This window comes from Hippoglossus hippoglossus, chromosome 10, assembly GCF_009819705.1.
Source record: "Hippoglossus hippoglossus isolate fHipHip1 chromosome 10, fHipHip1.pri, whole genome shotgun sequence".
Classification (NCBI taxonomy): domain Eukaryota; kingdom Metazoa; phylum Chordata; class Actinopteri; order Pleuronectiformes; family Pleuronectidae; genus Hippoglossus; species Hippoglossus hippoglossus.
This window is the reverse complement of record NC_047160.1, coordinates 25,573,999-25,718,177: the sequence shown is the minus strand read 5'-3', so window position 1 is coordinate 25,718,177 and position 144,179 is coordinate 25,573,999. Positions and strand designations below refer to the sequence as shown.

The window sequence follows — 144,179 nt, the reverse complement described above, 5'->3', positions numbered from 1 at the left end:
ACATTTGACATTTGGCTGCTGTGAAGCGTTTGAACTTCAGTCTGTGCAGCGCCCGGTTTCTTTTATTGTATTTTTTATAAAGTGCATTTATACAAAGAAAATGGCGCAGGGACAATCAGCGTGTCAGCTGCCACTTTAAAGGCATTTGTTATTGAATGAGTTACATAATGATGAGCAGCTCAAATGCACATGTGGACCACATCTGAAATCATCTTTATAAAAATCACACAGAGGTAAAACAAAGGCAGGTAAAGAAATGAACCGGAGAGAATAGAGTAACTGCAGCCATGGTAACGCACATTGTTCAAGAAGAGCTTAAAACTTGAGATCAGAGAAAATACAGTAAATTCTCATGGTGCTGCTGGTTTGAATCTTTGATTGACTTCGCAAACGAGCAAGAAAGAAAGTGTAAGAGGCCTCTTGTCCCACAGCAACGATAGTGTCAGCTGATTTCCTCAGTCAGTTAAAGGGGGGGGGGGTGGGAGCCGGACCCTGAGCTTCTACTACGAGCCCTCTGCGACCAATTACCTCCAGGTACAGAACTGTGGAGCAGCAGGAACTACACTTGGAATTAAAAGTCCCCTCTGCGCTTTTCTGTTAGCGCTTCCGTCGAGTATAAGACCGGTCGGTGAAGATTAGGAGATTCTGTCTGATAACGGATTTAAAAAACACTGGCTGCTTTTGACTAACTAATCTCGTTTCTGTCTCTGAAGTACTCAACCCTCACCTTTTCAGGATTATCTATTTCTCTTTTTGTGCAACTGTACCGTCAAAACTATTAGTGAACAAAGTTTTATTTAATTTATTCACAAGGTCTTTGGTTCGCACTTCTTCAGGTATGTGTTTCTGTCGGTTCCCCTCCCTCCGCGACTCCCAGGCAGCAGCAAAGTAGGGGGCAGTCTTCTACTCATTTGAAGATCATTATTTTCTCAATGAAGCTGCCGGAGTTGAGAGAGAAAGTCAGGCTAGACTTTGTTCAGTGTTCTCAATGAACGAAAACCAACTCCTGTAAATAGCTTTGGGCTCGAGTGGCACAGAAAAGAACGCCCGTCGGGTTCAGGTCGGGCTCGGTGAGTTCTCTCTCCGGCTCGGACAGAGGGGACAATCTAAATATAAGGTGTAATACATCTTCTGAAAGAGGCCGGGACCGTCCCTGTACACTGGCAGGTGCAGGTGGCAGATACCATTTTTAAAACTTAGAGGGCGTGCTACATTTATGAGGCCATCTTGAGATTTGTGTGACCGTGAGGATACTGAAGTGGTTTTGTTTGAGTCTTCATTGTCTCAATGGCCTCAGAGAAGTTTAGTCTTTGTGCTGCAAACCATCCACTGGAGTGAGAGATGCACTGTATTTATATTCTTGGCAGAAGGTCGAGCACATTTGTTCGGTGGTCAATGGACCAAGTTCAGTCTTTGTGACCAATTATTCATGGGCAGAAACTCTGAATGCAGCTCAGGAGCGGGGTGTGTTCAGTTTGGTGACCTCGGGATCTCGTCTGTGCTTTCTGCTGATGATGTGGTTCCCCTGGCTTCATCAGACCGTGACCTTTAGCAGACACTGAAGCAGTTTGCAAACTCAGCCTTTTTCAGACATGGAACACGTACGGTTGCCGACCTCATCTATCTGTTGCACTGATTCTTGTCATTCAGACCAAAACAGCAGTGACTTGTAAAGAGCGACTGACTGTTTGGTTCTCTCTTGGGCTGCATCACTGATTGAGATTTAACGGATCTGTCCATTTCAAATGTCACTGCCCACATGCATCTTTTACGTTGGCATCGTTGTTTGGTGTTATAAATGGCGGTGTTCTGTGAGGCACTGCTATAAGGACGGTAATAAGAGAAAATGACGACCACCGGAGAATTTACCAACTCCCAAAATCTCTTCTCAAAAAGTTCTTCCGTAGTTGAAATTTCTTCCTTGTCTCACTTGAACTATTGGCTACACTGCTGGCCACAATTTCCGGTGGCAACCGTAAGGTTTGAGAAGAAGAGCAGAGATTCAGACAAAAGAGACAGAGTACAGACACAGGTTTCCCTCTATTTTCAGTATATATATGTAACATTGAGCATAAATGAGCCTTAAAGCCAGAATTCTCCATCTCCAGATTAATGCTTGATCCTGATTAATCAGGATGGTTGGACTCCCCCTTTGATTTAAAACAAGAAGCTGTAACATCTAGAGAGAGTAGAACTTCCACTCCTTTGTATTTAAAAGACTCAGTTGAGATGGTCATGGAGGCTCCTTCTGGACGTGTGACGGTCACACTAAGTGGTAGAATCACAGAGGAAATGGAAGCAGAGGAAAAAACCAGACCTGGAAAAGTGGTGAATAATTAATGGGTTGATTCAACACAAGCTGCCTCTCAACTGTTTCATCCCATCAGCACTTAACCACCAATTCAAGAAGAGCTCCATTGATTACATTCTGTAGCACAATGTGTTTGATGGAACTAATGACATTTTGTATGGATGACACCAACTCGTGCCTCATTGTTTAACGATCTTTGGTTCACTGTTGTTCTTGGTGCTGTTTAAAGAAAACATGTCTTAATGGATTTTGGTTAAGGGCAAAGAACTGGAGAGGTGATTGTGTTTGCAGCGGACAAACTGAAGCTCACGTCCACATTTCATTGTGTTTACAAAGAATATGAATCAGTGCCTCAGTGTAATGTTGTACTGATCCTTTTATCCTTTGCTCCAAATTGCATTTTGCGTAAGATTAACATAGATGTGCATATTTTAGGGGTCGTTTCAACCGGGCAGGAGACATTAAACATGTCAAATGGTGAAAAAGTATGTTGGAAACAGGACATTTCGATTTGTTTGACATACTTCTTTAGGGATGTAGGTGCGTTTTGCATTTACATCAAGTGTTCAGTACTTTTTAGCTGTATTTTAAGATGTATATCTTTTTAAATAAGATGGATCAATAAGAACATGTTAGCAATAAAACAAAGACTTAGGATAAAAGCATAAAACTAGCAAAAGGTATAAAATATAAAAAGACAATGGTGTTAAAAAAAAGGATAAAATTAATTAAAAGCAATATCATAGAAAAGGCTCCATTTCTCGGATGAAACATGGGCCAAGAAAGAACCCATTTAATTTGAATTGGATCCAGAATAAGGTCTGATTGGTGCAGCTTGATTGACTGTAAGTGGACCGAGGCACTCGCTCTACTGAGTGACATGAAGTCTACTCAAGTGTTGACATGAAATACTAGATAAACACAGGTTTTAATAGTCAGAGGAATTAAATGTGTGTTCCCTAAATAGAACAGAACCTTTTATTGATATTATTAGCTCTATTATGGCTGTTGTGTTGTCAAGTATCACTCTCTGGATTATGTGTCCTGCACACTTGCTGTAATGTTAAGCGCTTTGCATAAAAGCCTCCATTAACTCATCGAAGTTGAGACCATGAGATGTGAAGGGTTCAAAATATACAGCAGATAAATGTGACGAGCTCCAGGTGAGTGGGATCCAGATGCTGCGGTAACGAGAGCTCTAGTATGTGTTGGACAGGATTGTATGTGAGGGGGAGGAACAGGGGAGTTACAGTACATGAGGGAACTGGGATCAGAGATAAGATGTAGTCAAGAGGCAGATGTACGTTTATCTTATGCAGCTTATTTAACTGCTATACACTGATGCTGGGTTTGTGGATGGACAGTTATACTTTACTTAAATTGTGATAAACAGTTCGAAACGTGCAAGTGTGTGAATGTCGTCCCCGCCAAGAAATGCGCAGCTTCAGCTCATTGATATTCTGTCCTCACTGCACTTCACATGCAATAAAACTTCCAGTCACGGCCTTGTTATTGAGTTACAGAGCCGCGGCGCTTGTTAAGCCCAGGATCTTCATTTCCTTTATTAGCTGTGAGTGGAACCTATGGAGAATTCAGGCAGATAACATTTTCTACACGGCACAGGTTTCTGCACATGCATATTGATTAGCTAATAAAAGGGAAAAACATGCATACATGTGCCACTTCACGTCTGCGGGTCATTTGCTAAGCAGCCTCCGGTCTCATCGGTGCTGAGCAGAGTGTGTGTCATTAGCGTGGAGATGGTGCAGCAACAAGAAACGACCGGCTTCCAATCATGTCCCAGCGACGCATGCTTGAATTAAGGAGGCGAGGGACAGGGGGGGCTTGGATCCTGTTGCTCCTGAATGTATGGGTAGGAGATTGCTTTTGCTTCCAAAACACAAGATGAGATTGAAGCACTGCATCATCATCTGGGAACGCGTGGAACGAACCTGGGAGAGAATGCCTCTGAGAGTCGTGGTCTTTGACTAGAGTGCAGATGTTGGATCACGGCTGTCTGGAGGGAAAAGCTCCTGTCTTTGTCAAACTGCTGCTGTATGTTAGCTACGTGAGTTAGCTTCAGTGAACGACAACCTGACGACACACAAAGAAACTGAACCCTCGACAGACTAACTTTGCGCAGGGGCATAACTTTTTCAATCTTTCTCTGAGCGTGGCAAAAAAAAGAGAAAATTCTTATTAAACTTAAGATCACATAGATGCTAAAACTCGGTGATATCCAGAGAGACCTGTGTCGGTGTTTAGAAGTGGAGCTGCAAAGTTTGTCTGAAGAATATCTAATCCTCGAGGTTTCTACTTTCCCAAATGAGGTAGAAAAGTGAATAAGTAGATTTCAACGTCTGGATCTTAAGCGTGAGGAGGAATTGGGCTATTTTGCCGTTTTGTATTGTTGGTTAGTCGACAAATCATCCGAGATGTGAGGATGTCCCTCAGGTGATGGTGGAAACGGAACTGCAGCATTGACTGATGTCCCAAATGGCAGAACTGTGAAATGAACGCCCGATGTTCCCCAGTTCTTCCAATTGCTCCAACAACAAAATCCTGGTCTTTCCCCCGTCGTGTCTCTCAGTTCGAGTCTTTAACAGTCAGATAAGAGTTAAAAGAGAGAGGACAGCCTTGAGCAAAGTCCTCCTCTCTCCGCTGAGCTGAGCTGTGACTTATCCTCCCGCTCGGAAGGTCAGTTTGTTTCAATGCAGAGAGACTTCTTTTGAAGTGAACTCTCTATTCGAATTCGCAGGAGATGGACTGAGGGGTTGGAGGAGCCGCTGCTGCTTCTGTTGGATCCGAGAGCCTCAGAGTGGAAGTTGTTAGGATGCCACACAGCGGTGTCTTGTTTTCTGCAGTTGTACTTGTCAAACGTGAATTATATGACTGCGATGTCTTTAATTTAAGTCACGATAGTTTTATCTGTAGATCCCAAGTGCACGAATAGATTTGCGTCATAGTTCTTCACACTCCGTCCAGCGTGCAACTGCTATTTTAAGATCCTGGTTTGGTTTATGGAAAAAGGTGTTAAGAGAAAAGCTTTTGAAATATTACACTGTCTTGACCCAAACTTACCTAACTAACCAAAACAGTGACTGAAGTGTGGACTCTTTCCACTAAAGCAGCACGTTCACATCATGAAGAGAGTGATTTGATTCAGAGTCTACACGCTATCTGCGTTCCCTAGTGTAAGTAAGTATTAATACACAAGTTACATTCACCTTGCTGAGCAATAAACAGTGAGACAGACACAGTGTTTGGTTCCTGCCTGCACAGCAGCTATAATGGCCACACTGGTCATTTCATTTCCTCTCTGAAAGTGCTTCCTTTGTCTGAGTCACTTTGCCACAGGCTGGAGCTGAGCAGCTAGCGTGTGTTGTTAAGCTGTTGATGGGAACAAGAGAGGACGTGAGGTTGAGCTGCTGCTTCTGTTTTTTTTTTTTTTTTTTACACTTCATCCTGGAGCACTGTGGCACGAAGGTGGCGCGCCACTGGGAAAGCGTGCTGCAGTGTTGGTGGACTGTGGTGCTGTCATATTGTTTTACCCTTTGAGAAAATCGATGCGTGCACACGTTCCCCTTTACGTCTTGTGGCCTTTGCTTTCTGTTCCTCTCTCAGTGAGAGGTGGTGACTGAAGACCACAGAGATCCACATGATTTGGTTTTTAAGAAGCTGTCATGTTGTCCGTGTTTATATCTATGGCACACACATTGAGCTCGTTGTCTTTTATAAGTCACTTTGAGGTGACATGAAGGTCGCATCTGAGAAACAAACCAAAACTCATCGTCTGAGCGTGCAGGTTTTTAACTGGTCTCATCTTTGAATGACAACCTCTGTCCACGCACATCGGGACCGGCAGCTCTTAGTGTGTCAGCCGAGCTAAAAGCAGCGCAGCCCGTGCAGCCGGGCCGGAAGCAGACGGGTCAGCCCGAGGATTTCTGTCTTTAGCATGGACCTCCTGCTGGGCGCTGAAGGTCAGCCTCGCCCTCCAACTCCATCCTCCCTGCACTTTCACTCCTCCTCTGCTTTCTTTCTCTCCTCAGCCTTCTTCTGTCACTCTAGGTCAGGGAGGCTCAACATATTCTGACCTCATTTTTAGGCCCAAATAAGTGTAATGACAGCAGGAGGTAAAGGAAGCCGTACTTCGGAGCATTGCATGTTCTTGTATTGTATGTTTCTGTTCAGGCTCGGTTGCTCGGTTCCTTTCATTGTGTTTGTCCTGTAAAAAAGAAAAAAGTATAAATAGCGAGGCTGTCATGAACATAGGAGCCTCCAGGGGCCACAATGAAACATTACGTTTTCTGCAAATGACATCGCCGGCTAGAAAGGTCTGTTCAGGACGTCTTGTTCCTGTCCGGTGCATCACAAAGACAGAATTGCAGCTCATCATGCTGTGTGTAGTTTTGTGTTGTGTGTCCCCTTTTGTTGTCTCCGCGTGTGCGATTTTCCAATCTTACGAATTTGACTGTGTGCGTCCTTACTTTCATTCACTGTGCTCGTCTTGTGTCAGCAGAGGTACTGTGCACTTGTTTATCTCGTGTGGGAGCCACGTTCATTTTCAGCATCAATTGGTTTTTTTGAGCCGTTTGTTTTGAATCCTCGAGTTTTCTCCTGCTCCATCTTGGTCTTTTGAAACTAGAAGCAACCACCTACTCCCTCAATTTGGATATTGGTATGTTTTATTCTATATGGTTCCTGGTCATTCAAGAGAATCCAGGTTTAAGGCATTTCCTCATTGACTTCACTTCCCAGACCCGGAGTCAACATACATTTTTTATAAACTATAGTCTATCACCAATTTACAAATCAATGCTGGTTCAATGGAAGTTGCAGAGTGACGGGAGAATCTTCCATTGAACCAGATTTAGTCTTTTCTTCTAATCTCAGTTTCCTCCAGGCCACCATTGCTCATGCAACGCGTCACCAGTTTGTCGTCGTAACCTGAACTTTTCCATCTCATCCAGGAAACATGATTGCTCACTCCGTGGCCCCACTTTCCATTTTGCTCAAGATCTATGTTATTTATTTCGAAATCATAGTTTCAGAAGGGATTGGTATGGATTTATTCATGAAACGGGTCCTAAACAAGCAGAAAACCTCCTTATTTATTGTACTTCCTTCCTTCCAGCCGCACAATTAAGAGCAACCATTTTCCACAATTGTCTGCTTTTCTTCAGAAGGTAAACATTCATCTGCATTTCTTGAGATTCCACCCTGAAGGCCGCGCTGTGCCTTTTTCTCCCAAACACACGTGTTCACACAACATACTTTACTCTCTCTGCTGCTGCTGCTTATTATCCTGCTCACGCATTCAAATCCAGGCGGCTGTTCAAGGCTAAATTTCCGTTATTTAAGATCAACACTGAGATGTGTTTTCATCCTCCTCGGTGCTTCAGTCCTCGCAGTCGGTTAAAATGCTTTAATGTAGTGCGCCCTTGTTTTTACTTGACCTTGAAGGTGAGCTTTTGTTCCATTCAGTGCATTTGTGACTCACAACGAGAGCAACAGTGAAATAACATTTGTGTTTCCACAGAGCGACGCTTTGAATGGTTTCGGTTACACTTTGGATCAATTAGTGCTCTGGGGCACGAGGCCATTGACTTGCTCTGCAGCTATATCGTGCACTTGAAGTTAAAATCTGTGCATCTCTTCAGAGAAGCACCACCGGGGTTATTTCTATGATTTGATCAGTTCGACTGAGCAGGAAACAAAGTTGGTGAACACCTCCGGCTATTTTACTGTAATCCATCATCCTCTCTGTCCTTATTTTCTATAATTTTACAAGTTCGATGTAGTTTGAGCACGAGGTGACAGCCTGAACTCTTCAGCAGTAGTAATTGTGTTGTTTCTACCCTGACACATTTAAAACTGATCTGCTGATCTAATTGACATGTTAACACTAATTCCTGAGGGAGAACAGCATCGCTCAGCTCAGCATGAAAAACCTCCTCCTGGTTTCCTGCACACGCCGTTTGTGAATCAGCAGAAAATTGTGGCGCTGGGAGGGAAATTATGATAAACAAGGATGTTTGCTGTCTTGTTGAGAGAGTGGTTTTAATGAATAAATCCATATCAATCTCTTCTGAAACTATGATTTTGAAATAAATAACTTAATAAATAATCATCTTGACCAAAATGGAAAGCTGACCACGGAGCAAGCAATCATGTTTCCTGGATAAGATGGAAAAGTTCAGGTTCTGAGGGTAAAACTGGTGAAACGCGGACGAGCGGGCAGAGGCGGTGTTTGTTTGCCGATATGGAAACTTTCATTTTACAGAATAAAATGAATGAATCAGAAAATGAAAATATACAATGCAGAAAAGATACTCTTGTGTTTAAAAATACAATTGTTAATTGTCATAAACAATTTATAAATAATTATTTTCTGAATTTAAGCTCTATTTATATGCGGTTGTAGTTATTTTCTTTTTTACTGATGGTTATTTATGATAAAGTTCCTGGTTAAGGTCAAATGAAAATGAAATCCTAATCATCTCGGTCCAATTTGATTCCAGCCGACTGTCACCTGCTCCTGATTAAATGAATCCTCACGCACGCTGCTGGGGAACAGCTTCTGCTTCCTCGTGTTTTTGTAATTGTAAACATCCACGAGCCACGATTAATTGAATTGGAAACTTTGATGAGTGTACATCCTGCTTCCGCTCAGCGAGAGGTTTGATTGCTCCCACAATGTTTCCCAGGGGCTGAAATAATCAATTTGGCTTCCTAAGAAACTCCAGTCATTCACAAAGGCTCTAGAAGGAATGGTTTAGTGCGGACAGCCCCCCCCCCCCCGCCCGCCAACAAAAGTTTGTAATTGCATAGCAAAGAAATGTGTGTACTTTTTTCCCCCAGACCCGCTTCCTCAGGCGTACATAAGGTTTCTCAGTCAAGTGAAAATACTTCTTATTTCGTGTTGGAGCCGTGGTGACTCACACTGGCTGGAGGTGTATACACACAAGACTGGTCTGAAACTGAAGATACATTCCACACAGGAAACTGCAAAGAAAGTTAGTTTAATAAGTTATTCTCCTTCCTGTTTCATACTCATGAGCATCGGGTTTGTCGATTTCAGCCTTGTCATTATTTACTTAATATATGAAACTAGCAAACTATGTTATAAATGAAGTCGAAATCTCAAGAATACAATCAGCTCCTCTGGTCCATTAAATCCTGTGAGCTACCGAACGTCTTTATAGTGTTGTTCTGATAACGCACTGTTTGTAAAGTGTTAGTAAATCTAATCCTGAAATCTGCACATGTTGACTTTTATTACGATGCACAAAGTAGATTATGACTTTACAAAATTTTAAATCACATTTCTCCCCTGATTAAGTTTAAATTAATTCAACATTTCTATGTAATATATTTGTTAACAACTATAATTGGAGCCATAAACCGATAATAAAGGACAGTAACATAAATCTGTGTTGATAAGAGAAGTTGGAACATCAATAAACACCTAAAACGTCCTAATATCTGCTAACAACCACATCACAGTATGTAGTAAACAATTCATTTAATGTTTTTATGCTTTTTGCCAATGTCAATACCGGAAATTGCTCCTTTTTTAAATAAATGAATACATGAATAAAAGTCTTCAATGAAGCCATCGTTCCGGATGGGACTTTAAACTCTCCGGGTGTTTTAGTACATGGTCTGTAGCAGACGTGGACCTTGAGCAGGACGAAAGACAAAGCATGTTTCCCAGGGGGCGCCGAGGGAGCGGTGCGAGGCATCGTGCCGTGTCATTGACCTTTTACAGCTGCAGGCTCATCCTTCTTGTCGTTTCTGTGACAAACCAAGTTTCAAGTGCATCTGAAACTTGGCTATTTAAAGGTGGTAGGTGATGAATCTGGAGCAGAGACCGGAGGAGAGCAGTTCTTCCACCTTTCTTCGCCGCTCATCAGGGCGAGGAGAAGCGCTGAGTGCTGACTCAACGTGACGGTGAAGTGGTCGGAGGGCAGGGGGGGGCGGAGGTTATGTTGATGAGATCTGGTGCAATAAGAACAAATGGAAGGAGAGGAATGATTCACACAAAGTGGCAGAGGGGGCGAGTTTGATGCCAAGTTAATAATCGTTAGGAATCATCGCTGTTCAGTTTAATTAAATATTTTGCTGGCAATGATTAGAACGTGTCAGAGAAAATGCTCATCAGCATATTTAAGAGGTTTATTACTTCTCCCTCTTTCCAGTATCGTAGCTTATAGATTTGTCATTGATGAGGTCGGACGGACAAATCAAATGTCTCGTGGTTTAAACAAACCCCCTTTCCACCCAGTTACTGCTGAGACCAGAGGTGCTACGTATTCTAGGATAATAACTTTATAAGAGACACAAAACAGATCATAAAGTAGCCGACAGCAACGACTTCACCATTACCGGATGTAAACAAGGTGGAATAATCACCTCGGCAGAAAGTTACCTGAGAGCAAAGTCATTCTGCAGGAAGAAGGAAGAAGGAAGCGGTGGCGTCGGCCTTCGTTCAGAGGATGATGTAGATTAATGCTTCAGTGGGCTGAGTAGCATTAAGTGTTAAATTACAGTTATTGCCATATTCCATAAAGGCCACGGAAAGTTATTAGATAAAGACATAAATTAAAGGCAGTATAACAATACATTTTTAAACGATGCACGATTTGGTTTTATAGACGACAATAAAACAAGATAAGTAGAATAAACTAAAACACATTAAGCTATTAATTAACCTAATTGGAATTATAGTGCAGCTACAGTGAAGGGCAGGATATAAATGGAGGCCGACATAATTGGTGGTGAGTTGATTGAGCCGTCACCAGTCCGGTGGCAGATCCGTTCATGCAAAACATTCTCTAAGAGCGGAGTGGAGGTCGGATCAAAGTTCATCACGGATGTGATGGTGACAGTTTAGAGTTTAGCTGCTCATCATAGTGTTTATACCGAGTTAATACCCAGTTTGTAGCAGATCATTTGAGTCGAGATGTTTCCTGGTGAGTCTGAACGAGCGCTGTGGCGTCCATTTGGCATCAGATAAAGATGTTGTCGGCGATTGTCTTTAACTAAGAGTGACGGCGTCGTGATGTATATGAAATAATCGATTTTTTTACTGGCTGCTGTTTTTACATCTGTGGTATTTGAGTGTTCTTTTACTGGAGTGTCGGTGAAGTCGTGGTTTCAAGCTGAGCAGATCCACTCCTCGCTAATTAACATTAGCAGACCTTGACTGGTCACTTGTTGTCGGCCTCAGTGGAGAGTGAGCTGCCCTCCATGTTTAATGAGCTCCAGTCCACCGAGCAGCACATGAAGGTCTGGAGGCAGCTGGCTCCTGTGTGGTATTTGCTGGTGGCAAGGTGAAGACACGACAGTGGTTCAGCGTCTAAATGGAAATTGAAACGCACTCTACCAATGTCTGTTCCCACTGAAGAGCCTCCCCGTCCCTGTGGCTCTGGAGGAACTCCTCCTGGCTGTGAAGCTGTTCCTCCCAGTGCATTGGAAAGTTGTTCAGTTCAGAAACTTCCCGCTGACAGTCTAAAGGCAACCAGACCCCCCCCCCGGCTCCCCTCCTTCTCTCTGCCTTTCGTCCTCCAGCTGCTTATCACCTCCACCAAGCAGCTCATGTTTTCACCTGTCTGTTTGCACAAATATGCAAAAACTACCAAACGCTGAACTTGGTGGAGTGCATCGGCCTTGGAAGAACCCATTTTACTCTGCTGTGGATTCAGGAATTATTTTCAATTTAACATTGAATCAACGCAGGTTTGCAAACAGCAGATGTCTAGACATCTGTTTATCTGCACTTAGACGTCTAAGTTGGTAAAACCTGCTTCACAGTTTACAAAAGAAAGGCCATAAAGTCCTGAAACTTGTTAAAGTGACGTTTATATGTAATCTAGACAATTAAAATCTCTTAAGACTTCAGATCCAAGACCTGAGCCAGTTTAACAACATCTAACAAGGGTCCTGTTGCTGTGGCTCTTGGTCACATGGTCTCTTCTCACTCTGACCTCTAATCTTTATACAGACGTCCAAAGGTCAATGAAGAACTGTACGTCTCGGAGCCTGTAAATCTCCTGATCAATGTTAACTGGGTTTTATGCTCAATTTAACACAGATCTTTATCAATCCCTCTGTCACAAATCAACAAACCTGCTTGTTCGATTGTTGCCTGCAGGAGCTCAGGTTTTTTAACATAATCGATCCGAGCACCGAGTGGATCAGTCAGTTCAAGAACACATTTAAGTTCATAGTCGATTATTTTAATCATTCATTCATTTGGAAGCCGTGCTGCTCCCGAATCAATCACAGAGGAGAAATTAGGTTTGTTATGAGACTTGATATTGTGTAGATTGTTTTACGCTGTGTTCTCTGAATTTGGACGTTTGTTTCCCAATGTTAAACCTCATCCCTCCATCCCTCCATCATCCCTCCCTCCCTCCCTCCCTCCCTCCATCCCTCCATCATCCCTCCATCCCTCCATCCATCCCTCCCTCCCTCCCTCCCTCCCTCCATCATCCCTCCATCCATCCCTCCCTCCCTCCCTCCATCCCTCCCTCCCTCCCTCCATCATCCCTCCATCCATCCATCCCTCCCTCCCTCCCTCCCTCCCTCCATCATCCCTCCATCCATCCCTCCCTCCCTCCATCATCCCTCCATCCATCCATCCCTCCCTCCCTCCCTCCCTCCATCATCCCTCCATCCATCCCTCCCTCCCTCCCTCCCTCCATCCATCCCTCCCTCCCTCCATCATCCCTTCATCCATCCCTCCCTCCCTCCATCATCCCTCCATCCCTCCCTCCCTCCCTCCCTCCATCATCCCTCCATCCATCCCTCCCTCCCTCCCTCCATCCTCCCTCCCTCCCTCCATCATCCATTCCTCCATCCCTCCCTCCATCCTCCCTCCCTCCCTCCATCATCCCTTCATCCATCCCTCCATCCCTCCCTCCGTCCATCCATTCATCCATCCCTCCATCCCTCCCTCCATCCATCCCTCCCTCCCTCCCTCCCTCCATCATCCCTTCATCCATCCCTCCCTCCCTCCATCCATCCCTCCATCCCTCCCTCCATCCATCCCTCCATCCCTCCATCCCTCCCTCCATCATCCCTCCATCCTCCCTCCCTCCCTCCATCATCCCTTCATCCATCCCTCCCTCCCTCCATCCATCCTTCCATCCCTCCATCCCTCCATCCATCCCTCCATCCCTCCCTCCATCCATCCATCCCTCCATCCATCCCTCCATCCCTCCATCCATCCTTCCATCCCTCCATCCCTCCCTCCATCCCTCCATCCATCCCTCCATCATCCCTCCATCCTCCCTCCCTCCCTCCATCATCCCTTCATCCATCCCTCCATCCTTCCATCCCTCCATCCCTCCCTCCCTCCCTCCATCATCCCTCCATCCTCCCTCCCTCCCTCCATCATCCCTTCATCCATCCCTCCGTCTATTCCTCCATCCCTCCCTCCGTCCATCCATTCATCCATCCCTCCCTCCCTCCCTCCCTCCCTCCCTCCATCATCCCTTCATCCATCCCTCCCTCCCTCCATCCCTCCATCCCTCCCTCCATCCATCCCTCCATCCATCCCTCCATCATCCCTCCATCCTCCCTCCCTCCCTCCATCATCCCTTCATCCATCCCTCCCTCCCTCCATCCATCCTTCCATCCCTCCCTCCCTCCCTCCATCATCCCTCCATCCTCCCTCCCTCCCTCCATCATCCCTTCATCCATCCCTCCGTCTATCCCTCCATCCCTCCCTCCGTCCATCCATTCATCCATCCCTCCCTCCCTCCCTCCCTCCCTCCATCATCCCTTCATCCATCCCTCCCTCCCTCCATCCCTCCATCCCTCCCTCCATCCATCCCTCCATCCCTCCCTCCATCCATCCCTCCAGCATCCCTCCATCCTCCCTCCCTCCCTCCATCATCCCTTCATCCATCCCTCCCTCCCTCCATCCCTCCCTCCATCCCTCCCTCCATCATCCCTCCATCCTCCCTCCCTCCCTCCATCATCCCTTCATCCATCCCTCCCTCCCTCCTTCCATCCCTCCATCCATCCCTCCATCCATCCATCCCTCCATCCATCCCTCCATCCCTCCCTCCCTCCATCCATCCTTCCATCCCTCCATCCCTCCCTCCATCCATCCATCCATCCCTCCATCCATCCCTCCATCATCCCTCCATCCTCCCTCCCTCCCTCCATCATCCCTTCATCCATCCCTCCCTCCCTCCATCCATCCTTCCATCCCTCAATCCCTCCCTCCCTCCCTCCATCATCCCTCCATCCTCCCTCCCTCCCTCCATCATCCCTTCATCCATCCCTCCGTCTATCCCTCCATCCCTCCCTCCGTCCATCCATTCATCCATCCCTCCATCCCTCCCTCCATCCATCCCTCCCTCCCTCCCTCCATCATCCCTTCATCCATCCCTCCCTCCCTCCATCCCTCCATCCCTCCCTCCATCCATCCCTCCCTCCATCCATCCCTCCATCATCCCTCCATCCTCCCTCCCTCCCTCCATCATCCCTTCATCCATCCCTCCCTCCCTCCATCCATCCTTCCATCCCTCCCTCCCTCCCTCCCTCCAATATCCCTCCATCCTCCCTCCCTCCCTCCATCATCCCTTCATCCATCCCTCCGTCTATCCCTCCCTCCTCCCTCCATCCCTCCATCCTCCCTCCCTCCCTCCATCATCCCTTCATCCATCCCTCCCTCCCTCCATCCATCCTTCCATCCCTCCATCCCTCCCTCCCTCCATCCATTTTCCTCGTCTTATCTGAGATCAGGTCACGGAGGCAGCTGCTGTTGGTTCTGTGTGTTTGCTTTTTCTTTTTCTCCGAATATTTATTCCAGTATTTAAAATTTGATTTAATCGTCTGTTTGTATTTTTGATCTCATATAAGCGTGCGGTTCGTACCACTTTTAATATTCATCCATTTTCATTTCTTGCTCATCTGCAGTTGGGAAGTTATTAAAATAAACCAATTGTTGATAATATAATGTTAAATAAATGAGTCTCTCTTTTCACGGAGCGATGTCCGACCTTTACAGAGCACCAGTCGTTCTCTTTGGGGGATGGATATCAAATACTCTTAACTTAACCACACATCATAAAACCACTATCATCACCATCATGATCATTATCCCAGTTTCTCCTCTCCCACACCTCTGTTGTTCTCTGAAGGAGTATCTACCAATCAGGTGGAGTAGAGAAGTTGGGCTGAAAGTACTTTCCCTTCATTTTCTTTGTTATTTTCTTTCCTTTGTCTCTGTACGATCAGAGATAGCGAGGCCGTATTAGTTTGCTCCACGCGTTCCCTCCTCGGCCCTTTGAAGCTGCCTGATGATTCACATTCTGCTTCTCTCTCGGGGGACGGCAGCCGGGCTTTTAGCTACAGCCTTGCGGTGCGTTCGGTTTGAAAGCTCTGTGTTCTCTGTAGGTACGCCCCGCTCCTCCGCCATCGCCTTCCCCCTCCACGGCCTCGCCTGCCTTGTTTGATGGCTCGGGAAAAGCTTCAGATGCAGTTTGAAGAGCACCCTTCAAAAGCACGGGCCTTTTCCCACAGGTGACAGGTTTACTCCCCGGGAGCGCGGTGGCGAGCGGCTCTCTCTCTCTCTCTCTCGCCTTACGCGTCACATGAAAGCTCGACCTTGCCGTCGCCCCGTAGGTTAATTTGTCAGACTTTGTGAACATGCAGCGGCAAGCAATTGATTATCGTTCAGAGACTCTTTCATCAGCCGCTGGTAAACAGTGTCCGACACACAGAGAGAACAAGAGCACCCCCGCTCGTCCTCTCCGCTCGCTGTGGGACAAGATGGTAACGAACAGATTTAGAGATGAAGAGTGTGTGTACGTCGCAAATCAAGCCGCTCTCGCTTGACAATAGCATCGCTGTGTCGAAGTGCGTCGCTTGTTTTGTCCAGTCACGGCTGCCCGGCATGGTTTACATCCGTCTCCACGACAACAGGTGAAGGTGACTCGGGTCCCTGGCGACTGTAGCAGCGTGGTCATCGCTCCCAACATGGGAAAAAACAATCCACTCAATCACAGCTTTCACTATTCCACCTTCCACCCTCTTCTTTCCGCTGCATTGTCATCTTTCAGGCCTTATCCATCTCTTTTACTTCTCTCTCCTCACTTTACCTTTATTCCCAATTTACTCTCCCATCTTCTTTGCCCTGTTTTCTAGCACAGCTCTGAATTTCCTTCCACTCCTGCGCTGTAGAGAAGATAAAAGCAGAGAAATTGTCTCTTTCACACTCCGTTCCTCATCTGGCTCTTCTATCACACACCATCGTCCTCACGTAACAGGGAACACAGAGAACTGGGGGGGGGGGGGGATATGATTGAAATCCTATGATCACTAACATGAAAAGGAAGCAGCGATAAAGAGGCCAAAGGTCACTGTGATGAGGAGCTGGCGAACAAAGTCTGTTTGATGTCTGCCTGCCAGTGGCTGGAAGCGTTTTCAGGTTGTCCATCCGTCCCCACGTATGTCCACAAACGCTCATATTTCAAGAATTCCTTCAGGATATATCTTCACACTTTGGTACGAACCTTCATCTGGACTCTAGGACGAATTAATTACATTTAGGTGGTGAATGTTTAAGGCCTCTTGAACGTGTCATCTCAAGTCGGCCTGTAGGGAGCTTCTTCAAACTTTGACCAGTTGTCATTTGGACGTGATGAGTTTCACAGCCTGAAACTGGAGCCTCAGAATTACTTCCACATGTGACCTGCAGCATACGGATTTTGATGAATTAGTAAAACCACTGGATTTCTTTTTATGTCTGTGTCATCTTCAAGGATGAGACCGTTATCTGTTCACAACTTCAGATATTCTCTTTGAGTTGAAGTTGTACCAGAGTCACTGAGGTATTTTTTTTTTTGTAGCCTCAAAAGTCCAGTCTCAAAGTTTGTGTGAGTTCTACTGGTTCCTCAACACAGTCGGTGCAGAACGGATCAGAGACAGTGGACTGACCCAGTGTGAAGGACGTGGGGGGGGGGCAGTTACACAGTGGGGACACGGCAGTGATCACTCAGTATGTTAATGTAGCCGTGATCAATAGGTCCAGACATTGTGATGCAATGACATAGAGGTCAAGGGGTTTTACAGACTTGATTGATTAACTTATGACAAGTTCAGAGACAAGTTCAGACTACACAACTTTGAAGGTCGTCGGATCAATGTAAAGTTCACACAATCCAGGAAGTGGCCGACTAAGTTAACATCTGTGTTGTCAAAGCGTGATTGGAGCCAATCAAACGCCGATTTGGCTCCAATCTGGGGCTTTTGTGAGGGAATTTAAATTCAGATCCTCATAGTGTGAATTAGACATTAGTAAGTGTGGGGGACATATCTAATAAAGTTCAGATGAAAGGTCGACAGGTAGGTGAAATGAAAACTTCACGACCCCAAACTGTGTGTTTTGCTCCTCATCAGTTCACTTCTACCTGTTTCTGGAGGTTTGGGTGACGTTACTGCCTCTCATGTCGTCCCTCTGTGTCTCCCCCCCCCAGGCGCCCTCGCCGTCCTGATACCGGAGCTGGACCTGGTCATCTCGTTGGTCGGCTCGGTCAGCAGCAGCTTCCTGGCGCTGATCTTCCCCCCGCTCCTGCAGATCGTAACTTTTTACCCCGAAGGCCTGTCGCCCCTGACGACCGCCAAGAACACGGTCATCAGCATGGTGGGTCTGATCGGCTTCCTCACGGGCACGTACGCCGCCATTGAGCAGATCATCACCCGGAACGGACTCAAACACGAAGAGGCGTTGTCCTCCTACATGGTGCAGTGAGGAGGAGCAGCGAGGAGGAGCAGCGAGGAGGAGCTGTGACTCTCGGCAGGTGGGGCTGAACCACCGGGACATTTTAGGGCACATTTTAAGGTTTTGTTGCTGTTGGACACCGCAGCGTTTTAGGATCAGTCTCTGACGTGTTTAGGCCGCTTGACGCTGTGTGACGCTCGATGTCGTGTTTCATTCTGTCACCGCTGAACTTCAGTGTCCTGCAACTACTCACAGCTCGTCAAGTACAGCCTCTTAGTGCAACTTCATGACAACAATATGATGCTTAAGGCTAAATAATTCCTTCGTGTACAGAATCAAGGGTTTTCGGGGTTCAGCCTGAATATATATATATATATATGTTTTTAAATATTTCCGTCAGAAAATCAAACTACCTCACAAACTGGTATCGATTTGGTCTTTTAAAACGTTTCCAAAACCCCTTCAGCCCAAACAGCGTCTCGCTTAGATCTTTTCTCGTTGAACTAATCATACAGAAATAAGTTTTTAAAAACAATCTTCATGTTGCGTTGCACTTTAATTCATGCCTTACTCTGTGAACCAGAACGACTCTGAGGGTAGTTTAGGCACAAACTGTAAATCATTTAACTGAAGAATCAGAACAAAACTACGACGAAGTATAAGGTCACTTAAATGGAATTACCACGGGGACTAAGAGAATAAAGTCCTAGTATTACAAGAGTAAAATTGTGATATTACAAGAATTAAGTCGATCCAGAGAAGTGAAACTCCAGCGAGCACAGATTCTCCTCGACCCTTATTTCTCAAAATATAACTTTTCTCATCACATCACACTTTATTCTTTGTTACGACCTTATTCTTGATTTTTTCCTGGGCCTAATATTCCGTCTAACAAACAGTGCCGGGTATCAAAACGGTTCTGAATTTGAATCCAGTTCTACATGAATCAGAACATTCAATCTTTTGCCTTGTGCGTTTCACTTTATCAGATCCTGACAGTGAGTAAATCTCACTGACCAAAGGAAAACCGAGGATTCCTTATCGTGTAATTCAGACTTGTGTGTCTCATAAGTAGGATTATGATGATAATACGAGCTTCGTCTAATAATAACACAAATATACAAACTTTACTTTGATCATGTTATCTGTGGATACGTAACGGACTGTAAACACGTCTCTACTTCATCCCACTGTACAAAAAGAAGCCAAAAATATCTTGGATACAAAACCAGTCGTGACCCCAGATTTAGTAGTTTGGTCCTGGTCCCATCCACTCACATGGAGGAGGCAGAGTTTACGACCAGTACTGCAGCCAGCCACCAGAGGGTGATCCAGATGTTTTGGCTTCACTTTTTCAGGATGTGTCATGTCGTCCATCTTAATTTTCAGTCTCTGGTCCAGATGTTGTGGTCGGGTCGTTTAAAAACAAAAAAAGGGAAGTTTCTTAAATGTTTGTTTAATTTGTTTTGTTTTTGTTTATCCTTGAGATTAACTTTAATAATCAGACACATCTGCATTAAGTGAGAAATCAAAACGCTGCTTTAAAAAGGAAAAACTACTGATTCACGTAAAATCGAAAGGAAAATAAACAACTTTTGACTAAAAATCTAAAAGAATATTTATATTTTATTTTTCATTTATGTTTTAAAAGCCAGGATTTCACAAGAAACCCGATTTTCTAAACCAAACTTTAATATATTTCAGCTTGAACAAGTTCATCAGTGTTTATGTGGGACCTCTTCTGTGTAACAATTTCTTTTTGGGGGGTTTTCCTGTCTTTAAAACTTTTATTTTTATCATCCGATTCTTTTTTTTTTTATGTGTTTTTATGTTTAAATGTATTTACAAAGATTCATTCTGTATTTTTAAATAGTTTTTTATTCACGCAGCATGCATTGTTAGAGCTTACAACTAAGTTTAATTTCAGTTTAATCACAGACTCTGCATGTAATGTAACATGTATGTAAAATAAAACCCAACTTAACGCCGAGCTGGAGGAATAAGGTTCGTCCTCGTGCTTCAGTAGAACGACGCAGGCAAAACGTGGAACTTGTCACTTTGTCGTTTGTCTTGTTTCTGTCGCAGACGAATATTCTGAGAGTCTTGAGTCTCGTGTGTAAAGATGTGTAACAGCTGATGGTTTGTGTCACAGCTGAATTTTAATTTGTGAATATACACGTGTACAAATGTAATCTCTGATGATGATGACGTTCAGTTCTCCACAGAAGACGGATCTCATCGAACAGTTCAGTATTTTTAAATTAAACAGTTCAGTCCATCAAAACCTGTCGCTCAGAGTAAATAACAGTTAAAGTACCAACGTGTGTTTTTCTGTCTTTTATTCAGTCATCTGCCTAAACAAGTTTCTTTCAGTTGCATTTTCACATTTCACATTTGAACTCTGTTGCATTACAAACTGCAGCGTTGGTTGTGAACCTGTTTGTTCAGTCTGTGGTGAAGCTGGCTGCAGGTTTTCTCTCTGAAACTGTGAAAGTGACCTGCAGCAACTGAGCCGCTGCAAATAAACACTAGACCCTGAAGTAAACAGCTGCTGCTGCACCAACAGCTGCTCACCTGTTGTTTCAAGATGAAGCTCGACTCTACGTAAAAACCCTGAACTAACGTAACTTGAGCGCTGTAATTTATTCATATTGAACATATCACGTGTCCAAATCACGTTAAATTCAACACTCCTCTTCTCCGAACCTTTAAAAATACACGAACCACGTGTGAAGCTGATGAGATGAACGCGTCTCGAGATGTGAAACCCTCAGACGAGAGATTTCTGGAGTTAGTCGATGTTATTAAAGCAGCTGATCTGCTCTTGTCTCCGTTTTCTGAACTATCTAACGACACATTCTTCAGTTATCTGTCGTATTTCTAGGATGTTGCACGTAGGGACCTCGTCGGTAACACGGTCACGTTTTAGCCTCTTGAAGTGGAGAGAAGACGCCGCTTCAATTCAATCAAGCTGCAGCAAATTACAACCAATCAGCTCCCTGAATATTCCTGATTATTCTTTATCAAGGTCCATGAATTATTCTCTGGGAAACTGGTGTAAATGTCAAAGAAACAGAAAACGTGATGGTTCTTCGTTGGTTCATGTCCCTTCCTTCCACCTCGGGAATCGTGGAAAAAAACTGACGGGAGCGAAAGCCAAAGCATCTCTATCGCCCCCTGGTGGCTGGTCTTAAACCCTGCCTACTCCATGTTACCAGATGGGACATGGACCAAACAAAAAAATAAAAGTAGACGTTAAATAAATGTTTCTCAGAGATGGTTTCTGTCATTTGAGGTAGTTCTTATCACACTGAGTTCATGTTTCTGATCAGTTTGGATTTTAATTAATCATTTGATTATATAAAAACTCGAGGTTGTTTGAGTCCGTGTCCGTGAGGCCACAATCGCTACTTCACAGACTTCTAATGTTTAAGATGTCAACGTTTGTAGCCAAGATATTTTGGCTTCATTTCTGAAAGTGGGGAGGAGTCTATCTTTATTTCCCGTCCATGGTTTGTACAAACTAAACTCTGTTGTCTTGTAGCGTGAGTAATAACCTCTCTTCACATGTTTCATCCTCTTTGTGTCAGCGTCTGCAGAATGTAAAGCAGCCAAATAAAAGCCCTCTGAGCTCCGAGGTGCCGAGCTGCTTTCGTGGCCGTCTCAGCTTTGTTCGTCTTCTTCTTCTCCGCGTCCCTGAAGTGCAAACGTTCTCCAACCTTTCACCCACAAGCGAGTAATCTCACCCGCGGCCTAATTGATACAAATGAGACGGATGCCGATTGGATTGGAAAACGTCCTCTGGGGTTAATTCTGCTCCGTAAAGCTGCACCTACGGTCGGAGATGGAATCTCATTAACCCGTGTGGGAGCAGGGGAGTGGTTAAAGTGGGCCGATGCACAGCGCCATGCATTTTAGATGAGCTGGTCATTGGAGACTGAGCTTTACATCGGTGCAGGTTTCTGAGGAGTGTTGGGAATGAGTTCTTTCATTGGTCTGAGTCACTTCCTGGATTCTTGCTGCACCGCCTCAACGTTAACGATCACTTTCTCCTATTTTCTGAAGATGCATCATTCTCCACGTCACCTCCTCTGCTGTCCTGCTGAAATCGTCCGGCGTCCACACACAGTTTTAGAGCCGCTCATACGGAGAAGTTCCTAAACACTGCTTGTAAACTCTGGAGTTTTAGTTTTGATGATAATAATAATAACTTGAATTTATCACCTTTCAAGAGACTCAAGGACACTTTACATGTCTCTAGGGACAAATATACGATACAAATAAGCAGCACTAATGGGCGAGTGGAGCGTTGACTGAGTCTAAGGGTGAACAGGTGGAGTTTTTCCGCAGGTTTTCAGGCAGCTGGACAGATGTTTGTGTTTTTAATGTTCTGGATGAAGCTGAAATGATTTTGAGTTCCATGAAGCAGCTTCACTCGTGAGTCCAGAAACCTGCAGCTCCACCTCTCACTGAGAACAGGGACGATGAGGAGACGCCTCCCTGTGGACTCTCGGCTTCAAGGATCCTCCTTCAGATTTCGTCCCGTTGTTTCCTGAACCCAAAGTTAAACTGATTCGATTTCGGAGGTCGAAGGTCACGCTGACCTCACATGAGTCTGGAAGCAGCTGGAGTTGGTGAAGGCAAACAGCCACAGGGACGGTGGTTCTAGTCTCCCTCTCAGTTCCCTCTCCTCCCTCTCAGTTTCCTCTCCTCCCTCTCACCTCTCCCCTTCTCCTCCACAGTTTCCTCTCCTCCCTCTCAGTTCCCTCTCCTCCCTCTCACCTCTTCCCTTCTCCTCCACAGTTTCCTCTCCTCCCTCTCAGTTCCCTCTCCTCCCTCTCACCTCTTCCCTTCTCCTCCACAGTTTCCTCTCCTCCCTCTCAGTTCCCTCTCCTCCCTCTCACCTCTTCCCTTCTCCCTCTCAGTTTCCTCTCCTCCCTCTCACCTCTCCCCTTCTCCTCCACAGTTTCCTCTCCTCCCTCTCAGTTCCCTCTCCTCCCTCTCACCTCTTCCCTTCTCCTCCACAGTTTCCTCTCCTCCCTCTCACCTCTCCCCTTCTCCTCCACAGTTTCCTCTCCTCCCTCTCAGTTTCCTCTCCTCCCTCTCACCTCTTCCCTTCTCCTCCACAGTTTCCTCTCCTCCCTCTCAGTTTCCTCTCCTCCCTCTCAGTTCCCTCTCCTCCCTCTCACCTCTCCCCTTCTCCTCCACAGTTTCCTCTCCTCCCTCTCACCTCTCCCCTTCTCCTCCACAGTTTCCTCTCCTCCCTCTCAGTTTCCTCTCCTCCCTCTCACCTCTTCCCTTCTCCTCCACAGTTTCCTCTCCTCCCTCTCAGTTTCCTCTCCTCCCTCTCAGTTCCCTCTCCTCCCTCTCACCTCTCCCCTTCTCCTCCACAGTTTCCTCTCCTCCCTCTCACCTCTCCCCTTCTCCTCCACAGTTTCCTCTCCTCCCTCTCAGTTTCCTCTCCTCCCTCTCACCTCTCCCCTTCTCCTCCACAGTTTCCTCTCCTCCCTCTCACCTCTCCCCTTCTCCTCCACAGTTTCCTCTCCTCCCTCTCAGTTTCCTCTCCTCCCTCTCACCTCTTCCCTTCTCCTCCACAGTTTCCTCTCCTCCCTCTCAGTTCCCTCTCCTCCCTCTCAGTTCCCTCTCCTCCCTCTCACCTCTTCCCTTCTCCTCCACAGTTTCCTCTCCTCCCTCTCAGTTTCCTCTCCTCCCTCTCAGTTCCCTCTCCTCCCTCTCACCTCTCCCCTTCTCCTCCACAGTTTCCTCTCCTCCCTCTCACCTCTCCCCTTCTCCTCCACAGTTTCCTCTCCTCCCTCTCACCTCTTCCCTTCTCCTCCACAGTTTCCTCTCCTCCCTCTCAGTTCCCTCTCCTCCCTCTCAGTTCCCTCTCCTCCCTCTCACCTCTTCCCTTCTCCCTCTCAGTTCCCTCTCCTCCCTCTCAGTTTCCTCTCCTCCCTCTCACCTCTTCCCTTCTCCTCCACAGTTTCCTCTCCTCCCTCTCAGTTTCCTCTCCTCCCTCTCACCTCTTCCCTTCTCCTCCACAGTTTCCTCTCCTCCCTCTCAGTTCCCTCTCCTCCCTCTCACCTCTCCCCTTCTCCTCCACAGTTTCCTCTCCTCCCTCTCAGTTCCCTCTCCTCCCTCTCAGTTTCCTCTCCTCCCTCTCACCTCTTCCCTTCTCCTCCACAGTTTCCTCTCCTCCCTCTCAGTTTCCTCTCCTCCCTCTCACCTCTCCCCTTCTCCTCCACAGTTTCCTCTCCTCCCTCTCACCTCTTCCCTTCTCCTCCACTGTCTCCTCGTTCTTTTAATCTCTGCCTCACGTTCCGTCTCTCGCCGCCGGCGGCTGCAGCAGCGGCTGATCTGTGCAGCATCACTTCAAACGCCTGTGAGGACTTACACCGTCCTGCGGTGAGATTCTGCTCGCTGCCGGAGACGAGAGCGAGGAGTGTTTGATGTGTTTACTGAAGCTTCATCCTCTCACTGGCTTCATGCTGTTTCTACACAAACGTATATTCCTGCACATTGTCTCAGTCGGTTGTGTCTGAATCTCTCTGTTCGTCTCAAACAGGCTTTTCAGTGAAATCCAGTTTTCAGACTGTGACAAGAAATCAAAAGGTTCGACAGCAAAACAGTGAATTCTTCTTATCGCTCAATAACTTTAATGATTAAAATACAAAGTTGGAGCATTTGATTGAGAAAAATCTAATTCTCCACGATGAGAATGATTTAAAAACGTTTTTATGAGTAATGTAATTTGCCTGTTTCTGATAAGTTTGGTTTTAATTAGTCTTTCGAGCCGGATCACAACAATACAGACTTCACATGACGTCACCAGTGCAAAGTAGCAGCAGCTGAATCCAGGATCATTTGGTGTCATTTTCCTACGACTGGAGGAAGTGGAGATGCATCATCCATCTTTATTCACAGTTTCTGGGCGAAGTCAAGGGTCAAACTACGAATTAGATCGTTTTTCTCCACAAAGTTTTCTTTAAAATCCTCCCTGAAGAGGTTTATAACCTTCACTGAAATGTTCTGATTGAACAGTTTGACCTTTTTGGACGTTGTAGTCGAACCTTTTGCAGTTTCTGTTAATCAACCGGCCCCCGTTGAAATAAATGAGGTGAGGAAAACAGTCTGTAACTTCCTAATTAAACTATTTAGCATCTAATTTGCCATAAAACCCCAAACTTGTTTCCCGACTGTTGATGTTGTAAAACTGGACTTTAATGACTTCAAGTCTTTCGGAGACTGAATCCACGAGTGTGAACAAACTAACTAACTAACTTCTGCCGTTTTCCAGCAAAAGACATCAGATATTGAAACAGTTTTTCCTGCTGTGGTTTCTCGTCGTTACCGTGAACACGTGTGTTGTGGAATAAAGTGACAGACGGCGGCTCACAGTGAACGTTCCTTTATTAAGACGTGTTGACCAGGGCTCGTCAACAATACAAACACTCGTGGCGATGTGCAAAACAGCATATGAAAAATAAATCAGATAATACAGGTACATTCTCATGGCCTTCAGAAACTGCATTTATATATCTTCTTCTTCTTCTTCTTCTGTTAAGCAACTGTTCCCAACACACTAACAACAACAAGCTCAGGCAATTGAATTGATTTTTAGCGCTAAAAGAAAAATAAATAATGTCTAATGTCACGACTGACGGTAAAAGGCTGGTTCTGTATTTTTCAAAACCCTCAGTGGGCCAATTATATTTCCCTGTGTTTTCACCGGGGTCCTATAAATGTAAATTCACATCTTTCTGCTCTGGGGCCGAGGTTTATTCTCTCAGCTCATTGTTTTATTTGATATCTACCTTTTTAACTTTGAATTGGTAATTCGATTTTCTTCAATATAGTTTCCATCGATCAGAGAATCACATTATGTGGTTGTGGTCATTTGCAAGTAAAGAGAAAAATGGTTCCAGGTCACAGCCGGGGAAAATGTTGGAAATGTTGTTTTTGGACGTGAAGGTTACGTACGACTGTTGATTCAACTTAATTTCACTCTTTATATTTCAATAAAAATCAGCTTAAGACGACGGCCTAATGCGAAAAATATTTGTCACACTAACTACGTAGATTTTTCTTTTTCTGAATTTAGAATTTCTCAAACTTATTCATTATTGTCATTCATACAATATATTCCTGCTGTCCTGTAAGTCTCCATGTTATTTTACCTGCTTTAAATCTATTTGATACTGATGAATAAAATAGTATTTTCCTTTCAATTTACTTACAAATAGTTTTATTGTTTTGCGAACCGGTCAGTATTTTGGCACAAACATGAAACAAAGACACGTCCACGACAATTCAGGCGTCGCATCCTCCGGAGGAGTCCGTCCACAAAGGTCACGTCCTCGTCTACACAGAGAAAGCTGAACCGAAATCGGACAATCTGCTCTACGGAGGATTTCACATTTGCGTCACTAGCTTTTCACGCCGTTACTGTTGTTAGCTACTTATAGCTGGTTAACTCTGTCACTAATGGATTCTGGGATAAGTCGGCCCCAGACGGATCCATCTGTCAGATCCTTGGTTGGTTGGGAATTGAAGGACAGATTTGAAGGAGCCTCCGAAATTAAACAAACGAGTCGCATCGCTGTGATGTGATCTGAGTCTCAGCTTCACTCGCCCTCTAAATGTCCTTGTTAGACCCAGTTTAAAGACCCAGCTAGGACCTTTATTCTGGAGAGGAAAAGGTCTGAGAACACACACACACAGACACACAAACACACACACACACACACTCAGTGAGGTCAGCAGCAGCTTCTTCATTCACATGAAACATTCTCCTTCCTGTGAAACACAGTGATGTGGTCAGATCATTGTTCAGAACAACCATAGCTTCAATTTTCACCTCTTTTTTTTCTTCTTGTTTTGGCATCCTCGTGTTTAATATACAAAGTGTGAAGTAACTGTACTCAGGGCGGGGGGGTAGTGAAGAGTTGTAATGTGTGAGGAAATCAAAGTATTGCTTCTGAACGGCAGAGACACCGTGTTGTTGTCTTTTGTCTGTGTTCTTTTCAGAGTCTTACACAGAGACACGCTCAGAGTGAGAGGAAACACCTTCATGGTGGATTATCACTGCGAGGAGGAGGAAGAGGAGGAGGAGGAGGAGGAGGAGGAGGAGGAGGACCACCACCACCACCTCGGCTGATCCTGTTCCTGGTGTGAAACCCGTGACGTGGAGATGAGTCCTGGTGAAATGAACGAGTTGAGCCCACCACAGAAGCAGCTTCACGCCAGAGGCTTGTTTCTTTTAAATGTCAAGTCCCAGTGGTTTCAGGTCTTCAGAGTCAGGACAGAAACTTTCCAGTTCACCAGGACGACACAGAGACAGAGACAGAGACCGTAACTGGGACAGAGTCATTTCAGTGGTTGTGTCAAATCAATGGGGCTGTAACAGGAGACGAGTGAGGTCTTAATGCGGACGTGATCTGTTCGATGGTTTAGGAACGTTTTAGTAAAACAGAGAAACACTGTAAGTAAATAAAAAAACAGATTTGAGATTAAAACATAACTGTAACATTATCTATTAGACGGTGAAAGACATTTTAATATCACATCAGGCGACGAGTTGGTTAAAACACATGTAGGATGAAGCCTGATCCGCTGTGAATCGCCCCCTGGTGGCTGACTGCAGTATGGCTCATTAACCCTGCCTTCCTCCATGTTAGCAGATGGGACCAAACAAAAACATTTCAAAGTACACGTTAAATAAATGTTTGTCACAGACGGTTTCTGTCATTTTAAGTATTTCTTAACACACTGATGTTCAAGTTTACATGTTTCTGAATTTTCTTTACTCCTTTTTATACCTTTTGCTGGTTTTATGTTGTTTATGTTTTATTGCTAACGTGTTTTTATTGATCTCTTATTTCAAGTCTTTTATTTTTTTGTAAAGCACTTTAAGCTGCATTTGATGTATGAAAGGTGCTGGTTTAAATAAATGTACTACTATTATTATTATTATTATTATTATTTCATAAGTTTGGTTTTAATTAGTTCATTGATGATATAGAATATATTTCTGGTTAGAGGGAGGAAGAGGAGCTGCTTCTCTTCATCTTCATTTACATCTACGGACCTGACACATTTCTAAAAGAGATGAAAACTGTCTACAACCCAACTTCATTCAGACCAATATGAACTAATTAAGTTGAAACTAATACATTCGAAATGACAAAAGTATTTATTATATATTAATAATACCATAAACTCATGTTATTATACATTAATATAAATAATGTATTGATCCACAATCTTGTATTTAGACATCTGTCTTTACAGAACGGTGTTTGTTATAAAATGTGCAGCGTGCTCGACGGCAGAAGAACCTGAGATCTGAGAGTTTTCTGTTAGAACTGACCTGTGTTGTGCGTTTGGACGGATGTTTGTGTCGCTCTCAGGACACGATGTGTGTATCTGCGTGATATTAAAATGTCATCGCGCTCTAACAGACCCTGTTGTCATCTGTTTCCTTCTCAAAGCTCACAGCTGAAGTCCAGTGACTGACAGACACAACACGACCTGGAGGAGGATTGTGAGGTAGATGCATCGAGGACATGGCTTCGTTACGAGACATGAGGATGAGCTGGTGAATCAGCCGCTGCAGCTTCGAGGCGAACGAAGGAAAAAAGACCCACGGTGGATTCTGTCTGTGACGGTGCTGCTGTCGGTGTGAACGCAGCCTCCAGGTGACGCGTGTGTCCCGTGTTGTTTAGGCAACACAACACGTGACAGAAGTAACACACGGGATCAGAACATGTCCACTTTTACAGATACACCTGCGTCTCAGATCCTTGTTCTGTGTGTGGAGCTCATCTCATCTTTAAAGACTCATTTAACGACCGGTCGACCTCCAGAGATTTAACTTCTCACCCGACTGCTTGTAATTTCTTTCTCTGACCCAGATCAGATGAAACTGAGCACACTTCCGTTTTGGTTAAAGTGCTGTGGAGACGTTTCACAGGAGCTGTTGTCGTTTAATCTAAACTGAGGCGAGAGAGATGCAGGGATGTGCATGTGACGTCCAGGATGTCAGGCGTGGACAAAACAAACTCTGTGCAGGTTTGAAAATGATGCGTTCAGGTCCAAGTCAAAGTCAAAGTCCAGATTACATGTTTTGATTTTGCTGAGTCAAATAAAAATCATATTTGTGGCTCTGGTTCAGCAACATGTCTTTTCTCCTCTGTCGTTTTCTTCCTTTGTTCCACGGAGAGTTTGGCTCCTTCTTTAAAAACTACGGTGGCCCTGAGACGTCAACTCAGTGCAGATTCCACATGCAAGTAGACAAAACACTGGCTCATAATTAATTCAATACAGAAACATGATGCACGTGACAGAAACGACAACAGAAGTGTTTCCAGGAGAAACAAAGTGATGAGACGTGTTTAAATGATGAAGTCGGCAACTTGTCTGTGGTTTTAGAAAATGAGCAAAGTGATTAGTTGCAGTTTGGTTGTGTTGCATGTATTTGCTTGTCTTTACCTGCAGTGTGTTGAGATCTCAGGGTCACTCACAAACTCATATCGTTTTAAATACTTAAATAATTATTGTATTCAACCAGAACTAACTCTCAGCCTCCTCGATGCTCTAAAGACTTCAGGTGTGAAAACACCCTGAAAGTCAAAATCACAGTTTTTGTGTCTTGAAGTTTCAGTTCGTGCATCAGAAGGAATCAGGGGGAAGAAGTTGATTGGATGATCCAACATTCATAATCCAACACGGATAAAAACATGTCTCACAACTTTGATTTGAATTCAAACACTAAGTCAAGACTTTGTCGGAGTCGTGATAAAACACGTTACTAAGTTACTTCCTTCCTGTTTCCTCTCTCTGAGTCTCTCAGTTTCCCTGAAGTCGTCACTGAGTCGCTTATCTCACTTCTCACCTCCTCTCCTCCTCCAGCTGTTTTCTCTCTAACTGTATTTGTTTTATTTCCTTTTCATTACAGATGTTTTCCTCTTTGTGAAGGCCGTCTCTCAGCCTCTTCTCGTTGTAAAAGTTAAAAACAAGCGCCCCCTCGTGGCCGCTCGTCTCAGCAGTGAAGTTTGAAGACGATCAGGACGATCCTCTTGTACTCCTTCCTGAAGTTGTGGTTCAGGGCGCCGTAGACGACGGCGTTGAGGCAGCTGTTGAAGTACGCCATGAAGTAGCTGGCCGTGAACAGCCACTCCGGTATGGCCTGGCCCAACCGGGAGTCCAGCGCCACCGCCAGGCCGATCAGGTTCAGCGGCGCCCAGCAGACCGCGAAGAGCACGAACACCACGAACATGGTGAGGAAGTTGCGGAGGTCGTGCGGCTTGATTTTGGGTCGAGAGTCCGGCTTGACCCTCCGCCTCACCTGGATGACCAGGATCCAGATCCGCAGGTAGCAGTAGGTGACGATGCCGATCGGCAGGATGAAGTGCACCACGACCACCGTGATGGTGTAGAGCGAGCTGACCGACTGGGCGAAGGTGCAGGAGTACACCCGGGGGTCGTACTGCAGGGACTCCACAAACCAGTTGGGCACGATGGCGAGGATGGTGAGCGCCCAGACGAGCACCACGTAGCACATGGTGTTGCTGTTGGAGAAGAGCTTGTCGTACTTCAGGCTGTGGCAGATGTAGCAGTAGCGGTTGATGGCGATGCCGGTGATGTTGAAGATGGAGCCGATGACGCTGAGGCCCATGAGGAAGCCGCTGATCTGACAGTGGATGTAGCCGGCGATCCAGCCGTCGTGGAAGATGGCGGTCAGGACCAGCGGGTAGGGATAGATGGCGACCACCAGGTCGGCGAGGGCCAGGCTCACCACGAAGGCGTTTCCTGTGGAGCGAGAAGAGGAAGACGTGAGTAAGAAGAAATGATTCTGCTTCATATTGGAAATATGAAGCAGAATGTGTTTGAGAGGATTTGGGTAGAAATCAGAGCAGAACAGTGTTTTCTGACATCTTTACAAGAGAGAGGGAGACGGATCGTAAAAACCAGCACAACAACAAAAATCTGCAAAACACAGACAAAAACAAAACACTGAGTCAGAACGACTGAACACAAACAGGAAGCAGGTGAAGAGAAGCAGAAAACAAAACCATAAAACCAAACGTACATTCTCCTCCGACTTCACTTCAACAGCATCTGGATCATTAAACCTCCTCACCGACACTTTTTATGCCTCCAGCATCGTTAGAGGGTAATGAACACAACCGTCCCACTCCTGTACACACACACACACACACACACACTTTGTCCGAACACAAAGAGAGTTCACACTGATGGAGTACTGTTGTTCCACAGGCAGTAAACACTGGTTTTTATGGCAGACAACAGCTGTAACTTGGAGCTGAGGACCAGACCGTCTCGTTTCAGTTCGGCTGACGTGGTCGATGCAGCCGGGGAATTGAGACACAGCCGGTGTGAAGGAGGCATTGAACAACGTGGACAGTGACGGTTGTACGTAAATGACTCTTTGACCCCTAAATGACCCTTTAACTGTTTTACGTGTCTTCTCTGTACTGTTGTATTTCTATTGTGCTTCATGTAGCATCTTTAACAGGTGACTTTACGAATGTAATTTTAATAGAATATACGTTTTGCAGGTGAAATACAAAGGTCTCCCACTTGGGGAAATAAAGTTTGTGTTTGCTGATTCAGGAGTTTCTCTTTTTTACCTGTAACTGAACCGAGCTGCGTTTCAATTTTCTCGATGTCGCACAAAGTTCCTCTCAATGAAACTGTCCTGCTTCTGTGCAGCGTTTGTACGAGTTTCTATCTCACATGTATTTACTCTTCAGCGTTTAAACCATTTACTCAGTTTCCAATCCAGTGTTTTTCTTTCGTCAGCGTTGTGAGTTCTTTGTGTGATCGTCTTTTCTTCTCCTCGGTTTCCACTCACATGAACCAGAAGAAGGGCAGCAAACATAAATTTGCTTTTGCATTGATCCAGAAATGACACAGGTCATATGTTCGTTTTGCATTTAGATTAAAATCATTTGTTGTTTCTGCTGCTGTCATGACAACGTGTGTCGCTGGAAGGGTTTTGTTTATTTACTGTAAAGAGAAATACTCGTGTTGCATCAACGCACTCATCACAGTGACTTAAATATACACTGATGTATTCTTTAGTTAAAGATGAGATAATATTATTGAATGACACTGCATTGAATCTGTGGATGTGTTTCTGTGTCAGTGAGGTTTTATTACCTCAGCTAATGAGGTTGTGTTTTCATTTGTGTTTGTTTGTTTGCAGGATTACACAAAAACTACTCGACTGGTTTCCATGAAATGTTGTGTCGGGGTGAGACGTCACGAGAAGAAGATCCTGTGGATCCTGGACCAGAGAGTGGAAATATTTTTGTTGATTTCTCAGAGAATAATTCGTGGATCTTGAAAAATCTGATATTTACGAGTGTGTGTGTGATTTGGTGCAGATTCCAAATGGATCTTGTGAATTTAAACGTGGTTTCATCAGGAGACTGTTTGGACTCGGTGGAGGTCTGAGCTCTCTGAGGGATTTATGAAGTAACGTGAATCCTCTTGTGTACAATCCTCTTTGTTGAGCTCATAAACTCCTATTTTTTGTAATAAATCACCTTTTTAGTTCAGTTTTTATGAATCGTGATAAAACCAGAGCTCCCTGCAGATCCTGGAAACCATTAGAGATGAATGTTATTTCTCTGTGACCTGTTTCTTTATCTCCCACGTGTCACTTTATCGTGTCCCTGCCACCTCGACATCCTCCCTCACAGACGACCACACAGAACAGGCGTCGTCCGACCTTCACCTTCACACGAGGCTCCAGCCGACGCTCCGGTCGTCACTAACTGAACCTGAACGTCCACTCGACGCTTGTCAGCCTGAAACGCTCCGCTGATCGAGAGGTGCGTCTCTGCAGCTGCTGTAATTGGCACGTTTAGCTTGGAGCTTTTTATTGGCCCACGTGGCTCCTCGTGCCGGGAGCGCTCGTTTAACAACACCTCGTTCTACCTGCTTCAGCCTTTATCACCCCCCTCCCCCCCCACTCTGTCTTCATTGCGAAAGGGCCTCGTGGTTAACATTCTGGACGACGGGTCTTTGTCTCCTGCACGTCCCAGAAGCTGGTTAGAGAAGAGCTGTGGCTCGGGGCGCAGAGACGGGGGACTTGTCAATATGCATTAGTCCGTGCTTCTGTCTTTATTACTGCGTTTGCAACTATACTCCCGACAATATGGCTCCTCGCGTGTCAGCCGGAGCCACGTGTTAATGAGCCAGGAAGAGAAACGGTGCCAAGGGTTAGAGGTTCAATTCCCTGAGCAGTTCAGTGACTGAGGGAGACATTAAAGCTGCCAGGGTTGATCTCACTAGAACCATTTATACCCGTTGATTAATTCATAGCTTCATGCTTCAGATAAAAGTATTGCGGCCTCGTTACATATTTAAAATGTGTAAATGTTCCTTTAAATGCCAGGATGTGAAGGAACGTTACAGTATCAGGACCAAGCTGAAGAAAAGAAATTGAGAATAAAGTCGTAATATTACAAAAATGACGTCATAAAATTAATTTCTCAATTAATTCTACAACTTCATCTCGAAATATTCCGAACAGAGAGTCAGGTGTAATGATGAATTGAACCCGACCTGCTGAGCTAACGAGCCTGTTCATTAAGAAACACGATGAATTAACGAGCAGAGATTTCCATCAGACTCCTGTGATCTTTTCAAAGGCGTCGGTTTTTACACATTAAGGTGCAAATTAATGCAGCGGATCTAAAACCTAATAGCGTGATCTGCTGGAGGAGGAGCAGCCGCGTGAGCCTCGTGAACCTCCTGCAGCCTGATGGTCTTCAGCTGCTGCTGCACACACACACACACACACACACACACACACACACACACACACACACACACACAGACAGACAGACACACACACACACACACACACACACACACAGACACACAGGAAGACGCCTGCAGAGTCTTCTCCTCCGTCCCCTCACTCCTGACGTCAGCTCCGACAGCTGCTGCTCGAACCTCCTTCACGTACGACAGCAAACAGAGACAGAAACCATTGAGTTTCAGAGGCCATTTTTCTGTCTCACTCAACCTTTACTGACATTTCTGGCTCATACTGGAACGTTGTAAAGAAACGTGTGATGATAGTTGATAAACTTCGGACTTGAGGATCAGGTTCTGGGCTGATTTTACTTTCAGGCCTGTAAGATAACCAGATATCACTGCCTCCACCAAGGAGGTCATGTTTTCAGCCGCCGGCAGGTCACGTTGACGTTTCACAACAACCTCAGGTTATATTATGCAGCTTCCTCTCAAACCTGCAGGAGGTGAGTTTTTGAGGCTGCAGTGCAATGAACCGGAAATTTCACATTTCACTCCCACGATGAAAAACAAGGACAGCTGAGATTTCTCTTATTCCTGAGCGAGGATCTCCGGCTGTGAGGTTAAAGACGAGGGTTTGTTTTCCTCCAGCAGCGGCAGACGTGTCCTCTTCCGACACAAACACAGAGAATCAGAGCGAATGATGAAGTGTCCGAGCAGTTAAAGGAAATTAGACAAAATAAATCACGGCGCTGTGGCAGCTCCTCTGGATCATCTGGATCCCCGGGCCCAGATGTGCGCAGCACGAGGTCGGGCAGGTGCTCGGGATCGGGTCAGACTCGTCAGACAGGAAGTCAGAGGGAAAGCAGAGGCTGTGACTTCATGTCTGACGCTGAGGAGGAGCACAGCTGATGTTCACTGGGCCGTTGAGCTTCCTGCCTCCTGTTCTCACGTCTCACCTCTGCTCGCTGAGGATCAGGAACTTTTACTGATTGTTATAAAGTTATCCTGGGAGTATAAAGTTATAAAGAAGCATCCTGCTGTGCGTCCATAAGAGCAAGTGAGGCACATGCATTTCCCTCCAACCTCAGAGATATGAAGTAACGTGTGTCCACTGTCAACAGCACACACACACACACACACACACACACACACACACCACTCTGCCTCATTGTCAGTACGTCCATGGTTCACCAGGTTCCCCCCCCCCCCCCCCTGGGAGCTCAGCTACCTGACACACACTTTCACTTTCTTATTAAAACAGTGCAGCCAGAAAGTTTCCCCTCCGCTGGTTTCATATTCCGTCCAGAGGTTCAGGACAACATCCTGCTTCCAGTCACCAAACATCAAATCCTCTGACCCACGAACATTTACCAGACTCACTCACTGTGCACAGAACTCTGCAGAACTCTGACCCTGTGGTCCAAATGTCAGGATGCACCACAGACGCTCAAGTTTAGAATGAAAATAATGTGTTAAATCTTGAACCAGAATCTTCTTCTATTGAATATGAGTCACGTGCATTATAGTGAAGACTTGAAGTGCAAACTTCAAATAACTTCAAACTTGACCCAGATTCATCCAAATCCTTCGGGTTCTGTGATGTTTCTGCAAAGAGCGCAGCGCTGCTCCGTGCACACTATTCATGAAGCACATTATTCGCTCCTCGTCGTGAACTCGGTGGAATCATGTCGTGCCGTGTTTGCTCGGAGTGGCAGCAGCAGCGTCGTCCCTCTGTGACACGTAATTGTCCTTTAAAGACGTTGAAAATTACTTTGTCAGAGTAAATGGCCAATTTTCAAAAGGTGCATTATCTGTTTCTATAGCGACACAGCTCCGGCAGCGCAGTCACCCGCTGCCGGAGCTGTGAAGGGCTGATGATGGGGGGGGGCATTACAACACATTACATTACTCCACATGTTCCCTTAGAACCTGGGGTTAACAAGCAGGATCCATTCAGCACAAAATGAACTCAGCCGTCTTCCACTGAGACAAATATATGAATCAATTTATGACAACAAACAATAGTAGAGTGAAAAAGCTGCAGCCTCCACAAACTGCATCTGTTCCACTGTCGACCCATTTCTCTGTGGCTCAACAGCCCAAACAAGAGTTTCCCTCACAATGAATTTCATACACAACACAAAAGACACAATTACAAAACTTCCCCCTGTTTTTCTGGTGAACTGAGATCGTGTGTTGGACGAAGAGGAAACTAATCTGTTCAGCCTCAGAGGGGGAAGGTGGTCGGTTTGAAAACGTGGCAGCGACAACAACAGCAGCTTGAGATGAAGTGACCGTGGATTCAAACAGTGAAACAGAAAATAAAAACAATAAAACAACCACAAGTTCAAATATAACAGCAGCAGAATGTACTGGAAGAACCAAAAGTTAAAGTACTGGATTATAATTACAGACGCATCGATGTAAACACAAGAAAATGATTCCTAAAATGGGGACTTGTATTTTAATGACAGATTCAATTTCCATGTAACGTCATTGCTTTAGTTCGCATAAGTGATAATTGTTTTCTATCATTTTGAGTTAGTTTCAATAAATCTAATGATTTTGATCAAAATGACGTGTTTAAGTTGTAAATAGTTTAATTTTGTTTAGTAAAATCACTCCTCGTCCAAAACATCTGTTTCTGTTCTATCAAAAGCAGATGTTATCAAAAGAACAGTTGTCTTTGATCGCAGCTTCTCTATAAAGTTTGATAATCTGCTCGTCACAAACTGAGGCCAACTGGGTGAAAGTCGCTGCGACCTTCTGCCGAGAGTTCACTCATCAACATAATAAGTTTAGTTAGTTGAGAGCTTCGGGCTCGTTGAGATTCATCGGAGTTCCTCGGTGAGCTCGGCTGCGTCCGGAGATGTTGCGATGAGACTGAAGGTCAGAGAAGAATCACGGGCTTATTTCACGTGTAAATCCCCTCAGCGGGCGGCATTTCAGAGCCTCCTCCGTCTCCTGCTCGTCTCCAGCTGTCGGACCGGCTCAGTACAGAACCCAGAGAGCAGCCATCTGCCACCTCGCGTCCCCCCCGACCCTTAAAACCAACCCGACTCCATCTGTGGTGACATTTATCACAGAGACGTGTTTGACGTTCAGCTGATGAATCGGACCAGGAACCATTTCTCAACCAAAGTCTGGAACCGAGAGGAAACGTTTAGAACTATGGAGCCATGTTGAGACGAGTGGGTCCATGTCTGTTAGTGGCAGTCATTTGCATTGGAAGGAAACTGCAGCTTTGCAAACATCGGATGTGAACAATGCAGGTTTTAATAATCCATCCATCTTCTGGAGTGTTTCTCTCTCGCTCGCTGTGGGAACTGTTGTGCTGCTCAACCTTGCATAGAAAGGGCCTTGAGTTAATGTCTGTTGTGATACAAATACAATGTGAATCCCAGCTGATGGGGAGAGAAGCAGAGTTCATCCCACACTGGTCTCAAGTGAATCACATACAAAGACAATTTCACTCCAATTAACCCGACTCTGCATGTGTGTGGGCCGTGGGAGGGAGTCGGGGGCTGAGGGGTTCGAACCCATAACAACTGCACCAGCCGAGAGCGTTTCATGGAACCTGGGGAGCCCGACGTCGAACCGAATTAAAAACTGGCTGTGGGAGATTGTTGTTTGCATTCAAATCCATCTACAATAAATAGTTAAAACATGATTTCTGTTTGCAGCATTAAGCCAAGAACTCTCTGCTTCACGATCATTTAACTTTTGTTACGTTCAGTGAATTTCGTTCATGTTCCTATATTAATAAACCTCTTGGATCAATATGTTTTGTGTTTATTTAGCAAAATTTGGTGGAAAAACATGTCAGATTGTTCTTTTAAAAATTTAGAACACGATGTCAGTGCTTTTATCATTTATTATAGTTTATTGACTTAGAAAAAAATAGCGGTGCCTTCAGTTCAAGGGTGAAACAGATGGAAACAGATGTAGAAAGTGTTTCCAGTGCATGAAAAGACACAAACAGCAAAGACAACGTGTTTGAACATGAGACGGAAGTCTGATGTTCAGGTGAATGTTTCCATACGACAGAGTAGAGACAGAACATATAGACACAGTTGTGTTTACAGGTGTTTTTTGCTGCAGGCGCACTGAGCAGATTATAAATAAACGAGCTTTCCAGCAGATCCGCTCACACTGACGTGACGGGACTTTAATGTTGTTCAGGAGATGTGTTGCTGACGGGGCAGATGGAGACAGGTGACGGATGGATGAGTGGGCGCACAGGAAAACAGGGGAGAGGAAGGCAGGAGAGGAAGGCAGGAGAGGAAGGCAGGAGAGGAAGGCAGGAGAGGAAGGCAGGAGAGGAAGGCAGGAGAATTCAGCGGCAGGAGAAGAGGTAGATGGAAGAAAGGGGAACCGAGGGGAGGAAATGGGGAGAGAGGAGACACCTGACAGGGCCGAGGAGGGGGAGAGAGAAGAGTAATCAAAGGAGAGCAGAGAAAAGGTGAGGAGAAGGAGTCTGAAGGCAATGAATCAGGTGGAAAGGACAAGGGAGGCAGGAGAGGGGAGGGAGTGGAGAGGCAGGAGATGAAGTGAGACAGGAGTTGGGAAGATGGGGTAACTGGAAACAAGGGAGGAAGAGAGGGAGAGAAGAGAGAAGAGGGAGGGAGATCAGATGAATGAGGAGGTGGAGACGTGGAGAAAGTGCCGACGAGTTCCAGACCTCGTCGTACAGAGCAGGGTTCGGTTACACTGAGACTCTAAATTGACCTTGAGTGTGACCGGGCGCTGTCGGCTGGGATCTGATCCAGACCCCTTGGATAAGTGGTAAAGATAATGGATGGATGGATGGATGGATGGATGGATGGATGGATGGATGGATGGATGTCCATGGTGGTGCTATCATCCGTCAATTGATTTCCTGCCAGGACTGTTCACGTTGACGCTTCACAGGACGTTCGGCTTCACTGCTCCATTAAACTGTAAAAGGCAAAACAAGCCGTCAATATTCATACACTGTTGTACGAGTCCTCACTCTGAGCTTTTACTGTGATCTCTACTTCGAGGAGCGACTCGGTGGGAACATGCTGCTGAGTGAGATGTAACAATTAGGAGCCTGGATTGATTCCCACTCTGTGTTTGAGGCGTCCTGAGGTTATTGATGCCCAGCGGCGCTCTTCAGCCTGAGGCTTCAATCAGACTCACACATCGATTCCAGGGAGCGTCCGACTGGGGCTTCACTGATTTTAGTTTCCAAAAGTCCTTGACCGAGAGCCAACGTGGCAAATCTCCCAGTCTGCAGCTGCAGAGCTGCTCCGACCGTCTGGAGCGTCAGCGTCACCGGTGTCAGACGCTAACGCTGACAGATCTCCTGTCAGAGCTTCTACAAAACACAACACGCCAAACGAGCGCCGGGCGTCCGGTCGCCTGCAGCAGCTGAACGTCTCAGTGTCCTCGACTCACACACTGAGCAGCAATCTGGTGAAGTCGCTCGTGTGACGGAGGGAGACAAACGCAAAGATGGAGAAAGTTACAGAAGCAACATTTGTTCTTTTGATCGTTTCAGCCTGAGCAGAAAACTTCAGATCACATCACTTCATCATCAGGGAACAGGTGCAGCAGCTACTGACTCACGTTCACACACGTGCACACACGTTCACACACGTGCACACACGTTCACACACGTGCACACACGTGCACACACGTTCACACACGTTCACACACGTTCACACACATTCACACTGTGCATCTATGTTCAGCAATTTCTCCATCATCACTCACACAGGAATCCCGGGAATCAAACCACCGACCCTCTGGTTAGTGCGCTCTACCCTCTGAACAACAGTAATGCAGGTGCAGTGTATCATGGTGTAAACTGTGTCTTCCAATAATAATACTTTCTATTTCACTCTAGAGTTTAAAGTGACATTTTAATATTTCTGAATAAAATCCCACATTTCTTGTGCTAGTTTATTTGATAAATGTATAAAAATGTATTAAATGTTTTACACTCAAGTTCTTACACTTTGTTTTAAGATGAAACTATTGGAATATTGTTGAAATTATGTTAAATATATATGAACATGCAAAGAGTAAAAAAAAACTAAAACCAAAATTTTAAGTGAAAAATGTAAATGAAACTAACTCACTGGTAATAAACGTAATAATGGACATAATAATAATACATATATATAACATGGAACCATCAGCCTGTAAGGGAGCAGCAGCAGCTTCTACCTGCTTTCCTGAGCTTCTTGTTCCTGAACACGGACACGATGACCAGCAGGTTCCCGATCACATCCACCACGATGGTAGTGATCAGGACTCCGGCCAGCAGGGTCACCGCCCAGGGGAAGGCCTGCTGCTGCGGGCCCGGGGCCCCCTCCTCCCCCAGCGGGGTGGAGTTGCGCGGCCCCAGGGTCCCCCCCACCATGGTGGGCTCATGGTCCTCCAGGGACATCAGTTGCGGGAGGTGCCTCGGGTCCACGAGTCGCATCGGGTCGCGGAGGGTCGGTCCGTTCAGCATTACGCACGGCGGTCAGACTGCGCGCACCGGGGATCTGTGCGCGTGGCCACGCGGCACCGGAGCGACTCGTCCTTCAAGTCTCGGACCCGGACATCACGTCTGTGTCTCTGTCTTCTGTTTGTCCCGGTGTCCACACGAGCAGCTTCACCGTCACCGGACACAAGGGGGGGGAATCAAGACATCTCCCGCGCGCAACGGAAAGACGCACGGAGACGCGTTTAAACACGAGCACGTGCCACGAGGTTTCCGGTCTGTTCCCATTCAAAAGAGGCCACGCGCTGTTCTCTGGGCTGGAGGGAAGTTCCCGCGCTGCAGCTTCTCATTCACAAATCCCTGATTCATGGATCCGGCTCCATTCAGACCGGAGAGGAGCCTGAACCGGTACCGGGTCATTCAGGAGGAGACTCCACTTCGTCTGAGCGCGTCTGGAGGAGGCTCACGCGCCTTATAGCATCCCTCTCTCTCTCCCTCCCTCTCTCTCTCTATCCATCCCTCCCTCTCTCTCTCTCTCTCATCCCTCCCTCTCTCTCTCCCTCCCTCTCTCTCTCTCTATCCATCCCTCCCTCTCTCTCTCTCCCTCTCATCCCTCTCCCTCCTCCCTCTCTCTCTCCCTGCCTCTCTCTCCTCCCTCTCTCTCTCCCTCCCTCTCTCTCCTCCCTCTCTCTCTCCCTCCCTCTCTCTCTCCATCTCTCTCTCTCTCCATCTCTCTCTCTCCTCCCTCTCTCTCTCCCTGCCTCTCTCTCTCCCTGCCTCTCTCTCTCCTCCCTCTCTCTCTCCCTCCCTCTCTCTCTCCATCTCTCTCTCTCCTCCCTCTCTCTCTCCATCTCTCTCTCTCCTCCCTCTCTCTCTCCCTCCCTCTCTCTCTCCATCTCTCTCTCTCCTCCCTCTCTCTCTCCATCTCTCTCTCCCTCCCTCTCTCTCTCCCTCTCTCTCTCCCTCCCTCTCTCTCTCTCTATCCATCCCTCCCTCTCTCTCTCTCCCTCTCATCCCTCTCCCTCCTCCCTCTCTCTCTCCCTGCCTCTCTCTCCTCCCTCTCTCTCTCCCTCCCTCTCTCTCCTCCCTCTCTCTCTCCCTCCCTCTCTCTCTCCATCTCTCTCTCTCTCCATCTCTCTCTCTCCTCCCTCTCTCTCTCCCTGCCTCTCTCTCTCCTCCCTCTCTCTCTCCCTGCCTCTCTCTCCTCCCTCTCTCTCTCCCTCCCTCTCTCTCCTCCCTCTCTCTCTCCCTCCCTCTCTCTCTCCATCTCTCTCTCTCTCCATCTCTCTCTCTCCTCCCTCTCTCTCTCCCTGCCTCTCTCTCTCCTCCCTCTCTCTCTCCCTGCCTCTCTCTCTCCTCCCTCTCTCTCTCCCTCCCTCTCTCTCTCCATCTCTCTCTCTCCTCCCTCTCTCTCTCCATCCCTCTCTCTCTGTCTCTCTCTCTCTCTCTCTCTTTCCCTCTCTCTCCCTCCCTCTCTCTCTCCATCTCTCTCTCTCCTCCCTCTCTCTCTCCATCTCTCTCTCTCCTCCCTCTCTCTCTCCCTGCCTCTCTCTCCTCCCTCTCTCTCTCCCTCCCTCTCTCTCTCTCCATCTCTCTCTCTCCTCCCTCTCTCTCTCCATCTCTCTCTCTCCTCCCTCTCTCTCTCCCTGCCTCTCTCTCTCCATCTCTCTCTCTCCCTCCCTCTCTCTCTCCATCTCTCTCTCTCCTCCCTCTCTCTCTCCCTCCCTCTCTCTCTCCATCTCTCTCTCTCCTCCCTCTCTCTCTCCCTGCCTCTCTCTCTCCTCTCTCTATCGCCCTCCCTCTCTTTCTATCTTTCTCTCCTCCCTCCCTCCCTCCCTCTCTCTCCCTCCCTCCCTCTCTCTCTCTCCCTCTGTCTCTCTCTCTCCTCCCTCTGTCTCTCCTCAGGTGATGCGCTCTCCTCCACATCCTCTCCTCTGTCCTTTCCTTTCTTCCTTCCACTCTCTTCTTCTCCTCTGTCCCCATTTCTTTCCCTTCATCCTTTCATCCCTCCAGGTTTTCCCACTCGTGTGGAACACGGTTCCACCACAGATTCATCTTCCTCCCTCAGCTTCTCATCGTCTCCTCAGCTTCTCATCGTCTCCTCAGCTTCATCAGACGCTTCATATTCCTCTGGCACGTGAGGAGGAAGCTTTACGCACCAGCTCGTTCATTCTCTCCATCAACCTTCATTTAATTCACTGCAGGATTGTTGTGTTTTTAGTGATATATCAGATTTAAGATATTAGAAATATACAAAGGCACCAAGTTAAAGTGACTGTTGAGTCGTTTCACAGCTGAGACGTTGGAACAGATCGATTTGTCTGCTGGGAAACATCCAGTGAGTAAATGGCTTTTGAAATCTGCTCAGGAAACACAGGAAAGTCCAGGTCTTTCAAAAATGACTCAGAAAATAGAGAAAGACGCAAAGTTACATTTCTTCAGAGACATTTTCAATTAGTCCTGTGGCTGTAATTCACCTGCAGAGCAGAGTCAGTGGGAACGGAGCCAAAGAGCTAAAATAATTATAACTTCACATCAACCTCAAGACGAGAAGATCAAGTCAAATATGTTAACACTGGTCCCTTCTTCTTCTTCTTCTTCTTCTTCTTTCTTTCCTGTATCATGCTCACGTTCTGCTGAAGCATGTGCTGATTGGTCAGTCGAGGATTTAAACCTGATTGACGGGACATTCGTCCTCGATGGCTCAGAGTGTAAAGGAGGATCCAAACATAAATCAGGTTAATGTGGCAGCTGCTGGTCCTGGTGCTGTTTCCACGCTCGCTCATAACCAGGCTGTGGTGAAACCAAACCGCGAATGAGGAGTAACGTCATTTTTTACGTAGTCGGAAACGTCACAAATCTATTTTAATGGAACTATGTGTATTGTTTCTACCCCTTTTATCAAAAACAAAGATAATTGGCAGATTTTTTTTAACCCATTTGTTTCTATACAGCACCATAGAGCCCCATTCACTCCAGACTAGCTCATGAGCGCCCCCTACACAATCCAGAGGAAGTTCTCCCTGGATTAGAAATTCTCTGGTTTCTTCTTCTTCTTCTGATAAAACGATGATTTCTTCACTTCGCTGTATCGATGGACGACTTGACGGCTCCCCAAAGTGAAGCAAAAGCATTTCAATCGCCCCCTGGTGGCCGGCTGCAGTATAAGTCATAAAGCGCGTCTCCTCCGTGTTAGCAGATAGGACATGGGCCAAAATAGAAAATGAAAAACACGTCAAATTGTATTTTCTCAAAGATGGTCGCTGTCATTTTAGGTCATTCTGTGTTTGTGGGTGAAACATCATGATTGACAGCTGTGACTGACTCGCGATTGGTCGAGCGAGTGTATCGGCGAGACCTCGCTACCGTGGCTCCGCCCCCGACCGCGACCTCACAGACTGAGGCTTTAAAAGAAGTCTTCGGCACAAGATGGCAGCGTTTGTATCAGTTGGAGGAAGTGGAGACAAGTCGAGCGTCTTTATTTAAAGTTCATGGATTCAGAGTTTCTCGGATTATCTGTGAAACCTTCACATCCTCGCTCACAACTTTCTTCTTGTGTTTATTCCAAACAAACCTGGTTCACGACCCCCAGAGCGAAAGTTCACAAACTCGATCCACATGAGGAAAATACATCCCGATGAAGAATTCCACGATTTGTTGGAGTTTAATCGCTGAACTGAGCCGTGAAGCACAGGAACTATAAACTACCTCCGATTGGATCCGTTCAACACAAGAGTGAGAGTCTGCCGGAGTGAAGCAGGTGATGGATCTAGATCATCAAGAGGAAGAGGAGGAAGTGGAGGAAGAGGAGGAAGAGGAGGAAGAGGAGGGAGGAAGGTGGGGGTGGGAGGGTACAGTAAAAAAGACTGAATCATTCATTTACACATCAAACGCCGCGTTCGCAAAGTCTTTGGATTTTCATCCAAACGGCAAATACTCGCTCCTCTTCCTCATCGGAGATTCACTTTGTTGGTGCTTGAAACGCCCGAGTTTCCACTGTGGATAATGTGTGTGTGTTTGTGTGTCGGCTTCCACACACACACACACACACACACACACACACACACACACACACACTTTACTCACACTACGTATGCAATTTCCCCTCGTGGGCTCCCAGGGGGCGTTTGACCAAACACTGTGAAGCGTGTTTTGTGATGCGAGCGCTGATGCATCGAGAATACACAAAGAGACACGTGCACACTCTCATGCACAACGGTAAAGAAAACACACACAAGACGACATAAACACACACTAGTTATTGATTTATTGTTATTATTATGAACATAGTCACATAGTCAGAATCCAGCGAGGCAGAAAGTCACGGTGCTGGACGTGGATTCATCACGTCGGACTTTGATGCACAGAACGATTCTTTGTTTGCTGAAGCGATGAACTTGAGATTGTTGTCACACAAACGGCTGCAGCAGGTTCCACACGTCATGTGACCGGCCCCGTCGGTGCAATGCATCATGGTCCGTGTTCGCTTCATGTAGAGAAGGTGCAGAAATCTCTCCTCGCATTAGGAGAGTATGGATTTTGCTCTACATTGATCATAGAGAAAACTATTTTTTATGAAGAAAAATGATCTGGAATCAATGAAACAGATTTATCTGTGTCCTGCAGTGTTGGAAGTAAACATATTATAAACAGATAATAACAGTGAATTTAAAATGAGGGCACATTTATCTTTATAGCACAATTAGTAAATTAAATGCAGATTTTTTTTTCTGTATAAAACAAAACAGATTCGCTCAGCGAACCTTTCAGAGTTTGACGTTAATCCCACTCAAACCAAACTCTTATTTATGATTCTTGGTATTTTAAAAGTTAATTAATCAATATCAGAGATGCATATTGGGTTTGAATGGAGCTTGTGTTTTATATTAAACCAGTTACGTTAGTTGGATCTGCTCGGTTGTGTTTGTGTTTGTGTTTATCCATCGATGTGTTTTCTCAGGTGTAAAAACCTAATGTGACACTTTTCATCACGTCTCTTATTGATTCATGTAATTCAGCATCGCTGCAGTGACTCACGTTTGTTTTCTCTGTTGTTGAGCAGAACAACGAGCTGCGTTCTCAGGAATCACTTCAGCCGCTGAGTGGCGTGGGGCTGGGAAATGGGTTTTATGACCTTCGACCCCTCGCTCCGCCTGGCAGGAGTGTGAAGAAAATGTGTTTTTAAGCTGATTAGTGAAGATAAAGTAAAGTTTATCATAAAGTAAAACTAAAAGTTTTCTAGTTTACTTCAATCAAGTAGAAGAAGTGTAAGACAAGTACACAACTAATAAACTGACTTGTTGCGTCACTGTCAGCATGAAGAGATGAAGACGAGTGAACCAAACATCTTCATCCTCATTTCACTGCACCACTAACTCACCTCAACTCATTTTAACATTCATCTGTTTATCTGGAGCAGCTCTAAACTTTTAATGAATCTGAGTGAGTGGAGAAACAGGAGGAAACATTCGTGATTAAACATTTGAAATTTGAGGTTTGTTCATATTGTTCATAACAAACAAGCTGCTGAGTCTTTCAGGAACACGTCCAGAGTCATTTCTAATTTTGTACAAACGTTCGCAGACTCACGGATGAAGTGATTAGAGTGTGATGGTCAAAGGTCAAGGTCGCTGCGACCTTAAAAAACATATTTGGTTTATACTATGATTGAGTTTTTAATGCCTTGTTGTACTATGAATTTTTGTTTGAGACAAAAGTCTTAATTTGTGAAAGTGACAAGTTGAGCTGAACTGATTTAATTCTCTGCTTGTTTGAAGTCGTACAGAAGAAGATTAATTAACTCGCTTGTTGTTTTCTTGCTGAACATTGATTTGCGTCGCTTCAATTAACTGATTATTGATATCAATGCAGAACTTTCTGCTTTTGTTTAATTTGAACTTTAACAAAACCAGGTTTTTTCAAACAAATCGTTTTCTACAATTCTATAAAAGAAACAGTAAAATTAATGTTTTAATCTCTGCTGTTTGTTCACTGAGTTAAATCCTCAAGTTACAAGATGATTGATTGATTCAGAGTTCAGAGCTTCTCAGGTTCTGATCCTCGTCCCTCATGACGCTGCTGGTTGATCTGGTTTGAAACCGTCGGCTCTGCTCACGTGTTTCAGACCAACACAGATTTCTCTCTTGCTGTCACTGATTGAAATCCCCTCCTGATTTCCTGTGATAACTCGGATCCCGTCTGAACGTTCCCTCACTTCACGCCCACAGATCTTATTTCTCTTCTCTGACGACACAAAGCAAACGAGGAGTCTGATGGCGTCGGGTTCATAGAAGATAATATCTTTATTCATATTCTCTTTACATGGTTGAAAACAAAAACAGAAGGATGGCATCATAATAAAAATCTCTCACAGAGAAACAGAGCAAAACATGGGGGGGGGGCCCACATTGATAGAAAAATAAACTTTATGAATGAATGAAAACAAACGCACATTCAAGTGAAATCTGCACAAACAACAACAACACACAGGCACAAACTGTTTATACAACACAACACAACACCTGCAGATAGTTACATCTTTTTATAAACATGATTCTACATCAACCCACAGCAACAACAACAGCGATGGTGTGAAATCTTTGAGCAGGATTCAGCACATGTAACAACATATGATTCAAAATCTGCATAAAGTGGATTAGTTTAGTTTCTCTGATCTTTAAAAGTCTGTTATTCCTTAGAAAACTTCATTAAGTACAGAAGTAGTATTAATACTCTGAGTAAAGTTCATTCGATTCATCCAGGTTTCTAAATTTTAAAGGTTTTTCTGAGACGTAAATGTTATTTTTCTGTGTCGTGGTTTGTTTCTCATGTGATTTGTAAAGTGCTGTTACAGCAGGAGAGCAACTTATCGAACTCCGCGTCTCTGACCAAGTTCAACGTTTTCAGAAATGTCAAATACTTTTCTCTTAAGCGTTTGTTTTTTTACAATTAAAACTAAATACGTTTAATTTACTTTAAACACTCGTGTGTGTCTCTGCTCAACCTCCGAGATTACCCAGCATCCTTTGCGTCCCCACAGCAGCAGTAAACACCGTGAACACACACACACACACACACACACACACACACACACACACACACACACACACACACACACACACACACACACACACACACACACACACACACACACACACACACACACACACACACACACACACTGTCCAAACAGCTGGATTGAGTTTATCTGCACTGGAATTCACCAGCGACCTGATCAGGACCATCACTCGTTGTCATAGCGACGTTTGAAAAATGTTGAGTGGACAAATTATAAAATATATATATATATATATATATATATATATATATGTACTTTTACTGTGGCTCAGTTTATGTTGTACTTTAACAAACATGGCTGCAGGTTTATTTCATTAAACAACACTGAGAAATTAATACTTTTAGACCTGAAACTATTCGACTGTGGATTTCTGAACAATTGATGAGTAAGTAAAGTAACATTCAGATAAAAGCTGCTCAGATTTTAGGATTCTTTTGTTCTTTCTCTATTTCATACGATAGATTAAATACTTTTTGAAGTTTTAATTTCATTTTCAATCATTCTTCAATAAAAAGATTGATGCTTTTCACTCGTTTTAGACTGAGGTCATTTGTAAAGTATAAAATTGTAGATATTTGCTAAATGAAACTTCAAGTATCAACATTTTTTTGCCTTTTATGTCGACAGTAAATTCACTTTGGGTCAAAAAAGAAAAAGTTGTTTAAAGACAGATTTGATAAGTGAAGGTCATTTGACTGGTTTTTAAAGTTTCATAAACCAAAACCGAGACACAGATTATTTAAACTCGTTCGTCATTGAAATTCTTTTTTAAAGAAATGTTTGTTATGTGAAAATCTCGTCTTTTTACTGTCAAACTGTTTCTTTTGAAGAAAATGATGTTCAGCCTAAAGCATCGACTCTAATATTCAGTAAAACTCACTTTGCACAACGAGCTCGGGACCAAAACAAGAATCTCTTCCATCTGAAGCACATTTAAAATGGCTGCACAGACGTTTCCTCTCCTGCTCCACATGGAGTGTTTCTTTTATCAGGAGGAAGCAGAAGTTCACCACAAACACAGAATCTCCACCAGAGAGAAAGTTCTCACTCATTCAAATCCATCAGATTCAACATCGACAGAATCTACAGGAATAAACATCTTAAAGTTCAAACACATCAACTTCACCACGAAACATCACGACCACTCGAGTCTGTTTGAGGATCCAGCCTCCGAACGTCGTGACGGACAAACGACAACGAGCTGATCAACGACTGAGATGTTTCTCCTGCATGAAATGAGCGTAATGTCACTTTGAATACGTCGTGATGTGAAACAGTGACTTTAAACCTGCGGCTTCTTTCTGATCCTCTTCTTTTATGATCAACTACTTTTCATATAGAGACGAACCTGCACCAGCAGAAACAGTAGAGATGATGATGAAGCTTTTACTCTTCATCCTCAACATCCTCATCAAACCCCTTTTCAGGATTTCATCACAAAGACATTTCGCACTGACCTCGTGTTTAATCACGTCAAACAGTGCTGAGCTCTCGTGGCATCAAATTTAAAGTCAGGAGTCACATGATGTGTGTTGACCAACGCAGGAGTCGTGGTTCTCCACACGTGTTCATGACCCGTTTCTCTGGAGTCAGATTCTCTCCCTGGTTGAGGCTTAAAAAATGAAAAAGTTTGGCCCTTGTTCTGACTTTGAAACAGTCGAGTCTGTAATACTGTTCACATTTCACCCCCCTTCTTAACGAGAGCTCCACAGAAAGATGAACTTCTGCTGAACTTCTCGTTCTTCTACTTCAGAGCTGCCTGAGAGCAGAGGGCCGGTGGATCTTAGAACATCACCTCCTCACAGCTCCCGTAGTCGCTGCCCACCATGCTTGTCCTGTCGTAGCTCCTCGGGTTCGGCCCGGCGGGTCGTGTCTGCGGCTGGGCCGGGTTGGGCGCCGGTGGCGGGTCGGCCTGCTCCGCGTACGACGGCATGGCCACGCTCAGACGCATGCTGAGTCTCTTGTAGCCGCCCGACACGTTGTCCGGGCTGCGGGTGTTCTGGGCCGGGTAGTAGCTGATGGCCGTGTACTCGTTGGGGCACTGGGAGCGGGGGAGGGGAACCCCGTCGGGACCCAGGAAGTTGTCCAGGTTCTGGTTGCTGTAGCACGGCGGGAGGGGGGCGCGGCGGTCACAGCGGTCCAGCGGGAAGGGGAAGCCGTTGAATCGAGAGTTCCTCCGCGAGTCCACGGTGCCGCTGGGGTACGTGTCCTCCACGATGTCGAACTGAGGGAACTCCTGGACGGACGGACGGCCGTAGTAGTCGGGATCCGCCGGGTACACTGAGGAGGACACGGGAGAGTTTAGAGAATTACAAGATCCATCCTGAGCTTCAGCCACAGACTGAACAAACTGCTCCACCTGACAGATTATTATTAATACTCATAAACACTGGACGGATCTGAGGAAGGGTTTAAAACAAGCTTTGAGTGTTTGTATTTTAAATCCTCAACTGCAGATGTGAAATGTTGCAGCTTTGATTTGAAGAACAGGAGGAGAAATATCTAAAGAAGAGAAACTCACTAAAGACCTTTTACTTATTGACCCAGAACCAGTTCTGATGATAAACAAGAATCTTTTCACTCTTGTTGGATGAAGAGAGTTGATACGAGCCTTTCATAGATTTATGAATCTGTATATCGGTGTTTGTTTGTTCAAATTAATACTTTTACTTAAACTAATGCAGAAAAGATGCGATTTATGTTTATATTGGAAGTAAAAAGTTAACGTAAATTTGTTGAAAAATGTTTAAACTGTAAAAGATCGAACCTCATTAACATTTCATTTGTTAAAGGGTTTGATAACAACATCTGAGGAATCACTTGTTTGACAACAGATGAAATATTAGAGCGAGACAGGAGAAGGACAAGAGACTGATAAACCGAGACGTATAGAACACGTGAGGAGAAGGAAAAGAGACAAAGAGAAACAAATAGTGATTAAGATATTTTCGGGCTAAAGAGAATCTCGTCTTATTTCCACAGTTCATTAACTTGTTAAGAACAAAAGCTCAGATTCTGACGCTGCAGAAAGCAGAGCAGCGAGCGGCCGCAGGCTGCAGCATCGATCACAGACGTCACAGGAACTTTATCTGAAAACTTTTAGATCTTTGTTTTTTAATCAATTGATGCAGAAAGTCAGAGAGTTTCTTCTGGGTAACCCTTCGTGTTCCACTGGCTTTCACTTCTGAGTCTGTTTGTCAAGATGGACGACATGGCGGCTCATGAAAGTGAAGCCAAAGCATCTTGATCGCCCCCCGAAGGCCGACTCCGGTATAAACTCCTCCATGTTAGTGAACGGGACATGGACCAAACCTCTATCTCGTACATGTCAAATGAATTATTCTCAAAGTCGGTCTCTGTTGTTTCAGGTCGTTCTTATCTCACTGATGTTTGTTCACGTGTTCATGTTTCTGATACGTTTGGTTTTAATTAGCTAATTTAAAAACAGGCTGAGGTGTCATGATTGACAGCCGAGGCTGACTCGTGATTGGTTGAGAGCGTGTCTCAGCGGGACCTCGACACAAAACTATCTTGTATCCGAATAATTAATGTAAATTATTCACGTTGATGTATAATGAATAATGTTGGATTGACTGTTTCTTACTTTATTGGCTATCGGGAGGTTCTTTGTAATACTTAAAAAATGTAACAACGCACTGTTTGATTACTGATTTCTACATCGATGAAAGCGTCTGATCAGGTTACAGATAGATGGGTTGCGTTTTACTTTTGTAACCAGATGATACAGTATCTTGACATCATCAGGTTGACGAGTAAGCGTCGCTTCATGCTGGTTGACAGTTTACGAGTCGATAAAAGTGTCCGTGTCCGAATTCGAAAAAGGAAAAAGTTCCCGATCCGCTCAGATGACGGGTGAGGTCGACTAGAAGAGTCAGTGCTGAGGTCACAGGGGGAAGCAGAAGCAAAGCGTAGAGGACTCCGACGCCCCCCCCTTTAACAACGAGCTGGATAAGAAGTGAAGAACTACAGGAACGTGTCCTTTATTCTCTGCGTTGCCAGGGGAACGATGGCATGACGGACGCCTGGTCTGCCTCTCGTCGTCTGTCTTGAGAACATAGCACAGGATGTATGAGTCACGGCCATATTGATCCGTTACATGAAAGAAAAATGAATGCTGCATGCAGAGAGAGAGAGAGAGAGAGAGAGAGAGAGAGAGAGAGAGAGAGAGAGAGAGAGAGAGAGAGAGAGAGAGAGAGAGAGAGAGAGAGAGAGAGAACAGGAGAACAATAAGACGAGGAGAAAGACAGATACACCACAGAGGAAAGGAGCGAGGGATAAAGGACGGGAGAAAGGTGGAAAGGTTAAGAGGATGTATCAGAGGAGGAGGAGGAGGAGGAGGACCTGAGTTCAGAGAAGAGGAATGTGAGGGAGATGGAAACAGAGGACGAGGGAAGAAGATTCGATTTTTATCTTTAAACTGCTTGTTTGCTGGTTCGCAGTCGTCTTCTTTCCTGAGATTATCACATTATCTCCTCCTCAACAAAACAGCTGAAGGTCAAAACCTCCACAACTTGAACTTTGAGTGGGTGAGAGGCAAGGAGAAGAAGAAGATTTATAAAGGACAAAAACCGGGAAGAGGAAGAACGTTGAAAAGAGGAGGGAGGTTGTGACAGAATATAGAGTGAGAGAAATGAAAGAGAGAAACAATCAGAGAGAGAAAGTGGAAGACGAAGACGCAGGGAGATGAAACACTTTGTTATTTCCTGATCGCATCCGATCGGCCTCGCCGACGAACGTCTCATCTTCCTGAGCGTGAGGTGTTTCCCATGATGCACTGCTCTGCATGACTAACAAACACCTGCTTACATTGACCTTGAATCATTCAGCCGGATCTATATTCAGCTTCCAACATGTGATGTTTGTGTTTCCTCTTCAGTGCAGCAGAATTTCATTTAATTAATGAAGTTTTATAAATGTTTTCATATTTTAAATGAACTGGTCTAATACCTAACTGAAAGCAGACGCCCTAAATGAAATGACAGTAATTTGACAAAAGCGTTTCTTAGTTTGGGAAAATATTTTAGACGCATGTTCACACAGGAAAAAAAAAAATATTTGATTACCAAAATAATCGAATCGAGACCAAAAGTAAGATGAAGTTTTACATAAGATTTGTTTAAATGTTTTTGTTGAAAAACTTAAAATGCAAAAAGTAGAGAATAAAAATAAACTTTCTTTACATTATATTTAAATGTTCTCGCTTAGTAAACATTATTGTTTCAAAATAAAAAGCACAAGTTGTCATGTTCATCATGCTGAAGCCCCAGCAGCACCACCTCACCTTCGTAGTCCATGTCCCAGTGGTTCTTCCTGATGGAGTCGTTGTCGGAGCTGGACGGGGGCCTGGCCGGGAGGTTGGGGGCCACACTGCACACAACCGGCCCCTGCATCTTTGAAGGAGAAACCCTGCCGCCGCACAGACCCATCTGGCTGCAGGGGCGCAGCGACCTGAACGGCGTGCTGTCCAGGTCGTTGGTGGGACCGACCATGGAGCTCATCTCGATGGGGTTCAGTTCCTGGTTGTTGGCTTTGAGGCTCTTGGTCAAACTGGGCTGGAAATACCTGCGGGCGTCAGAAGAGAAGTTTAGATTTAGATTCTGAGGTACATTTCTGTCTTAAACATATAATCTGGATGAGGGGAATATGTTAAAGACTGAATCTCGTACCCATTGGAGTCCTGGACGCAGACCGGCTTCTTCTTCTTCATCTTATGCTGAACGTAACGTTTCCTGACGCAAACAAAGACGCTGACCAGGAAAAGTAATCCCAGCACGCTGGCACTGATCTCCATGATCTCCATGTAGCCGATCATTGGATTTAGCTTCTGGACACACGGGACAATAGAAATACATTTAATTAGTTTAATAAAAGTCACAAAGCATCATATTAACTCAGCATGTGTTGCTCTCACAGACCTGAGGCAGAGGGTCGCAGTGAATCGAGCCGTCGGTGACTTTGCAGTCGAAACCTCCAGGACACGGATTCGGAGAACAGACATCGATGAGGTTGTGGCAGCTGCAGGAGGAGAGGACGTCAGATGGAGGAGTTGAGATGAGACGGGAAGGATTTTAACAAACTGGAGTTTCATGTTTTCCACTTGAGGATGTGAGAATTTAAATAATGTGCTCTGACAACACAACAACACAACTATTGCATTTAATTTAGAGCTGCAGCAATAAGTCTGAAGAACTGATGAATCGTTTCAGTCATTTTTCAAGTCACAGAGAAAATAATTGCTTTTTGATTATTATTATTATGTAATTCATATTTAGTTGAACAACCAATCAAGTTGACCTTGGACCTTTTGGACTTTGAATGTCTTATAATGTCATATTTGTTTTTAAATTATATGTGTTATACCCATAGTGACCTTTGACCTGATCCTTGAGTTAAGTGAACACCGACACCAGAGAGAAACCACAAACCATTAAGGCTTCTGACGTCAGCTGTCACCAGCACAGATATATAATTATTAATATAAATATTCCAACGTATCGTCTGATTGTAGCTTTTTCAATTAAAAAACCTCAAGTTTTTCTGTTCAACACAAAGTGGAAAAAGTGGAAAATCCTCTGGAACCATTAAAATATTTGTCACTTTGGTAAAAAATGGACATAAATGATCTGATTAATAAACTAGCTGCTGTTGATTAACTGACTAATTGCATCAGCGGGATTTTTCTCTCTCACTCTCGGATGGAAACGTTTTTGCGGTAAAATCGAACACGTTCTCTCTCGGTTAGCGTTCGTGAGCGATCAGCAGCCGACCGCCTGTAGAGGAGCCCTCGAGTGAGGAGCAGCTCCGAGGGCGAAGGTCACATGTGGCTGATGAGACAGAGACTCTCACTGCCGGCCTCCATCTTCCCGGCCCAGGCACCGAAGCGTGACCCCGAGGACCTGCTGGCCGAGCCCTGATTGCTAAGTGCCGCTGCTGCCTCACTGACAGAAACCCATCATTAGGTTTTACATAACGCCGTTTGGCTTTGTCCCATGTTCTGAATTCCTTCGCTACGCATTCCAGCAAAACACCAGAATACAGCTTTCCTCTTTTTAATATTAGGATTATTATTGTGGAAAGAGTGAAAAGCTTTGTTAAATGAAGTGAGAGGTGAAGTCCTGTGTCTTTGTGCTGTGGATGCGTGACTGAAAACACACAGCACACATCTCACTCTCCTCCGGTGCGCTGCCGTCCCACGCGGAGACAGAGACGCACACGTTAAGATAATTATCAAAACACCGTCACGGCACGAGAACACGTCTGTGAGCTTCACAAGTCACAAAGCAAACGCCCACTTCCTGCAATTACCATTCACCGCCGGCCATTCTTCATTCGCTGAGTTAATCAAACACCACCTGGAACATGGAGCGGGTTCAATACCCACGAGGACCGAATGGAAGGAGGAATATGCAAATGCAGTAATCTGGTTTGAACGTGACCCTTCTATTGGGAGGATGTCGGTGATGTGAGCGGAATAAAACTAGCTGGTTGTGGGTTTGTGTGTTTGTTTGTGTGTGCAATCACATAAACATGCAAATTGTTGTGTTGTTGTGTTGTTGTTGGAGTTGTCAACGTGTATATCTGTGCTTGGAATTATTAATATCGTTCTGTATTTAATTATAATTGTGTGCAGGAAGTTATTTGTTGGGCTTAAAAATCCATTTTCATCATCAATTAATCTGTTGGTTTTAGTCTCGATCAATTAATGTCGAAATATTATATATTATATTAATAGTTATTGCCCATTTTCAGTGTTCATAACAGTCCAGAGTCTGTTCATTATTTTATTCCTCAATAAAAAAACAAATCTATAAAACACTTGTTTAACACAACTATGTTTAAGTTCGGAGTACATTACTGTGTGTGTGTGTGTGTGTGTGTGTGTGTGTGTGTGTGTGTGTGTGTGTGTGTGTGTGTGTGTGTGTGTGTGTGTGTGTGTTTACCGTGCTTCAGCGTCGTCCAGAGAGCAGTTGCACATGTAGCCTTGGGCCTTGGGCACACACACCCGGCCGTGGGCACACGGCTCAGAGGCACACGGGTTGTGGTCCAGCTCGCAGCGGGCGCCGTGGAAGAGTCCCGCACACCTGCAGCGTGGATCTGCGGAGCAAACACATCACACACAGACGTCTGAGACAAGAGCGGCTGATCAAAGCCACGGCGAGTCTCCCCTACGGCCAGTGAATAATCAAAGCAAAGGTCAAGCTGCTTCGGCCGCGGAGCACGAGAGCGTGTTTGATATTTAAAGATTAAAATCAGCCTGAAAGAAAGTGGACAGAACGTGATTTAAAGTCTGAGATAGTTTCACTGATCTGTAAAGTTTTCTCTTTAACAGGTGAAACAGGGACAAAACAAGGAGACGCAGCAGGAAACAACACAAACTGTTCTGAAGAGCAGACGTGAGTCTAATGGTATTACTCTATCTGTGATGGGTGGAGCAGGTGCTGGGCCTCAAACCAACAACCTGTCGTTAAGTCGTCAGAGGACTGCTGAGTTATCTCCATTCATTAGTTTATTTATTAGTTGTTTGGTTCGTCAGTGCTAAACACTCGAGGATTTCCAAATCTTTACTGATTTTAAAAACGAGACCACAGACAAAGACTGAGAATCATGAAGATCACACACGTTTGAAATCTGAACTCTGGGAGATTCAGTCAGCGACATAAAGATTATATATTATAACACGTTAAGTTTTATATTTGTCATTCTTGTTTATGTGTATTTAACTTTTCCTTTCTGTTCTGCTCCTCTGTCGTTTGTGTTTTCTTTTGTTAGTTCTCGTGAGCTTTTCCATTCCCGTCCAAAGTGATCTAGCTAAAGCTCATTTCAGTAATTGGAACATTGTTCCGCCATCAAACCGCACGAGACCCTCGCAGGCTGCACGTCTGCACGTCTGCACGTCTGCACGTCTGCACGTGACAAGAACGCTGCCAAACGAAAGTCTGCTGACAGATTTCCAGAAGCTGAGCAGCTGAGAGACGTCGGCGGCGCCTGTCACCGAGCCAACGCCACGCCTCCTCAGGGAGGAGCCTCTGTTCATCTGCTGGGTGGATGTCCAATACTATTATATTTAGATGCTGCAGCATCTATTGATTAATAACTATACAATAAATATTCTCTCCCACCATCGACCAGCTCATCACACAGTTTATTTTATTAATGACTAATCAGCGTTTCTCTTTTGCTCCTCTCTGATAATCATTTATCTTTTATTGGACTCTAATCAATACGTTTTCTTTATTGGACCAAGTCACCATCCTGACTTCTTCCTTCGATGTAGGGGTGAATTAAATCCATAAATCATGGCTTCTGGTTTTAGTGTGATAAGATCTATTAAACTCTTATCAGATGATGTTGTCTGGGATCTAAATATTTAGATATCAAATATAATATTTGATGTTATTTGTAAAGTAAAGGTATCAACTTTGCTGTATATGAGATGTACAAAAGACCCAACATGGCAGAAATCTAACAAAGACCCGAATCCCTCCATCACCTGCAGCGTTTGCTGGTTGAAAAATCCAAAATCTTGAGAGTGGATCTTAGATTATTTTGTTACACACAGTTTCTTGTGTTAATATCATTTGAAAAAGACGTTTCTTTGGTTCCCTGACATTACAGTTTACACATATTACTCCAGGCCAATAAACAAACTAGAAAAAGATGAGGAGAACAAGTTCAGTTTCTCTGTTTTCATCTGTTTCTGCGTTTTACTTCACGTCTCTTCTCTCCGTCTCAGAAGGAAAACGAGATCGAATCCTCAGTAAAACAACTGGGAAACAACTTTATATTCTACAGTAAAACATAAAGAACCATCCACTGCCTTCGCCTGTCTGCTCACATTGTCTTTACCCAGAAGGATCTTTGGGGAAATAATATTTATCTATTGTTTCTGCCTGTAGCATAACTGAAATGTGATTTGACGGGATGGTGAATAAAGTCCACAGTGAAACCAGACCGTAACTTCCTGTCTCGTGTCCACAGAGACACAGTGGACATGTCCTTATTGCACGAAAGGAAAATGAGAAACGATGCAGTTCACTGACCTAACGGGGAAAGAAATACCAGCAGGCGGCAGGTTTTTGATAAAAACCCTTGGGCTTCATTTGTTTGCACTTCTTACAAATCACAGAGATTGTATCTGCTGCAGCTTCACCTTTGTTTTCATATCCACCTTCAGAGGAAAGGAACTCGTTTCCTCCGACTCACAGAGACTCATGGGAATAATATGACTTTAAAGCCTCTGTGAGCTTATCAGCTGCTATTCTGAGAAAATAATAATGCAAAGCCGCCAGACGTCCTCTTCTCTGGGACATAATGCGGAACAACCAAGAGGTGGCAAAACCTCCCTGATACCAATAACTGATCAGGTAAGAACCAATCGGTGATGACCTCAAACGAACATGTGACCACACACGGTCAAGATGTTCAGAGTCGTGGTTTGAGTCGGACTGAGAGGACGAGCCGGAGCCTGAAGAATGTTTCACTGTGTTGATGCTGAATATATTGTGTCTGGAAACGGCTTCATTGGCTGTTTATTCCTTATTTGATAATAAGAACCTGACATTACTGATTTTAGCTGCACGACATGAAGGCAGCTGGAGATTCTTGCTTTTGACGGAAGCGTGAAAGGGAGAGAGAGAGAGCAGATGATGTCATGTTCCACTTGATTTGGGTTTAAAGTGCAGAGTCCAGGTCGGAATCGAACCTGCAGCCGCTACAGACGACTCGTGCCTCATTACCCGGAGCTGGAGCGCAACCAGATGTTTAACCAGTCGTCCAACAGGCAAATAAACATCATGAAAAGATCAAAACCAACCAAGAGCAAGTTAATTTGATTTCCTGCAAAGGAATAAATCCTCATGAGTTGCTCTGGTGTGTGTTTGGTGGAAGGTTTGTTTGGGGCCAGAGGTGATTGGTCAGTTCGACCTGCTCACTTCACTGGATCCAGATGTTCATCTGAAATGTCAATGTGGCTTCTCTGGGATTAAAAAGGTATCTTCAGTATCTTCACTGGGAAGCAGCAGTCACACTGACCTGATGTCATTGTGTTTCTGACATTTAAAAGTAAGTCTCAGCTGTGGAGGAGATTTCTGGAATCTTTTTAATTGCAGAAACAGACTGTGTAGTTTTTCATTTTATCAAATTTAGTTTTGCAGGTTACAAAAACCTGATTAATTGAAGTTTTCCTTCATCGTGTGCGATACTAACATGAATATATTTGGGTTTGAATGGTTTGAAGGAAATAATATAAATCCATCAATTCAGCTGTGGAAAATCATTAAAACATTTCTCAGACGAAACTTTCATATTATGTTAATTACGTATTAACATAACATTCATTTCAGTTTTGATAGATATTTTTTTATATATATATTCACCTGTGGTAGCGTCCTCCTCGCAGACGCCTCCGTTCTGACACGGGTTGACGTCGCAGGCTCCTGCTCGGCTGCAGCACTGGTACACCCCGAACAGCCTCCGGCTCCCGGAGCCCGTCCACTCCGCCGCGTCGCCCACTCGGATCGGCTCCCCGTTCAGCTCCAGGCCCTCCAGGCAGCCGCTGAAGTTAGGCAGGTGCCCGTGGCCCTCGGGTGGGGAGCCCTGTGAAGGCGAAGCGAAAAGCAAAGCACCGTGGGAGCGCATCATCCGGCACGGCTCGGTCAGGGCGGTGGAGGCCGGGTGCTGCTGGTCCAGGGTCAGCCTCAGGGCGGTGGAGTTGACCTCCAGCAGGACGCTGTGCCACCGGCCGTCTGAGAGAGGAGCGGATCTGACGAGCAGCGAACCAGGGGCGGCGTTTCCACAGCTGAACCTGAAGAGCAGCTCTCCGCTGGTCAGCTGAGGACGGAGAGAGACAGCAGAAGGTTAACGACTCACAGATTCATTAAAACAACAAGATAAGAAGCAGAAGTTTTTGTTTAGCAGAAGAAACGAGAAGTTACGGTTTAATGAAAGAACCTTGAAAGAGTCGGGATCTTAAGTCAAGTGTGATAAGATCAGTAAACTCTTATCAGCTGTGTCGAAGCTGGAGATTAATCCCAGACTCTTAACCTCATGTAAACTGCAGAGTTAAGTCTTTCTCTTGTTTCTAATCACAAAGAGCTTCGAGAGTAACGGGACCCGGGAGGAGGTTTGTCACAGTGAAATGTTGATTGTTAATTTCTCTTGATCTGAGTCGTCGCACTGAGAGAAACAGTGAAACTAAGTTGTTAAAGCATCAACCTCAAACACTGTTGTATATTATCATCATGATAAGTTTTGATTTAAAACCAAACAAACTAGATTGATGAACAACTTTAAATGAGTAATTAAACATGTAAATCAGACCTTTCTTAGGTTCAAATGCTGCTGAAGTAAACTTTAGATCCACGTTGTGACTTAAATCAGCGTCTGAGGCCCTAAAACTAAAATCTCATTATTACTAAACAACAATATCAACGTCTCGAGTGACTCATCACATACGATCTGTTCCGTCTGTGGAGGGTGAAGACGCTAAGAAGATAAACACGACTGCTGCTGTTGACAAGTCGTTTGTGTTACTCGCTGGCAGCTTCCTGTGTTGCTGATGTTTCCCGTGTACACACCACACAGATCACACACACACGCACAGACACACACACACGCACACACACACACACACACACACACACACACACACACTGAGCTTTTCATCAACATCAGCGGAAGCCTCTTAACGTTTCTGCTCGCTCAGCGTTCTCTCAAACTAACAAGCCAGCAGCTTTTTATCAATTCATGTTTTCTTGATGTAACGTAAGAGTCCTTATATCTTCCCTATTAAATAAACCGATGCAGTGTGTGTTTTGCAAATTGCTAAGCATCAGCCCATTGGACGCCGAAGGCCGCGATGCATTATTGATGGCGATCTGCTCGGCTGGCGCTTCTTGAAGATGAAGCTTTTGTTTTGTTTTCCTTCCTGGAGTTTTTCTTGTTGTTGTTCGTGAATAGATTCCTCAACGTTCAGGCCCACGCTGCTTCGCTTTCTGTCCCTGCCTGAGGTTAACTTTGATTTCCTGTGGCTCGGCCGACGGGGGTCGAAAAGAACCCCAACAAACAAACCAACAGGAATGATTCACTTATGAGGGTCGACCTGCAGAGTCCTGCACATGGATCAATGACAGCAGCTCCGGCTCTGGATCTTATCAGGGGAAGACGCTCATGTGTGTTGTGCTTTGTCGTGTGGTGGATATGTGACGAGAGATTCCTCCGTCTGACGCACTGAGGCTTGTTTTATAGTATCAGCTCAGCGCATGTAGCACGAGCACAGTGTCAAGTCAAACTCCGCAGGGACCCAAGCTCCGCGGCATCGGTGCCTCGCGATTCCATAAATCAACGACTCCGAGCGGCGACACAGCCGCTGCGAGCTTCCTGTGGGGAGCGTCAACGAGTTCAACAACGGCTGCTGCGCTCGTGTACTCAGCCTGGATGTGATGTTCACACACACGCACACACACACACACACACACAGAGGTGTGACAGTGAGTGTAGTGCTGCTCCTCTGCAGCGAGCGTGCTCACTTTGTTTAGTACATAATAAAACAACATGGGAACAGCTTCAGCATCCCTGTCTACATTTACACGCACACGAATGTAACAGTGGAATCAAGGCCGAGTGAATATGTATGAACATGCTCTGGTTCATTAGTGGAGAGGCCGGGATCCGTCTTGCATGTGCGAGCGGAGACCCAACACCCAGGAGGAAGAACCTTGGGAAACTGAACGCTACTTCTCAAGTCCCCCGAGAATCAACCGTCCGAGTACACACGCAAATGAGAGGAGGAGCCCACAAGGGGAAGCCAGTATTGTTTTTTGCTATCTGTTTAGAGAATTATTCATGTCTCACAAAGAATACAACGATTCATTATTCTCTCTCAGTGTGTCCCTGTGACGTGGCGCAGAAGACCTTGCATCACGGCAGCCGGATAAATCTCTCCTTCCCTCGACGACTCCAGAAGAAACGTTTCAATTAATCTCGAAGACTGCGAGTTCATTCGAGCTACGAGTCCCTCCTCAAATCAAAAGAGCGGTGATGAGCTGATTATTCTGGAGAAGGAGGGATTAATGAACCAGAGGTGGAGCTTGAAGCTTAATGCCAGCTCTGATATTCATTCAGGCGTTTAGCTCAAACAAACACGTGCAACGACCTGCACGAAGATAGGTGCAGGCCGCGTCCGTCCTCCTGACGTCACCCCTCACCTGAACACCCACAAATGCTCTAGTTGTTGTGAACGGATAACCTGCTGTGTTCTTTGTACGTGAAAGACAAAATTGGTCAGATATCAAATATTTCAGAGAACGTGAGGCCTGAACTGAAAACACGACAGCCGGCTCAAAGCAGCAGATATCATATTGACATTTGAGATGCTGTCAGTGATGAAAGGCTTCGCTCGTCGTCGCTCGTCGTCGCTGCTGCTCCCAGGAGAGAACTCACGCAGATTAAATCAGCCGCTCTCAGATTTTATCGTTGTGACAGTAAATTAATGTCAAACGACAACATTACACGAACACCTCGGCTCGGAGGAGAACACAATGAATATTCACTCTTCCTGTGGATGAATGGAAATCATCATTTCCCACATTTCCTTCAGTTGTAATTAAATTTCGTGACACAATGTTTTTCACTTCGTGTTCGTTCTCCAGAGACGTTGAGACATGTCCACCAAGGTTTTTGTCTCAGGTGAGCAGAACGAATGGTTTGTCTTGGACTGGTTTTAAATGGAAGTTGCCTCACTGCAGAGAGACAACACACACACACACACACACACACACACACACACACACACACACACACACACACACACACACACACACACACACACACACACACACACACACACACACACACACACACACACACACACACACACACACACACACACACAAGTTCTTTTGATTTTATCTTTCCGAGCCGTTGGGACATTTCCAACTAACAGACGATGACGGAGCTTCTTGTTTCACATGAAAAGAGCCAACGCTGACGTGCACGTGGTTTCTTTACTGGCTCGTCCTTGGACCAAGTGTTATTTTGAAAGCAGCTGATGCGTGCACCCCCCCCCCCACCCAACAGAGCTGCCAACCTGTGGAGCCAGTACGTATTTTCATATTGAAGAAAAGAACTTGTAGACGCCAAGTTGTGGATAATAAATGAGGTTTTAAACCAGATTTAGGCTCCTGTGCGTCTCAAGCGAGTCACATTAGAGAAGTTCATGCAGAAAGTTTTTCTAACATGTGTGTGAAAGTCTCCTGATCTTTTGAACTGCAGCCTCACAGATAAATACCTGTAGGACCCCCCAGTCGTTGGAGCTGTTGGCCGACGCGATGAGCCCTTGATCCTGAGAGGTCTTGAACTTCAGCGACAGTTTAAACTCGTGGTTGTCCTCGTCCATCCTGTGCAGGTACTTCAGGTAAGATTTACCATCGAACCTCACTGCCGTCTCTGAAACACAGGAACACAGAGAATGAAAAAAGATGCGGACAAAACTCTCCCCTTCTGTTTTTATATAATTTGAAATCATATTTCTGTGTGTTTGGACCAAGACGTCACCTCAGGGTCACTGAACTCAATCAGAAGATATAAGTCATTCATCAATATGGAAAATAAATCAATCAACACACACACAAATCCAACATTCTTAACAGTGTATTTACAGATTATGTCGACAAATTAAAAACAAGACGTTGCAGAGTAGAAATGCTGAAAATATCTTTTGGGATCTTTATTTGGTTTAGCTTTTATTTTTCATCTTCAAAACATCCTGCTCAGCTCTTATCTTAGTCAGAAATGTTTGAAATATTTATTTGGACATTCATAATAATGTTGGACTTTGTTGGAATATTTAATGTGTTTCAGATTTTAATTATGCTGCATTTTGACGGCACAAGCAGAAAGACGAGTTCGGCCAGATGGATATTTTCAGTCTAATAAAGTAAAAGCAACTCTGCAACTGTTAATTGGCAGTGAAAACAAATGAGAGTAGTTTTTAAAGACTTGAAGTGATAAAAGACGTTGAGATAAAATATCTCTGACACGATTTCAGTCTAAACTCTCATCATCCAGTCGACTGTTATAGATTCTTGTTACCTGAACTTCTGAAGGAACCAAATTCCCTTTTCAGATTCACACTCGAGGCCACGAAACTTACAAACAAAAAGAAAAGAAAAGAAAGCCGTGCGGGCGAGTGTTGTTTTTCCACCTTCACCTCCGGCCAGAGGTGGAAGATGAAACACGCTGTAACTCGACGTAATGTGATTTCACATCTGACGGAACAAAAAAACGAAAAGAAAGAAAGAAAGAGAAACGTGTCTTCTTTTTTTAAATAGTTTGATCTTTTAAAGTGGAAAATGTCCAAGAGCTGAAAAACTAAAATGCCCAAAGGGTAAAAAAAAAAAGAGCAAGTCATCGGAGACGAGTCTGATCCAAGTTTAAAGATGAGCAGCAGAACCGAGGGGAACAGGGACTGAATGAAAGATGAGTGAATCATGAATGGACGGATCAATGATGACTCCGGCAGCAGAAAGGAGCGGATTAGTGTTCAGACAAAACTTCTCCTGCTCGGTTTCTTTCTCTGGTTTTTACTGGTTCTGAGATGAAACTTTGATGACGCCTGTGGGAAGGTTCGGTAACAACATGTTCCCAGACTCACTAACTTTCATTTTGACCTTGTCTTCCACAACGGCTCTCCGAAGAAAAATGAAAAAAACACACAGTTTGTTACTGTCTTAAAAATCCTCAGTTTAAAACCTCGGCTGGATTTTAATGTCTAACACATAAAATACATCTTAATAATCAAACTTTACAATATTGAAAAGGTCACGGATTCAATAACCTTTAAATAAAATGTAGTAACTTTTCTCATTTCTTCTCTCTTGTGTTCTTTGGTACTTTGGACTTACTCTTGTTGAGGGTTAAATTAGTAAAATTGTGATTTGTGAATATTTGAATACCATCTTTGTGAAACATTTATTTAACATGACCTATAATTATTTATTCACGTCCACGTCCCATCTGCTAACATGGAGGAGGAGGGGGGTGTTTCAAATGATTTGAAATAAAAATAAATAGTACTTTAAAACAACTCCTACTTTAAATCCTACTTTCAAAAAAGTGTCTTCAACTCATAATCGTAAGTCTATCGATTGTTTTGATAAATTCGTTAAATTTATTCAGTGATAAAAACTCAAAGTTCCATGAGTAGCATCTCGCTGTTACTGTAATATAAGTTCAAATCAAGTATTAAACATATCAAACATATTGTGTTGTTGTACGTTTACATAATGTTCTTATTTGATGATTTAAAGAATGAAAATAAATGTCAAAATCGGAGAATCTCACACGACACCTTATCTCCAAAACGTCTTAAAACCAAAGACGTCAAAATATCCAGACGACGTTCCGGAGGAATCCAGACAAGCTGACACCTCGCCGACTCTCACTCTGCTCTAATCCTCTCAGGAATGCCAACGCGAATCACGGAGCACGATCCAACGAGCCGCCGCCGCCGCTCAGATGTTCTGTCGACTGTAACTGAAGCTAACGACGAACCCACATTCACACCAGACGTTGTTCTCTCCCTCATATCAAATCTGAGGGATTTACTGCAGCGGGATTAACAGGTAAAGAAGAGGAGGGCTCTTTAATCTGAGTTAGTAATCTGAGTACAGTCAAAAAGGAGATTAGATCAAACTAGAGACGCAGCGTCACTGAGTTTTAGATTAGAAAGAGACGATGTGTTAAAATGACAATATTTTGGCCTAAAAATGAAATTCATATACAAACAGAGCTGGATTCTATACTTTCAAAACCAGACCTAATTAAAACACTAGAGTGATATTGGTTTGAAACATATTAATATACATTAGATCTGTATTTTATGTCTGTGGAGCTCATTGTAAACCTGTGTGATGCGACACACACGTACCGTTACAGGGGCAGACGCTCTCCCAGGCGTGCTGGGGGGTGATGTAACCAGCTCTGGCCGTGGTGAAATGGCCGAGCCGCTCTCCCGTCAGCCGGACGGCGTTCCTGCAGCCACGTGGCGGACAGCCAGCGTCCACACAGCCGTTGTGGCTCACCCGGCGGATGCTCAGGCCCAGAGAGTCCTCCATGTCTAATATGATTCCTACATGAAGGAGAAGGTTTCAGGTTCAAACAGACGCTTCCTCTCACTGCCAGACGCCACAGGTCTGTTCAAAGAGTCATCCATCATATTCTCTTCACATCATGCAGTGCTAATACATTAAGCTAAGAACAGTGTGATCACCTGAGAGTCGGCTGGTCGGCAGAGTCTGGACCAGTCCACTCTCCTGCCTCCAGATGAGCAGGAGCTCCAGGACCTGGGCGTCCTGCTGCTGCAGGCTGGCCAGGTGGAGCTCCTGTCTGGGTAAACCCAGAGCCTGACTCAGGCTGCGCTGGAGGCCTCTCCAGTGATCTCCCAGAAACTCCTCTGGCGACATCCGGTCCAGTTGCAGCGTCAGGCCGGAGTCCAGCGCCCTCTGGTCGGCCGCCCACACGTGAACTTTGACCCCGGTGCAGACGCTGAACTTCCCGTCGGTCACGCTGACGTTGAGCGAATACGAGCCCTCCTCCAGATTTTCATCCGCCCAGATTTTCCCATCAGCGAGGTCGACTGAGAACACGCCTCCGGGTGGGCTTTCTGACACCAGCTTGTAGGCGAGCACGTCCTGCAGGTCCTGGTCCGACGCGTGGAGTCTGCCGATGACCCGGTTGGCAAACAGGCCTCCAGAGGTGGTGATGAAGACCTCCAGAGGAACCACAGAGGGGGGATACATGCTCGGCTCGGTGACGTTGATGCTGACCACACAGATGGAGGAGAGGGGGGGGTGGCCGCTGTCCGTCACCTGCAGGGAGGAAACATGGAAACAAACCACAAAGATCATTAAGACGATATTGATCTTTATGACATCAGCTCCTAACATTTTGTTTTGCAGATAAAACAAACATCTTCTCTTCTTCCTGTTCACGGGTCAGTTCAACAGTTTCAGGCGTCTGAACAGGAACCAGATGAACGAGACTACACATCTGATCAGTGAACAGTTATAGATCCCACGTCCTCTCGCCTGCTGAACCGTCTGTGCACCGTGTTTCTCTCGGTGTTGTGGAGTTAAACACCGACCGGGGGGGATGTCGAGCAGGGAAACACATTTTTAAAACATTGATAAGATGAAAACATGCAGCTATTTTCCCAAACAGCATCAATAAGCTGTGTTAAAACTCCAGATAACATTAAGACAGGCCAATAGAAATCCACTGACATGCATTCTGCAGCTGTACTCAGAAATGCCTTCAGTTCTTCAGAAGCCTCGAACACTGCGACCTGGTGATAACCTTTTCTCAGTAAACGTCACGACTCGACTGACGGACTCTGGATGAACTCTTTCTTACAATATTAACAGTTGAGATCTGTATTCACGGCGCCGCACGTTCCTGTCTTTGTTGTACAAGTTGATTCTCATGAGCCCTGAAGGACAACACTGTCCACTTAACTGGGATCTAACATGGAGCGGGTTTGACTCCACATCCAGTCAACGATGAAGAAAAGGAACGTACTGGCGACTCTCCAGTAGATTGTTGAACGACTTCTATAAAAATGACTTTAACATTTCCCCCGATGCTCGGCCAGTGTGATTTCCAGCCTCACAGCCGAGGCCACGGAGGACGAGCCGCAGAGCATCACAGGTTTACTGCTGCACCAGGATTTAAAATGAGCACTTTTGTTTTTCATAGTGAGCCAATTTATGAGATCTTCATTTTATTTTCCACCAAAGACACAAATATTGAGATTTGACAGAGGTGACAACAGCCCCACGTAGGAAGGAGGATGAGACAAAAGATTAAAAGGTGGATGTAAAGTGGAAAACAGGAAACAGTCGGGGACTCAGGGGTTTTCACAGCCTCCTCACCTGTATCTTGAGCTGATGTCGGGGTTTGACCTTCTTCCTGAGCGGCGCGGACAGCGACAGCAGGCCGCCCTGGTCGACGTGGAAGCGGCGATCCTCGTTCCCGCTCACGATGTGGTAAGAGAAAGGTGCGCCGTTCCTCGGCGTGTCCCTGTCCGTCACCACGAGCTGAAGGACGCTGCTGCCGACCGACTCGCCCTCCTGGAGGAGACGAGGAGCAAAGGGCAATTAAAGCTTTTCATCAAGTTCTCTGTTATTACCGCCATTTTCATCTTTGAGGAAATATTTAAACAGCAGCAGACAGTGGAGACAGAGGGAAACATGGGGAGTTGTACTGTGTAGTGACCTTTCAGGGGGAGAATGGATAAAGTGAAGATAAACGGAGGATCGGAGCCTGAGCTGAAGCTGAGTCGATACAAAAATAGGTTAAAGTATAATTTGTGGAGAGGAATCTAACTTTCTGTTTTGGTGCTTGGTGTTTCTCTTCTTTCAAACTTCATAAGATTGTGAATACGTCTCCTCTGTGCGGCACGGTGGTGCAGTTGTAAGTACCACTGTTGCAGCGAGATAGTTCAGGGTTCAAGTCCCATGTCCTGCAGCCTGAGCCTTCGGGAAGTTTGCATATTCTCCCTGTGTTCACTCACTGTTCAGACACATGCAGGGGAAGTTAATTGGAGACTTAAAACAACTGTGAATGTTTTCAAAATTCCATAAATTCCACGTGTGTCGGCCCTTATCGCCAAAAGCTCTGTACAGTGAATCTGAGTTGTGAGCCTCAGGACAGAGGTGAGGAGCTGCTGCTTCATACCCTCCGGTCCAGCTCTGTCAAACAATGTTAGTTCTGCCTCCCTCGACAGAAACATCTGACAGATGCAGAGCAGCACAAAGCCAAACACGTCTCACAAATCTGATTAAACTCTGGAGTGAACCACGTTGGATCAGTCCACGTGTTAGTGTCTGGCCTGCAGGAGAGAAGACAGACTCCAGTGAGCGTTTTCCTGAAGTACAGGTATCAACACAGATTTATCACTGAGCTGCAGCTCTGAGGACTTTCACACACATAGTGAAGTAAGCGTCCATCTGCTGCTCTCAGTGAAATACGACCGCAGCCTCAGACAAACGCTGCACTGCAACAGATGTGCTCGTCGTAAAGAGTCGACGGAAGTAGACAAACAAAGGGACGTAACGGCAACAGGAGAGAGGACGCTGTGCAACACCTGCAAAGAAACAACTCATTTCCCCTGTTTCAGCAAACATCCATCTGCTTAATGCAATCACTGCTTTTTCTTCGTCGGGCCGAGCTGGCGGGGGAGACATCAGCAGATGGGACGATAACACGGCGTTTGGATTCAGAACCACACGGAGGCGACGCTCTGGCTCGGGAACAATTCTGTGACTGGACGGGAGTTTGTGTCCTGACAGAGCGAAGGCCAGAGCGACTTGCACTGTCGATGAGCGACAGCCAGCGAGAAGCAGCTCTGTGATGTGCGCCGGGTGTCAGAGCAACCTCATCCAGAGGTGGTGAATGCACGCACATCCTGTACTCAAGCAGAAGTACAGATACTTGTGTTTAAAGTGAAGTACACAAGTACTTCAAGTACAAGTGTAGGCTCTGAAATGTTCTCTAAGTATGAAAGTAAAAAGTTCCCCTCTGAAGGTCTTTTATTGTCTGTGTCTGTGCAAAGCAAACGGAGACTCATGTCACATTAATAAAGTTCAGAGACTCTTTCACTTCAACCACTTTGACTTCAAATCAAATAAATAAAAAAAAACTAAAAACAAAGCAAGAAAAGATTTCTGAGCTTGAATAATACAACATATTGAATGTAGTATTCTTCATTTGAATAAGTTCAGGGTCGGAGGTTTGTTGCTCTGCTTTGTTCAGTTGTGTTTAGGGTTAGGGCACACGCACACGCACACGCACACACACACACACACACACACACACACACACACACACACGCACGCACGCACACACACACAGCTGATCTTTCTGCCGTTTGAAGTTCAGTAACCTCGCTCTAGGTGCGACTCTCTGATGAGTTTGAGTCCTGAACTCTTTAATGAGCTCCGGGCGCCACGGGTTGCGATGGAGCAGCACTCACAGCTCAGCATCTTTCCCCCAGAGAGCAGACGGAGGATGAGAGTCATCACGGTACGGAGAGACGGAAACGACTGATCTGAGTGATTTCTCTTTAATTGTCTGGAGTAGTTAGTTCATCAGTCTTCGTTAGCAGCTCATCACGCAGTCGGGAGCGGAGCAGGTGGAGGTTCGCAGCCTTAATTCAATCTGACACGACTCAGGGCTGTGATTTCATATTCTCTGTCCCTTTCTGCTCATATTAACAAAACACACCGAGTCAAAGCGAGTCCCCCTCTTTGCATTTTCTCATCAAATTTCACACATGAATGCGACCGCGGCTCCCCCCCCCCACCTCCCGGGACACCGCGGGTTATTTGAGCTGAGGAAACAGGCAACTCTTCTCTGGGCTGATGTTTATTTTACATATCACTTGTTGACGTTTTGCGTGAGGTCGGCGGTTTCCTTCCACTGCAGGGCAGCGTGGTGCCGACAGCTCTTTCTCTTTTTATTCATCTAACCGCTCCAGGCTGCGAACGTGGTCGGTTTCTGAAGCTGTTTTTTTTTTCTCAACCACAACACGCTGCAATGAATCTGCCAGGCTCGTCTACGGTGTCCCACAGGGGTCAAAGCAATTAATAAAACAGGGTTAAAGGCAGAAAGCGTACTTTGAATCACCGGGAGCCGCACATCTGATGGATCTTAGGAGCGGAGATAGGATCAAATTGTGTATTCTGTGCAGCTTCAACGTCTCGAGTCATAAATTTATTCCATCCCGTAGAAAACGGTGAAGGTCTCACTGCATCATTTTTAAACGATGCTCTCAGGGGTTAAAGTTAAAGATAGTTCACTTCAAATTTCAGTTTCTTTTTCAAGCAAGTAAACTTTGTTAAACAGTGAAGGGAAACAGAACAGCTCAGTTTGCTACTGGCTGAGTGTCGGGACATGTGAACCGGGCGACTTGAGCAGGTGAATGATAATCGCTTGTCGAGGTGAATTGCATCATTGCTCGTTGAACGCGGAGGAGGTGACGCACACAGAAATCAGACATGTGGCCTCTGGTCCTGTGGAGATTGTCCATTAGTGGGACAGTGTATAATTATCATGTCCACCTGGTTCCAAGCAGCTATTATCAGGGTCTCGCTATGAAATCTGCAGCCACTGACAGACAAATGGGGCCAAACGTTCACCACAGTTGATAATCATGCTCCGGATTGGCTTCTTTCCTGTGTGCGTGGGTATGTAACGCTGCTGGAGAGGTTCAGGTTGACGTACCTGCAGCAGCAGATTGTGGTTGACCTGTGAGAAGACCGGCGGGTTGTCGTTGACGTCAGTGACGGAGATGGTGATGTGAACCGCAGTGGACAGAGGAGGATTTCCTTCGTCCGCCGCCTGCACCGTCAGAGAGTAGTGAGGGATCTGGAGAAGAGATGAAAATCTGTGTTTTTATTTGTTTTTACTTTCTTTTCTTTCGCCGTCTTTTGCTTATTTAATCAACTCCCCTTTATTCCCCATGCTTGTGAAATGATTCCTCCTTATCCGTGTCATTTCTCTGTATTCATTTGTATTCGTTGGACACACAGACGGACACTGACCTCCTCTCTGTCCACGGCCGTCCGCACCGTGACTTCTCCGCTGCGTGGGTGGATGGAGAACTGCTGCAGAGGGTCTCCGCTCACGATGGAGTAACGCAGCAGGTTGTTGATCGGACCGTCAAGATCAGTGGCTGCAACCTGGGGTGATATTTTTATTTTAGGTTGAGAAATTCTAAATTCTACTGTCGGGGGGTCAGACAAACAATACTTTGAGCTTCAATGGTTTGTAAATATGAGCTTGTTTTAGCTTCGGTTCAATATGAGGACACACACACAAAAACTACAGACAATCAAACATGATTTTACTAATAATCATAATTGTGTTCAGACTTGTCTTCAACATCGTGACGCCCATTTCCTGTTCTACAACATAAATTATAAACTTCAACCGCAGATTGATTCATTTGCCAAAGAGAAACTTTTGTGACTCATTAAAATGGGGATTTCTTTGAATAAAACTGATCCTGTGGCTTTTCACTTCCACGACTTGAGCTCAGTGTGACAATAACTCCTGTCACCTCCTCTGTCACCTCCTCTGTCACCTCCTCTGTCACCCCCTCTGTGACCGAGGAGCCTCTCATATTACGTGTAAACTGTTTCAAACGGTGACAGTTAACGGGGAAAACTGACAAAATGGAAGCAGGGGAGATTAAATGTCAAATATGAAACCATGTGATTACAGACTCGTCATCCGAGCGTGGTCGACCATCAGCGAGCTACTGAGCTGTGTTATTGCTGCGTTATCTCTGGTGCTGGACTGACAGACGACGGCTGACATGTTGTCAGATAACCATGAGTGTGTGTGTGTGTGTGTGTGTAAAATTGTTACACGTGTGCGTCATCGACAGATTGGCCAGATCATCTCACGATGCGTGGAATAATTAATAATTAATGTGTCATATTTCACACGTGAGTTTTTCTTTCAGTGTTTTTGTCTCAAACTTGAATTTTGATTTATTACAGTTTTTAATGTGTGTTTAGTTGTTTCTTTGTTTTCTGAGAAAATACGTTTTACCTTTGATATGTGAATTCTGAGGCATGTTGTGTGTGTGTGTGTGTGTGTGTGTGTGTGTGTGTGTGTGTGTAGGTGTGTGTGTGTGTGTGTGTGTGTGTGTGTGTGTGTGTGTGTGTGTGTGTGTGTGTGTGTGTGTGTGTGTGTGTGTGTCTGTGTTGGGACTGGAAACACTAAAGCGACAGATAATGAAGAAATATGAAACTTGGAAATATTTCATTTCGATCCAGAGATTCAATGAAAGATTTCTGATGTTTCTGTTTCTATTCACACTCTGAACACTTGGAAGACTCAGGATGAAGAACATTCATTTATTCAATGTAACCTTCACTTCAACTTTCAGCTCTGCTCTCTGGAGTGTGATACAGATGTTGAAGTAAACTTTACTGTAAAAATATGATCTGCAAGATCTGCATCTAAAAGGCCAAACACCGGTTTTATCCTTTAATATCTCGTGTAGCGATACATGTGTAAACGCTCTGGACTTCCTCCAGACAGTCCCTGAGTTAGAACTCTGGAGAAATGAGCTCGTTGTTTCTGCTTCACTGAAAACGTACGAAACAGAGTTTGTGAATTTTGTGAAACATTGAATAAGTTGAAGTTTCAGTGTAACCCCGTGTGTTGGTGCCTTGCTCTCTACCTTCATCACCAGGCTTCCAGGCGTCATGTCCTCCGTTATGTCAGCGCTGTAGTCGCCCCGTCCGAAAACCGGCGCGTTGTCGTTCACGTCCGTCACGTTGATGATAACCGTGGTGATGTCGCTGAGGGACGACTTGCCCCGACTTCCCTCCACAGACAAGTAGTACTCCCGCAAAACTTCGAAATCCAGCGGAGCGCTGAGGGTCAGGAGGCCTGAGGACCACAGAGCAAACACTACGTTATTCTCCCTGAAGAGTCTGAGAACATGAAGTTTTAATTTGAGCCGTTTGAAGAAAAAACACAACCTCTTGTAACCCGAGTTTAAAACAAGTGTGTTGTGTTCAGATTTAATGTTGTAGTGATGACATCTTTTGATTCGTAACATTTAAAGTACATCTAATAGAAAACCTCTTGATTTTGTTCCGTGTGGTTCTACGACCTCCTCACCTCCAGATGTTAGATTCACCGGGGGGGGGGGGGGGCCGTCATTACAAATACATGCTGCCTCGTCAGGGACACAAAACTTTCTCAAGTCAAGATCAGAAGTTCTTCGAGTTTTCTTTTCTTAACATAGTAAATATTTCAGGCTGAACTGAGGGAACGAATGGATCAAATTAAGAACAACACATAGAGCTGCGTGTATAAAACATGAAATCTCAGGTTCAGGTGTTTCTTTAGAGTCACAGAAGACTCAGGACTGTGGACGATATCGTGAAGCAGCATCACAGAGGATGAAAGGTTCAATTTACAACAAGGCCAAATATTAGTTATTTATAATAAAGTTTATGGTTAAAATATATTAAACCTCACTTTCATTTGTTTTGTTTGATAACGACATGGAATCATTGCCAGTTTTTGTATTTATACAATCTGCTGATGTATCGGTATCTGAATTTCTTTACTCCCTCATATCGATATGAGATCAGACCAGAAAATCTAAATCGATCAGGATCCAGCAACATTTCAATTTAGCATAATGGCTTTTTTAAAAATCATTTAGCCAAAATATTGTAAAAACAACACACGTCCTTGAAGCGTTCCTACACTGCTTGATATTTGTCTGGTCGAGGCAAAAACCCCAGTTTACACAAAACTGAGAAAATTAGAAACCTTGAATGTAAAAAATTCACCTTTAACTCAATAACACGTCTGAAATGATCAATGGATTCATGGTTTTAAAATGAAAGACCAACTAGACCTGCATAACAAGTCAGATTCCACTCAGTGTAACATGAGCAGCATTTAGCTGAATTCATTCTGGTTCAGATCCATGATTCACAATGACCTTCGTCCTCATTCAGACCCTATTCTCTTTATCCCCCCCGTGTGTGTGTGTGTGTGTGTGTGTGTGTGTGTGTGTGTGTGTGTGTGTGTGGTATCGTGTGACATCTCTGGTGACCCCTCTCTTTTGTCATCTCAGTGAAGTTTAACCTTTCGGGAACCACACGTCTCTCCACAGCTGCCGGTCTCACGTGTCCTCTGTCATCCACACGTCTGATTCCTCTTTTATCGCTCCTGTAAATTGAGGTTCGTCTCTAAAGGGACATTCTGTGCTTTCCTCCGTCTGTTCGGCCCGGCGGGTTTTGAACTCGTCATTTATCCGATGTGCTGCCGACCTGCTGAACTTCAACAGATGGATTCTCTTCACCTCCTGCTCGCTCTGCTCTGATCATTTCATCATCACAGCTTCGAAGGGAGTGTGATTTTTATTGGTTATTACTGACGCGTCTCTGCACTGACAGAGTGACAAAGAAAATCAAAGGTTATTATCATTACTGCTATAACAGAGCAGGCAAGCTCAGGGAGAACGGAGCAATTGATCAGTTGCTGGGGATGAAAATATCATTTGTCAGAACAAATGAGCGATTGATATTTGATATTTGATATTTGATTTGATTTTCAAGCTAAAATACTGTTGAGTTGTGACGGTTTAGTGCAATAGTTTGTTTTTTGTGTGTATTTTCATTCCTGTTTGTCTCGTTGCTCATTTTATCTCAAAGAAAACGACCTTTTCTCTTTTCAGTCTTTCTTTTTTTATCAGTTTTTATAGATACAATTAAAAACCAGAGATCAGAAGTTTGTAAAAACAATGCTCATCGCTGTGAACAGGCCTCAGCGAAGCGCACACAGCCCGAGTGTATCTGTCGACAGGCTCACGCTCTCCAGCAGAGCGGGGGGGAGACGCACACAGCCTGTTTTCTGGGCCTCCAGCCAGTGTCTCCACCGCGCTTCATAAGAGAAACCAAACCGGGATCCAACAATAACATCACTCCACCATTCGCCTCAAACTAAACACCTCCAGGTCACATCGAGAAAATAATTCGCTGCTCGTACACACACGGCTCACTTTATTGATTTTTCTGAGATCAAGGAGATTTGACAGCCTCCACGCTGTGTTATTTATTCATCTGTTTGTTTTATTTATTCTTATTTTCTACCTTCTTCAGCCGAGAAACAGCTGGATCAGCTCCAGGTTTTCTGATTAATGCGTCTCGTTCGTGTTCGTCGTTTCTTCACCGGAGTTCTGTTTATCACACAGCAGATCGACTCCTTCTTCACGAGGCACCAAATAAAGTTTGAGTTGTTCACTTACCGGCTCAGAAAGAGATGAATACTGAGTTTCTACGTTCACATTTGAGTCACGGCTGACTCACAGTTCTGAGGCTCTGATTCAAACTGACATGTTTCCACTCGACAGCTACTTGTCCCAACAACTGCAGTAATTCTTCCTTCTCTGACAAGTGTTTACTAAAAAGTATTGTGACCTACTTACCCACCCATCGGTCATGTTAACCTCTTACATGGGTTATTGGTTAAGAAAGAGTTGTGAAATTCACAGTGTGAAACATTTAATTTTGTCCTGATTCTCCAATGAATGAATTGTGAGCTGCTCTGTTCGGAGGTGACAAAGTGAACTACACAAACAAACCTGTAAGTTCTCATCTTTTCAGTCTTTTCTCTTACAAAAGTGAACAATACTGTTTGAAAACACTAAATCTAATCGTTAAAGCATAAATCTCTCGTCTCTTAATGACGCTTGTACGTTTTCTAAAGCCAAGTCAAACCTTAACGGACTCATAACTACTTTAGAAAAACACAATCGGCTACAAAAACGTATTCTCGCTTGAAGGAAATCATTTCAAAATGAGGTGGATAGAACTTCAGCTGAATAAGTACAGATGAGCTTTATCCCGAGTGTTTTAAAGAGAAGAGACTCGTGGAAATTGACGACTAATTAGTTGGTTTGGAAAACGTGCGTCTGGTGCCGTTCCCTCCGTCATTAACGAGACAGATGCTTCCCTGAGCTTCTCTCTGGGAACATCGGGAACCACACAGAGAACGACGTGGCCGTCCCGCTCGGCCCCTGCTGAGTGAAATACTCACAGGAGCACAGATTATCCCCATGCGATGCACTATTTACTCCAGTTTGAATCAAATTAAAATCGACTGCATCCGGCTGTTAAAGGATAATTACTGAGCCTGAGCAGCCCAGAGAGGGAGAGGAAGTGCTGACAGATGGACCAACGCTTTGTTACACTCCTGCTTTACCCCGGAAATAAAGTTTGACGCCCCAACAGGGTGAACAAGTGAGGACGAATGTGTCTCCGTCTAAAAACAGACTGAGTCCATGTGAGAATAAAGCAGGAAGCTTCACGGGAAGCGAGTAGACGTGTTGATGAGGTTTCTAACACGTGACGGACGTGGAACTGGAAGAACACAAATATCTCAGGATGAAGAAGAGGAGCCGTGTGTGTGTGTGGAGTCACTAGGACATGTGGGAATCAGAGTCATTTAAGTTGACAGGGACAAATCACCTTCACTCGGTTTCTTCTTCCTGAGAAGCTGCTTCACGCTGTGCAGAATGAGCTCCTCACCCAGTTTCTTCTTCGTGAGAAGCTGCTTCACGCTGTGCAGAATGAGCTCAGGCTTCTTTCAGTAAAACACAGACACGAACCCTTATTGACAGAAACCTGGCAGCGCGAGCAGCCGCGCAGGAGCTGCAGCACACGAACCAGGCGTCCGTCAAAATGCAGGATTTCAAACTGGTAGAAGCACAATGAATCTGACTCATTAGCATAATTACCTGCACAATCAGGATTTACAAGGACGGACGTCAGCCTCTGCTGGGATCTGCCGCTCACGTGGTGTGAAAGGTGGAAGGAAATGTGCTGGATTGTTTGAATGGGAATTATTTCCACGCGGTTCTGTTTCTATAGAGCAGCAGCAGCTCGGGGAGCGCAGCAGTGGCAGGTGGTGGAGGAAGTGAAAGGCTGATGGGAAATCAGTGCCAAGATGCTTATTCAGGGAAGAAAACAGGAGTTTCACCTGTTTGCCCGAGAGGCAAAGAGGCAAAGACTCGTTTGGCAGCTTCAGCCATTTTGAACTTTTACAGGATTCTCAGCCGAAGTTAACGAAGAGAATCTGGTTTTCAATAAACCTGCGTTCATGACCGACCTCTTCTTCAAAGATCCTGAGACTCACAACAATAAAACTCAACAAGCTGAATAAAGTTCAACACTCAGTTGTTAATCAATTAAATCAAACTGCACTAAACTGGCTTTTTAATGTCCAGAATTAATTATTAAACACCAGCATCATCCACTTGTAGGAGGAAACATGAGCAGCTGCCATAGTCCTGATGTTTCATTTAACCACAGTGTAACCTGAGATGTGTCCTAACTCCTCCAACACAAATGAAGCTCAACTCTCCAGAAACGTTCTTCTCCAGTTTTCTCAATGTGCAAAAGAAACACACGCGGTCGCCATGGTGAATATCCCTTGTAAAAATTGAAATTCATATATGCACAACACACTCACACCAAAGTTGTGTCGTGCACAGCGACAATAACAATTTCACTGAGTAGTTTCTCGTATTTCACACGTTCCTCTGTTCTGCGCCATCACATCACAAACCCCCTCGGTGATTGTGGCACATCTCCGCCGGCACGTCGGTGAAACCTCAGCAAACCTGGCACCTGCAGTAACATATGAGAAACTGCAGAGTGCGAGGAGTCTGATCAACACCTTCTGCTCAGTGGGCTCACAACCGAAGCCTCTGGCTTTTAGCATCTTCTACTATTTTTAAAATAATATTAAATCATTCAGCGGACGTGAAAAAACAAAACTCATAAATTATCGGCAGTGGTCTCGTCCAGACAGTGACTCATTCTCCTGTGATTACACGGCAGCTGAAGAAGAAACTGATTCACAATTAACTTCAACAAAAGCAAATGAAAACTTTGTTGTGCAAATCACATTCATGTGAGCCCGACAGATGGGACGGGGACAGTGAGTCAACAGCGAGTTTCTCACGAGGCTCCTCCGAGAACTTAAAGGCTAATTCAAAGTTTAAATGGATATTTCACTCAACTCCTCTGGATCCTGAAGCCTTAAGGTTTCACAGCTTTTAACGCAGGTGTGAAGGTTGTTCGGGAGGAAACACACATTTCATTTGGGATCAAATTAAAGCAAACAAAGAAGAATCAACCTCACGGTGAGTTAAATAACTAAAACACCACTTTATATTCAGATGTTACTGTTTATTAATAATTCACAATCACTACGAGGACCAGGGAGGTTATGTTTTCACCCCTGTACTTTGTTTGTTTGTTTGTTTGTTTGTCAGCTGATTACACAAAAGGATGAGACACAGGCCGTTATATTTTTGGGGCAGATCCGATATAGACATATAGACATATAGTGTATAAAGATGGACGACATGACAACGCCTGAAAAATTAAATGTGGCTTCATAAGGGGCCTGACGGGCCTCGACGGAGGTCTGCGCTCTACTGAGGGACTTTCTACTGATAAATCATCTGCAGCTAATATCTCACTCACTACTCCCATCTGTCATAGATATGGATGCTTTAAAAAAGTCCATCTAAACTTTAGAAAGTTTAAATAAAGTTTTAATGGGAACACAGCACAACGAGGACCAAACACTCAGAAGAGCAGAGGTTTGAATTCCTGAGCAGCTGAGTTCCCTGTTAGTGAGTAAACAAAGAGGAGGAAGTGGGTTTATTCCGTGTTCGAGGACGATCGGGGGATTTATTGATTAGAGGAAGATACAAACATTCACAGTGAGAGAAAACAGAAGCAACTGAACAGCAGGAGACGTCCAGTAACTCTCCTCCTCCTCCTCCTCCTCCTCCTCCTCCTCCTCCTCCTCCTCCTATTGTCCAGACGCTCAAGGTCTCACATGAAATAACTCGACAGCAAAACTTCAACTGAGGAACTATTTAGTTTCTGATTCTTGACTGATTAGGGGACCAGCATCAGAGCCGCCTCAGGTCTTTATCCCCGAGGACTCTTCTCAGCCGGGTCATCCAGGCTGCAGAGTTCTGGATCGCCACGTCTCTGCTGTTTCAAACTTTCAAACTCTCCCTCAAACTCTGAAACTAAATGCAGCGAACGATGAACATGGGTCTCCTGGCTTTTAATAATTTATCGGCAACAACAGTCCAAAGAACAAAATCCAGTTCACTCCCAAACTCTGCAAGTTTTAAAATCCAGCCGGGGACAGAGCACGAGGAAACTCTGGACACCAAAACTCGACCACAAACCTCAACTTGCATCAAAAGAAAGAAACTTTTATTGTTAAAAAATAAAATGAACAGGCAACGTTCACAGCTCTGGACTACAATAAAGAAAAGTAACTCAGAAAAACAGAGGAGGACTTTTATAAAAGAGCTTCTGGCCGTTTAGGCGTCTAATTACCCGCAAAGTTTTTCAATGATGAGGCAGATTCTAATTTATAACTTCGCCTGCAGCGTTTCACACTGTGGCCTTCGTCTGGGAAGTTAAGTGATGAACCCATATTAATATCCACAAAATATTGAATTTAATTTAAAGACTTCACTAATTAACCGCAAATATGTGAAACACTCATTAAGAACCTGAGAAGGAATTTAGATTAAATCCTTATTGCTTTTATGACCGATCCCCGTTTAATGACTCGGAGCTAAAGAGGAAGAGGAAAGTTCTGCTGTGCGACATGTTGAGGTCCAGTGTGACCACGAGTCTCAACTGAATCTGTATCTGAGGATCATGAACTGATGCTTCACCAGGACCAGTTGTGTAAATCTGTAGATACGATGAGGAAGATGAACACTGACCTGTCCTTGAGTCCAACAGGAAACGTCCGTCCTCGTTACCGGACACGATGCGATACACGACAGGTTCCGGCCCTCCTCCATCCGTGGTGAGGGCGGAGACGCTCAGCACCTCCACCCCCACCGCTACGGACTCCGGGAGCTGGGCGGTGTACTCGGAGCTCAGGAAGACGGGCTGGTAGTTGTCCAGGGAAACCACGTCCACCGTCATGGTGGCGATGGAGTAGAGGTGACGGGGCAGCCCTCGGTCGGTGGCTTTCACCTTCAGCTCGAAGGAGGGCGGGGTGTCTGAGGTCAGAGGTCGCTCCAGACGCAGAACCCCCGAAAACTCGTCCACAGAGAAGTAACCGTTGTCTCCTGCCAGGAGGGAGTACTTCACCTCGGAGTTTATTCCTGCACAGAGTGAACACACAGAAGTGATTAATAAAATAAACTAATACCAGATATTGATCAGCAGCAACAAAACAGATCAGTTCAGTTTGAATATTCACTATATTTATTTGGAAATGACCAAATTACATTTTCTTTGGTTTCATCCTTGTGATGAGAGTAAGGATATTGAAAAATACGCCAGGAAGTTATTACTGTTCTCATCTGGAACAAAGGCACAGCAGAGAAAAGGCTGAGAGAGTTTCATGGTGATTCACCTGTAATTTGAAAAATCATGTAACTCTCAAGGAAGTCTAACCACAATCTGACCAAGAGCAGACGACGTCTAACAAACACGTGTGTCACAAAAAGAAAACAAGTCTGATGGAGCCACTAAACAATCAGATTATGTTGTGGTTTGAATCCTGGATGTCAGAGCACGAGAGTCAGGTTGAATCATAAAATCTAAACGGTTGATGAATGATATAAAAAACAAAAACAAGAAATGCATTTATAGTTTTAAAAGTAAAGTAAAAAGAACTGTGCTGTGAAAACAATGCTCTTCTAAACTATGCTTTACTTTTCTATAAGGTTGAAGGCCTGCACCTTATGTATGTATACATGTTTAGATTTTAGTATTTATGATCACAAGGTGAAGCTGAAAGCTGTTAAACAAATACTACAATTCAAGTTTTCTTTATTTCTTTTAGGCTGCACTTAAACCGATAAACCTTTCGACCCCTTGATGTCAAAACAGAGATTTTCAGGATATTTTTTTAAATTCCCTGAAATCAGACGTGAGGAAAAACCAGGAAGCAGTGACGCATGTGGCAAAGCTCGCAGGTCGATCCCTGGCTTCACCTGATCCCTGAACACCGTGCACACGCCCCTGCAGGGACACGTTCCTGCCGTTTGTGTGTAATTACACCGACTGAAGGGGCGTGCCGCGATCAAAGGTCAACATTTTTAACACAAAGCTCCGATAAACACAAGGTCTGAGGTCCAGCTGCTTCGTGTCGTCGCCGGTTTCTCACTTTTCTCAAGTTTCCTGGTTGCTCGAGAGACAAAAAAATCGAAATCTGCACAAATAAAAACTTCTCGGACGAGTTTGACTCTTATTACAGATGTTCCCACATGTTTTTTCTGTCATGTCTTGAGACAATCGTCTTTGTGGCCGATCATCTGTGTTTTCGAGACATTTCTTTGAGAAATAAACTCCCAAGAAATTTGTCACTCGTCACCGTCGCTCTGTGAGAAAGAGGACAAGCTGCTGCACATCTGAGGGAGTGGCTGTTCTGTCTGCTGCTGTTCCCTTGTGTGTGTGTGTGTGTGTGTGTGTGTGTGTGTGTGTGTGTGTAAATGTTTACCCGTCAAACTTCTCTCATCTTTGTGCATTCGTATCAAATCCTAGTCTGTGTTAACTGCGACTATCAAGTGCGAATCTGTGTTTTTGTGCGTAAACAAGTCAATTTGAGCGTAAACGTGTGTGTGTGAGAAGTAAAGTCATTTGAATGGCACATCACACACACACAGGCATCACACACACATCACAAACACACACATCAGACACACACACCTCCAGTGACTGAGCAAAGTGCTTCTGTGTGATTTTACTGTTCCAACACCTTAAAAAAAACCAAGCAACCATCAGAGGCAGCGAATGAATAAAACATTCAAAAACACTGCTGCGGAAATTTGCACCAAACGTTGCCAGCTCATTTAAGTCGGTAGAGGTTGGTTCAAATTGGTTTGGTGTTTGTTCAGAGCTAAAAAAAAAAACAACAACGGTGTGATCAAATTGTTTTCTAAAAACACTCAGAAGACAGAAGTGGGATTCAAAATAAGAGGCTTATGTAAATCACAGGAAAGAGAAAAATAGAAATAAGCAAAAGGAAGTCATGAAGGAGTAATAATAGGATAATAAACAAGGACGGAAGAAAGAAACAAACACACACGGAGGTTTGAGAAGACGTTTACGTGAGAAGAGGATTGAAGTTTGTCTTTATGTGAACTCTGGAAGTACCTGTAAAGAAATAAACTCTAAAAGAACAAGGTGTTTTTTAATCCTGGCACCAGTACACTAAATTGAAGATGTTTTTCAGACATGATTAGGACAAAGTGTTCCAGAGTTTCCCTAGAGTTTCACTTTCACAAAGAACGCAGCAGGAGATTTTCCGTTCAGACACGTTCACAATAGAAACAGGACTAGAGGCATCAACAAAAGCTCTTGACTCTCATCGTCTTTCCAAGATGAAACCTTGTCTGCGTCTTCTACATAATCTCAGCTGTCAATCATGATGCTTCACCCAGTTTTATAGCATCAAATCACTAATCAAAACCAGCCTTTTTGGAAAAATGAGCACTTTAACATACATCAGTGTGTATTTTGACCTTTTAGTTTGGTCCATGTCCCATCTGATAACATGGAGGACGCAGCATATATAACTCATACTGCAGCCAGCCACTAGGTGGCGATCAAGACGCTTTGGCTTCACTTTTGGGAGCTGTCATGTCGTCCATCTTTCTATAAAATCTGCGTTTCACACATTCTTCAGCTCTACGTCAGAGAATAAATGACACTTCCTGAGTATCACAGGTTTGTGATTGAAGTAAATGAGGCGGTAAAAAGCTGAGAGAAACTAACCTAAAAAAAAAATCTAGTTTGAATATGTTACAGGAGAAAGGAAAACACATCAGCCCCTTGTTCTGCGTCAGCACGCACCAACACACACTGGGATGTGTTTTCAGTCAACGCATCAGGTTTAATTTGTCATGTAAAATATTTTGGATGAAATCCGATGAAAACAAACACTTTCACTCCCAAGACGAACACTTTAGGATCAATGTCCCAAAAAGTCCAAATAAACGACTGGACAGGAAATGAGAAACGAATGAAATGACCGTGGCCTAACGAGCAGAGTGAGATTTTAATGTTGACACGGTTAAGAGTTAAAATCCTTCATGACAGAGCTGGAATGAAACCATCACGTGGGTGTTTCAGGAATGGGAATGGCTCAGTCTTTCATTGTGTTAAGGATCAGTAATAACACACACACACACACACACAGACACACACGGACAAGCCTGAGCATTAGGCTGTAATAGTGTAAAAAGGATCAGTGATACCAGGACGAAGGTGTTGCCACAACATGTTCTGGCCTGAGTGAAACTACATGTTTATAATGTTCTCTCTGTTCTTGGTGTTGTGACTCTGATTTGCATGTTCACCCAAAATGATGATAGAAAGACTCAATGGCGGCGGCGGCGGCGGCGGCCTACCGGTGTCTGGGTCTTGGGCGTATATGACGGCGACGGGCGTCCGCAGGGTGGTGTTGTCGAACACGGTGACCTCGTAGTGGCTGGAGGAGAAGCGAGGCGGGTTGTCGTTCATGTCCTGGATCATCAGCAGGATGTCCGCCTGGCAGGACCGGCCCCCGCCGTCCGTCGCCTTCGCCACCAGGTTATACCCCGCCTCCCTCTCACGGTCCAACACGGCCAGAGTGAACAGCTCGCCTGGAAATTAAAATTCAGTTTTCAATGTAAATCATAAATCATTTCATTAAATGTTTCTTGTACACTGGTCGTGTGTGCTGGTGTCAACAGGAAGTTGATTGTTTACTAGTTGGTTCTTTAGTCTCAGAAAATACAACGAAGGAATTAAAACTAAAGTGAACAGTGAGACAAAGGATTTCTTGTCTTGGACTCGTGGAACAGTTCCTGACAGAAAGTGTGAACGAGGCTTTGTATTCGCTGCTGGTCGTCGAGTCGTAGCTAATAAGAACCAATCAGGAAGAAGCATTGATGACTGCGTTTCTAACAGTTTCAGTTTTCTCCCGTCTAGATTAAAACAGTTTTCAGACTAAAACGTTTCCGAAAAAGCTCGGAGTGATGTGCTTTAAACGTAATAATGTGGATGTAGCTGCTCTGTTAGTTTGGCTAAAACCTGTCCGATATCTTCCAGGTCGATCGGCTGCCGTCTACGACGAGAAGCAGATGTTTTGACAGAAATGAAGTGTGATGGATGTGAGCGCGCGGCCCCTGGAAACGGGGATAAAAACACACGACAATAGAAATGTTTTTTGGGCCCTTGTCAGCGCGGAGCCGGTCTGAGCAGCTGCAGAGTGCCGATGGTATCGCCCAACTCAAACACTTAGAGGGAGCGCTCGTGTTCGGACGCCAAACACGCAGCATCATACCTGTCCTGTGGTCGAGATGGAACTTGTCTGCGTCGGGACCGTGGAGGGTGTAGGAGATCTGGCCATTAGCGCCCACATCTGGATCTGAGGCGGAAACCTTCAGCACAAACATGCTGGAGGGCGAGTTCTCCATCACCACCTCTGTGTACACCAGCTGCAACATGAGGATAATAATGATAATCACACTTTTCTCCGTGAAGCTACTCGAGAAAATATGTGATGTATAGCAGAGTTTAACTTTTTCAGAGTCTTTGAAGGAAAATTATTATTTTTTCCAAGAAACATTCACAATTTAACAATTATCTGCTCTTCATTTCTATTTTATTATAATGTTTATTTGTATACAGCAATAACCAATAGCATGTTTTACAGTACAGGTGGCAGGAGGTTGACCAATATTTTATAGTCGTCTTAAAAAGTTAAATTAGATCCAAAAACCACAAATATTTCTTCACTGAAAGGTTAATGAGATTCTTTATCACTGAAGGTTTTATGAGTCGCTGGCAGGCAGCGTGACTCTCTGGCTCAATATTCTCAGATTTTATTGGCACAATTAAGAAAATGTGCAAAGAAAATACAATTGAATTTCCTTGGCCTTGGACTGGGACACGACTGGGAACGTGTCTGATGAGCTGCTGCTGGACAACTCACCTGGTCACACTGCGGACTGTTGTCATTGATATCCAGCACGTGGACGTCCACGGTGACCGCAGCCTCCGACTTCCCGTCGGTGGCGATGACTCGGAGCGTGTATCTGTCTTTGGTTTCTCGGTCCAGACGTTCCTTCACGATCAAGCCCCACTCGCCCTCGTCCTGCTGGATGATGGCGAACTGGCCCAACGGGTCGCCGTCTGCGGGAGCGAGGAAGATTGATACCACAGCTTATGTTCCTCGTAATTTACTGAATAATTGCTTGTGTTTAGCTGTTGATTACAGGAATAACTACAGGGGAGACAAACACAATTTAGCCCCAATCACAAGGGAAATTGAAAAACCTAATTGTGAAAGTTATTAAGGTTTCTGCAGGTTTCAACAAGATAAATGAAAGGTTAACAGATTTGAATGAATATCAGTTTGTTTGTGTTACTTAGCAGGTGACAAGAGTAATTCAGCTCTTTTCACTGTAGGTATAGTTGCTGTTGTAAAATATATTATTATATTTACAATTTAATATTTAGTTTTGAATTGACACAAGTTAACTTTAACTCAAAATAGATTTTAATACAGCATTGTATTGTTCTGTGTGCCACACACCAGTGAAAGATACATTTCCATTAATGCCTGGATAATAGGACAATAAAGTCTTGAATCAAGTTGGACAAGTTTTACCTGAACCCTGTAAATTCCACCTGTCACTTCAGAAGGTGGAGGAACCTGACAAAAGCTAGTAAATACATCCCAGTTATAACTGACACTAACAAGAAGATGTGAAGTAAAATAACTAGTTCGATTTGCTTTTTCAAGGCAAGTGGTTTCCTATAGATTTTTAAATTAGATAAACTACGTGTTCCATGTTTGAATTCATTGTTTTCTTTCCTCGATCTCAAACTTGTATCTTTGAGATAAAAACCTTAAAGCTTTTATTGTCATGGACTAGACACAGTCTGTACGGTGCAGATCTGTGTGACGTCAACGTGTTCGAGACATGTGACCTGTAGATGAAGCCGCGACAGATGTTTTACCTGCTTGTTGAATAAAACCACTTCAACCTCAGAAATGTTCAAATCCTCTTGTGACTGACGTGTGGAGTTGTTTTGTGGGTTTTGTTTGGCGGTAACGAAGATCTAATCAGCTGCTACAGTCCAACAGCAGCCTGCAGCGACGGTAGGAATATGTACTCGTATCATACCGTGAAGGACAAGTACGTCAGACACTAAATTTCAACTAATTGCTCTGTTTATAGCAGTTGACACTTGTTATTTATGACACTAGAAACATTTACTTTTGCTTTGCACGTAAATCACGGGAATAATTAAATGTTATTCTGGTGTTTCGTCAAAACCTTCTCAGGTGGTTGAGTTTTAAAATTCTGTTTAAGGCCCTGAAGCAAAACTTCTGTGTATGAATTTTGTATTTTGTTTTGCGAGAAGCTTGTTGTTGCAGACGCACTCTCCTGAATAAGTACAATCATCACATGAATCATTCTGGTGCTGGGCAACTTTAATATCCCCAAGATTTTCTTCTGTTTGTTTTTGACGAGACGCGTCAGACAAACAGACCGTTTATAAATAATTCCAATGCAAATATTCCCCGGTTACTCTTTCCTAAAAAACACTGTTGTGACAGCGAGCCCCTTTAGATCTGCCCAGGTTCGACTGTCTGGAGGAAAATCGTAGATTTGCATAAGTACAAGGCTTTGTTTTTGTTGTTAGCCGCAGGGTTTCAAGTTGGTAGTTCTGCTTTGTCGGCTCGTCAACCGGTTTCCTCTTTGTGTTTAATCCGTAGCTGAGGAACATCAACTCTCAGAGGTCTACTGAATATTAATTCCACCTCAATAATGTCTTGATGAATCCCACAGAGAAGCAGCAGGACGGGAACAAACACAAACTCGCTCTCAGAGAAAAACTTAATGATCACAGGTAAAACCAGAAGTCAAACACAATTACACACACAGACACACATTTCCTGGACATCTACAGCTGCACTGCACCGTCACTGGCAGGTAGAGTTTAAAGAGCGGTGAGAAAGTGAATTACAGTAGTTGTACGTTAGCAAGAGCGAGCTACAATTCCTAAATTGATTAATCTGTTGTTTTTCAATGGGTTTAAACTGATCAAGGTGATACAACATGTTTTTCAAATGCACAAAACACACATTCATAAAAAACGCACCTGTGATGTAACACGTCACAAGCCGGTTCTCCAGAGACACGTCGGCATCTGTGGTTGTCATGGAGACGATGACTTCCCCTGGACTGCTGTCCTCCACCACCGAGCCGTGGTACACGTCATCGGAGAACTTGGGCGGGTTGTCGTTCTCGTCCATCACCGTCACCTCCACCAGGACGCTGGACGACAGCTTGACGTCGCCGCCGTGATCTGTCGCCACCACGTTGAACCTGTAGACTCTGGTGGTCTCGCAGTCCGTCTCCCGCGTGGTCGTGATCCAGCCGCCCTCGCCGTCGATGGAAAACACCTCCGTGACGTCGGCAGTGGCGTCATCAGAGAGTGACTCCAAGGTGTAGGTCACAATACCGTTGTTGTCGGTGTCCGGGTCATTGGCGGTCACCTGCGGGTCAAAATGAGCCGTGGTTGAACCATATGAAATAAATATCCTGACAAGCTGAGACATTTAGAGATTGTTTGTTAATATCACTTTAATCTCTGCACTGTCAGGAAGTGTTTGATTTTGAGAAACAGGAAACTGGTAAATATTTGGCTTAAAAGTTAATATGCTTAAAAAAAACAACTTCATCACTTCAGCTCTATTAAAAACTGTTGTTTCCTGTTTCTTCAAGTAGTAAATACATTGGATGCAGGATATCAATATGAATTATGGAGATAAACGGCTTCTTTCATGCTTCTAGTGTTTTGCTAATCAGATCGATCTGATAAAGTTGATTGATGTTCTCATTAAACTCCGACAGAGAAAACAATAGTTTTTCAGAAATCAGTGTTTTTCTTTTCTCAACATCACCGTTAAACTCTCTCTCCTTCTCTCACCTGTATGACAGTGGTTCCAGCCGGCATGTTCTCAGCCAGGAAGGCTCTGTACGGGCTGGCATCGAACACCGGCTGGTTGTCGTTCACATCCTGGACCTGGATACTGACGGACACCAGTGAGGCCACGTCGGTCCCGTTGTGGTTCCCCTGAGCGATCACGTCTATCTGGTACCACTTCGTCTTCTCGTGGTCGATGGTCTTCTGCACCAGCAGAGTCCCGCTTTCCTTGTCCAGGCTGAAAACTCTGTCCCTGTTGCTCTCCACCGTGTTCCCGTTCACCAGGCTGTAGATGAGCGGCGTGTTGGAGTTGGCCCTCACGGAGCCGATCTCCGTCCCGATGGGGACGTCCTCGGCAGCTGAGAAGGTGTAGAGAGGCTCTGAGAACTTTGGGAGAGGAACCTCGGGAGAAACCACTTTGACCTGGACGGGGACGGTGGAGTTGTAGAAGGGAAGGCTGCCGTCCCGAGCCTTGACCTTGAAGTTGAAGATCTTGTTCTCTTTGCCCACGAGGCTCTCTTTCACGCTCACGACTCCGGTGAAAGGGTTGATCTCAATGATGTCTTCGGTCACCTCTTCGGCTTCGTCGACGCTGTACGTGACGTCTGCGTTTTTGCCGTCGTCTGCATCGTACGCCATGATCTGAATGACCGGGGAGCCTTTATTTACCGTTGACTGAATCGACACCTGGTATTCCGACGCTTTGAACTGAGGCACGTTGTCGTTCTCGTCGGTGAGAATAATCTTCACGGTGCAAAAGGCCACTTTTCCGCCGCCGTCCTTCGCCATCACTTTAATAGCGATCACCCTCTGGGCTGGGTTCTCTCTGTCCAGCGGCTGTGTGGTAACGATCTGTCCGTCAACGTCGATGGCAAATTTCTCGTCGGCGAGTTTGTTGATGATGGTGTAGTCCACGCTGCCGTAGGGCCCGTCGTCAGGGTCGATGGCAGCCAATCGGATCACACGAGTCCCCGCCTCGGCGTTCTCGGCCAGCTCGGCCTCGTAGACGCTCTGCTTGAAGTACGGACTGTGTCTGTTGCTGTTAATCATGTCGATATTGACCGGTGCAGTTTTCTGAAACACGCCGTCAGACACGGCCACTGTCAGGTTGTAGTAAGGATCCAGGTTCCTCTTGCACACGTTAGAGAAGGAGATGATTCCCGAGGATTCGTTGATGTTGAAGTAACGGCCTTCGTTTCCCGAGAGGATTTTGTACTTGAGGTTATTCAGGTCGCCGGTGTCGGGGTCCGAAGCTTGGATCTTGATGACGATGTGGCCACACTTTGCCATTTCATCCAGATTGGCTCCGTACTGGGAGGTGACAAAGTCTGGTGGGTTGTCATTGACATCTGTGACATTTACAAACACGCTGGTTTCACTGCTGAGAGGAGCAGAGCTGTGGTCAATGGCTTTGATTTTCAAAGTAAAGTGCTTTGTGTTTTCATGATCCAGGACTTGTTTTGTGACGATCAACCCGCTGCTCGGGTCGACGTCGAAGAAATCTGTCTCGTTTCCCTCAGTTTTCATTATCTCGAAGGTCAAATCTTTATTCTGACCAGAGTCCCTGTCGGAGGCAGACACTTGAATCACTGAAGAACCAACAGGAAGCGCTTCAGCAATGTTCACGCTGTACTTTGGCTTCGAGAACACCGGTGCGTTATCGTTCACGTCCTCCACTTCGATTTCTATCGAGGCCTCGGAGAAAGCTCCGGTCACAGAATCTGTCGCTCGGACCGTTAACACGTGCATCGTCTCACTCTCGTAGTCCAGCGGGTTGGTGATGGTCAAAACGCCCGTTTTGAAATCGATGTGAAAGTGTCTCGAGGCGTTTTCCTCTTCAAGATTGTAGATGAGCCGATAGCCCTCTGGATTTCTGGCCTGGACGTGCAGGATGGTGGTGAAGGTCGGGACATTTTCAGGGACCTTCAGCGGGTAAAGAAGAGTCTGGAAAACGGGGTTGGTTCGATTCCTCACCTGAATAGCAAGCTGCGCCGTTGTGGTGTGAGTGGGCTCAGCCTCGTCCACAGCCAAGACCCTCAACACGTACTTGTTCAGGGCCTCAAAGTCCACCGGCCTCTGAAGGGACACGTCGCCGACATCGGGATCGATTCTGAACAGGTTGTAATCTTCCTCTAGTGAATACATGATGGATCCATTTTCCCCCAAATCTTTATCGACGGCAATTACTTGGTATAAAACATCTCCCGGTTCTGTGTCCTCAGTAATCATCATTGAAAACGGTAGATTTAGAAACTGTGGAGCATTGTCATTGACATCATCTATGAACACCTTGACCTGAGCTGTGGCCGTCCTGGCTGGGGTCCTCATGTCTTCTACCTTCACCACCACATTGTACACGTCTTGCTCCTCCCTGTCAAAGGGGACGCCCGTTGTTTCAAGAACGCCCGACGTCTGGGACACTGCAAACCTCCCCATTGGGTTTAGCACAGAATATAAAAGAGGCTCGTTGAAATGGCAGCCTGTTGCTTTCAGTGCCGCTAACGTTTTGACCGTCTTGAGGTTTTCTGTGACGCTCGCTGAATAAACGCTCTGCTCGAACCCGAGGTCGCTCGCTGTGAGGTTTGTTACATTTATCATGACGGTGGCCGAGTCTTTGTAGAGGCCGTCGGACGCTTTGACAACGAGTTGATAAAACGTCCGGAATTCAGACACGTTGCTCACGGTGATGACGCCGGTTTCGGGGTGAACAGAAAAAGCGTTGTTAAGATTCCCCTCGGTGATGCTGTATGAGACTGACGAGTCGGGGTCATGGGCCGTGACGCGCACGACCTCTGAGTGTCTGACAGCCGGGAACATGACGGACGGCTCGTACACCGGGGCGGTGAACTGGGGGGGGCAGTCATTCAGGTCCAGGATGCGAACAGTCACCTTGGCGGGCTCGGCCGCAAACAGCGATGGCTCCCCCGAGTCCTTCACCTGCACCGTGAAGTGATACTCGGCCCTGGTTTCAAAGTCGACTGGTGAAATTAAAGAGATGGTTCCCATACCGGAGTCCATCTTAAAAACGTTCAGGATGTCGGGCTCGAGGATCTGATACACCAGCAGTGAGTTTACATCTCTGTCAGCGTCGGACGCCTGGATGACCAGAGGAATGTTTCCTTCTCCCATCACCAGGCTGTTCATGGTCGCCGACTCACCGATGTGCCCCAAGTACGCCCTCTGCTGAAAAGCAGGAGCATTGTCGTTCTCGTCCATCACGTAGATGTGGACGAGGGTCCTGGACGACGCCCCGGCTGTCGTGGAAGCTGTGACTTTGAGTTTGTACGAAACACAGTTCTCAAAATCAAGGTGCTGTTGGGTTGAAATCACCCCGGTGGAGGGGTTGATGTGAAACATCCCATTTGGATCTCCACTTTCTATCCCATAATGCACTGCAGCGGGGCTGGAAGCCGAGATGGTGACGACCGGCGTTCCGAAGGTGCTTAGCTCACTGATCTCTGTTAGGTATTCGTCCAGAAGGAAGGTGGGGGGGGAATGGTCTGAGATGCGGATGTGGACGTGGATGGAGCAGAGGTCGCTGCGCTGAGGGAAGCCCTGATCGGTGGCCTTCACCGTCAGGTGGAACAGGTCCTGAGGCTGGAGATCCAAAGGCTTAGAGACAGTGATGGAGCCCAGCTCAGGATCGATGGAGAAGATGTGGTCGATGTTTCCTGCAGGAGAGAAAATAATGTTTTACACAAATAAAATACTCACAAATCTTGTCGTTTTTATCAGGGTACTTGAAGACTTGAAGTTCTTATGATAGACGGTTATTATAAAACAACCTGACAGTTCGATTTTACCAGATTATTGATCTGTATTTTGGTAATTAATGGTTTATGTAATTTATCAAGCAAAACTATGGTTTCAAGTTTTCAGATGTGAGAATTCTCTACTTTTCTTGGTTTTAAATGATTGTAAATTGAATATTTGGATTTTCTGTCAGATGCTCTGTTCTCTGCAACACGTTTTTTTCACCACTTTGATCAATTGTTGTCAATAATTGTCAAGATGTTTCAGCTCTGAAGGTGATAAGGTGTGAGGAGCGTACCTGAGTGCAGAGAGTAGCTGACGTCTGCGTTGCTGCCCATGTCCTTGTCCAGCGCCTTGACGCGGATCACCTCGGAGCCAGTAGGGGCCAGGTTGGAGATGGTGGCCTCGTACCGAGGGCTGAGGAACGCTGGCGAGTGGTCGTTGCAGTCCTCCACGTGAACCACCACCTTCACAAAGTTCCTTTTCACTGGGATCTCCTGGTCACGCACCTGAGGAGGAGCGAGGACATGTTAGAGTGTCGAAAATATTCAGTTGAACTGATAATTGCATGGATGAAAACTGTGTCACTACCATGACAATGAGAGTATGAACAGAGATCATCTCATAGTCGAGCTCCTCCGTCATCACCAGGACGCCGCTCTTTGGGTCCAGGTGGAAGAACTTGGTGCTGTCAGGGTGGAGGCTGCTGTGGATGGAGAACACCAGCTTGCTGTTGGCGTCGGCGTCCTGAGCACTGATCTGCAGGATGTCCTTCCACGGGGAGGTGTCCTCAGGAACCCTCACCTTGAGATCAGAAGAGGACGGGGGTGACAAAGTTTTCCGGGAAAATAATATTGAGAAAAACAACCCAACAACAACAGGGTTTGAGAAATTGAAACTGAATTCTTGAACAGTTATGTTTTGGTTTGAATAACAATGTTTATTCATAATTGTGGTCGGACTGAGGACAGAAAACTTTTTGAGGACAAGAAAATATTGTGTTAGAGAAGTGGCCGGATCAAGGAGGGTGATGATTACTGTGATTAATAAAAACAACAGTGAAGCAGCATCGGAAAACGCTGAAGGATTCAAATATATATGTTTTTTAAATTCAAACACGTTTCATGGAAATCTGTCCAGTATAATCCAACATGAAGGTCACATCTGAACCTGATGTTGCTTTCAGGATTAATGTTAATATTTACTGTTCGTATTATCAGTGTTCAGCCTCCACTCAGGGACACGGCAGAGAAAAGTTTGGGAAATCCTGGAACCGTCTTCGATGAGAAGTCGGTTTGTTTGACTGGTTTTAATGTAGAAATCCCCGACATAAACAATCTCGCTTTGAGACTTTAGTCCCTGTGATTACAGGGAGCTCTGACACACATAATCATACACAACTGTTTCTGTAATAACTCACCTGCCAGCTCTGCTCCTCTGATCTATTTATTCAAACATTACACATCATCCTCTCACCTCGTACAGCGGCTTCAGGAAGACCGGCCGGTGTTCGTTCATGTCCAGCACCCGGATGTAGGCCTGCAGTTTACAGATGGAACACACAGGGTTTCAGACAACAGTCGCTCAGCGTGAGCGACATTAAATATGGACGCCAGCGCTTCAGAGCTGCTTCACATGCAGCACCTGATCTGCTGCCGCCCGCAGGATTGAAGATTAGACTCTAAACCCAAGATTTTCAAATGCAAATGAGAAGATAAATAAATTTGCAGGATATTGTTGTTTAATGCAGTTGGTTCAGCTCAGGGAGGATTAATACACTATTAGTACAATGAGATTAGGGTGTTTTCACTTGTTCAGTGTGTTTTATTTTATCAAAAATATCAGAGCAAAATGGTGTTTTGTTGTTGTGTATTGATTTAGGCTCATGCTACACAACAATAAGTCAACCGGTTTGCCTCCATGTTTGTTTTAATGTAAAAAGAAGGAATTTAGGACGTTTATCTTCTTTCATCCTGGGCCAGAGACCAGTTACTAAAGAACAGATATTCACCTGTGTGGTGGCCGTGTGGTGGCCGTCGGTGACTCGCACCGTCAGGTTGTAGTTGGAGCGGCGAGCCGCATCGAGGCGGCGGGCGATGGAGATGGTTCCACTATTCCTCTGGATGTCAAAGTCCTTTTCTTCATCCCCACCTGAGAGGGAGACAGATGAATACAGAGGTTTATTCCATCAGCAGCAGCCGCTGACCTCACAGTGTGAGAGCGTGCCCAGTCGTCAGATGTGATATCTCAGGTGATATGTCCCAGTCTGCAGCTCGGAGTTTGACTGGTTGTAGCAGTGATGTGTTGTGGCATCGTCCTTCAGCAGCTAAAGAGTCAAAGGAGGCCTGTCGGGGGGGCGCTATAATAAACTTTCACGTCCGTAACTTTAACTGTCGTAACTGCAGCAGTCCAGTTTTCATTTTATGTATTTTTTAACTGTGAGATATGTAAAATATGTAAAGGTGAATCCCCCTTTGACTGACTAGGCCTCAGGCAGCAGGTCAGCAGGTCGACTCCCAGCCGCTCAGAGCTTTTACGACAGGTCATCTCCCTCCTCAATACAGGCACAAGGGCCTGAAATATATAAACTGCCTGCTCACACCAAGGCAATGCACGATGGGAACTTTACACTGCACCAGAGAGAAAGGATGTGTTGCATTAAATCATATGATGTATAACACTTGAACCAACTGAGACACACGGAGCAACAGCAGCAACGATAACGTCAGCAGCGGCAACATTTCTGTTTTGAAACTGATGTGGAAAACGTGGTTTTTAATCACAGTTGCAGCAATTTTATCTTTTTTTGACAACTGGTCCGAGTCGATATCTTCAAATAATCATTTTAAGGACACCCACAATGCTTTCTGTTAAGAAAAAAACTAATTTCACAATAGAAACTTTCCTCTTTTCGTCTAAACCTTGAACTGAAAAGTCTCCAACCGACGCATTCTGGGTTTGAAAAGCTTCTCTGCTCTAAATGTAAAACTCTGGTTTCTTGTTTATTTGCATCACTGATCTTTTATTGAACCTGATTTATCTGATAATTACAAATCATCTAATTATAAATCTGCAGCAACACAGACTCACTCCACGTCCATCTGGCTTCTCTCTCTTCTCCAATTGGCTTGATCCTCTTTCTCTTCCTCTTTCTTTGTTCCATCCCTCCTTCCTTCTGCCTAGTCTTCGTTTATTTTGCTCTCTCTCTCTCTCTCTCTCTCTCTCTCTCTCTCTCTCTCTCCCTCTCTCCCTCTCTCTCTCTCTCTCTCTCTCTCCCTCCCTCTCTCAGTCTCTCTCTCTCTCTCTCTCTGCCTCTCTCTCTCGCTCTCTCTCTCTCCCTCCCTCTCTCACTCTCTCTCTCTCTCTCTCTCTCTCTCTCTCTCTCTCTCTCTCCCTCTCTCTCTCTCTCTCCCCCCCTCTCTCTCTCTCTCTCTCCCTCTCTCCCTCTCTCTCTCTCGCTCTCCCTCTCTATCTCTCTCTCTCTCTCTCTCTCTCTCTCTCTCTCTCTCTCTCTCTCTCTCCCTCTCTCTCTCTCTCTCTGCAGGTTGTGTGTTCATACGTGAGAAAGGTAAACCTCATGCCTGCTCAACCAGATGGTATTTATTAAGACATCCAGCTTGCAAAAGGCCAAACACACAAACACACACACACTTCTATTATGTGATGTCTGAGGCTGCACATTTTCATTTGTGCATGTACACAAAGACAAAAGTGGAATAGATAAAGCTAAATAAATAAATCCCTCTAATATTTAACCGCTTGTTTTTCCACCTCCTCCTTTTATATTATTACAAACACACACACACACACACACAAACACACACACACAAGCAGATACACTAAAGCCTCAGTGACCGAGCTGAACCACTGATCCATGGATCCTCTCTTGCTTCTCCCTTCCCCTCACAGAGTCCTACTCAGGCTGTGCATCTAGGTTATCAGAGGACCTGATCAGCAGAGACGGAAGCAGACGCTCCGCTTCAGGGCGAGTCGAGGAGCCGACCACGAAATGACCAGAGAACAGATGTCCTCCAGAATCTGCTGGCAGGCATAATAAAAGGAGGTTTTAATTCCTCAACCTGTCCTGCATGTGTCGGCCTCGGGGTCTCCTCCGGGTAACCGACCTGACGGAGGAGAAGCTCTGCTCGGGGGGGAACACGCTGTCCTCACCCTGCGCTCGGAGAATCGGGTCAACGTTCCTGCTGAGAGAATCATTTTCTCTGATTTGATCTGCTCTCGTATTATTTGAGTCACTGCTCAGAGGTGGGGAAACAGGTGAGGGTCAGAAATGAAGATCGATCGACTCTGACCTTCGACTCGCTTCGTTCCTGCTGCGTGATACAGTTTGATAACTTTCTGCTAAAGTGAGTGAAGAACAGAGAAAGAAGACAAATGAACAATGTTGTTGTTCTTCTCTGGTTTCTTTTCAAACATCTCATGACCTCTGTGATTCAGATTGCTGCCGCCCCAGGGGATAGGACCTCCAGGGGTTTGGAAAGTACGGAGAAAGTTTGAGGAGTTTATCATCAATCAAAATCCACTCACTCATTTTCAATCTATCAAACTAAAACGTCACATTACTCATGAGAGAATGAAGCTTTCTCTGCTGAGGAAGAACATGAGATACGGTGGAATGTTTCCAAGGTGGAAAGGAGGTCGTCATATAATACTGTCTGTGATAATATCAGCAGGTGTAAATCCTGGAAAAACACTTGTCATACAATATTGCGTTGTGTTGACACATGGCCGTAAGCAAAAGGAACCAGGCTGATTCCTCTGGTGTGAAGGAAAAGGTTTCAAAGGAGGAACAACGAGGTGGAGAGAACAGATTTGTAATGTAAGTGTGTTTGTCCTTCTTTGATCATAAAGTTTAAAGCCAGAACCTTAACTCAGGAGCAAATATCCGTCTTTAAACTTAAAATATACAAGAATGTGTCTTTCACCTCTCAAAATGTACTTTGACTGAATGGCTTTTACTTGGTGCTTTTATGCTAATACTTATTTTTCATCCTTTGTCATTACTTTTAAATTAATTTGAAATATTTATCTGCCGTCTTGATTTTAGATTTAGAACCATATCATTTTGAGTATTTGATTTTAAAAGATATTGTATTTGTTTTTCTTCTTGCCTTTGATGCTTTGTATTCTTGTGTCTACACTGATTACTTTATAATACTTTATAATACTTTATCAACATATTGTCAGGCCCTAATTGGACTTAGAACTACAGTCTCACCCTTTACCCCCTGGGGAAAGATTTCTTATACTTATAAGTGTGACGTGAAGTCGTTTTCATTCTCATTGTGTTTCTATCACAAGCTATTGGAACCCCCTGCTGGAATCAGACCCACAGTCTGAACTCGTCCTCTCAGAGCGGATGCTCAACCCTCCCCCCCGCAGAGGACAAACCTCGCCCTCCAGCAGAGAGCGGCGTCCTCACACCTGCAGGTGCCGACCCTCATCTCATGCACATGGCACCCAGCAGGGAGCCAGCGCACGGATCAGGGATCACAGCGAAGGCAGAGTGATGCTGCATCCATCCACAAACAGACATGCAGCCCTCGCCTGCTACTCGATATGCTGTCGCTGGTGTTCTGCTTCCTGAACGCACCTCGCACATTCACAGGAGGTGTTTCGCCTATTTTGACAAAGAGCCGCGATAGACATCTGTGCTCTGCTGCTGGAGAGGGGAACGTAAAGCGGGCCGATAAATTCCTGATGGTATCGGTATGGGAGAGGAGTTCTGTGACACAACACCCCCCATCTGCCCAGGCTGGGATGTGGATCACTGGCACCTTTTACACAGACGGTTCAGGGCTGGAATGTCGCACCTTCACTTACTCAACATGTAGAAAGGTACAAACACAGAGTGAGAGGAGAGTGGATCTGACTTTACACCAGAAGGGGAGGGGGGGGGGGGGGGGGGGGGGCACGCCAACACAGCCGTGTTACACGTCACGCCTCTGACTCCAGAACAACAACATCCGATCTAATGTCACACACTGAGGGGCAAATATGACAGCTTTGTTTATTTCTGCAGAGGAGGTTATTTTGTCACCCCTGTACGTTTGTGTGCGTGTTTGTCAGCAGGATTACGAAAAAGCCACTGAACAGAGCCACTGGACTTCGGTTCAAGGAAAACCAGAACACAGTGGGATCTCTGGATAAATGAGGGCCTCGGGAAAAGATAGAATAAATAGAATAAAGACCTTGGAGCATCATGGTTCTCTGAACGACAAACACCATCAGACAAGAGGAGCAGAGGACGGGTGGAGCTGAGGGTCGACAGGTCACCGGAGTGATAATTACTGAGTTATGTTCACAGATCACACAGGGAGAGAAACGCTGAGCAATTACGCAGCTTTACAACCAAACACTCTGGAGCTGTGATCCAACACTGAGCTGTCAGAGCTACTGAAACTACAGCGTGAACGAGTGGACTACAGTTACCCTGAGGCTGGATTGGATGGGTTCTGATTCTTATATATAATAATAATATAAGTCTATTTCCTTTTGATGTTTTTATGCTAAACTCATTTTGATTTGTAGACGGGGCCTGTGTTTAGGACGTCTCAGAATCAAAGTCTCCTCTGGATGATCAGGACTCTTCCTGACATAATGAATGTCAGACCTCCGGTGGCAGCAGCTCGGAGCCGTCGCCTCGGGGATGCACAGAGAGTCTGTTGTGTTCTGTCGTGTTCTGGCACCGATCGAGCTTGGAACAGGAGGAACCTCGGACTTTCTCCCGCACACGCTGCCCCGCCTGGCAGGAAACCACATCAGCGTTTCGCCAGGTGGTTTCCTGCCAGGCTCAGAATGAGAGGAGACAAACGGGCACCTCCGGAGTCCAGAGGGCCGATTTCCACTTCAGCTAAAAAGATGTCTTCACGCCTGTTACTTCCCAGAAAGCCCTCTGACAGTGACAGTCCTTCTCACAATGGTTCCGGGTGGAGAGAGGGCAGAGAGGAGGGAGGAGGAGAAAGAGGAGGATGAGAGGGAGGAGGAGGAGGAGGAAGAGGAGAGGAGTTATGGCTACTTGTCTCTCCTGTGGTGATCTGGCAGGTGATGAGAGGAGGAACGCTGCTGGTTAATCCTCTCAGAAAGAAAAACCTCCTGCTGAAACCACTGACACCAGGACCCTCTCTTCCTCTTCCTCCTCCTCCTCCTCCTCCTCCTCCTCCTCCTCTCTTCCCTCCACTCATCCATGACTCCAACACTCACACTTCTACGACAGTGAGATTGTTTTATCTATTTGTGTATAACTTAGAGGGAAAGTATTGCAGAAAGTTGGCTGTGCACATACCCAAGGAATTAACTGTTTAACAAGTATCCTACATATCTATAAACTCAACATATGAGAATATATACAACTTAATACATAACACAGAACAAAACACCAACTTCTGTACGTCCAGTAGAAAAAGAGAAATTACATCCTCGATAGAATAAATCAGGTGAAAGCAACTTTTAACAAATTGATAAAAAACTACTCTGTGAAACAACACAACTGCGTTTTAGAGGCTGATTGAGAAGAAGTGGGTTTGATCAGATAAATAAATTGCAACTCCACAATCCACACTTCCTTCAACACTCGTTTGTCTCCGCCCTGCTCCGACTCCAAAATCATTCCCTGCCGACCTTTGGGAAACTGCTCGTCTCCGGTTCAGATGGAGACTCATCAGGACGCTCGACGGCTGTGACCTGTGTGTATTCTCCGGTGTGAAGCGGCGCTCTACAACTCAGCACTTTGGTGTAAATGGCAATATGGTGAATGTCAGATGTGGTTTACTAATATGTTTTTCTTTCTGCCTCGGCTCCAGGAGATGAGAGACTTTCTCTGATCTATGAGACGTTACTCTGTGATGACCCAGTTCAGATTTATGGAAGTTTTATTTTCTCCCCTTTCTTTTAAGTTTGAGTGTATTGTGGAAATATTAAACGTTTTTCTCTTCTCCGAGGTTTGTCTTCGGTCAGAGATCGTTACCCTGATGGGTGTGATGCTCGTTTTTCATTAGAGCTTGAACTTTATTCTGTTTTCCTCGTCTCACCTGCTCAGCAAACAGCTTCCGATCGATTATCAGCTCAACACCCGAGTGTCGGCGCCACAGTGTGTGTGTGTGTGTGTGTGTGTGTGTGTGTGTGTGTGTGTGTGTGTGTGTGTGTGCGTTCGCTTACACTCACCTACGATATCAAACCACCTCAGCTGTTGCGTCTCCGTCATGATGATGCCCACCATGTGTGTGACGTTGTCCTTTTCCATGACGGCAAAGGTGAAGTGGGGCTCCTCGAACGTGATTGGCTCGGCAGACGGGGGCGGGCGGGCGATCCACTCCATGTCGAGTCGGGATGTGGACGATCGGGAGGGGCGGCCTTCGTCTGTGGCTTTGATCTACAGATTAAAACGAACATTGATAATGAGAGTTTATTAAGAAAATAATAATATAAAATGACCAACATTTAGCTGAGGTGCCTCCAGTTTCTGTTCATCATGAGTTCACCAGTATTAAACTGTCAAATAAACTGGAAACGTGGTCAAACTGAGCATCAGGGGAGAAGTCGCCTTGGTACTTGACAGTCACTCTGGATGAGCTCCAGGAATCGACCGTGTGGAGACGGGAAAAACTTCCAAGAGGTTTTTGGCCACAACAACAAAACCCTGGCTCCCCACCAGACCTACTCCACAGATTTGGCCGCCTGCGACTCAAGATGAAGTCGCCATTTTGACACCGAGGAGAAGATCCAGTGAGATTTACAGATGATGGTCGACAGGCTCACAGAACAGCGGAGGAGTAATAGGAGCGATTCATAAGATAATAACTTCGATGGGGATAACGGCCAAATTTAAATCAGGAACGTTTTTTGACCACAAAAAAAAGGGCTCGTGGTGGAGTGTCACAGAAATAATAACTTTCTGACTTACACATTTGGGTTTTAATCTTTTCATAGGAAGAGAAAAACAGAGAATAACACTGGCTTTATCATTTGATCGTGTCTAACAGCTGCTCTGTGCATCAGTGGAGGAAGTTTCTGAATCCTGCAGAGACTTCCTTTAGCTGATTAACCTGCCGGCTTCAGCCACGCAGAGTGATGACAAGGACTGAGACACTCACTGTCCTCAGAGCAGGTGATGCTCAAGTGTCTTTTAAGGGGATTAAGCCCGGGTAATTTAGCCTCTTTAGCAGAGCTGGTCGGCTCCGTCGAGGCTTTCGAGTCTCCGCACCTTCTACACGACACGTAAATCAAGCACAACTCTTTAAAAGTGTTTACCTCCAACCTGTTGAAGTGCAAACTCAAGATCTCACTTGTTGAAAGACGTGAGGCCCCCTTTTCGTTTCAGAGCCACGCAACTGCATGAGGGTTTCTCAGATCTGGCAACCGTTTGCAAAACATCTGAGTTAAAGGTGTGAAAATATTGTAGTAAGCACCAACCGTGAGAATGCTGTAGTTCCCGGGGGAGAAATCCCCGTGCGATGTCACCTCGCCCGTCACCGAGTCGATCTCAAAGCGCTCGTCCTTGTTGTCTTGGAGCATGTAGGTCACCACAGCGTTCGAACCCTCATCACCATCATGGGCGACCATCCTGTAGACGTCCTTTTTACCCTCCTGGTGGTGCTGTTCAAGCAGCTTGACGTGGAAAAGTTTGTCGGTGAACTTTGGTCGGTTGTCGTTGGCGTCCAGAACTCGGATCACGACGGTGGCGGTGGAGCGCAGGGACGGAGATCCGTTGTCTGACACGATGACCTGAGGATTCAGAAGAACCGTTTTATTTTACTTTGCAACGTTTGGCTCGATAATAAAAGTTTCAGATCTCCTTTTGTTTTTAAAGGAGATTTCTTCCGTCAGTATAAGTGACATGTTTAAACTCGCACTGAGAATAAGACGCAGGGTGGGGAACAGATGTGAGTTTGTCTCTGACGGACGGTAGAACATGTGTTATTGTGGATTTATTGATACTCTGAACCGTCGCTTCTTTACAGGGTTTGTTTCTCTTTCAGCTTCAGTCCGAGGGGAAGAGAAAATGTTGTTTATTAGAGTCTCACCTCGATACAGTGCTCCGGCTTAGCCTCCCGATCCAAGGCTGAGCGAGTGCTGATAACACCTGTACACACACACACACACACGCACACGCACACACACACATGCACACGCACACACACACACACACACACACACACAAAGACATAATCAATGCTGTTAGTGTTTGGGAGTCTCAAGTGAGAGTCTTAATTACACTTAAACAAATAAACACTGACAGAAGGGTTAGTGCTTCTGTTATTATAGGTGTGTGTGTGTGTGTGTGTGTGTGTGTGTGTGTGTGTGTGTGTGTGTGTGTGTGTGTGTGTGTGTGTGTGTGTGTGTGTGTGTGTGTGTGTGTGTGTGTGTGTGTGTGTGTGTGTGTGTGTGGGTGTGTGTGTGTGTGTGTGTGTGGGTGTGTGTGGGGCGATCACAGCTAAGCAAACACCTTTTGGTGTGTGGATGTTGTTTCTGCTGTTACTCTGTGTATCCACCTAATAAAAGTACTTCCTTGTGTGTGTGTGTGCATCATCTTTGTCATGAGTCTGTTCAAGAGTAAGAAAGTTTTTTACTTTTTTTACTAAAATTTCTCCAACAAATTTTATTTCACAGTTATTTCACTGCTCATGCGACACAGTTCAAAGCTCTGGAACAAAAAGCTAGTGTGTAAAGATTAAATTTAAGGTTTTATCCCAAAACAACAAATCAAATATCTACATTTACGACGAACAAAACGACCACATAAATCAAAATAAGGATCACGATGAATTGTCACCCTGTCGTGTTTAGAGCCTGAGAACGTGAGATAAACCTGGAGAGGAAAAGAGGTGAAATCATTTTGAATCAGTAAAATCGCAGCCAATCAGAGATTCTCCCTCACTCACCGCCTCCTACAGATTTACGATCATTGGACCCTGACGGCTGTTTGGTGAATCAGCCTTCGTGTCTGTGTCTCAGAGGCTGTTTGTGTCTGGTATTAGATATAAACTATGTGGCTCAGCAGGTAATTCACACACATTTGGCTGCTGTGCAGATGTTTGTCGGGAAATCGGAACAATTTGTTCCCGTCCCTCCACCTGCTGAGGACGTTCAGCAGACACAGTTTACAAAGAAGAATCAAAGGCTTCCTGTTCTTATCTGGTTTTAGTCACTATCTGGTATAAAATGTGTGATTCCTCGTAGATTAGCTGACAACTGGTTTGTTTATTTTAATATTTGATGTTGTTTTAAAAGGAAGAACTCACTTGGTTATTAACTACAAGTGAGAAATACTACATCTCTGACAAATGTACTGTAAATATAGATGGACGACGCACTATCCAGAAATACATGATCTGATACATTCACCCTTTATTTATCATCAAATACGAATTCAAACCGAACTTGTCAGAAACACTGAGAACTACTTAAAATGATTTCCTTACTTTATCCGTCGTGTATTTTGTCATTTATGGTCCATGTCCTATCCACTAACATGGAGGAGGCACCTACTGCACCCACCAGTCATATCGTCCATTTTAAAATATCGTCTGTGGTCTTGCAATAATTTCTACGAAGCGGATCAGCCAATAACCAGAAGGTCGGTGGTTCCATCCCAGTCTCCCACATTCCGCATGTGAAACACACCATAACCATAACCTTAATTAAAGAGATTGAAGACTGGAAACATTTGTCATCTGACTCGACTACTTCATTAGTCAAAAAGTCTCTTTTCAAGAATAAACTTATTGTGAATTCAAGCTGCCACTTTTCTGCCCAGCGGCAGCAGTGTGTGAGTTTCCTAATTGTGCTGATTCGAGCATCTTCTGATCTTATCTCATCCAAACTACATCAGTTAAGTCAAATGACTTAGAGCCGCTATTTGCTCTGATAGAGACATGAGAGACAGGAGGAATGTTTGGATAAGAGGGGAGTGTGTGTGTGTGTGTGTGTGTGTGTGTGTGTGTGTGTGTGTGTGTGTGTGTGTGTGTGTGTGTGTGTGTGTGTGTGTGTGTGCATTTGATACAAAAGTTGCGTTCAATGTATATATAGAATCTATATTGTGGGCTTGTGTTTTTGAGGAAGTAAATGTTGAGGCAGACACATGTTTTTTTCAGGAGCTGTTCTCAGTCGACAAAGCCGTGGGTTGTCGGTGGCGTGAACGACCCGGCCGGGGGTCGTTGGGCCCTTTTTTTTTTACGACAGTGCAAACAAGCCCCGCTGGGAGGACATCATTAGAACAGGTGGGGCACGTTAGAAAGTGTGTTTCTGTCATTAGCGCAGACACGAGGATCAGGGGTAAAGCCTCATCTCTCCCTCGTCGCCTGTTTTCACTCAGCCGTGCTGGACGGCCATCAAAACCATGAGAAGATAAACAGTGTTGTCTGGTGTGTGTGTGTGTGTGTGTGTGTGTGTGCGTGTAGGGGGGGGGGGGGGGGGGGTTGTTTGTTTCTCTCTGGTGTGTAACTGCACAGCTGCCACTTCTCCTTTTCTGCCTTTATTTCCCTCTGTGAGCTCTGTCAGAAATCTGTTTTTTTAAGGAGATGTCTTTAATTACGTGTTGGAGTTTCCAGATAAACATCAAGGAGGGAGAAGGACACTCTAACACATCAGGAGTGAACGCCCGGAGTCCAAATTCCCTTGGGTCAACAAATGAGTGCAAATGAAGTTAAGAGGATAAACAAGCTCCTGAAAGGAGCAGCTAACGGCCCAATTCTTCACTAATTGCTGGAGCAGGCTGTTTAGAACTAATCCAAGCCGCCATCACAGGTTATCACACGATGACCTGATCTGATCAGAGATCTGCTTTGTTTTCGCTCGTCAGACTTAATGACAGTGATATCTGATCTGAGGACAGGCAAACCGTCTCGAGGGGCATTCAGATGCAAAACGTGGCTTTTCAAGCTTTTCAAACGTTTCAGAAATCCTAAACAAACAGATCTCGACAACACTGAAACGCCTCGTTCGAGACGGGACCCTGTGCTTTCAGTATTGTTAACAAATCTCATTAAAACATTATGTTATCAAATCTTCATGACGACTCTGACTTGTCTGTGGATCTCAGCTCTGAGCCTGGTGGTTCCTACAGATGATGTTAATCTTAGAAACAACAAGAACAACTTTTAGTTTCATCAATAGATAAATTGCAGGTTAAAGTCTGTGAGTAACTTGAGGAATTCCTGACGTGCCCGGCCTTGTCAACAATCTACGTTTTTTGTGAAACACACAATAACACCGACACAGATTTCTGTTTAGTAATCCATTTAGTAATTTGTCCCTCCCTTGTTTTCTGCACAAACCTGTTGTCAGAGTCGGACAGAGACGTGTTCACAGAAAAGAAAACCCAGAACGGACATGATTACGATTCTTTCCCCTCCCTCAGCTCACATCCTTCCCTCCTGAAACGTTTTCAACTCGTTCTTTCAGGTTGAATCAGACTGACGACGCTGCAGCGTGTTCACATGCGTCAGGAAAATAAAAGCTTAGGCAGAAACCTCTGAGTCATGCTCCTCCTGTCGAGGCACGAGAGGTTTCTACACTCGTCATCCTCCGCGTTAGTAATCACGGGTACATATGTGAAAACGAGACGAGGCGGATCGTGTTCGAAGGATCTGGTTTCAGCGACGGGCTCAAATCTTTCAGAGTAAAACGATCTCCCTCATTCACGTGGATTAACTTGAGAAATGAAATCTGATATCAGATTTGTCGTGTATCTTTTGTCATCAGATCCTCTTAGTGTTTAACTGGACGTCTGTGCTAATTACTTTGTTATTTATTAGTATTAGGAGTTCATTGATTTGTGGTTAGTTCCGTCTATTCTCGTTCTATTGTGTTGCTTAAAATCAATGTTTGTTTCTTTTTCTTATGCAGACCCATGTAAGATACATTTTTGGAAACCAATCTTCAGTAAAGAATAAGGAGTAAAGTTCATCTTTTCTCTCTCCATGAATTTGACTCTATTACATTCAAACGACTCCACAGATTGTCCAGCAGATAAATCCTGAGCAAGTTAAAAACAAACGCAGACACAGTTTTCTTCCGTTTGTATGTTCAGCTGCTTGTTGCCCATAAAAAAACGCTTGTGTGAATGTGTTGCTCTCCGCCCGTTTCAACACACAACTCTCTGTTAACACAGCTCGGCCTCCTTCCCTGTAATCCGTCAGTACACTGGCCTTTGGGTGTGGACCAACTCCAGAGCTACCCGCAGATTACGAGAGGACAACGGGACGTGTCGCGGCTTGTCGGGCTCGTTCGCTCCGACATCAACGCCTGTGAGTGGTTACTCAGTTTTGCAACTGTCAAAGATGAACATGCAGAAAGCTACAGGAATCGTTCTACCTCCTGCTGTGTCTCTCACTGATGTCACATCCATTCAGAAAACGGATGAATGAGCTTCTGAGTGATTTCCAGAGAAATGTCTTTTAAATACACCTCTGCTGTCTCTGTGACACGCCCGGGTTCTGCCCCGACTTGTTCTCCAGTGCATTAGGACAAATCTACTATATCCACACCTCTTCACCCCCCAGCTGCAGCGATATCCCCGAATCAAACTGTAAATCATCCCTGCAGACACGGCAACACATAAATATGTCGAAAATAAATCTGAGAGACAGAAGCTGCTCCAGATGTATATAAGATTATATTCACTTATCGAGTTTGAGTTTATACATCAGAGGGAGAGGTGTCGCATATAATTCAGAGCAAACTGCTCATGAAACAGGAAAATGGCGTCGATCAAATCATCCCAGAGTTATTACATAAATCCCTGCACGTATGTTGGCTCAGTAAAAGCTTCAATGACATGTTTCAGTGAGCTGCACATTTCAAATGTCTGTACCTGCACTCAGAGAACTGGAGGGTGAAGCTGCATATAGACGATTTAATTAAACTTTGCACGGCTGAATAAAACTGAAATAAAATGCTCAGATTTCATGGTTAATGTTTGGCCGTACTTTATGGAATTATTTCGTAGTTGCCGACATTGATGCTCATTCACTCTCAATTACCTGTTTTGGAGTCGACGTCGAAAAACTTCCGGTGAGGTTCCGGCATCTGGAAGGAAAGCTTCCCCTCAGACGAAGTGTCCACATCTGTGGCTGACACCTGGACGACAGATTTGACCTTGTCCATGTTCTCCTGGACAGATGCAAAGTACACGGGCTGCGAAAGTTCCGGAGCGTTATCGTTAACGTCCAGCACCTCCAGGAAGACGTGAGTCCAGGAGATCAGAGGCTCGGTCCCCAGGTCGGTGACATAGACGGACAGCCAGTAGTGAGGTATCGTCTCGCGGTCCAAGGTCTCAGTTGTACGAATCACACCTGAGATATAAAGGTGGAGAAACAGGATTCATTGTTTGGATAAAACCACCGTTTTACCATTAACACATCTGTAATTACATTTCAAACCTGCGGCTCAGGAATGAATCACTTATCAGTATAATCAATTTCATAATAAATATCCGTATCCACCCAGGAGGAAATATTAATCCCCGTGGTTTTCATCAAGCTTAAGGATGTTGTTTGCATTTTAAAACGTCTGTTTTGGTTCCCAAAGGTGGGTTGAGACATTTTTTGAATTCTCTGCAGAGCAACATGGGCGGTATTCAGCTCTGACAAGAGGCTGGATACCACAGGGGAGTTCTGGTTCATCCGGACTCTAGAAACAAGGGCTAAAGCTAGAAGTTTTACATCTGGACACCCTGAGGGAGAGCTGAAAAACCAGCTACACCGAAAGAGAGATTTATTTCAGCATTGCTCTACTATGACAGAGAACCCGGCTTGCCCTGATGTTATCGGAGCTTTAAGTGCAGCAGCGTGATAGTGGAATGTGCCACGAAACGCTGAGAGGTCGCAGGGAATCCTCTGTAAAGGATATGTACATTGGAAAAACCAGGTTGTACAACCTGAGCGTGTCTCAGCTAAAGGAAACTCAGCATTTCCCACATTCACTAAACAACCTGCCACTATATCCTAACTGTCTACCGCATATTTTAAATTTCTTTACTATTTCAAATGTGTAAAATCGTATCTATATTTATTGAAAAGAGTTGAGAAAATATATTCTATATATTTGACACAGTAGGAAGCAATGACTCTGCTTATACTTTTAAATCTGTATTTGTCTCTTAGTATATTTGCCGTAAAACAGTATTATTATATTAGTAGTATGAAGTATTTATATCCTTTAATATTGCAATATCGTGGCCTACATATGTGGAGGTGTGTTGAATATATTATCACAAGACTGTAAGAAAGCATTATCATTCCATTTCTAACAATGCAACCACTAATATAACAATAAATCTAAACCAGTGTTTATTACCTGTTTCCTCATCGATGGTGAAAACTCCGACACCAGATCCTTCGTGGATGTGATACCTAACGACTCCGTCTCTGCCCAGGTCCTTGTCCGAAGCTGTAAGCGTGACCACAGACGTCCCCACGGCGGCGTCCTCCATCACGCCCGATTCGTACACAAACTCTGAGAACACCGGCGTGTGGAGGTTCTCGTTGACGTCCAGAACCTGGATTTCCACGAAGCAGGAGGAGGAGAGGGAGCGAGGGAGGCCGTGGTCGACAGCCCGGACGGTGAGGTTGTAAGATGGCCTCCTCTCAAAGTCCAGCTCCCTCTCAAGGGTCAGGGCGCCAGTGGAGGAGTCAAGGTGAAAGATCCCGCTCTCTGTGTTCTTGAGGTTGTAGGTGACGAGGCCGCCGATGCCCAGATCCAAGTCGACGCTCTCCACCCAGACAAGATGGGTGCCCACAGGAACGTCCTCGGGGACTTTTATTTTGTAAACCTTGGGTACAAACTTGGGTGGGTTATCGTTAACGTCTTGCAGTACAACCACAAGGTCGAGCATGGAGAACAACTGAGGGCCGAGTTTGGCCTGGTCTCTGGCTTCAATCATCAGGTCGTGCCTTGGCGAGGTTTCTCGATCCAGATGCTGCCTCACAGTGACCTCACCCGTCAGGGCATCAATCCCGAACATGTCGGTAGACGTCAGCAGGGAATACAGGACGTTACCATTTGTCTCTGCGTCCAGATCGACGGCGCGTGCCGTAAAAATAACAGAGTCAACGTCTATGTTTTCAGGCACACGTATGACATATCTGTGCTGATCGAACACGGGGGGGTTGTCGTTGACGTCCATGACATTCACTGCGATAAATTTCCATGCGGATGTTTGTGGCGTTCCCAAGTCGTAAACGGTGATGTTCAGAATGTAGAACTCTTTACTCTCTCTGTCGAGTGGGCAAACTAACACAAGGTCACCCGAGAAAGTGTCAATGGAGAAGCAGCCGTCTTCGTTCCCGCTGGAAATGGAATAAACCAGTTTGCTGTTAAACCCGGTGTCGCTGTCTGTGGCCTTGAACTGAACAATGCTGGAATTCAGCGGATGGTCCTCAATGAGCTCAATGGAGCTGGGAATGCTGATGTCGAACTTGGGAGAGTATCGGTTGGTGATGTGAATATCGGAGAACGACTCTTCCTCTTGATTGGTTAAAATGGGTTCGATGGACTCGATCAGTTTATCGGTGAGCTGTTTTAAGATGTCCGTTTCCCGGCAGTGGAGCGTCGGCTCATCGCCTCTGTTCGTGACGGTGATCCTGACAACTGTCGCTTCGGAGCGATGTTTTCCATCCGTGGCTACGACCCTCAAAGTGAACGAACCTGATCCCAGGTGAATCTGTTGCCTGAGGGTGATGGCTCCTGACACAGGGTCAATTCCAAACACTTGGGGCTCATTTCCTGACTCGATGACGTACGTCAGCTGCTGCAGCTCATCTAGGTCGATGGCTGACAGCTGGCATATCGTGTGTCCCACACGTACATCTTGAGGTACGGTGGCATTGCAGCCCACCCTCTCAAACAGGGGGATGTTGTCGTTGACGTTGTTCAGAGTTATCGTCACGGGACATTCGCTGACCTGGCTGAAGGGGCTGCCGCTGTCCGAGGCCCACACCCTCAGGTGGTACCGCCGTTTCATGCGCTCGTAGTCCAAGTGTTCGGAGGTTGAGATGACACCAGTAAAGGGGTCTATTGTAAAAGGTAAGGGGCCTGAGTTGGCAATGGAGTAAGTCACAAAGGCATTTTTGCCGCTATCTCTGTCCGTGGCTGCTACTTTCAAAACGCTGCTGCCAACGGGGCTGTTTTCATCCAGCGTGGCCTGGTAGGAGCTCCGGGTGAACTCTGGGCCGTTGTCATTTTCATCTGTTATCTCAACCACTATGTGAGTCTCCGCTTCACCGTGACTGGCCACTACATCAAACTCGTATCGATCCTTACTCTCGTGGTCAAATGTTGCCGTTGTTATGATAATCCCCGTTTTGGGATTTATCCTAAATTTGGAGCTGTCTGGATTATTTTTGATGCTAAAGGTAACGTTATAAGACGCCACGTTGACAGAAACCTTCAGAACGTGACTTTTGGGAGGGGAAAACTCACTCAGTGTGGCAATGTAGGTGTCTTCCAAAAATGCCAATGGGCTGTAATGATAGGCCGGAATGTGGATTTGTGTAATTGGAGAGAGTGAAGTCGGGAAGCTCCTGTCTTTAGCTTGGAGGGAAAGATTCAGCCCAGAAGGAGTTTGAGACAAGATAATCCTCTTTGTCGAGATCACTTGGAAGTCAGTGCCCTGAACACCTGAGGGGATTATCTCAAAACACTTGTGTGGATCTCCTCCAACAATATTAAGGGATTTCACAGACTTGATTCCTCCCTCCACGTGGACACTGATACTTATTTTGCCGTCTGCAGACACCGAGGGCTTTCGGGGACATGTGACAAACAGGGGCCCGTTCGACATCTTACCCACGTTTACTGTGACTCTGGCGACATTACCAAACTTTTGAACGCCAGATATTTTCTTGGTCCTGTCCTCAGCTAAAACTGTGAGGTCGTATCTCTCCGACCGGGTGCGGTTGAGCTTCTTGACAACGCTGACCGTGCCTGTGAAAGGGTCGACGGCGAAGGGATGAGCTCTGCTGGTGAAAGAGTAATAAAACTCAGCGTTGCTCCCAACGTCAGCGTCTGTGGCACTAACCCTCACCACACTTGACTTGAGTGGTGTGTCCTCATTAATGGCCACGTTGTAAGAGGCAGGATAGAAAAGAGGCTTTAAGTCATTGGTGTCAAGCACCTGGACAAACACCTTTGTCTTCGAGTCAAAGTCAAAAGTGCTTTCGATTGCCTCAACAGTGACAGTGTAAGTGTCTCTGACCTCCCGATTGAGGAGTGCTGAGTAGCTAGTGCGAGTTTTGATCCTGAGGAAGCAGAAGTCGCCAACTTTGACGGCCTCCGCTTGGAAAAGGCCATCGTCATCACCCGAGACGACATGAAAGGCAATTTCCCAGAACGGATCCGTCACTTCGATGCCCATCTTCACAGGCGTCTCGACGTACGTCCGCGGTGCAGAGTTCTCATTGATGGTGACGTTGTAGAGATGGTGCGTGAACCTCAGCGGCGAGCTGTCCTTTCCCTTTTCCACACTCCCCTGACATCTTCCCACGTGCAGGAGCACTGCTGCTAAAGTGAGGAGGGTTGTTCCTGAAGCTGCCATCTTTAATTCACCCGCAAGGACCTCAGACCTATGGAGCGTGAAGAAAAGAGAGATATAAATGTTACGCAACATGCCATGTCATGCTACCAATGAGGGATAAGGGAAACTTTCATTCTTGAGTTTCCTGGAACGAATAGTCTTTTTGCTTTCTGCACGAATAACACACACAAAACACACAATGACACAACAGGAGAGTCTGTGGCAAGGTATCTGACTCTTGTCCCAACACGCCTTGACCAGAAAAAGAGACGACATAAAGCAACCCATTGTGTCAGGATCCTGAAGTCGGGCTCCGAGCTCCTTCAGGCAGGTGGCAGCCCGAACCCTTCCCCATAATTATTATTTTGTGGCAAAATACCAGCAACAAGTGCTCATGAAAATTATTACTTCTAAGCCTTTTGTCAGTCTGCAGCATTGAGGGGGGATTTGTAGTTTGATGACTGCGTATCATGAGGATGATGGTAGGAGGTTCAGTGCTGATCCAAGTGTAAACGTCTGCATGTCGCTCTGAGCTGAGATGGATGTCTGTGCGCTGCACGTCCCTGGGGGCATGAGCCATCAAATTGCTGTTTTCATAATCGACCGAGAATCAGAATCCCACACAGCTGGAATTGTAATCTCTCTTTTACAGGAGAGACCATGACCACAGCGTGAGTTGTTAAAAATAGATTAAGACTGAGATGAATTTAGATCAGTGGCTAAAGTTGGAGCCGCCACAGCACGGATTATTTAAAACATTTTCATAAAACATGTCTTGAATACTGCATTTTCTATACCTTGTGAAACGGCAGCTTTTCTTTACACTGAGCTGAATGAATGAACTAAACCTGGATGATCTGACATCAATTCATCAATTTGATTTAGATTTTTCTGTCATCTAACAAATCATTTATAACAGCTCCGGAATGCAGACTGGAGGTGTCGGGGATCGAGCAATCGACTTTCCGGTTCGTGGACAACCCTCTCGACCTCCTAAGCCGCAGCAGCTCCCGAGAGAGAAGAACAATTAGCTGCCACGTGCACGTTCCTTAACGAGCATCACTGAGCCTCAGCCCTCAGGTTTGCTTGAAGGTGCATCATTTCCTTGGGTATTTCACACTCTTAAATCAAAACAACAAAAGCAAACGTGCACAAATAAAATGGAAACCCATGAGTAGACCCCAGCGTGCCGGCTCTGATTTCACAGGACCCCTGAGTGACAGCGGAGCGAGCTGGAGGGCAGAACACTTTGCCCTTCACTGCCTCTCTGACAGCTCATCCTCAGCTAAAGGCGATTCCACACAGAACAATCTCCAGGGCAGAAATTGCCGTTCCCTCAGATCAGGGATGAAAAGATCTGTCACAGGTTTTTTTCTGTTCCCCTGCAGATAGTTTTATGAAGGAAAATTCTAAACCATTTGAACCCATTGTTCGTCCAATAAGAGTCCTGGTGTCTGCATAAAGGTGAGCACACAAGAGGGGAAGACAAAGACGTCTTCATACTGGGCCACAAAGGGTCATGATTCAGACTCAGTTTATGTGGGCTCATGAAAACAGGTCTCCCCAGGTCTGTGTCTGCAGGTCGACTGGCGCTGGAGGTTTCAGTGGAGGGTGACAGGTATGTGGGGTTTTTTATCTCCACCCTCCCGGTGACAGATAATCAGATTACTACCGTCAAGCTCACTGTTTGGGTTTGGGAAGAGATTTCGGGCATCTCGTATTTTCCCACATATTTCTGCAGTGTCATCTTTCTTCTTTCTCTTTCACGTCTGCGGGGTCAGATTAAAATAGGCTTCAGAATAATTTAGTCTCGGGGGTTAGGTCCAGAAATTTCACACAGATGTGAGACGATATTTGGTTGTACAGGATTGGCATAATGAGGTATACAGAGTAATCCTCAGTGAGGTAATTACAGGTTTAAAGGGGATTTTGTCTTGGAAAACACGTTAATATGTTTATCTCTGTGGACACAACAAATCTGTCTAAATTCTAATGTCTGAGCCAAGAATGATCGACGCAATCAGGTTTTCCTCTGTGGGTCACTTGAACCAAATTCGTGTTTTTCTTTGCACATCAAACAAAACAGAATTATCTGCTGTGTCATCAAGATTTGCAACATTGAAAAACAGCAGGCTCCTTTCGATCACCAGAACAACAACCAGAAAACATGGCAACAAGTTACACAAGTTACCTCAGGAACAAAATCCACTACAAATGATTACAGATGCATGATATTACATTATGGGTGGATGATGATGATGATAATAATAATAATAACCTAAAACAATTAGTCTTTCTCAGAAGTTGCAGTCGACCCAAACGTCTTTTTTGCAATTTGCAAAAACATTGAACGATATTTGACCCCATCATAACTCAAAGGGGGAAACACTTCAGGTGAATCATATATTATTTTAATAAAACTAAGGCCTTCAGTGAGTGAGCAGAGGAAGGTGATGTAAGTGGGACATGAGGATAAATTACTGTCTGATAGAAAACACAGAGAAATAATGAATTCAATTTGAACCTAATGAACGAGTCGGACACGAAATGAATCCCACAAATCAGCCGCAGTTTTCTCTGCATCGCACTCATTCATAATCATAAACTGCAAACAACACGCAGATGTAGAGGAAGTGCAGGTTTGTGTTGGGTCTAAAATGATCTATGATGGTCATTTTCAAACTAAAATCATCTTTGTGCACATGAGTGTTTTGGCCCTGTATCCGTTCACTAGCGTCTCTCAGACTCCTGTGTACTGTGGACACCAGAAGTATTTAAACGTAGTATTTTGTACGTCCTGCTGTGGATTTTTACTGCGAACAGAATCGTAACTTTCTCCGGAGACGCTAAACTCGACTGAACCTGAAAGTGAGACTGAAAGGAAACTGTAATGTTTTAATCCAAACTATCCAGAGCTGCAGGGCAGAAACCTCAGGCCACCGCTGCTGCGACTCAGGTCAGCTCTCACACCCGCATCCTAACACACACACACACACACAGACACACACACACACACCACACACCACACAGGTAGAAACCTGCAGCCACATGTTCAGCTCCAGCTTCCTGGGTCATATTTCCGCAGCCAGACTCTCAGCTCTCTGTACAGACACACACACACCAGCAGCAGCAGCTTCTTCTTCGCTCCTCTTCAGCTCCTCTGTCAGTGTGAAGCCACTCGGGTCGTCACTCTCAACGGAGCTGAGACCTCCTGCAGACTCACACAGTTTTAAACACGACTCACAGAAGGTTTTTATGATGTTATGTCTGCCGGCTCTCTGCTGTCGGCTGAGGACGAGCGATGCCACAGAGAACGAGCTCTCTCCCGGAGCCTCTTCTCACATGAGCAGACATTAGTGCTTTTAACCACTCACAGCATCTGTAAAGGTTTTCCTCCATTTCCTGTGATGTCTATTGCAACACAGACAAGTTGAATCATGGATCCATACAGCTGCCAATCTGACAGCCAGGGGCGTTTTATAATGGGAGGGCGGGAATGTCGGTTTGATCTTAAAGAGCAAACAACTCAAAGCAGGTCCTGCCAGGCCCGGTGGCATCCCGGCAATTATCTCCATGTGTTTGCACAGAGGTTCCGCACTGGTAAAGTGCGGTGGAGGACGAATGGTAGAAAGTGGTTCTTGTGAGGGAATTAAAGGATTTCTCGATTTACTTTTTGTCGCTGTAAACTATTCAACATTATTCCTGCCCGGTCTCCAACTGCATTCATCCCCTTATCCCCTTTCCTGGTTGTTGTGAAGCGATTACACCCACATCCTCCAGAAGAAAGGAGAGAGGTGAAATTCAATATCTGGGTAATCACATCAAGGTGTTGGCATGAATGTGGGAGTTTCAAAGGATTTGTTAAAATCCATAAAGCCTGAAGAACATTTATATAAATGAGCAGATTTAATTATGAAGCAATCAGAGTGTTTGCAGTAACATGAGTGACATGAGTTGTGTCTTGTTCACCTCTCCACACCTGCATCCAAACTTATATCGTATTGCTCATATTAAGTATAGCATAGGTATTAAGTCTCACGGAATGTTTGCATAACTTAAGTTTAAATGATGATTGACGACACGTCTCCACTTCCTCTTATTGTACAACAATGAAGCCAAAACATCCTGGATACGGGTGCTGCCATCGTGCATCATCTGTCATTTGGAGCCAGAGTCTGTGATCGTTGCATCGAGCCGAGGTGTAAATATCCCTCTGATGCTCCAGCTCAGCCAATCAAGAGTTAGTCACAGCTGTCAATCATGACATTTCTATAGCATCAAATAACTAGAACATCACTCAGTCGAGCTCCGACCTCCGTCAAGGCCCAACAGTCCCTTCACTTAAACACACACGTAAATATCAGTCCACTAAATATTCCAGGAATTTGTCCATCTAGATCCAAGAATTATTCTCTGGGGAAATTAGTGAAAGTGTCACGATTTCTCATTTACATAATCGCAGAGCTCACTTTCCTCCCTGACCCACAAATAGAAACATCAACCGCCATGTTCCTCTGTACAATCTGACACCGTCATGAGTCTGTGCTGCAGCATCGAGCCCTGATGGACGTGGAGGCTTCATCCACTGTCAGTCTATTACGTGCTCACTCTTGTACTTTGGTGAAGGAAACACGCAGAATCGTTGACAAAAAAGCAGAGGTGATGTTTCACTCCTCCATTAACATTTCACCTATGAAATAACCCAGAAATGTCAAGTTTGACTAAGTGCGACAATGAGGAGCAGCGGAGACGCCTCTCATTCAGGTAAAAGGTCGTTTCTGAGGAAACGTGGTGAAACATGTGGGTCGTTAAACCTGCTGGACGTTCTCAGGTGTCAGGGAAGTAAACTAACAAATAAAAAAAGGTTAATGTTACCTTAAGGAAAGTTTTGACATAAATGTGTCATAGATGTTATTATAATGAGGAATCAATAAATAGCACCAGTTTCTATCAGCTGAAAACCCTGCTGACGTACAGCGTGAATCTGTTTGATGTGTGGTACAGGTTTTCATGTTTTCATGTTTCACTCTAATCCCCGTTAATCCCTCCAGTATGTAACTGCGAGGATCCTGTAGATCGTCAGCAGTTATTTAAATCGCCTGCTGTGTGTTGAACATATTGTGTTGTCACCAGCACAATGTGACGTCTTAATATCCTGGTGTCGTTTCATCCCTGTGTGGGATTCACAGCGTTAAAAAAAGGCGCTGCAACGAATCATATTTAACATTCAAGTATTTTAGAAGGAGGATTTGTGAGGGATAGAAAACTGAAAAGAGTCAAGTCAGGAAAACGTCCACTGATAATTTCCTTTCACTGATTTGTATCAGGCGATAGTAAAAAAAAGATGGACGACACGCTAACGCTGCCATCTTGCACCAAAACGTCATCTGGAGCCAGAGTCTGCGCCGTATAGCGATCAGGGGGCGGAGTCACAGTATCTCACCCCATTTGTACAGCATCAAATAACTGATTAAAACCAAAAGTCTCAGAAACATGAACACAGTGTGACAAGAACGATCTGAAATGACAGAAACCATCTTCTAACTAACGATATTAACTTTGTGTAACATGAACAATTTCATTTGCAGACACAAGATGACGCAGCGCTTCCACCAGCTCTGCAGTTTCTCACGGCTCGTCTGAAATCTTTGGCAACTCTCTGGTTTTCCTGATTTGCAACCTCACAGATTTGGTTCCGCCCCGTGCTCTGTCAGCAGCCGCACTTCCAGCTGCAATTATTCACTATGCAAGAAGAGCGTGAAGGATAATGCGGACATCTTGTTACCCCATCACCCAGACACGTTGCGTCGACGCTGCAGCACTTCACAAAACGTCTGGCCAATCGCAGTCAGGGAGAAGGAAATCATTTGTTTCATTTGTGTCTGTGCAGCATTTTGGAAAACAACGGCTTTCCTGCAGCAGATATCACTTTAATAAGAGGAGAGAGGAACACTTCCTTCATTCAGCTCATAATATCAGACCACACACACACACACACACCATCTGCTGGTTTTATAAAACACACTGAACCAGTGATAGGTTGACGAGTAAATGACACTTTCCTTTCATCGGTCTCACTCATCAACATGTTTCCAAATCAAGGCAAGTTTCAGCCTGAAAGTCATGGCTGCCGTTCAGTTTGCAGGATTAAAAAACGATTCAAATTGCGATGCCAAGAAAAGAAAATCAACTAGAGTGGAACTCAGTAAAGATCATAAACCTCCAGAGTCCACAAAATGAAATAGACTCATGGATATCTGTCCCAAATATATCATAATGTAATTTAATCAAGATCTCTGCATTATTTCTCGATGAATTCACAAAAATGCCCCCAACTTTTAGAAACACATTCTCAGATGACTGATGGTTGAATGACAGACATTCAACTCTGCTCTTGTGGACGTTTCTGCTCATTAGGATCCCAGCTGCTTGATCCCGGTGGCCCGATCCCGGCGGCTCGATCCCGGCGGCTCGCTCCCTCATGGCGACTAAACGACACCTGCACACCTGAGCGATAAACACGGTGGTGTCATCAGCCTCTTGATGTGCCTCACCTGTCAGGTGGGTTATCTTGGCCGAGGACAAGTGCTCACAAACATGGATTAAAAAAACTAAATATGAGGAAAAAGGACGTCTGGAGCAAAACAAAGTGTTGCCTTCATAAAATATTAGAAAAATTACTTCTTTCTTTGGGCTTCTCTTGAAGTGAGGCAGGACGAGCGGCCTCCTCTATGAAACACTGTCATCATCCTTTGCTCATGAAGACGGCAGCCGGCAGCAGCTTCGACGGACCAGCAGAGAATTCCCAGTCTGTGCTGGGAGTGTGTGAGGAGGCCGTAAATAACATATTTAAACATGAAGCGAAAGTCTCACTTCTCCCTCACATGCGAAGTCGCTTCCAGGTACCAATTAAAATCAGGCAGGGGGGGGGGGACTCGGACTCGCTCTCATTTACAGAAACTGCCTCCGAGCGCTCTGCTCTCACTTTGTTACCTTTTCCTGCACGACTGTTCGCGCCCGATGACTCCGACCCGACCGGCACCAGTGAATCTCATTCCACTCTCACCTGTGCCCGAGAGCTGCTCTACATTATTTATAACAGGGCTTTTATTTCTAGAGTTTATACCACATTCATTTCACAGCTGTTACAGAAGTAAAGCCTGTTTTTAATATGTTCTGAAAAAAACCCCACTTTTCCTGCCGCCCTTTAAAAACAATACAAGCTTCAACGTAATCCAATTTAATCCAGGGAATTAAATCTTGTCTTTCAACCGTCGTCTGTGTGGAATCACTGCTTCAATCACACAAAACGAAACTGTGAATTCCCTCTGAACGTCATCTGTTGAAACGTTCACAGCCAGAGTGTAGTTTCAGATCAGACCAACAGGATTGTGTTAGGGGGAGGTTACGATGCTAACCCCCCAAGTCTGGAAGGGTTCAAGGGTTAGGGAGGGGCGTGGCCTGCGAGCGCTGGGATGAAACTCCGAACCCCCGAGAAGCGTCTCTCTTAATGACTCATGTTTGAGGTTTGACCGTATAAATTTATACCCTTAATCCTGCACGTCAGCAAAGTTTTGTATTGTGCTCTATTCCAATCTGTGGTGATAAAACTCAGCTTCACATTAAGTCGTCGTGCGGTAAAGTGCAGGGTTGAACGGGATGAATGGTATCCACACAAATCCTCCATCATGACACATGTAATTACCTCCACCGAGGAGGTTGTGTTTTCACCCCTCTCCGTTTGTCCCAAGTTACATATTGGATATCTAAGTATAAAAGAACCAGACTAGGAATCTGCTTTTGCTTAATGGAGCAACAGCTGCAGGGATTATCAGTCAATGTGAGAGGGGGGGGGGGGTTCGATATTTACCTTGATTTCTCAGAGAGGAATTCATGGCTTAAAGGAATGATTAAGGGATTGATACGAGTGTGTATAAATTGGTGCAGATCCAGTGTGAATTTAAATGTGTATCATGTAATTACTGCCACTGTGTGAACTGTAATAGTAAATGAAATGATTCCCGGTGCAGCAGATTGGTACAGTAACACTTTGCTTCGTGTGTGTCTTTAACGACCTGAGGCGTAATGGCCCCCCCAGGGTGAAAAACTTTAAATCAGGGAGTCACCATTATAGAATAAAGTTGACTGACTGGTGTCAGCTGAACCCTCTTGTCTCATTAAATTAGCTGCTTCTAAAACCACCACATCACACACCCGGGTTACGGTTAGTCCACAACTTCAATTTAGATTTTACGAGACAAGACAGAATCTTTTAAAGCTCTTATGCAAGAGGAGCAGTACATTTTACTGTGAGAGCTACTGGGAAAGTAGTTGTTGTGGTGGTGCTGTCTCATAAAACCTCTGGATGAAGTCATGGAAATGTTGTGGGGACGAGATTTAAAGTGACTGTGACAATAAAAAACTGCTTCTGGCTTTGACGGTGTTTGTTTAACCCTTTCATGTTAATTCTGGGCTGTAAAAGATAAATTAACTTTCTGAACAGCAGCATGTTAAACACATTAAACCATGTGCAGCCCGAGCCTCTGTGCGGTTTGCAGGGTCGGGTCGTGTCATGTGAAGGGTGGAGGGTTGAGTGGAGAGGGTCGGGGGTGTTCTTTCAAGTTAAATTCGACACACACACACACACACACTGATACACACACACACACACCCAGAGGGTCACTCGGGCCTCACATCGCTCTAATCACAGGGAGGGTAAGAAATGCCTCAGTAACATTCCCTGTTAGCGATCTCAACCTGTCATTTACTCAACAGTTCGTTAAAACCCGACTGTGTGGGATGAGTAGCAGGGGGGGGGGGGGGGGGGGTTGCTTTGGGTTATTACCACTGCTGTGAATCTTCCTGCTGTACTCTCACATGGACTCACTCAGACATTTTACTGGGGGGGGGGGGGGGGGGGGGGCTGTTCCAGAAAACGTCCAGAGCAACTGACTCGGACGTTTGCACTGTCACTCACAGCTCCTCCAGAAAACTTCAGTCAGAAAGCAGTTTGTTTTTCTAGTTTTCATAATTACTACTTCCAATGTCCTCTCCTGGTGATTCAGCGCTGAGTAATTCAGGCAGTAAGAGTCAGTGGAGGAGCCTAACTGCGCGGGGGTGATATATCCATCTCTCTTTTATGACGGGTAGTTCCACTCATCCCTCCAGCTCAGACCAGACTTCACCTCAGAGCCTCCAAACAGCTGTTATCTCTCGTTAATGAGGCTCGCCCCTTTGTCCAATTACCCCTCAGATTATTTAAAAAGCTCCATGATCTGCACGTGCTGCTCGGTTACATCTCTGCACAAACTCCACACTTCTAAAAAAAAACGTTCCTGACTTAATCCTTCTTTAGGAAATTACGCTGCCTTATCAGAGATGCTGCATTTCTCCAGAGTCATGAAAACCAATTATTCGTTCAAATTAAACCATCGACTGAAAGTTACACCTAAACCCAGAGAGGCCTCCGCAGACTCTCAGGTCAAACAGGGTTCAGTAAAACCAGCGAGTCGTTGTCTTTCACCACTCGTGTTGCTTTCCATTACGGAAAGTCCCCGTTAAAAAGGTGAAGTGGGGACTCAGGTTATCTCAGCGTCCATCCATCACAAATGTCATCATCCATTTCATAGTTAGCCCCACGTACCCCAACCGTGCTGAGAAGGGACGGGACCCAACAGATTCATTTTACACTCATTCCAGTGCTGAGGATTTGGTTACAGGTAAAACGTGATTGAGCAATTTCCTTCCAACGCAGGATGAATCTGCTGGAGAGGAAAGAATAGAGAGCAGGGAGGGACTCTTTGGCCTGAGCTGCGCTGCATGCGTTGACATGTGCCTCCACTGCTGCTCTGTGCTGCTCCTCCCATGCAAAACACTTTGAGCACAAACTGTCAGAAATAAAAACTTGAAAATCCAAAAACCAAACCCCAAAAAACTGGCACATTTGAAAAAAAACACACACACTTCCCTCTCTCTGAGAAAAGTTCATTTACTGGATTGATTGATTTTTTAATTTAAAAAAAATCTTTTTTACAACAGCTGGCCTCAAATCAGATTGTAAAGTTTGATGGGAACCTGAACTTCCTTCTGTACGTGCATGTATGTTTGAATGAAACACGATATAAGAAGTTTAATGTGCAAAGAACTTTGTCTGACTAATGTTTTGCAAATGAAGTTCACTTCTTGCTTTTCAGGAGCTTCCCCTCTGTTTATATATACCCCGAGCACTGTTTGATAATAGTGTGATACTAAATACTGGTGTCATTGTGCACAATAAACAGCCGAGTGGAGTGGAGCGGCGTGCACGGTGAGCGACAGGGAAACATACCTGAGGTCGAGTTAGGTGACTCTTCCAGGAATTTTCTGTCCGTTTTCTCCCCTCACGCTTCAGGAACTTTGAAAATCCTTTGACAGGACGCTGACAGCCGGTGTACTCCCATAGTGTCCGGTGTGAAGTCCACGAAAACACACGAGAAATGGTGAAAACACACAAACACACAGGAGCTACAGGCGTGTGTGTGTCGACCGGCGCTAACTTCAACTTCAGCCCCTTCAAAGGCTCTGAACCAAAAGGCTGCTGAGACACTTCCAACACTCCCTCAGGATCCCATCTCCACCCACTTCTCACACTGTCCCTCCTCTAATTCTGTGACACACACACACACACACACACACACACACACACACCTTCATGTGCCCAGATTGTGGGCTGTGCTCCCCCTCTTGCCTGTGGACTCAAGCCTTTGGGCCTTGGCCAGGACTGTTCTCCTAGGGCGTGTGTTTGTGTAGACAGTTTGCATGACAGTGTGTTTGTGTGTGTGTTTGTGTGTGTGTGTGCTATTGTTCAATTCAAATTAAGAAAAGCAAAATGATTATTTGGAGCCAAACAAACACCATGTAGCACACAGATGCATCAGTATGTCTGACTTCAGGATCTGAGAGACAATGTCTGAACCGACCCATCGAATTGTGATATTTGGGTTTGGTCACTATGAGCTGAGGTATCTACTTGATTTTGTTACAATTACTGGCTCAGTTAGATTCCACTGTGGCTCGGGGGGGGGGGGGGGGGGGTTGTGTCCTGAGACTTTGAAGAAAATGTTAAAAAAACGTCCTTAAATGCCCTTCAGTTGTTTTTGCTCTCAAAGTTTTAATTTAAAAGATAATAACCCTGAACAACTCATCTCTGACTGACACATTCAGTGTGTCTGAGATTCAATTCATCAAGAAGTATAAACAGTGAAAGTGAATTTCTGTGTTTTCCTCCGAGTGAGATTCTGTGTGTGGTGGTAATCAGGAGTCCGGAGGTGGATGATGGGTTTTTCTCAAATTAAAGCGGCACTGCTGCAAATATTTCAATTACCAAGAACTTTGTGACAGAAGAATATCGAAAAATTATCTTTCACATTGTGTCTATGAAATTGAACTATGAAACAACCCTCCCCAACTCGGGCCGGGTCAGTGAGGGTTTGAACCTACGAGCCGCAGACTCTTACCTGAACGCACCTCGACGACGTGACGACAGCAACTTTCCAGATTGACCGACACATAAATTATAGTTTTAAAATACTGCTCAGGTCCGATGTTTGTACTCTACTGAGTGACATAACTATTTACCATAACTATCAGCAGTGAGTGAGTGAAATTTCTATGAAGATGTAAACAACTATTTTTTACAAATTGATGGAAATTCACCCCAACATGTCGATCACTTCTTCTCAGAATAAAAGATGGCACCTTAAAATCGTTGGATTTGTACAAACCAATGATGTTTAATTTACAAGGATAGAAAACAAACGTAAAGCAGCGCAAATTCTTTGATAGTTGAATAAATATATATATACAGTATATACCTATATATACAGTATATACGGTATAGAACCCTTTGCACTGACCAGTCTGGATGTAACCACATGACTCAACAGTTACAGTTGGCTACTTCAAACCATCTCAGCCTAATTACCCCATCATCTCGAGGTAATTAACAGTGATGGTCTGTTTTCGCAGCAGATACTCAACAGGCTTTGTCTTGCTGTTGTGTAAACACTGTGAATGAATCCAGTGCATACAGCTCCCGAACTGCTGGCCCAGGGCCATGAATGTGGTTAGGAACAAGACGGAGAATAATGTGGGCGGCTGGTGATGGTGGCATCTAATCTTCAGTACGTGACTGAAGAAAAAGAAGAGGCATTGAGCCCATTTCTGTCTTGTGAAAGTTTGAAAGAATTTCAAAACTGCGGAGAAAACCCGAAGGTGCAGCTCCCAACAGGTCACAGGAGGGATCCGGCACAAAGGTGCAAGACGTAATTCATCATCGTGATGAAAACAGGAAGAATAATAAAGCTTTGTCATTTTCTTATTGCACCTGAGAACAACTGCAGAGTCTTCGGTCACAGAGCGGAAGGGAAACTCACACTGAAGTCCACACACACGGATGCTGTGTGTTAAAGTCATTTGTTCACTGGCGCCAGAAAATCGTGTGATTTCTGATTTCTTAAAGCTACACAATGCAACTTTTTCAGCTTGAAAATGAGTTTAATGGTAAATAACTCCAGCAATTCTGTAGAGGAATCATGTAGAGGAATATTTTAAAAAATCCATTCACATAAGAACTGTGATTCTTATCCTCTATCATTCTGAATTGAGAAATTGACTCATGTAATAACGTTATAAAGAGCATGAGAGCCCAGTGCAGCAGCAGGACAGCGTCCAGTCTGAGAACTGTAATCTGTGTTCATGTGCATTTTGTATTTAATGACTTCATAATTAGCTTTGCAAAACAAAGGCGGCTCCACTCGACTTCACTTTCTGTGGAGCAACAATCCCAAGTGCTAACAAACAACATGACCGCATGGTTCCCAGAGCAGAACTGAAAATCTGTAATAATAAGACACTTATATAATAATATTCTATATAAACAGCTTCAACCAAATCTATTTGGTAACAATGAAGCAGAGAACACCTTTATTTTTATGTCTGAAAAAGTTTTGTGTAAATCTGCTGACAATCAAACAAATGGGTGAAAACTTTCTCTCCTTCCACTTTCATTTCATTTCTTTTCAAACAGGAAGACAACTGCTTCCAGGTTAATCTTTGGAATTAAAACATATTTAGAAGATCACTTGCTGCATAACTCTAAACACACCTTTCTCTTCGGGACCAGTTAAATATCAGTGATCTCTCTTTCTTCAGAGTGGATCAGGAACCGTTTGGATTTTGGAAGATATGCAACCAGACACATGATACGTCTTCAGTGCATGAGGAGGAATGTCTTCCTTAAGGTGACGGTGATGGCAACAAGTTCCCACCACTATACTGGTGTCAAAGGCATTCTGGGAAACCACTAAGGGACTGAAGGAGACGTAGTAGAGTGTTTCGATATTACACATTTAATTGTTAAAATGTTATAAATATAAAACATCGTGATGTCCCTTTAAAGGCGAAACAGAAGGTGAGCAGAAGCTTCCCTGAGGCTGCATGTCCAGTGTTTCCAGGCCAAGATAGAGAGACCTCACGATACAGAGAAGAGAGAGAGAGACAACACATGGACCTGCAGAGAGGGAGAGAGAGAGGGGGGGGGGGGGGGGGGGCAGGAAAAATGGGGTAATGGAGAGAAAAGCGAGAGAGGAAGATGAAGATAAATGAGAAAAAAGAGAAGCGTAAATAGATGGAGAGCCAAACATGTCAGGAGGATGGGGGGTGATAGAAAAGAGAAATAAGAAAAACAAAAATGATGAAGGTCAACAAATGAAACCAATGAAGAAAGAGTGAAGAGTGAGAAATTAATGAAAGGTGTTTTAAAGAAAAGAAAAACAAACGGAAATGAGGTGGAGGAGGTAACGAAGAAAGACACAGGGAGAGAGAGCAGAAGACGGAGAGAAGAAGAGGAGGAAGAGGAGAAGAGGAGGAGAGAAGAAGAGAAGAGGAGGAAGAGAAGAAGAGAAGAGAAGAAGAGAAGAGGAGAAGAGAAGAGGAGGAAGAGAAGAGGAGGAAGAGAAGAAGAGGAGGAGAGGAGAAGAGAAGAGGAGAAGAGGAGGAAGAGAAGAGGAGGAAGAGAAGTAAAAAGAAAGCAGCTATTCAAGTGTGTGGTTTTTCATTTTGAGACCATTATTTCCTAATTTCATGTTCAAATTTTATAATAATTCCCATGAATCTCTCAAATAACCGGTTATCTGCACAAACTGTTACTCTCACAGACTGTGCATGAAAATGGACGTAGACTCTATAGATCTAAAGAAAATGACTCAACTTGTCATTTGATTTATTACGTCAATAAACATTTTCCTAACGTTTTTACCGTCCACGCAGACGGTCACAGTCTCTCTCTCGTGCACGGACTCATCTTTCACTTCTTATTCTGTGTAGCAGTCACTCTGAATCTGTTGCACATGAGTGACCTTCGTGCAGAGGCACCGTGTCACCACCATAGATTGAATGAATCCTGTGGGAAAAGCTCGGAGTCTTACAGTCTCTGCTCCAGTCTCACCAGCTGGGTTCAAAATACATAGAAGTTACTTTAGTTTTCGATAATTTTAAATCTGACAGATTCACGAGCCGACAGATGGAGCAAGAGCCGGAGGAGAAGGACTCAGAACTGTATCATCAACAATGAATCTGAGTGCAGTTTTGAGAAGCAGAGCAAATTTGCAGGCAAGCAGGAGCTCACAGAGGGGGTGGGGGGGGGGGGGGGGGGGGTGGGGGGGGGGGTTTGGAGTGGAAAGTATTACAAAACGTGGAATGAAGAAATAATGCTCTCAAAATGAAAGACCCCTCTCTCTAATAAAGAAAGAAACGACACAAGTATGATATGAATCACAAAAGGCTTTGTGCGATGCAAAGAGGTGGAGGAGGGGGTGGGGGGGGTGGGGGGGGTGGGGGGGGGGGGGGGGGGGGGGGGGGGTGAGAGGGAGATGGATGAGCAGAGAGAGGCAGGAGAACGGAGGGTGGAGGTCTGTTCCAGAAATAAACACCAACAGAAGGTGGGCACCGAGCCACCGGCAGCAGGTGAACCTGAGCGAAGAGCACGAGAGCCTGGAGGAAATGAAAAACTCAAATCCACCTGACGCAACCCGCTGCTGCCTCACGCTGTTCAATCCACACCGCTCAACATTTACATTTGCAGCGGGGGGTCACTCAGCGGATCTGAGCCGGCCGTCCCACAGAGGAACGAAGTGTCTCAGCGATTTCAATGATCCTCCGGTAAATGTCAGATTCTCCTCAGAGTTTCACACGAATCATTCGAGGATAAATGTGTCAGCGCAGAATGAAACACAGATTTCTACGTCCACAGGAAAAGAGTAAAGACGGTAAGTTTAGTTTGGTATATTTTCCACAACTTAAATACAAAAAACATAAATGAAATGTTAAAGTATGTGGGGGGTTTGGTAGAAACCAGTCGTGGTTTATATGAAAACCACACGCAACACATATTGAGAATAATAAACTACGAAACATACAAATACATGGATACAGGTTACATATACACATATATGTGTATATATATATATACACCATATATGATTGATTCATCAGTTGGCCTCTAAAAATCCTTTCAAATGAGCCTTTTACATATTGGTTGTGCTTTTGTTTACATTTTACATCGTCTTTTGGGATATTTATTTCGTAATTCAAGTTTTATACATCAGGTAATTTTTGTTTTCCTTTTATTTATAGTTATTTATAATAGAGTTTAAGGTTAAACTGTAAAATATCAAGTCTCAATCACATAAGTAAGTTAAAAATATAAAATTGCTATTTTAAAGTATTTCCTTCGACACGCAGGAAGACGGCATTTGACGTCCGAAGTCAGAAACCAATCTCGATGTTTTCCCCGATTACAGAGCGTCAGAAAATCAAGTACATTGGCCAACGGGACCATTTATCCTTTCCAAACACTTGTCTGAACCCGGCCGGATCCCGTCTCTCATATTAATCATATCTGCTTTGATTTGAGCAGATGTAATTTGTGTTTATCCTCGGGCTTAGAGGATCGTAATGACATGGTTGTAATTTCTCCATTTGCGATGTAATGAAAGACGACCTACCAGGAGTGAAAGGCTCTTTAGACTGAGTGGGATGACTTGCAACTGGAGCCCCTCTCAGAGCCGAGCTGTGCCGGGTGTGAATGCAGGGTCAGCTCCCAGTTCATCGGTTCAGCTACGATCCTGTTCACGTTCCAGCCTGTCGCTTCCAGACCGACGGACAGCGAGAGGAAAACTGTCGCCATGTGTCAGGCAGACCTGTTTGCAGGTGCGGTAATGGACTGAGGCGGTGGGGCCTTGAATAGTCCTCAGCTGACCCCCCCCCCTCACTATGTCAATGTGTCTGTCAACAAGTTCACCTCCTCGCTCTCTCTCTCCTCACAGAGGTGACGAGGAATTCAGGGGGCGGGAGACGGGTGAGGGGAGAAAATAAAACCCGGGAAATAAATGTCTCATTGCATCGCAAGGATCCAAGTGTTGGTTAAAGATGGTACTGTATGTTGTATGTTGTATGTTACTGTATGTTGTATGTTGTATGTTGTATGTTGTATGTTGTATGTTGCAGAAATGGGACAAATCTAACTTGTGATGACTCATTCTTTCATTGTTCTCCAGCACAAATGGTGAATGAACAAACTGCTGTTTACATTCGACTCTGCATGTGAGAATGAAAACCTCCAAGTGAGTTGCAACGGGTATTTTCTGGAACTCTTCCTGCAGCCCCTGAATAAAATGTCCGTAAAATATTGTGTAGTTTCTCACATGCGGCCGTTATGAAATTTAAAGAATACAAATATCTCGGGATTAAAAAGAGGAGCGATGGGAAAGAGGACAGGATTCGAGAGCTTTTGGCGACGAGGACTGATGGACGTCATGTCCTGCCTCCTGCTGCTCGACCCGGGCACCACCCCTCGCATGAATACTCTACTATATATATATTTATGATATTTTCCTGTTATTGTGAACGTGTCTGACCCGAACCACCTCCTGCTGTGTTCTTAAAATGTGAGAGACAAATTCTAGAAGATATCCAGACCCAATTTTCCAGAGTTCATGTCTGGAAACGGTTCAAGTTTCAAGAAAATTGGTTGAGAAGTGTAATGAAATCCCTTCGTGTTGAGAGATTTGGGGGCAAAAGGTGCACGAATTCCTGAACTGTATATTTTAGTTTCTGCGACAATTCAAGTGTAAACTCGCAGGAGATGCATCTTGATAAAGACACAAAGGGACGTCAGCCTGAATTCCTCCAGACAACAGCGTATCATGATATTCACGGTACTTGAGCTTCGTTGTCTTATGATGCCGCTTCTAGATTTGATCACTGCACGAATAAACTAAGATAAAACTCAACGTTAACCAGAGGGGGGGGGGACATGGAGCTGGATCATCTGAGCAGCTAAACCCCAAACAAGTCCCCAGAACAGATAATAATGAGAGCAAACACAGCAATTAAAGGGATGAAGTCAGTTTTAGGAAATCAGCAGTAATTGAACTGTCTCTGCCCGGTTTGCCTCTCGCACGTTCTCTCACCTCCCCCACCCGCCCCTGGAGGCTGTGAAGTAAGCTTTGATTTACAGTGTTGTCCCCTCCAACACACTTAGCGCCTGCCCTGGCTCGCTGATAAGGACCGAACAGGCAGCAGCAGGCTGAGGAGCTCTTCTTCTCCCGACACCACGAGGAAGGAGGCGACTGGTTTATTACCATCTCCACCCAGAACACACCAATGAGCAATTATGAAACTACGTCAAACTCTTTCTACTTGCAAGCGTATTTGGACACGCCTTTAATACACGTTATGTGCTGAGATCCTTAAAGTGGAGCCTTTTAAATCTCTGTGCTGCAGCTTCATTTGTGTGAGCTCACAGTGACATATGAAGACAGATGATTTTTTTTTACAACATTTTCATCAACTCAGAGCTTCTCCCATCTGGATTTTTGTGGTTGAACAATAAGAACATAATGTTCGGTCGTATTGTGATAGTTACGTGTAACTGGAACTGTTAGAGAATTAGTTATTTAACCAATGTGGACGCTGGACAGGGAGATGACAACTGTATTGGTGTGAAACCAGCAAAGACACCAGATCTAAGTTGCTTTCGTCTTTGCACTGGAGTCCAGACATTTTCCAGAAATGGATCTGGAGGGGTTGTGTGTGTTTTTACTTCATTCATATGACTCTCTCTGCTCTGTAATGTCTCTACTCTTATATTTCTGTATGTCCAATGTGAGCTCTTCAAACTGCTTCTGATCATTTCTTATCGTTTGCCTTCAAATCTGTATTTTGATCTTATATAGCAACTTGTAACTGAATTTTAAAAAGGAGCCAATTTAAACAGACGTAGTAATAATAATAATAATGTCCTTCTCGGTGCTGCTGTGGACCTGGTGTGAGAAAGGCTCTACTGTATTAAAAGGCTACATGACCCACTCCCACTTAAAGGAAATTACACTTAATGTGGCATTTTCCTTGCAAATGGAAAGTGAGGGGGTCGGGGGAGGGGGGAGGGGACAGGTTACAGAGACAAGAATTCATTCAACTGTGCAGATATATATATATGTACACACATATATAGACATATTTGCATACATGTGTATGCATTGTCTTTTTTATCAGGAGTTGATTGACTGTGCTTTGTCAGTGTGTGTCTGTTGTGTGCGACCTTCCTCTGTATGTATGGAGGACAGCAAGCGTCTCTGAGGCTGCAACACGTCAGCCTGACAAACAGCTGTAATCATCTGCACTGGATGGATGATGCCTGAATAACAAACACTGTCAGCCACAACAGCAATCATCAGTACTTACATGTCATCTGCAGGGTTTGGGTTTTCACAGCTCGCACAGGGAATTCATGACATGATTGTTTTTTTTTTCGGGAGGTATGGTAGTTAGCATTCAAACACACATTCTCACAGGGAGCTGCCCTGTAGGACCACAGACTTTCTGCTGCTGTGGTCGTGTGACGGGAAAAAATAAAATACAGGATAAATAAATGTGCAGGAAACACACGGCAGAGGTTCTTACATTTTGATCTCTGGTAGTTAATTTGGTGAAAGAATCTAAAAGCTGAGCAGGTTGGAGAAGGTGAGAGTCTCTGTCAGTGTGTGATTGTTTCCTGGAGACGGTACGTGCGGGTGCAGAACCACATTCTTTCATTGTTCTCCAGCACAAATGGTGAATGAACTGTATTAATATGGAGCTTTTCTTCACATGATGCTTCTATATACACAAGACCTTTTCAATTCCACATTAATCAGCCATCTGGGGCAATTTGGGGGCTCAGCGTCTCACCCAAGGACGTCCAGGCCTGCAGAGTGGAGGAGCTGCTGATCGATGATCTTTGGCTCCAACATCACGTCACCTCCACCTCTGCTCCCGGGTCGAGAGCCAAACTGGCACTTCAGGTCTTTGTCAGGGGAAGAAAGTACATACGTGACAAATATGGACCTTTATTCAGTAAATCTACAATAACTATGCAAATAATACTGCATATTAAATGAGAAATTGATCATCTATATTTGATTAGAACTTGATTGAATATAAAAAGTGCATCTGCAATGACTGCAAAGTATTCAACTTTCACCGTTTATTGGTTCTTCTGTCTTGGTAATGAATATTATTAATCAACAACTGTAAATTTAATTTGGAAAAACATATTCTATTCAATCACAGTATGTTGTACCTTATCATCATTATATTGTTCTGTATTTTTAATGACTTAACTACTGTATTTATTGCCTGAGCAATATTTTAACTGAGCATTTCTCTCATAACTGCACTTGTAAAACAAGTGTGAAAATAAACATCTTGAATCTTAAATGGATTGTTGGACTAAATGTATTTTTTGCTAAGATAAAAATCATCGTCTTACAGTTAAGAAAAAAAGTCCTTTATAATTACCTGCAAACTAACAACCAACTGAACTAACAGCGTAAATATAATAATATAATATAAAATATAGCGTGTGTGTGTGTGTGTGTGTGTGTGTGTGTCTCTGTGCTGTACCGGTGTTTGCTCCTGAGCTCAAGGCTGTCGAGGCCTTGGACAGGCATCGGTCTTGTGTCTCTGCAGGTTCACCGGTTTCCCTCGTGCTGTTTGTTCCACTTTCAGACAAAGACGCTCTTTCAGGTGTTATCACGTCCTTGCCGCGGCCTTGTGCTTCTACACAACACGAGAAATGCTGTTTTCCTTTTCCCTGCTTCTCTTCTCCTTCTTATCACCGATCCACACTTCAGACACACAAAATGTTCTTCTGTCGATACTTTGGTATTTAGAGTTTGCAAGTTCTGTTGCTACTTCTCTTATATCGTGACAATTTTCAGGACAAATATTATCAGAAGCAGGATTTAGACACAATAACATGGCAAGAGAAGCATAAATCATAATTTAGAGAACAGAAGACGGATTCCAGGACCCAAATCTTGACTTTAATCTTCCCAGATAAAAGTTCTCAGTGTGTGTTTTGCTGCCTGGTTTGGGTCCACAGTCATACAGATGTTTTTTTGCATCTGATTTTGCATCTGTTCACAGAGAGGACTGAGTCTATTGGGGTGAAACTCTGCAGAACAGAATCAAAGCTTTTAAGCGAAGGCCAAACTCTGACAGTTTGTGATATGAGCAAATGCATTGTTTCTCTTCGAGCAACACGTCCACTGTGGCACGAGATAGCGAAGCGTTCCACGTTTCCCCTCGGGATCAAAACTCAGCAGAGCAGAATGAAACAATAAAACACGTCCCATATTTTCTGATATCTCCTCTCCGCTCCTCTCTAACCTCACAATCCAGACTCGCTGCTGATAAAATAAACCAATCTCACAGTTTAAATGGTTCAAACACAAACACGACTATAATTCTTCCTTTAGCGAAGCAGCTAATTTCCCTCGGTGTGTGACCGCACTGAAAACATTGTTAAAACCCTTTCAGCTCTCAGGAACACTGCAGCTACATCTGAGCCTAAAAAGCCCCAAAACAAAAAACTTTTAATCATCTTAACTCCTTTTTCTTTAAGTTCATGCACCAGAGCAGCAAAGTTACAGGATCTCAAACACAAGCTGCCAGTTTTTACGACCCTGAGCACAAACCTCAGGACAGATTTGACGTTTTTAGCCCCGTGGAGCATGAAACCCAACACAGCGTAATCCCGGCTGGATGAATTCAAAACAAAGATTACTGGTGATTGATTGTTTGCATTAACTTGGGAGGTGGATTTCCAAACATCAGTCTGTTTCCTCTCAAGCTTCAACTTGTACATTCTTATACGACTGAACCTGTAGAGCTTCGAGCAAAAATCATGGATCCATTTGTCTTTGGAGTCTGACGAATTTGATCCTAATTCTTCTCTGCACACCTAAACAAGCAGTTTCTAGATTAAACCAGGTCAACTGTGAATTTAAGTTGATTTGAGATGAACAAAGTTTTGTATATTCAGATGAAATAACCTGGAAAGTTATTTTCAAGGTCCCGCCAATACACGCTCTTGACCAATATTGCACCAGCCTCAGCTGTCAATCATGACGTCTCAGCCAGTTGTTATATCTTGAAATAACTCATTAAAATCAAACTCATCAGAAACATGAACACTTGAACATACAACATGAAAAATGAACTAATCGATCACAATACGTGCATTTCACTAAAGATTGTTACTTCATTAATCCTTCTAATTATCTATATATAACATTTATATATGAATTCCTGTATATTATAACATGAGGAAGGACTTTTGTGATTCTCCCTTTTCCAGAGTTGAAGCCTGTTTCATTATTATTTTTTTTTAACTCAACCGTCTCCCTCAGTGAAACACACACATGCACACGCACACGCACAGGCACACACACACACACACACACACACAGTGGAGTATTGTGTGCTCTTTGCAGACTGTGAGGGTGAAAACAGCAGTGAGTCACAAACATATTTATCATCAAATCAATGGGAACTTGCTAAAACCAGCAGGACCAGCAGAGCAGGAAAAGAGAGGAGAGGAGTTGCAGTAAAATAAGAAGAAAAGACTGGGCCGTCCCCAAAAAACAAGTTTGGGGCTTTTAAACTTTAGTGAAAGTAAAAATTAATATATGAATCTTAAGATGGGCAACGGGGATGAGGGCAAAAACACTTTCTTAGCATGTTTGTGATTGATTTTCTTTTGAGAAACATCCGGCGTCATATCCACTACTTATTGCTAAATATACTATTTAGCAACGGAACAATGCACCCTGGGAAAGCATCTGTGGCTGAACCTGTTCTAGGAAAGTGGATTGAGAGAGGACGATTTAAAAAGTGTCCATTGTCTGTTTGAAATCATTTAAAGAGAGAACGTTGTGGTGAAGACACTGAACTGAGGAGCAGCTGAGGACGACACTGTGTCGCACGATGAGTGACATGAAGATCAGCTGTTGAATGTTGATTTCAGCAACTTTGACTTTTCACTTTGCAAAAAGAAGTGAACTCTGCTTTAGATAAAAACAAAACAAGTTTGTAAAATGAGTTTTCCGAGCTGCGCAGAGCTCACACACAAAGTCAAAGTGGCCTCGATGGTTCTTTTTTAAATTTTCTTTTTCTTAAACTCTACAGATTCACTCAAACCACTGTCAAACAGTATAGTCAACACTAAGATACTGTCTTATCATTATTATGATCGTCATCACCAGGGACAGAAGAGGGACAGTGTTCAGTTGACGGGGAAACGGGCAGGAGGGAGACAGATGGACGACTGAACAGAGAGACTGTGCGTTGTGTGTATTAGTGAAACATCACCGTGTGTGGACCAGTAGATCTGCTGAGAATCTGCTCCTGTTTCCTGAGTCATGCTGTGTTCACGCACACACACACACAGAAATATAAAGCTTATGCTTGCACGCACATACCAAATATCAAGCATATGCTCATAACGTGAATGCACATACACACACACACAAACCATTACGTGTACACTTGCTTGCATATACACATAAGAGCCAAATGTCATGCGTATGGTCGCTCCCTTACTCTCTCTCTCTAACACACACACACACACACACACACACACACACACACACACACACACACACACACACACACACACACACACACGCACACACACACACACACACACACACACACACACACACAGAGGAGTTCTGGGCGGTCTTGCACCTCCTGCTTCAGCACCATCTGCCTCCTTAAAATATGATGCATACCAACAAGTCCTTAATACACGATATTTCTGTTCCAATGGAATTTAATTGCAGATTTTTTTTTCAGGGAGAATTTAAAAGTGTTTTCATATTTTAAAGCAAAAGAAGAAAACTGAAAACTCAACACAAAGATCACTTGTGTGTAATGTCTGTGACACAGCTTGTCTGATTGAAACAATGATTAAATGATTAAAGTCTTGAGGAGCCGAGGAGCTGCCCACATCACTACACCAGAGATCGTTTGTTTGTTTGGATTTTGGCAGAACATCAAGTTTCTGCTTCAGATTTGCTTCATGCTCCAATAGAAAAACCACATTTTGCTGATAATCATATCATGTTACCTCCAATATTCACTTTTTAAAAACTCTTTATACGTGTCTCTCTAGCATGCGCACACACACACACACACACACATGGATTCTACTACTAACCAGCATCTGGAATAAAAAGCAAACCGTGATAAAAGTAATTGTAATTTATTTTGCAAGAAATATACACATATATATAACACAGGTCTGAGGAGGGAGGGGGTGTCTCTATGGAAACACACGACACTCCATCACGACACCTCACATATTCAGTACTTTGTTGATGTGTGTGTAACTGTAGTGATACAATAAGACTTACGACCTGATACAGTCTGAGAAATCAATTTCCAGAAATATCTGCAACCCACTTTACTCCCAAATAAAAACCTGTCCTATTGTCTTTGCTTTTTTTCCCTTTTTAAAAACTTCTTGTGAGTAAAGTAAAGGAGTGTTTACTCCTAAGAGCATTCCACCGCCTCGCTTGTCAATCATTCAAGAGTCAGGAAGAGTTTGTTTTACATTGAGGTGCTGCGACCTCTGACCTCTGAGAGGAACATTATTCAACCATCACACATGCGTCAATATACAGTGAACAGAATGTGAAACACGAGTCTTCGGTTAAAGAGCCAACATCGTGTTTTTAACAAAACAGCCGACAAGTTCATCTACAGGTTAGCACGTTTAATTAGCTGAACCATTAATACATAAATTACCTAGTTTAGCTAATAGAGGGCGAATCTACTTAGTAGTTTTTGCGTAATCCTGCTGACAAACACCTCTTTTACACCAGATTTCGAAGGTATATGCAAAGTTTTCAAACCCGCTCGAAAAAGACGATTGCTAGTGCATCAGGTTCGACGTCATGAACACACCGGAAACTGATGCTCTTGCCAAATTGGTGCATTAATGCAGGTTTCCCATTTCCGTCATTGCCGATAAAAAGCCATGTCCAGAGAGTCCTTTGACCCGGGAGTGAATGCCGATAGTATAATGTCTCATTGCAGACAAAGGCCAGATGTTAGTGGGTTTTTTGACCAGTTAGAAACAGGAAGGTGGGATGTTTGATCTTCTTGCAGCTTTTCCAAGTCACAAGCTTTAATCCTGACGTCATGTCTTGTCAGAATTATAAAAAAAACGTCACTTTAGGGTGGAACTGCACTTTAGAGAGCGAGCACGTCTGCACTGCAACAAGCGATCCCTGATTACAGCCTTTCCCAAACAATAACAATCAGCTTTTTTTACGCGTGAAATGAGCGTCGTCGTTCTTTGTTAATGCCCTGTGGAGAAAAGCTCAGACGTGGACAAGTTGGTTCTGATCCCCCACAGCTCGGAGACAATATCGACAGCAAGTATTTTGGCAACGCAGGTTTTTCGCAGGCGTGACGGTTTTGTTGAAACCTGTTAAGTTATGGAAGGTGTCTGTTTGACATGAGGAAAGTAAGTGATTTAGAACATGCTCTTTTGATCTTGTCCCACTCCACTAGCTCAGGTTTCTGTCTGTATCCATACAAATCTCTCCCTTTCTGTTTTCTTTGGACGACTCTTTCTAACCCGTCTCCCCTCTGCCAGCATTCATTTCTTCACCCCCCCCCAACGTTAAAAGGGTCGGTTCACGATATCACATTTCCACCTTTCTCTAATGTACTTAGCAATGTTTGTAACTTTTGGCTTTATTCATATTATTTATTTCTGCTTCAAACAAAACTTTTGAGATGAAGTGAATTCAGTTTTTATTGCTCACGGCATTAAAAAACGTATAATGTCCCTCCAAAGACAGCATTCCTGTTCCTCTGGATAATACACGACACAAATGTCACTTTTTATCGCAACTAGGAGACGTGGAAGACCCCTTCATTTGAAACACTGTTGATTGGCCATTACAGACATTGCACAATTTATGATAAGTGCATATCCAGGTCACAGTTTGCTAGACGAGAACAAACTTGCGCAACTTTACAGTTATGGTGCCAACGGACAGCAGTGGAGCTTTGACTGAAAAAAGTTGAAGTTGCGGTTTGTACAGTGTCAGAACTGTTGGAGGTTTAATCAACACGAGGTGGATGCTAATGCATTTTTTTTAACTTGAGCTCCCATATTTGATACTTGGAGCTGTGAGTCAATGTCAATAAATATATTCATGTTCGTGCAGCAGCTCTAATGTTCCTACATTTTTTTTCTCTGCACAAATTAATAGTGTTCTTTTGTTTATCCAGATCAATTTGTTATTTCAGCTTGAAAATTGTTGTTGAAAAATAATTTGTTGCAGCAAAACTGTTTGGCCAATAAAGGTTATTATTTAAGTTTGCTTGTTTGTTTTTTTATTATATTACTAATGGCAAAAAGTAAGTCAAAGACACAAAATGATCCCAATTTGACCCAAAGCAACTAAAACCCCATGCACCAAATGCAGGATATATAAGGCAGCCATGATGTGTACGCTTAGTTAAAATAAAACGACCACAGACATTTTTGTGATAGGATAAAAATAGAATAAAGTTGCTTATCTGGGATTTTAATTTTACAACAACGAAAAGATCATTTCTGCCATGAACCAGTTTTAAATGTGAATCTCCTCCCTCCTCAATTCAACGGCTTTCAAAACCAACCCCGGGGGCTTTGTAACATTTGCTATGACAAGCAAATCGAATCATAGAGCAAAAAAATAAAAAGAGAAGTAACTTCAGCAGCGTCAGTCGGTTCCTCGTGAGCTTCCAAAACACGTGGTCCCCTCTCTTTCTTCAGAGAACCGATTTTGTCCCTCCCTCCTGCCCCTCCGCTTGGTTTTGTTTGGTGGAAAGAGAAAGTGGTTCCCTCTTTGTAACAACAATCATCTGTTATCCTCAAGGAGATAACATGAAGGAGCAGAGCTTTAAAGATATGTAGAGTCGGCCAGATCATTTCAAACACGAGCTTTCTCAGACTTTACAAACATCTCAGCCTCAAACAGGAGAAAGAGAAACGTCGGCTTCATTTACACAAACGTGCACATTTTCACTGTTTCTCCCGTTTGTTCAGAATGATTGAATGAATTATTGCAGCTACAGACTATAAAGGCCTCAGGACGGTACAGCTTTCTGTTTCATTCAGTCTTTAAACGCTCTTTCTACACTTTCCCCTGCACTCCCCTCTTTGAAGGAACACACACGCTCACTCTGGGATGTAGTAAGAGGATTATATTCCCACTCAGTCGGTGAGTGGACCCCCCCCCCTATCACCACACCTTTCACTTTCCCTGAGTTAACACCTCCTGCCTCCACACGGTGAAATCAGACAAACCTGGGTGGGATGATGTTTCCTTTCACCGTGTTGCAGGACTTGGAGAAAGTGTATATTTTTGTAACTCCTGCTCATGCATTGTTTCTTTGTGCAGTAAGAGGTTTTTATTACCTCCACAGACGAGGTTGTTTCACCCCTGGTGGTTTGTTTCTAAGCAAGATTACAGAACACAACACTTGGTGGAAGGACGAGACGAGTAAAGACACAAATTTCAAACTTTTGGGGAATTAGTTTTTTTTTTCAGTTGCTGTGCGGTTACACATTTTGGTGCCGATACATTTTGTTCATCACTTTCTTAAACAATGCGAATTAGAAATAATTGCCCCGACACATTTTCGAAGAGATGAAATCCTTCATCGCTGTACACATCAGAAGCGATTTCTTTCTGGAATCTGTTACGGTAAAATAAATGATTGTTGTATTCACTATCTAATAAATCAGAACTATACAACGTTACCACAACAGAGATATTAAAGCTCTGATGGTTATCACACAGTGATGTAGACTGTTAGATCATCTAAATCCACATAACAGGTTTACACATGCTGACTGAAGGCGTGAAAGATTTAATGTTATCTTAGCACGTGTTTAAATGTTGTATATAACCTGATGTTAACTTAAAGCTGATGTACTAGTGAATAACACAAGTCTTTGTTTCCATTATAATGAGAAAAAACAAAGCATCAGGTTGAATTTCAGGATCTAAACGTGACCGAGCCAGTGCCAGTCATTAATCTTGCTAATTTCTTTTAGCATTATTTACCCAGGGAGGAGTTTCTCTTCAGGGTTCCTGCAGGTTTCAACAAGATATTTCAAAGAAGGTTTTCAGACCATTATGAGAAAACCTATTTTTTATATCCACACAGGTAAACACAGGTACAGATGATAAGAAAGAAAATCAGAGTCGCAGAATAACTTGATCTTAACATGAAACATGAAAACTACGTTTATCTGAGATCTTCTCTCTTGGCCACATCCTCCGCTTCAACGTTCCTGAGCTCAGCCAACTTCTCGTTTGTATGACTGATGTTAAGCTCATCAGTGTATCAGTGAGATCTTGCCACCGTGGTTCAATCCCCTGGTAGCTCCAGCGCAGACTGGCTCCAAATGCACAAGATGGCACTGTTGTTATCCAAGATAGTTTGGCTTAATTTCTCGATAAGGAAAGGAAGCAGAGACGCATCTTACATTTTCAGTTACAGTCTATTCTTCTGATCTGTCACCAGACACAAGACAGATCCTACGGGTGTGGGAACAGCTGGTCTGGACTGTACTGCCCCTGCCGTTCATTACACATGCACATCAAGTTTATGAGGATGTAAAACCATTGCTCCAAATGGTGGAAAGTCATGCGAGGTGGCCTCCATCCACATGTGAAAGCAGGTTCCTCTGCAGCTCTACCTGCAGGCGACCACAGTCATCAACAATCAGTCAGCAGGTTATACTGAAGAACCTTCAGGGAGAGGATTGAGAGTCTGATGCTGCTGACAGGCAGCGACATGTTGAAACTCACACTATTGTTAATGCCACCCACGAAAAAGTCCATCTGTCACCGTTGAAATAAAAGGTTATGGATATAACTATAGAACTATATAAACTATATAATCTGCATTAATCCAGTCCAAGAGGAAAAACACACAAGCCACACCCCCTTCTTGTATAATTCCGATAAGAAAATAATGCCGTCACGTAAGTAGGTTAATCCAGTTCACGTATATCTCAGTATGTTTCCTCAGCTCCACAGTGAAACAGCTGCTGATGCTTTCTACAGGAGATGAAAACTTCTCAGACAATATCAAATGACCCTGACGGCACCGACAACAGCTCCGATACCAACAAGTCTCCGCTCGGGAAGCACATTGTGAAACTTTTCCAAGGATGGCAGACGTAGCGCTGCACCTTTTGAAATAACCTTCAGCTCACAAACAAAACTCACTCAATAGGACATTGGTTCTAAAGGAAGTTTAAAGACTTTTAAAAGACACATACAGCAAATTTAGTGTCTACAGTATTTTCACAAATTTTAAATATCTCTGAAAACCAGTAGGATCTACTGGGGCTTGAATTATTCACCAAGGGCAGCACATTTTTGTCACTGCTTCCAAATATCAATTCCTAATATTACCAATTAATCAATAGACACTACCTGGACCGTAATGACAAACATCAATGATGAATGGATTCAATTCAATTCAATTTAAGGCCCATTGGGGCTTGATGACTATATTAGGGAGTAAAGAAATTCCAATAGCAATTTATCTGCCAATATTCATGTTAAAACAAAGAAATGTAACTGAGGCTTGATATTTTGTACATAACTATAAATAAAAAGAAAACACAAAAACAACCTGAGATTTTTAGAACTTGAAATAAGAACAAGTAAGATCTGGTTACAAATTAAAACTATCAGATAATTCTCAAACTCAGCAGTTTCCCATTAATTACTGAGACCAGTAATTCTCAACCTGGGGTTGGAGATATCGGTTCTGGGGGCGTTGCCAGATGGTTGTGAAAAAAAAAAAATATATATTCAAAATAAAATGACATATTTTAGACAGGGAATTGTCTGCATCATTAATACGTTCTGCTTTAGAAAGGATGTTACAGTGTGTGGTTGTGAGTCTGGCTACAGCACGAGATGACGGAGCGAGACTCAGTCCAACAGGGGGCGTCTCAAGGTCGGTCTGCTGACCGTCCCACAGCAGCATCACTGCCGGGAAACGCAAGGCGACAGTTCTGAGGAAGTCCCAGGATCACACCAAGCACCAGAAATAACAGCCTGACTTACTGCAGGAACTAAAACAATGTGGAATATCCACAGTGGATTAGTTAAGAAAGTTTTTAACTGGTGTACAAATCTCAGCTTCCCCATCTGATCCGACGGGTGCGGTGCCAGAGACTCCACCCGTCTGGTGAGCCGACATCATTAAAGTTATTATAAACCAAACTTGAATTAAAACCATCTCTAAGAAAAGCCGGGACGAGCAGGAGCAGCTGTTGAATACAGTTCTCTCTCCCTCTGGAAACTAGACTGCGGCGGGTCAAACTTTGACTTTCCACAATGATCCGATTTTATTCCTTACACACTTAAAGAAGTTGTACAAACTTGAGGGAAGAATAAATATGTGAAAAACAAACTAGTCTGTATTGTCCTGCAGTCTAACAACATACACACATCCTCCTCTTCCTCCTCTTCCTCCTCCTCTTCCTCCTCTTCCTCCTCTGGTTGCTGTTGGGGGGGGGGGGGGGGGGGGGGGCGGTTGTTATAAGAAAAGGTAACATGGTGAGTTATGTGGACAGCTTGGATGCAGATCACGACCCAAACTTCGAGGCTGCTCCTGTCAAAGCGATTTATGCAGAACCACGAGCGACTCTAATAACTCCAGTGTGTTTATCAGCTGGAGCTGCAGGGGCGGGGGGGGATCTCACATTAATCACAGTATTAATACAACATCATCTGTAGGAAATCAAAAACTTTTACTTTGTCATGTTAAATCTTTTTAGAACCTGGCTGAGCTCCTTCACCTCCTCATACACTTTCACACAAGCAACTGCCGAGAGCAACTAAAGTCATTACTGTCGACCACTTTCCACCTCGACCACACGAGGAGAGCATTTCTTATTTCCTTGGAGTGAGTGAAGTTTTACATTCTGTGCGGCCAAGAATAAAAACAGGGAGGTTGTGCCTACTTCTGTCCCGTGGACGTGGTTTGGGTAGACCGGAACCCACAACAGAGTAAGAACACCTCTAACCCCCCCCCCCCCCCCCCAATGCATGAATCATTAGAACCACGAAGAAACCACAAGAGCCACCAAAGTTCAGTCGAGTGCTCAAAACAAAGACCAAACTCAAATACAAAGCAACAGGAGGCTAATAATAATAATGATAATAATAATTTGTATTGCACCTTTCAAAGAACCCAAGACTGATTCACAGAGGAAAACAAAAGAAATGAAAATAAAGGTTACATTTTAACATCTGTAGAGACAAAGATCCCAATTTATACATTTAAAAGTTTACAGAAAATTCACTATATCATATTCACTGCATCTCTATCTGGATCTTATGAAACCACCAATATAAGGATGAGATTTTGGACATGTTGCAAAGACTTTTCTAAAATACAGTTCAGAAATCAAGGTTTTCACAGGCTAAACTAAGAAATCACACAAACAGTAAAACTTGTTTTTGCATCTCATGTCTCTTTTAGCTTCTATTAACTGAAGCTCCTTCTGAACCTTTGACTCTTTTCAGCATGTTTGCTTTACACATGCATCAAAGACGATACAAAATATATTCTAGTTTGTGTAAAACTCAGGACATTAGTCAAAAGCTTACGACGACTAAAACTTCAGATTTCTGGTAGCGGTTTCCCAGAATGCAGCGGCAGTTCAGCGAGTGTGCGGGGTAAAAGAAAAATGAACCTCCACAGCCTATTCATGTGGAATTCAAAAGCGAGGGGGGTGTCATGGTTTCCTCCCAAGCTGTTCAACTCCCACTGCCATTCACTGGGGTTCAGTGTACACAAGGTCCTCAGTCACACCTTCAGGTTCCAGACGTAAAGTAAGTCAAAGCGTAAAGAAGTAAAAGGGAGGAACAAGGGGAGGAGGGTGGTGTCGGAGCAAAGGACGGATATTCAAGCATCTACAAGCTCCAGGAGTTCTATCAACGACAAGAGGAAGGAACCAGAACTCAACGTCAGTGACGGGAGCAGAGGCTTTAACTGTAAAACATCAAACTTCAATTACATCTGTTTGTCATAACGACATCTTAGGGACTGTTGCCAACTTTTCTTTTATATTGGCCGATTAGAATATTTTACTCTCAAAAATCCATATCTACTGAAAACTCAAATCTGAACCATCAAATAGAAGTTGTGAGTACCGACTAAAACTTCTTCACAACAATGGATTTAACCCAGACTTTGTCAACACAGACACACACAGACACACAATACAAGGAGAAAGTTGACTGTGGTTGTAATGCTCCGCTCACTCGTGTTTAACTATTGAGAAACCAACTTTAAATCTGAAGCAAGAAGTAGAATCGAGGATGAAACGTACTTAACTGGATAAATAAACACAATCCCCATTAGAGAGTGGTGCCGCGGAGGTAAATGAGAATATGAGTTAATGACCAGGACTTCATGTTCCTGATGGGTGATAACAGGGTGTAGATAAGGAAGTTACTCAGCAGTCTGCGGGGCTCAAACAGTGAAGACCTTGTCTTACAACAGGAAGTGAGCCATCGGCATGACGGAGCGGTACGAGGAAGATTTACTGTCACACTCGAACGTAGGGGGGAGAGATGGAATCTGTGGTTTCACTTTCTCTGTGTGTGAACAAACATTTTGGGTCATGCAAGTTCACAAGTCAACAAAATACGCAACATAGGTCGAGTTGTTTGGATTTATCCTACATTTAAAAAAAGGACTAAAATTCAGATGATCACATTTTTTACTTTTTAAACCCCCCCGTGGAAACTGTTGTCTGAAATGTCGCCTCTTAAAAACAACAGGGATCAGATTCATCAGTAACGCAAACAATCCTAACTTCTAGTGTCTTCCCTCTGGGCTGAGACGACGGTGTCGTTCAGTCCCAGGTGGAGACGTTTACTGGTGTCTGCCAATAACCCAGAGGCAAGAAGAGTCTGTCAGTCAGCTTCTGTCAAATCTCAGCTTCCAGGTGTGAAAGTGGAAGAATGAACTGTGAGCTATTTAAACTATTTAAACTGCTGCCCCCTCTCTCTCTGTCACACTCACACACACACACACTCACACACTCACTCACACACTCACTCACACACACACACACTCACACACTCACTCACACACTCACTCACACACTCGCGCACACACACACACTTTAGCATACCTGTTCAGCCAATGAATGTCTGGCCAGATTGATGGCCTGAGCGTGTGGAGCCTGTGGGCTGCCACACTGTGCAGCCATGCTGGGTAATGAAAATTCAGTGATGTGCTTGAATACTCCTTCAGTGTCGTGGAGAACGTGACGGGGGGGGAGCTGATGGAGACCTGAGAGTCAAGAGAGGACCTTTAGACTGTGTGTGGTGATGGAGGCTAAAAAATGAGTGACGTTCCAAAGTATTGATTCTGACAAATACTTCTCAGCACTGAGTATTTCTCATTTCACATTGAGGATTGA

General features: G+C 44.6%; 4 protein-coding genes and 1 long non-coding RNA gene across 9 annotated transcripts in view; 2 read left to right on the top strand and 3 right to left on the bottom strand.

The window, feature by feature from the left end:
• Positions 1–6,251: 6,251 nt before the first annotated feature.
• slc36a1 (solute carrier family 36 member 1) lies at positions 6,252–27,191 on the top strand. 3 transcript variants are annotated; one of them, XM_034597222.1, is made up of 3 exons: positions 6,252–6,291; positions 17,809–18,118; positions 27,155–27,191. In XM_034597222.1, the coding sequence occupies exons 1-2, from the start codon at positions 6,267–6,269 to the stop codon at positions 18,081–18,083; spliced, it is 300 nt and encodes a 99-aa protein (XP_034453113.1). In that variant the 5' UTR covers positions 6,252–6,266; the 3' UTR covers positions 18,084–18,118; positions 27,155–27,191. The 3 variants fall into 3 exon arrangements, 2 of the variants coding, with proteins under 2 accessions (XP_034453113.1, XP_034453112.1); XM_034597221.1 differs by lacking the exon at positions 27,155–27,191 and having other exon boundaries at positions 17,809–20,370; XR_004615107.1 differs by lacking the exons at positions 6,252–6,291; positions 27,155–27,191 and adding an exon at positions 9,569–9,578 and having other exon boundaries at positions 17,809–20,370.
• A 2,828-nt stretch (positions 27,192–30,019) lies between these two features.
• On the bottom strand, positions 30,020–40,361 carry mtnr1al (melatonin receptor type 1A like). The gene is made up of 2 exons (XM_034597220.1): positions 40,044–40,361; positions 30,020–30,863 (listed from the first exon to the last, which is right to left on the bottom strand). The coding sequence occupies exons 1-2, from the start codon at positions 40,330–40,332 to the stop codon at positions 30,094–30,096; spliced, it is 1,059 nt and encodes a 352-aa protein (XP_034453111.1). The 5' UTR covers positions 40,333–40,361; the 3' UTR covers positions 30,020–30,093.
• An 8,335-nt stretch (positions 40,362–48,696) lies between these two features.
• On the bottom strand, positions 48,697–121,957 carry fat2 (FAT atypical cadherin 2). Of its 3 annotated transcripts, none has more exons than XM_034597217.1 (30): positions 121,605–121,957; positions 108,061–111,326; positions 106,746–107,057; positions 101,787–101,845; positions 101,176–101,487; positions 99,928–100,135; positions 93,758–93,897; positions 93,223–93,285; positions 92,338–92,550; positions 92,045–92,255; positions 87,997–91,664; positions 87,166–87,562; positions 84,986–85,185; positions 84,335–84,488; positions 83,418–83,651; positions 79,773–80,162; positions 72,657–72,868; positions 71,005–71,142; positions 70,685–70,828; positions 67,333–67,530; positions 65,673–66,270; positions 65,331–65,531; positions 62,691–62,848; positions 58,780–59,233; positions 55,345–55,498; positions 53,320–53,419; positions 53,071–53,228; positions 52,686–52,966; positions 49,105–49,663; positions 48,697–49,073 (listed from the first exon to the last, which is right to left on the bottom strand). In XM_034597217.1, the coding sequence occupies exons 2-29, from the start codon at positions 111,296–111,298 to the stop codon at positions 49,167–49,169; spliced, it is 13,092 nt and encodes a 4,363-aa protein (XP_034453108.1). In that variant the 5' UTR covers positions 111,299–111,326; positions 121,605–121,957; the 3' UTR covers positions 48,697–49,073; positions 49,105–49,166. The 3 variants fall into 3 exon arrangements, with proteins under 3 accessions (XP_034453108.1, XP_034453109.1, XP_034453110.1); XM_034597218.1 differs by having other exon boundaries at positions 48,697–49,078; positions 49,110–49,663; XM_034597219.1 differs by lacking the exons at positions 48,697–49,073; positions 121,605–121,957 and having other exon boundaries at positions 49,167–49,663; positions 53,071–53,225; positions 108,061–111,298.
• Positions 121,958–134,357: 12,400 nt separating this feature from the next.
• LOC117769475 overlaps positions 134,358–144,179 on the top strand; it is a 14,975-nt gene continuing 5,153 nt past the window's right edge. The window contains exons 1-2 of the long non-coding RNA XR_004615241.1: positions 134,358–134,370; positions 140,517–140,519. This is a non-coding gene — a long non-coding RNA (uncharacterized LOC117769475). The remainder of the gene's footprint in view (positions 134,371–140,516; positions 140,520–144,179) is intronic.
• lman2 (lectin, mannose-binding 2) overlaps positions 136,670–144,179 on the bottom strand; it is a 15,446-nt gene continuing 7,936 nt past the window's right edge. Inside the window, exon 9 of the transcript XR_004615240.1 lies at positions 136,670–136,680. The gene's annotated coding sequence lies outside the window, so the exon portion shown is untranslated. The remainder of the gene's footprint in view (positions 136,681–144,179) is intronic.

Excerpts from the sequence above, each read along its gene's own strand:
- mtnr1al (XM_034597220.1), bottom strand. The coding sequence starts at position 40,332 with ATGCTGAACGGACCGACCCTCCGCGACCCGATGCGACTCGTGGACCCG. Across the intron at positions 30,864-40,043 it reads CAAGAAGCTCAGGAAAGCAG|GAAACGCCTTCGTGGTGAGC; the intron begins GTAGAAGCTGCT and ends CTCGCTCCACAG.
- slc36a1 (XM_034597222.1), top strand. The coding sequence starts at position 6,267 with ATGGACCTCCTGCTGGGCGCTGAAG. Across the intron at positions 6,292-17,808 it reads CCTCCTGCTGGGCGCTGAAG|GCGCCCTCGCCGTCCTGATA; the intron begins GTCAGCCTCGCC and ends TCCCCCCCCCAG.
- fat2 (XM_034597217.1), bottom strand. The coding sequence starts at position 111,298 with ATGGCAGCTTCAGGAACAACCCTCCTCACTTTAGCAGCAGTGCTCCTG. Across the intron at positions 92,256-92,337 it reads TTCATACTCTCATTGTCATG|GTGCGTGACCAGGAGATCCC; the intron begins GTAGTGACACAG and ends GCTCCTCCTCAG. Across the intron at positions 66,271-67,332 it reads GACATCAGCTCAAGATACAG|GTGACGGACAGCGGCCACCC; the intron begins GTGAGGAGGCTG and ends TCCTCCCTGCAG.